Raw genomic sequence first — 129,630 nt, 5'->3', positions numbered from 1 at the left:
TCTGTACCTGGGGCTGGAAAGGTCGAATATTGCTGCTCCTGCTGGGGAGGCTGCAGCGTGCTCTTCAGTCTCCTGGTCTGGTGGTGTTACAGGAGAGAACTGTGCTACCGGAGACAAAGTGACGCCGGGATCATCACCAAAGATGGTGCCGGTGACACCTCAGGTGACTTCGGTGGAAGAGGAGACAAAGTGGGTCTCACTTTCCAAGACGAACGGCGCTGGGACCTCAAACCCGGAGACAGAGGCCGAGGGCTGACTTCCTGGGATGAACGACGGCGCAAACTATGGCGTTCTCTTCCTGTGTGACTTCGAAGATCAGTGGGGGGACGACTCCACTCGAGGCTCAAGTGTAGATTTGATCCCTAAGGTGGGGCAAAATCATTTCTATCAAACAAGGGCAAAGTAAACATTTTCTCAAAAAATCTAAAAACGAATTCTGCAAAAGGTTTAGAATGACGATTTCTTTAGCAGTACTGTATTTAAATAAATATTTAAGGATCTTACTAACCCCTTGCATGTGATGGATGGCAAAGAGCCTCCTTATGCCGCAGTGGGCTTCTGCATCAGACGCCCCTCAGCTGTCCTTGAACCCACCTATGGCAGAAGCGTGGGGGCTCCCCCTGTTGGCCTACACCTCCCCCCCACCAGGGACCACAGCGGAATCGCTTCCGCTGCCACCCCAACCCCATTCTTGTGATCTGATTACATCAGCACACACCTGCGCCATTACGTCATCAGAGAAGGTCGGTGGCCCTGGAAGCCATTTGCTTTCAGCGTCAGAGGATAAAGGAAGGTTTTCCTCCTGGGAGGGCTTGGGGGGGGGGGGGTGCCTCTTTGAAATGTATTCCTGCTGCACGATCGCACATGGTGTAACGATCATGCAGCAGGACAGGAATACACCCTAGGCCACCAGGGAGTTTTGTTTCTGTGTCGCTCCCTTTAGAGGACATATATTTTGGCCATTCCTGCCCCCCTTGGGGGCAGATATTTGTTAGGCTGATCTGTCCCCAAGGTAGGCAGAATCCACTAGACACCAGGGATTTCAAAGTTTGGGGAGTGACCCCCTTGGCCAACTGTCGCTTAATTTAGGGGGCTATTATTTTGGCCAAAAGGGAGAGATCAGACTCTTTTTTTGTCCCATCTACCCCAAAGGGAGGCAGAAACCACTAGACCCCAGGGACATTTTATTCACTATGTTGCTGCTGTTGTTGTGGGGGGCGGCAAGTTGGGCAAGGGTCATTCCCCTTTAGGTGGTGAGTGTTTTGGCCATATTTTAAGGCCCATCTGCCCCCCAGCTTGGTGTGTGTGGCAGGTTGTTGGGATGCTTTTTGAATCATCTTCTGACCACGATTATAAGACTGACTGCATCTGAGGCAGTGCAAGATTTTGTCAGTGAATTTTCTGTTCAAGAGGAATCATCTGATGATGAAGCCACTCTCAGTGCGCATTGTCTGTTTTAGAGGAGAACACTGACGTGGTGATAGTGCAGCAAGAGGCATCTGGATTGTAGCCTAGGGCAGAAAGGCTTCCTATTGGAAGAGCAGAGCTCTGGGTTGCCCCCAAACATGGTGCAGCCGGCATTGCCTACCTTTACTTGTGTAGAGTGAATACTGAAAACGTTTTGCCTATAACTTTCTTTCAGTTGTTTATGTATGATGTATTGTTGGGTGGGATTGCTGAGGAGACTAATTTGTATGCTAAACAGTATTGGAGGGACAACAGTGCCTGCTTAAGCCCTGCTCTAGATCTACCTGGTAGACTCCCACAAACCTGTAAGAGTTGAAGAAGTCCTTCGGTTTAACTTTTTTGATGGGCTTGATAAGGAAGATGTCGCTGTCTTCATATTAGTCTATCAGTCCCTTGATAACAACAGTCATAGTTCCTGCATTCAGTGCAATGTTGCACAGTCGCTCTAACCATAAAGGTTATCCAAAGAACCTGGTTTGTAAAAAAATAAATAAACTTAAAAAAAAAAAAAACGTAAGGGGACAGTGCATTGCCTTGCATAGTGATGATCTTCTAGCTGTGAAATTTGTAGACAGGAGGGATGTCTACATGCTGACTACCACCCATGATGAAAGTACTTCACCTGAAACTTTTTGGGTCAAGTTGCTGAACTTGGCAAACCTGTATGCATTTTAGACTACAATAAGCATATGGATGGTGTATGCATAGTAGATCGGAGGTTGGAACCTTACACTGCTTTTTGTAAGGCTTACGTTCGGTATTAGATGTTGGCTATCCATCTCTTCCATTTAGCAACCTTTAATGCTTTTGTTGTGTTCGAGGATTGTTCTCCAGACTCAAAGATGACTTTTGTTCAGTTTCAGGAACCTGTGACAGGCAGCCTAGTTGTAGTGGATCAGGTAAGTGTTCCTAGAGTTGGAGTGGAGGAGGATGTGGCTAGATTGAAAGATCGCCACTTTGCTGATCACTTTCCTCCCACGCCCACCAAATACAACCCCTGTAAGAGATGTAGAGTTTGTATAGGAAGAGGAATGAGGAAGGAGTCATATGCGCTGCCCTGATTGTCCTCCTATACCTGGGCTGTGTGTGCCCGCTTGTTTTAGGATGTACCACACACAAAAGAGTTTTTGGGAGCACCCTTGAGCGTTGCCTCGTCTGTATTGTTTTACATTTTTTGTTCAGTTTCACGTTTGGCATTAGTGTGATGTATTTATTTAGGGATGCTGTGTTTGTATTTTTCTATTTATTTACAATTGGTTTGTGTTTTCTTTTTTTTTAGAAAAAAAATGTGATGGGGTGTGTGTGGACTGAAGCTTGGCTGGTGGTGTGCATGGGCTGGCGGTGTGCATGGGCTGGCAGTGTGCATGGGCTGGCGCTTGGCTGGTGGTGTGTGGACTGGCACTTAGTTGGCGGGGTGTGTGGACTAGTGCTTGGCTGGCAGTGAGTGTGAGCTGGTGTGTGGCTGTTAGTGCATAAGTAGTGACTTGCTGATGGTCACTACACATACTGCTAGCCAGATGTCAGTCCACACACTCCATCAGCTGGTGTGATTGCTGTGTTAGGGATGTGGGCATATGAAAGTGAATGGCGCTGTCTGTTGATGTGAATGTTGTAAAGTGATAGGCCTGTGGCTGGGGGCGTGAATGGTCTTGTGTGTGTCACGTATGAAAGGTGTGTGAATGGACTGTAAAGAAGTTGGTGCCTTGACATGGTTTAACAGCTCACGAGTTGTCAGTGGCTCAGTTTTTTGACCTATCACTTATTAGCAGAGCATTTCATTTTTGTCAACTCTCTTGCTAATAAAATTGTACATATTGAACCATCACTCACACTCATGCCAAATTCAACTAGTATGTGTGTACTTGATGAATATATGATTGTGCAGTAATTGTCTTTTCTGTCTTTCTCTGCCAGGGTGTACATTGCCTCTTGTTGTAATGTGTTGGGCTCGCAGCTGCGGTGTGAATGGTCTCGTGTGTCATGTATGAAAGGAGTGTGAATGGCCTGTAAAGTGGTTGGTATCTTGTTGTGGCTTTACAGCTGACGAGCTGTGAGTCATTAGCTCAGTTTTGTGACCTGTCAGTTATTAACAAAGCATTTCATTTTTGTGAAATCTCTTGCTAATAACTTTTATATATTGAACCATCACTCACCCTAGCATGAAATCTAACCAGTATGTTTATCTTATAATAACAGTGGGTAGCCACAAGTCCATTTTATTGCACTTCTCCTCTCAGTTGGGAATTCAACTCATGAAAAAACCTGCTTGGCAGTAATCAGGCATCGACGCACACCCCTGACACACTAGGTGTTTCGGGTGGGACCCCAATGATCAAGCATGCCTCCAACTAGGTTGGTGGATGAGGGATCTTTTTAACAAAACATAAGGGTGTTTCTTTTTTTCACAATTTGAGTGTTTGAGACTTCACAGAAGTAAGAGACTTGATAGAGCGCTTGCTTCTCCTCTAGGGAAAATCTACCAACTCTAGATATGATCGAAAACTAGACATCCAGAGGAGTACAGGGTAGTGTCTCTCTCGTGGATCCCAAACAGTTTCCTTACCCACAATGCCCTGCAAACCTCAAAATGTGGCCAAAATCACACATTTTCCTTGCATTTCTGTGTAACATTCTTCCAGAAACAGAAATAAACGACATATTTCCTACCACCAAGCGTACCCCTCGGTTTCCTGATAAAAATGTAACCCCCCTTGTGTGTGTGCCCAAAGCAGAGTCAGCCTAAAAACATATTTTAAAAATCCTGCCCTTTTGGATCCACTTTTTTATAGGGAGACGGAGGGGAACACTGAGTGGTAGATCTCTCAGATTCCAGAACTTTCCATCAAAGAAATGTGATAGACGTGTTTTTTAGACAAATTTTAAGGTTTGCAAGGGATTCTGGGTAACAGAACCTGATAAACACCACACAAGTAACACTATCCTGGAGTCCCCTAGCTGTCGGCTCTGCTAGGGCCAAAAATCCACAGCTAGGCACGTTGCAAAAAACGAGTGCTTTCAGTGGAAAAATATGATGTGTCCACATTGCGTTTTGCTCCGTTTCATGGTGCTGGCCCTAGGCTTACCCACACAAGTGAGGTTCCATTTTTATTGGGAGATAGGGGCGGGGAATGCTGGGAGGAAGAACGTTTGTGGCTCCCGTCAGATTCTAGAACTTTCCATCACAGACATGTGAGGAAAGTGTGGTTTTAGACACATTTTGAGGTTTGCAGGGGATTCTTGGTAACAGAACCAGGTGAAAACCGCACAAGTCACCCCATCCTGGATTCCCCTAGGTGACTAGGTTTTCAAAAATATACAGGTTTGCTAGGTTTCCCTAGGTGCCGGATATGCTAGGCCCAAGATCCACAGATAGACACATTGCAAAAAAAAACAAAAAAAAAACACAGTTTTCAGTGGAAAAATGTGATGCGTCCACGTTGTGTTTTGGCCCATTTCCTGTTGCGGGCACTAGGTCTACCCACACAAGTGAGGTACCATTTTTATTGGGAGACTTGTGGGAATGCTAGGTAGAAGTAAGTTTGTTATTCCCCTCAAATTCCAGAAGTTTCCATCACAGAAATGTGAGGAAAATATGTTTTTTAGACAGATTTTGAGATTTGCAAGGGAGTCTGGGTAATAGAACCTGGGGAAAGCCACACAAGTCACCCCTAGGTGTCTAGTTTAAAACAAATGTACAGGTTTGCTAGGTTCCATAGGTGCAGGCTGTGCTAGGGCCCAACATCTACAGTCAGGCATGTTCCAAAAATGTGTCCGTTTTCAGCGGAAAAATGTGATGTGTCCATGTTGCATTTTGGGGCATTTCCTGTCACGGGCACTATGCCTACCCACACAAGAGAGGTACCATTTTTATCAGGAGCCTTGGGGGGAAACACAGAATGGCACAGTAAGTGATATTACCAATTGTCCTTTCCTGCGTTTGCACCTTCCAAATGTAAGGCAGTGTGTAAGAAATAAGTCACTTTGAGAAATGGACGCTAATTCACATGCTTGTATAAGTAGCCCCAAATTCAAAGATGTGCAAATAACCACTGCTTCTAAACTCCATATCTTGAGCCCATTTTGGAAATACATAGGTGTAGAAAAATGCCACTGTTGGCATGGTCACCCCCCACTTTTTGCCTAAATGTTGATGCCAGCTTCAAATTGAAGTGTGCTGGAACCCTGCTAACCAGGCCCCAGCACCAGTGTTCTTTTCCTAAAACTGTACCTTTGTTTCCACACTTGGCATAGCCCTGGCACACCGTTAAGTCCCTTGTAAAAAGTACCCCTGGTACCAAAGGCCCTGAGCCAGGGAAGGTCTCTAAGGGCTGCAGCATGTATTATGCCATCGTCAGGGACCCCTTACTCAGTGCATGCACACTGCTTTGCAGCTTGTGTGTGCTGGTGGGAAGAAAAGAAAAAGTTGACATGTCACTCCTCTCAGAATGTCATGCCCACAAACCACTGCCTGTGGCATAGGTAAGTCACCCCTTTAGCAGGCCTTACAGCCCTAAGGCAGGGTGCACTATACCACAGGCGAGGGCATACCTGTATGAGCACTATGCCCCTACAGTGTCTAAGACAAACCTTATTTAAACAAAGATAGGGACTGGGAGATTGATTGGTCCAGTGCACAGTCTCCCAAAATGAACCTGTAATATCAATATAAGTGCACTGTTCCACAAAAGAAAGAGAAAAAACAAGAGAACTACTTGAGTTCTCTTCGGCAAAGATTAAACTATACAGGGTATTTTAGGAGAGCCCTCAAGCACCCACTAGGGTGACAGGTATCATCATTGGGCTTACTCCTCGCCAGACTGGTGCTGCAATGCCTGGCGGGCCACCCAGCATTCTGGGTGCCTCTCAACCATTGTTAAATTGCTAACAAGGAAGTCTGGGAAAGAGACTGGCTAAGAAACGAAGAATATGAAGGAGAGACAAGGAACTCTTAAAATTAGCTCAGAACCTAAACCATTATTTTAATGTGTTGGAAACTAGGTCCAGGCCAAGATTAAAAACAGGAATATAGTAGTGTTACTGGAAATAATGTACCATTACACTCTCTAATTAGGGAAGGTAGTTTACCTAGTCCTACATGGTCAACATGTTTCGCGTCTACGGTCGGTCACAAAGTGATCCTTTGACGCTTCTTCAGGACCCACGAAAAAAACTTGTTATTGAACTACTTCTCCTATATATCGAAAATAATCAAGTGCACAGAAAGTCACTTACAGAATAGAAGACAGAGTATGTCTAAGTCAATTGGTCAGTACAGTCACCCTGCATAGAATCAAAAAAACACATAACAATTAGTGCCAGTGATCAACACAGAAAAACCAATTATAGTGACAGCCACCTTCAATCAGTGTGTAAAAAATAAGGATGAATAGGTTGTGATGCTTACCATCCCATATTAGAGATTGGGCTCCCTAGGTCTGCGCTAGCATCAACCAAGGAGATCGTACTAGATAAAAATAATAATATGTAATAATGTAGTACCGCAAACAGTATATAATGACACGGCATTTGGCAAAATCTTCGTCTCGTCGTCTAGATTAGATCACTGAATTCTATATTAGACAGGATGGTGAAAAAAGATGTATATACATATATATAGTATAGGTTACAAATCAATTATATGCAAAACGATGGGTTTTTGTAAGCTCTATGATAACGTAATTCTCATTGAAAGTGCTGTAACCATGTGCCCGCTCAGTCATATAGAAAGCAATCCACATCGTAAGTACTTTTAGATATATTACAGAATAACAGCCCTTATTCATTTTGGCCCCAAAAACATGCCGTTGCAAAAGTAGAGGAAGTTTACATGCTCTAAAGTAACTAGTGTATGTTCCCATATGCCCATTTATAATTTGAGGTCGGAACTAAGATGTATTATTAGGTCTTAGTGAGCCTTATCGGTTCGCCCGGTTAACGCGGGAGCAATGTTACCATGGAAACATTTAAACAATGAAAAAAAGGAAGTGCAGAAATGTATCTGTATTTTCTTCAAAATAGCTCAATTTAGCTGTTATTTTGGCTAATCTCTCGGTCCTCTCCAGGGGAATCCACAAACCCTGGGCACCTTTAAAATCCCCAGGATTAGGAAAAAAGGATGCAAAGCTGGCGTGGATAGCTTATGCTGATAAAAAGTTATGGGGGGGCCTAAGCACAAACTGCCCCAAATAGCCAAAAAAAGGCCTAACAATGGGGGGGGGGGGGCTAGAGGGCCTAGCAGCGAAGGGGTTAAATAATCTAGTTTAGATGAGGGCTGTTTACACTCCAAAGCGTCAAAGAGCGGCGTAGTTCTCTGAACCCTCCTGGGCTACCCTTGTGGAAACTCAGTGCTATCCTACTGACTAAATAAGGGACGATGAAGGGAACAATTCTGCAGCACAGACTGCTTCACAAAACGTATTCAATTTGCAGGAGATTGAGCTTGTTTTCTATTAATCAGACATGTTGATTATGAACGCTTTGTAAAAAAAAAAAAGAAAAAAAAAAAAAAGAAAATATGTATTATGCACTTGTTCAGCCTTGCCTGGCAGCTGATCCATTTATCTAAAGAGGAATTTCAAACACTATAATGTGCAGACGCAAAGCTTAGCATATTTAAAATGTCTTCAGTGTCTTGATAATGACAGCTGCACAAGAGCGCTTACATTTTTTGACCTGACTCATAGGAAACTTCCTGAGAAGAAACTAAATAGGTCTTAGAACAGTCATATAGTGATTTAAATATAAACCTGCTGCAGCACTGATTAACTCTTCTTATAGTCCTGGTTATATCATGCCTTTTATGACTGTTTTAATCTATTTAATTATAATATATTGAAGTAAGAATTAATTTCTGTATGCATTATGTACTATTATCAGCCCTAATCACATTCTCCTACAATAGAAATATACAAATAACAAAAAAACATAAAATATAAAAATCCCCAAAACTCTGGAATTTAAAGCACTTGCTGGAGAAATCCGCATGTGAAGTCTTAGTCACAGGTTTGACTCATCACGAACTAGCTCACAGGGTTATTGTGCATGCTACAGAGGTACATGTAAACATGCAAGGCAAAGATTTTTTTTTATGTACGAAAATACAATATAGTTTATCACAGCCTTCTTGAAAATACCTTTGTTTTATATTGTTATATTTCCATATTTCTGGGTTGTTGTACACTACAGTCAGTGGAGAGGGGAAGTTATTGCTTGGTGGCTTGTGGGCTTTTTCTCATTGTAGCAGAAGATAGTGCCCTCTTCCCCTAGTAGGTCTTTACTGCCTGTATGTATATCTTTCCTGGTTCCAGTGTTCCTTTTTAGGTTGAGCGCACAGGCGCTCTGACGTGTTGTAATCTAGCTATGGGCTTTTAACCACACCCACTGCATGCTCATCACTATCACTCGTTCGTGGGCTTGCCTTTCAAAAATCCTTTGTTATCATTGGTAAATGCTTTACATTTGTCCCTCCTTGGGCAGTTTCGCTACCACCTTGGCCATCGACCCTGTTACATGGATAATTGCAATTCTGCTGATATGTTTGACTGCGAGCAAACTTCTTTTTCCTTTTGTGTCTCTCCTTCGTGCTCATGGCGGCCGTGACGCTTTAAATCAGCTCTCTTATGTCACCTGTTTTATTTTTCATTTTCAATTTTTGTGGCAAGAAAAGTCCAGTTAGATATTTACAACGCTAATAGCTTTAACTCAAGCAAAAGCGAGACACATTGCAAATGCTTGCTTTGCTGTAGGAGTCTGGCTGAAGACTGGAATGATGAACATGCTAAAGGTATTTTCTGTCAGTGACTCACTTGTAAGGTTTGAGAAAAGTTCCTGCGTTTTTCAAGGTTTGTAGACATTTCACCACAGGACAAACACCAACACACTTTAGATGCGCGTGTTTACACAGCAGTGATTCCCGTTTTTTTGGGGGGCATTAATAGATGAGCTGGGGGGGTTAGGTTTTGCCAGATTGCAGGGGTATGACTGTCAGAGGAGGAGAGGTTGTGATCTTGTAAATAAGTTGTAGGCATTTTGCAGAAATACACTATTATTCACTCCATATCAACAAGTAACTAACCAAACAAAGATCCACCCAACACTCTGCAGCTAGTCTGGCTTACAGGCAAACTGTGGGCCATAACAAGATACCATATTCTCAATTACTTCAGACCAACCCTACATCTCAGAAGGAAAATGTTACTTACCAGTAGATATCTGTTGGTGGCATGTAGATTCACATGCTTTGCATAAGCTCGCCATCTTGTTTTGGGTCTGGAGTGGTACAACCTGTTTTTCTTCGATTCTTATTCAGACTTGCTGTGCTGAAGCAAATCAACACTTACCTATGACCCCTAGAGCACACTCCTCTAGGAAAAAAGGTGCTTTGTTGGCATTTATAGGTAACATATCTAAAGTAGATATCTGGAAAACAGTTACATGGTCTACACCACATCCCTTTACAAAACACAATTGTGTAGATGTACTAGCGTGTCAACAAACCAATGTTGGGCAAGCAGTGCTTAGAACACTTTTCTGAATAATTGCAACTTCCGCACACTATCCATCGGATGGAAGATGTTACCTACCAGTAATTATCTGTTTGTGGCATGTAGTGCTGTAGATTCACATGCGCCCTCCCTCCTCCCCGGACGCTTGTGGACAATGCAATTATGTTAACATGTAAATATTGTACATATGTATGTACCTTGCATGGACATCTCTTTCTCTGTTGCTCTCTTCACACTACTTCACTCTCCCGCCTGCGGACAAAACAATCTAACAAAGGACTCGTAGTCCATGCGCAGTATCACCGAGAGGAGGAGTCACTCGATGCTGTGACTTGAAAAGCTTCTTTGAAGAATAACAAGTTGCACCACTCCGGATCCAACACTAAATAGCGAGCTTATGCTAAGCATGTGTATCTACAGCCACACATGCCATTGAACATGAATATATACCCCTCCTCCCACATTGTAAAGATCTCAGCTTACACATGCATAAAACAACATTAACCATTACAACATACATGCAATCAAACATATACATGAATGACCTAGCTTAAACAATCAGAATAGAAACTCTGATCTGTAACCAAATCTTCAAGATGAAATCTTGAAGCTACCCAAACTCTCACAGAGCTGCAATGCCATTGTGACAGCAATGTAGGAATATACAATTCTCTGAAACAAAAACATAACATATATTTGCAAACATAAATGATGTGGAAGATGTTACTCCTTGCTGTAGGTCTCCAGGATCTCCAAAAGGATGCAGCTATTCTCTTTTAATGGCTACCTATGAAGATCCCATTATGGAGGGAAATCGGTTGCCTTCCAGCTTCCATTAGTATTTCATCCTACCAAGCATGTGAAGAAACACTTTCATCTGTAAAAACTACCTATATCAGCACTTTAAAATTTGCCTCTGCATAACTTTCATGGGTAGGTTTTATCATATTGCTCTTATTTGTGTCAACAGTGTTGGGGTGCAGCATTTTAATTAATAGGTGAACATGCAAACCGGCGGAAAATTGCTATGAGATATGCTTTTAAATGGCCGATTCCAGCTACTGTGACCATTTTCATCCAGTCTTCTCTCCATGGTCTAGCTGTTTGGAGACTGTTCGGTATGTGGAATGCACAAGGTGGTATTTGATGTGATACCTCCACCCAGACTCCCCTCACTTAAAAATGTTTTTTTTATTTGTGCCAACGGTTTGGGACTGGGAGCACATGTGCACACTGGTACCCAACTGGTGAATGAGCCAAAACACTTATTAGAACACCATTTGGACTTGTGTCACCGGTGAAGACTGTGTCAGAACTTTCCCCCACATGACCTTGGTCTTTTCCCAGACTTACTTGAAACATCTTTCGGAGTGTGGACCCCTCTTGTCAGTGGACCAGTCCTGTCACATCAGACTTTCAGGCGTAAACTTGGCAATATTAACGCAAAACAACTGAATGCAATGTTGAATACATCTCTTTGTGCCCTGCAGGGTTAACAACATACAAGTGAACAATGGCAATTTTATTTCTTGCACTTCACTACCCTCAACACTATTGCTTCTTTGTAAGCGGTTATGTTTCATGGCAAATCTCCTTGCTACAGCAACTTTGAAACACGTGGAACAACATGGTGTAATGGCTATCTGCCAGAGGCAAAAGATGGACACACAGCTGATTTCAGAGCCTATAAAGCGGAAACCATATCAGCACATACACATTACTATGCCAGTTGTTTCTCAATAGCAACAATGTTTCTATAGAAATGATTTGAGAGGTGAAGGAATTTTGTACACCAGCTAGTATCCCACAACTTTTTATGCCTTCTGACATGCTTTGTGTTTCCCTTGCTGGCTCACAACATTCTGGATATTTATCAGTCCCTACCTCCCCCAAGCTAACATGATTCTCCTTCTGTAGGCTTCAACAGGCCCTATCTGTGGCCTTATTGTTTCTAGGCACAACCACCACCACCACTTGTTTAAATTTCTATATATTATCACACAGACCAGAACGATCATGAGGCCTAGTCTGCCTCTCCAGATGATCCATGTCCCACTTTGTTCACCTGGCAATGGTTTCTGTGTCACCTGTCCCTTGTGACCTGGTCAACGGGCATTTTAAAACACCCCCCTCCCAAACTAGAAACAGGCATCTATAGTCTTTAGTCATCAAAAGGCTTTCATTGGAAATGTTCATACTAAGTAATTACAAGCCAATATCCGGGTACCTTTTGCTGTTAAACTGAAAGAAAGAAGTGAATTCTCAGCTATCTAACTTTATTGAGAATAATTCTCCTTGCCCCGGCTCAAGTGGAATTCAGGGCATTTCGTGGCAAGGAGGTAGGGCTGGTAGCACTGGGCTATGGATGCTTCTTGATCAGAGGTGTGGCTGCCTTGATATTCTTGAGACAATCAGCAGCTTTTGATACCGTCTGCCATGACAAATTACTGAAGAGATTACAGGGGTTTGGAGTTAGAAGAAGAGCTCTGGACTGGATCCACTCCTTTTAACAGCTCATGCTCAAACTGTCATCATGCCTCCCTTTAATCCCTCGTCCACTCAAATTGTTTGTAGAATCTCTCATGGCTCTGCTCTGAGTTCAACTCTGTTTAATCAATATGTGGATCCTCTGGCAGACTTCAATGTATCATTTCATCTTTCATGCATGAGCTATGCAGATGACATTTAGCTAAGTCTTTGACTGGATGGAAATACTTTTTTGGCCAGCAACAAATTTCCAATTGAGCCTTAGAACAGTGATTAACTGGATGTCTGAAAGAAGTCCTAAATTTAATTATGACAAAACTGAGGTAATGGTTCTTCGTAGCCACCCCTCAGCTGGTCGTTAGGTTGGTTGCTGGACACCATGGGCCACTATCCCTCCCCAATAACTCAGTCAGGAATCTAGGGATTGTATTCGATGCTGAGTAACCCTTTAAACTGACAAGGTTTCTACTGCATGGTTTACTCCAACTCTTGAGGAAAATTCTACCTTTCTTTCAGAGGGCAGCTCTTATCAGACTCTTTAAGCTACACTGGGTGCATGCAAAGACTATGCTAATGCATGGTACTTGCCTTCAAGCACTATCTCCCAGTTACAACAGATGCAGAATGCTCCAGATAGAATACTTCTTACACTCCCCCCGTCATGCTTCCATTTCCGGCCACTTGCGGGCCTTACATTGGCTCCCAATTCACAAACCTATTATAATCAAACGTTTCTACATTTTTAAAGCACTCTAGCACAGCATTTACTTTTTAATCAAAAACATGGTCTGATGGTTCATGCCGGCCAGAACCTTAAGCTCTCTGGGACACGCTTTCTTAATATACTTAAGATTCAGAAATCTTATCTGGGTGTTAGGGATTTTCTGATCAAGTTGCTGCACACTGGAGAACCCTTTACCTGTGGATTTTAGATAACTTCCTAATTATCTGGAATTTAGGGAAAAAAGGTTGAAGCTTTTGTTAAGGTTCTAAGGAAGTGCTGACTGGGGACTGTTATTTATAGTATGCTTCAGACGCCAGTGCGCCTATTGGTATTTGCACACTTTCTAATTATTATAAATACATTTTTAAAAAAATCACTATTGTCATGCAGCATGTTCACTGGACTGAATGCGCCCACAGTTTGGTTTTCATTTGCTTGATACAAAATTACATTAGCAAACCTTTGTTTCAGAGAGCTACGGCCTAGATCAGTGGTTCCCAACCTGTGGTCCGGGAAAGCCTGGGGGTCGTAAAGCCTCCTCCAAGGATGGCGACTGCTTAGAAAATTAAATATTATTAACAAATTAATGAACAAGTTACTTACCTTCAATAACAAATTACCTGGTAGAGACATATTCTAGTTGCAGATTCCTTACCTTAAAATATCCCCCAGACGTCAGACTGGATACGGAGATTTTTCTTCAAGCAGTACCCTTATATGCCGGCAGGTGGCGTCAGTGACGTGGTTGCCATGAGGACATTGTGGTCGTATATAGGCACCATCCCGGTGCGCTGTCAGTTGCTTTTCACGACTTTCCACGCCAGAAGCGCAGAGCCACGAAGAACACTGAGACTGGTGCGCCAGAACTCAGACCTGAAAGGGAGTCCTATCCCTAGAAATCAGTTCGCAGAGCAGGGAGAATAGGTGGGTCGGTAGGGATCTGCAATTAGAATATGTCTTTACCAGATAATTCTTTACCAAATGTAAGAAACTTGTTCATCTGATAGAGACTTCTAGTTACAGATTCCTTACCTTAGAATAGATACCCAAGCAATACCATCCCAGAGGTGGGTCTACGAGCCAAGATCATACTAAGAAGTCCTGCAGGACTGATCAGCCAAAGGAGCCATCCCTGTGGACCTGACTGTCTAGGCAGTAGGTTTAGTGAACATCTGTAGGGACGCCCACGTTGCTGCCTGGCAGATATCCAGGACTGGAACTCTGCCTGCTAACGCAGTGGCTATGGCAGTTGCTCTGGTAGAGTGAGCACGCAAACCCTCAGGGGGTTGCTTCTTAGCCAAAGTGTAGCATATTTCGATGCAGAGAACAATCCATCGAGATTGTCCTTTTCTGCACAGCACAACCTTTTTTCACACCCACATAATCAACAAAGAGTTGATCGTCCACCCTGTAGTCTTTGGTACTACTGAGGTGGAACTTCAACGCTGTTTTTAGATCCGGACGGTGGAGTCTCTCCTCTTCATGAGAAGGATGTGGGGGTGCGTAAAAAGTAGGCACGGTGACGGATTGGCCTACATGAAAGAGCTTGATGACTTTAGGGAGGAAAGAGTCCCTGGTACGAAGCACCACTTTTTCAGGATTGACAGAGACAAAGGGTGGCTTCGAAGAAAGAACTTGCAGCTCACTCGCTCTCCATGCAGAGGTGATATCTACAAGAAAAGCTGTCTATAAAGTGAGAAGCAGAAGAGGACAATTATGAAGGGGCTTAAAGGGAGCACATATGAGGTACCAAATTCAAATCCCACTGGGGCATTATGAATGAGGCAGGCGGAAACATGTGGGTAAGACCCTTGAGAATCTCCCAACAATGGGAGATTTAAACAAGGAGGTTTGGTCTGATAAGTCTGAGGAAAGCAAACATTGCAGACAGATAACCTTTATGGGTGCCCAGAACAAAGCCCTGCTGGGCAAGAGAGTAACAAACAAAAGAACCTGAGGTGCAGAAAGAGGATCAACAAACTTGTTGGTACACCATGCCACAAATTTGTTCCAACTACAGGCATATACCATTTTGGTGCAGGGACGCCAGGCTGCCAAGATAACATTACAGACTTCGGGCAGAAGGTCGGAAGCTGTCAAATGTGGCAACTCAATCTCCATGCAAAAAGGCGGAGACTGGACAGGTTCAGGTGCAGAACCGTCCCCTGCTGCCGAGACAGAAGATCCTCCCAAAGAGGAAGTCTAAGTGGAGGATCGATGGCCTTGCTTAGAAGCTCAGGATAGCATACTCTTCATGCCCAGTCTTCAGAACTCTGGGAAGAAGTGGTATTGGCAGAAGGGTGTATAGGAGGCCTGAGTTCCAATCAAGACAAAAAAGTGCTGCAGAGTGAGTGCCGCCTTGGAAACTCTAGCGCACAAAACAGCTCACATCTCGCATTATCTGCAGAGGCGAACATATCTAACCAAGGCTCTCCCCATTGCTGAAAGAGACCTTGCGCTACCTCCGGATGAAGAGGCCATTCGTGACCGACCATGCATTGACGGCTGAGTTTGTCTGCTCGGATGTTCGGAGTGCCCACCAGATGTTGAGCCACCAGGGATATGCCTAATGTTCCAGCCAGACTGGAGGAAGAGAACATCTTCTTCCCAAGTTCGGCCAGTCGTTTTGATTCCCTATCCGGGGGTGCGGGTGAGAATGCATCAGAAGAGTAAGCCTGAATGACCAAGCTCTCAGGCATGGGATGTCGGGTCAGGAATTTAGGGTCTTTAGGCAAAGGCCTATGGTGGCGGGCAATTGCCCTGCTGGCAGGAGCACCTGTGCTGGGTTTAGACCACGTCCCCAGCAGGACATCAGTAAGGGCTTCATTAAAGGCAAAATGAGTTCAGACAAGGAAGCCCCTGGCTGAAGCATCTCTGACAGGAGGCTAGTCCTGATAGCCACCGAAGGCAGCTCAAGGCACAGGATCTCGACCGCTCTTCTCACCACCACTGAATATGAGGCTCCCTCTTCATAGCCACGTTAGGGGGGGGAAGAACGCCAGCGTCAGGAGAGGTGTTGAGACCACTGCTTTGCCCAATTCCTAAGCCCAGTCCATTTCAGGATCTTCTAGCTGGAATGCTAAAGGGTACACTGACTCCTCCATACTCTCACCGTACCCATACCCATTGGCATAAGGGTCAATATCCAATCTGGGGAACACAGTCCTGGAAGATGGAACTGGCATCGAGTGACGTTGTTCCAGGTACGGATCGGAGTCAGGAATGAGTATGGGGTTGGCAGCCATCGTGGGCCTGACTGGCGTCGGAAGCATCAACGTCTCTACCATGCCACGGAAGGTGGTGATGACATGACTGGCACCGGTAGGGATCTGGTAACAGATCCTGGGGTGCCCCCTGGAGGTTAGGCCAAAGCCGACCCTACTGGCCCAAAGGCATCACAGGAGGGATGGCCTGCCCAAAATATGAGGCGCATCGCCTCGTAAAAATCTCTGAGTTGGGCAGGAGTGGCTCCGGCTCCCAGAAAATCGGAGAGGAGCGGAGCCCACACAGGCAGAGGTTCTGAGGACGGAGGCCTAGAGCGTCAACACTCCTACTGCGTCGCATCTTCCGAGTGACGGTGTAAAGTCGAAGAACGTTTGTTCTTCTTCGACTTCTTCTTGTGACCTGAAGGTCTTGACGATTTGGAGTAGGACAAGGAGTGGTGATGGCTCTGTGTGCGGTTTCGAGACCCTCCTCTTGAACGAGAGCGACGCGTAACCGAGCGCCGGGCTGCCATGAGCTTTAGGGACAGCTCCCTCAAAGTCTTCGAGTTTATGGCCCGGCGGTCGGAGCACAACTTCAGGTCATGATCACGCTCCAGGCACCACAAAAACACGAGGTGCGGATCCAGTCACAGATATCACGCGGTGACAGGAGTCACACGGCTTGATTCCGGTCTTGCGGGAAGATATCTCTCTACACCGAGTATTGAAAAACTTAGACAAAAAGGTTGAAAAATTTGTCACAAATTTACTGAGGGTAGCTCTTCTCCCGTTCTCCAAACAGGCTGGTGCTGAAAGAAAGAAATTGATGTCTACACACCGCGGTGGTGCCTATATATGACTGCAACATCATCATGGTGGCCACGACACCAACGATAGACACGGAGTAGAGGTACTGCTTGAAGAAAAATGACCCGATCCATTCTGATGCCTGGGAGAAATTCTAAGGTAAGGAATCTGCAACTAGCAGTTTCTATCAGATAAGATGTATATAAATAAAGTGGCTAAATGTACAATTGACAATTTTTAAAAGTACTGTAAATGTCAAGGAATTTGGAATTGGAGGCTAAAAATTAAATTAGTATCCTCAGATTGATTCATGGGAGCAATGCAGGTGCATCAAACAGAATATAGTCCAGAAAATGTCTGGCTTCAACTGAACGTAGAAAAATTCCAACCTTCCTATTACTTTTATTTATTTATTTACATTTGTTTGCAAATTAAATAAAACATGTTTGCATTTGTGTATGTGTTTGATGAATGCTTGTTTCTGTATTTTTTATGTATTAATTTGCGTTTCAAATCATCAACAATGTTTAGGGCGGAGTCCCCTGCTTTCCCGTAATGACTTGGTAGGGGGGTCCCCGGATTACAATAATGATTCAGTGGGAATCCCTGGGTTCCAGTAATGATAAAGAGGGGTCCACAGAAGTCAAAAGGTTGGGAACCACTGTATTAGCTATTTCCATGTGAATCCCAAGCTCTTTAAAACAGAGAACCTGACTCATTGGTTAAAAAAATTCTGCACCAGACCACAAAAAACAAATTCCCCTACATATTATTCCAAACCGTGATCTTTAGAACAGTTCACTTTTTAGTTGTTTTTTTCCCCCAGTTTCACATGTCCACTAGTATTTCGTTTTTTTTTCATTTTCACATGTCCACTAGTATTTAGGACACACACAACTGCAAGTTTAGAAGACTTATCATGTTTCAGAACAAAGCATCTTTTGCATCAAATACAAGCTTGCATGCCACCCATCCTTCATCTCTTCCTGCAACCTCAGTGAGGTCCACCCTCTTGAAGTAAAGAGCAGACCAAAGCAAGCATTACTTCATTTTTCAGATTCTATCCAAAGCCACTGAAGTGTCCAATTATAAAACTGTCCAGTTGTGGCAAATTGACAAAGGGATAGCCCCAGTCTGAAGTGTATTGTTGTACCAGCGTGTACGTACACAGCGTGGGGTGGGGTGGGGGGGGGGGGGGGGTTGGGGGGTGACAAAACCGAGCAGAGCATGCACAAAAAATCTTGGCCTACAGCTCTTACAAGAGATTAAGTCCAAGTTATCGAGTTAGAACTGCAGTGACAACAATGAAGTGCCAGGTCGCTGTCTCTATATCACAGATCGCAGTGTCCAGACTGCGCTATCCCAAAACTTGATGATAGTCAGAAAGGAGTTCTCTTTTAGTGGGATTTACATTTTTGTACACATATGATGGCAAGAATAAATGTCACTCTTGATTCATGGCATCTAGTATAACATTCTGTATTGCAAGTAGCGTAACATCTCCAGTCCTTTTCCCCATTCGTTGCTCAAGACAGTTTTCATTCTGTCTCTGTGATTCACAAATATATGAGCAAAATTATTTAGAACACACAGCAAAAAACAAAGAAAATAAAGCAAAGTGAGCTGTACCTAAGCGCTGTTGGAGAGCAAAGTTACTAAAGATTTGGCAATGGTATGGGACAATGTTAACTTAATAAACAATATCAGAGGGTTTTCAGAACATGGGAGGTGTGGCACAGCCAGATGTTAAAATAAATTATGTCCAAGTCTGACAAAGAGAACTAGGAAGACTGTCAACGTCAGGAGAAGGGTTCTCAGGCAGTGAAGTGTTAAGCAATGCTACGTTGCATCTTACTCAGATTAAATTCTATGTATGGACTAGGTGTGACATACTGCGCCCACCTAATAGTTGTGTGCCAGAAGCCCACTGGCCAATGCTCCTCATCAGCCATCAGCAATACCAAACGAATTTAATAGTAATTCCAGACTGTCCAGCAGATCAAAAGAAGGAAATGTCCTATCCCCACACACTGTTCCTGGTTATCGGCCATACATCCCAAATACAAGAAAGCTGAAGAAGACTGTGACACCCACAAGGGAGACTGTGGCTGGGGCAGTGAAAAACTGACGGTAGTTGATTCGGAAGTACCAGATCACAGCCAGCATTGCCACAAAGATGGGGAGCATTAAGTTGCCCAAGTTGAGAGTGACCCCTGCCGGTTCCGTGACCACAGCGGCATTGTCAAGGCTCGAAACAGTGCTGGCAGGTGAGACGTGGCAGTGGATCACACAGTTGTCAGTGACGTTGAGGGACCGGAGGGTTCGTGTCTGGTCCTGAAGCAGCTGCCCCTGGTATATGAGCTTCAGCTGGTTCTCTTGGCCAGGAAATGATTTGCTTTTGAGAAAAAAAGAGAGAATATTATTTCCCTAGTTTGGACAGTGCAAAGCAGTGTGATCTATTCTTAGAAGATACATTCTTAGAAAAACATATCCTACAGAAACACGTACTGAATGTTATCAGTAATCTCTAGTTCTTCTCTAGTTCGAGCTCTCAGCTCACCTACTCACTTGGAGCAAATAGTTACCAGTGTCTCTTATCCCAGCACCCAGGCAAACAGTCGTACCAATGCTCTTGCCACCAAATTGCAAGAAAAGCAATCACTGTTTTCACCCAGCTGCACATACAGTACCAATACCCTCCTACAACGTACATACAGGGTATATACTACCTTCCATTCAGCATACATATAGGTCAGGCTACAAGTGGCCTTACGAATATACAAGCAAAGCACTGGTCACACTCCAGCTTCCCCACACTTACGAAGTCCAAGGAATTGGAACTGGAGTTCGAAGGGACACCCTGCTCTTGCAGGGTTACCCACAAACACAGGGACCTGCACCATGCCCTTAGGGCTGGAAGGGCCTCCCATAGGGGTGACTTATAGTGGCCTGGTGTAGTGACCATCAGTGAAAGGGTGCATGCACCTTTTCACAAAGGCTACAAATGGCAGGCCTGCAGACAGAGTTTGCACGGGCTCCCATGGGTGGCATGATACATGCTGCAGCCCATGGGGGACCCCTGGTGTACCAATTCCCTGGGTACACAAGTACCATATACTAGGGACCTACAGGGGAACACCAGTATGTCAATTTTGGGGTGTAAAGGGTACCAAGGTAACCAAATTTAAAGGAGAAAGCACAATCACTAGGGTCCTGGTTAGCAGGATCCCAGTGAAAAAGGTTTAAGCACACTGACAACAGGCAAAAGGTGAGGGTAACCATGCCAAAAGAGACTTTCCTACACCATACACTTACCCTCTACAGACTGGATCACTGTCACTGTCCCAGGCGGAGAGACAATTAACACAGCTCTCTATCTTCCTCCACCTTTCTTCCTCCATCCTCACTTGTTTAGTTACATAAAGGTTAGGCTACCACTGCCCCTACCTACCAGCATAACCCAGTAAGGGTAGCACTGTCCTAAACCACCTGAACATGGAAGTTAACCCCTACCTCTGCAAATCTACATATTAGCCTGCCTTTATTTCCATCTCCTTCCAGTGCACATGTATGGTAAACTGCATCTCCCGAAGGTGCACAGACATTTTAGATTGTTTAACCCTATGATTCACAAACTATTTGAATTGCCTCTCCGCCACTGTGGATTTACAGATTAAGATGCCTCTAGCCAATATGGCCATACAAGTTACACAATCCCTACTGGCGGTGAACAAACAGGTTAAGCTGATCCCCACTCATACCGGTTAGGGTATCACTACCAACTGTAAAAATAACAATTAAGTTGCCTCCCACCCACGGTGGTCTCACAAGTAATGTTTTTGCTTTCCACGAACTGCACCTACCATCCGTCAACATACTGTCACAGCTTCAACTGATATACCGAGAAGCTAAAGGAGGTTAAGATGTCCCTACTCATGCTGTACACAAAACTTCGATCAGTGCTACTGTTGTGGTAGATATAGGAACAGGCCTTTATCCACTTCTGATACAGATTCAAAAGAGCCCTATAACAGCTTTCCAGATGACAGCATTCAAGGATATGTGTTGTATAAATATATTTATTTTTTACAAAACTTCACATCTCTGTAGGAAAGACTGACAGAACATTCCATAAGGAATCCCATTTTTACTTCATTAATGACATTGCGCCTACCCCTTAGACCAATATATCCAACAAATTGTGGTTCATAAATTCATAAGGCTGATATTAATGCTGTCAAATTTGGCACAATCTAGTGTAGGGGGTAAGTAGTACAGGGTGGGGTTGAAAATAGGAACTCATTGATTTAACCTCGCAATTCTCATAAGCAACATTTGCTGTGTACACTAAAATAATGGCCGAACGAAATGTATCAGATATGGCAGGCATCTAAATGTTTGCCTTTATTTGGGGTCTTCTTGATTTGCAGTATTTTCGTTCCGCTGTTTTTGAGATACAAGCAAAAACCAAAGTGTTCATTCCACATGCACAACTTTGGTATATTACAGTTAAAGACTGAGAACACCGCTACTTTTTTTTAAACAAGCACTGACAAAGCCACCATGTCTGGCTTGTACTGTGGGATGAGAACCACCTTCAGTATGAGCAGGATGGGCAAGTAAAGCTACAGGAGCAGCAAACCTCTAGTATACAGCCCACTGCGGCCGACAAATCACTGTATCCAATTCATTAATTGGCCACATTACCTAAAAGTTAATGGCACAGAGTAACCAACCGCAAATTTCTACTAGCCAACTTTTTCGTCCAAGCCTCTTTTAATGTTCCATCGGCAAAAAATCGGTGCTCTTATCCACTTGTGTCCCCCAATTCCCATCTTGACCACCTTCCATGATTTAGATAAAATCATTTTCATTGCACTTTTGGAGGCCACTAAATCAGGCTATGTGCTAGATCCTTTATCACAGGAAATCATGAGAACAGTGAGTTCTATGCTGGCCTCTGATCTGGTTAATACGCTAAATTCCTGTGGGCATGGTTCCTCTGGGCTGGAAAAAATACTATGGTTGTCCCCTTGTGGAAAAGAAATTAGATGCTACAGACTGGGCGAATTATTGCTAATAGCTCTTCTGCCTACCAATCGCCAATTGTCGGCATTGCTGGAGGTCCACAATCTGCTGCACACTTTTCAGTCCGGTTTCTGCACGGGTTTTAGTACGGAAACCATGCTGTTAGACATTACTGAGTACCTTGGGCACACTGTGGTAAATGCTTTGAAGGTGGTCCCATTGTCCTAGGACTACCACAGGCTGAGTTATGAGCAACATGTTTTGTAAAAGTAATGCCCTGCAAAGCATTATGGGGTAAGATTCCATGCCAGCTAATTTTGTAGTATGTCAACTGTTATGCTCAGAACAGCCCCTAGAGAACACCACAATAAAAATAGCACCTGTAAGAAACATGGTCATGTAACCATATAGTTAGCATAACCACATGAAAACAGAAAGGCGGAAAGTAATGCAGTGTAACCATATATTTAGCATAGTGCATGAATGTTTTGAAGGTGGTCCCATTGTCCTAGGACCACCACATGCTGAGTTATGAGCAAATCTTTTTGTAAAAGTAATGCCCTGCAAAACATTTTGGGGTGAGTTTCCGTGCTGCAAATATCGTACTCTTGATATGTTGACTGTAATGCTTACAACAGCCCCTAGAGGGGCTTAGATGTTTTGTCCTAGGACTACCACAGGCTGAGTTATGAGCAAAATGTTTTGTAAAAGTAATGCCCTGCAAAGCATTATGGGGTAAGATTCCATGCCAGCTAATTTTGTAGTATGTCAACTGTTATGCTCAGAACAGCCCCTAGAGAACACCACAATAAAAATAGCACCTGTAAGAAACATGATCATGTAACCATATAGTTAGCATAACCACATGAAAACAGAAAGGCAGAAAGTAATGCAGTGTAACCATATATTTAGCTTAGTGCATGAATGTTTTGAAGGTGGTCCCATTGTCCTAGGACCACCACATGCTGAGTTATGAGCAAAACAATTTGCAAAAGTAATGCCCTGCAAAACATTATGGGGCGAGTTTCCATGCTGCAAATATCGTACTCTTGATATGTTGACTGTAATGCTTACAACAGCCCCTAGAGGACACCAAAATGAAAATAGCATTTGTAGGAAACATGGTCATGTAACCATATAGTTGCCCCTAGAGGGCATAACCACATGAAAAGAAAATAGCAGAAAGTAATGTGGTGTAACCATATATTTAGCCCCTAAAGGGCATAGTGCATTACACATTTTAAAGGCTAGCAGGCCTACTGCAATGATATAACAAACAAGGCCCTTAAAACACAAACTACTCCCAGCTGTAAAGCAAAAGTTCCAACAATGAGAGAGCTTAAAAAGACACAATGGTGGGAGGGTTATTATTTTGGGGTACCCACTAACCTAGTATGGGGACCCAGAAATGATGCAGACAGAAAGAGCACGTGGTCGTAACGTTTTGGTGGTGGTTCCATTGTTCTAGGACCACCCCAGGTTATGAGCAAACTTCTTTTCTAAAAGTAATGTCCTGCAAAGCATTATGGAGCGAGTTTCCAGAGTGCACTGAATATTGTAGTATCAACTCTCCCGCTGTGTCGGGAGCTGCTTTGAGGATTTCTGTGTTTTTTTTTTATTTTTTATGTAAAGCATTTATCAATTACAAGTGTTTTTGTAAAAGGTATAGAGCTTGAAGGGGAGAGCCAAAAGAAATTACTCTGATTAGTTAAAAGTGTGAACTATATGACCAATGCTTCAATACCGCCAATGGAGATTGCGCTGTGAGTGCCATGGCCGCCGTGGAGCACAAAGGGGAGAGACAAAAGAAAAAAAAATTGCTTGCCCATGCTAAAATATATCGACAATCGTGCAATAATCCATGTAACGGGGTCAGTCTGCAAGACGGTAAGAAAACCGCCCAAAGGTGGGACAAACATAAAGCATTTACCAATGACATCATAGGAGTTTTGAAAGACAAGCCCACGAACAAGTGAAAGTGATGGGTGTGGTTAAAAGCCCACAGAATACTTACAACAGTTCGAAAAAACACGCTTGCACGGTTGACCTAAAAATTTAACTTTGTTTAGTGTTTCCGAGGTCCTTTTTTGACAGTATTTTAAGGCTACGAATCCAATGCTTCTGGACAGTTAGGCCCGCATTTGGACTTTGGCGGTCAATTTCCCTGACCGCCAAAGCCCAACCTGCCAGACGACCGCAAGTGCTGGCGGTCAGCAGACCGCCATATTACGAGTGCTGGCTGCTTTCTGCCATCATTGAGGCGGAAAGCACCCAGCAATCGTGTGTGTCGGCAACAGGAATGAAGATTCCTGTCGCCAGGTGCATGACCGTCAGGGTTTTCGTCGCATGGTGACTGCCACGGAAAGCCTGGCTGTTTAAAGCTTCGTAATCCAGACAGCAGACTGTGACCTGCCGCTGGATTGGAGGTGATCACCGCTGGCCGCGGCGGTGCAACCACACCGGCAGGCCAGGTGGAGTTGTGGAGGCTTGGCATTTGCCATGCCTCACAACTCATAATGTGGCGGTCCTTACCACCAGCTCCGCGGTAGTAGGACCGCCATGGTGAGGTTGGCAGTCTCATGACTGCCAGCCTCGTAATGAGGGCCTTAGGTCGTAAGTGTCAACTGTTTGAAGAAGAAACAAAATGAAGTTGGGCCACAAACAAATGGTGATTCAGGGGGTATGACATAACTAGGTTAGTACTGCATAGTACCCTTTAAAGAAAGGCATATGCAGAAGGACTTTAGATGTAAATTGCTGTGCCCAGATCCCGATACCCACACATCAAGAAATGAAGGAAGAGAAAGAGAAATAAACAGAGGAGGGAGCAAGAAAGAAGGAGCAGGAAATATGGATGCAGAGAAAAGGAAGGAAACATGAAAAATGATCTACACTGCAATTCCGGTACATTTAGTTCTTGCTGTCACTGAATGATTAAATAAAACTTCTCCAGCATGCACTATCTTGTAATAATAAACAGGGTGAGCAGAGTCACCTTATACAGTGGTAAATCGCAAACCTTCCCTGCTCTGTCCCCACATGTTTTTCTGCCATCTCTGGGTGGATCCAGGCATATGTTTAAGAAAATTCCTGAATAGATCTTGTGATGGTCGGAGAGCAAGAATTTAGATTACCAAAATCTAAATATTCCTTATTCTTTTGTTCTAGTCTCTCTCAGCTTACCATCAGGTCTGCCCTGGATTCTGTAGCTGTAGTTATTCTTGGTGGGGGGCAGTAAATGCCAGACCAGATACAATGCAAACAGGCTGTACAGCGGTAAAGGGTATTTACCTATAGCTATAGTATTAACCTTGAATAAGTCCCACCACTTGAGAGAGCCAGAGAACCTTTACTATATATAACTTTTTTTTTTTCACAAAGTCATCTTTAAATGTAAGTGAAATTTAGAAGTCTGTCTGTTGGCAATATCAGACTAATTTCATTTGACTTTTCACTAAAAACAAATTTGAATTCCAAATGCAACTAAAACAAAACTGGTTGCCTTCTTGTTAAAGAAAAGAGTGAAGAATATTAGGGGTGTGGAGCTAGATTACCTACCGCTATGTAAAGCTGCAAATAAAAACATTACTTCTTTAAGAGAAACATCACCCATACCCCAGAAAACCCAGGACTGAAGTTAGTCCCAATGTAATTACAAGCAAGTAACTTTTTTCCACCGGAGGGGGGCGTGGCCAAGCAAGATGGCAGGTTAGCAGTGCCCGAAGACTGCTCCTCCCACTGACATACAAATCCTGCCTAACCCTGTGGGGTAAACACGCACGGATACCCCCAACCTGCAGGGACACTGTTTCTCTAACCCTTCTCAGGCCTTAAAAAATTTACTCGACCACTCACTATGTCATTTTTTATCAGGTGGAGCTATTTTTAGGTCCTCTCCCTTTCTGGTGAGTTGGCAATGAACAGGTGTTCTGTTCAGTCAGAAAGTAAAGGAGCAATTAAGACCTTTTAATCTTGTTAAGTTGTCACATTTGCTCTGTGTTGACAGAGAGGTGTCAAAAGTCAGTTTGTCTTGCAATTAATTTCCTTTCTCAATGCAGAGTTCCAGGATTTTGTAAGGTGAACTCCTTCGACCTGCTGTAAAGAGAGTTATTTAAATGTTGTTTATTCGGAACAACCTGACATAATACAGCCTTTAATTTCACAGCAAGTCAACTGCAAACATTTCAAAATATATTTCAGTAGTTGTGAAAGACCATTTTTTGTACTTATGTGTGATGAAAAAAATAATTTAAAAGGACGAAAATAAATCAGAACTCTTTACTTAGTGACGTGGAAAGATAAATATGGTTTCTGAAACACAATTTTCACAGATTATTGTTAATACGCTATATAGTTTTATCAGTAAAGCTGCAAGTTAGTGAGAAGGTTTTTTGACACTTCTTGGAAATTTACTGTCTGTAAATGATAGTATGCTACCACAACATGCTTTAGTAATATAATTTTCAAAAGTGAGTGTTTAAACATACTGAGAAACACTCCGGCCTTGACGGCAATGCTATTAGTAAACTAAGAGGCATGTAATGGCTAATTTGTCCCCTATATGTGGTCTAGATTCTTATTACACTTGGAGCAAACATATTGTCTATTTCATCGAAGAAAATAGTTTTTTGTGCAGCAAAAATGCTGATCTCACAAATATGAAGGAGCACTTGTATGTCAGAATGAATACAAAGGCAACTCTGTAAATGAAATGCCTAGGATCACACAATTTGAGACCCATTTATGGGTCAAGTACATTACAGTTCGGTTGAGTAGATTATTCAAGTCACGCAACCTGCACAGTTAGTAAAATTTTTATAATTGCCTCTGGGCTGCCCGGAGTGCTTTTAGCATTGCTCTGAGCCCTGCATGCAGGGATTGTGGGGAGCGGGCTGGGCCGCGCTGCAGCCTCACCGCTTGTGAAAACATCTATTAGTGGGGCGCATGCCGGGTCCCTAGGCTTCGCTGCAGGAGCCAGAGGAGACGATAGGTGGAATTGGGCTTTGGGCAGCGTGGCCTCCTACATGCAAGATGGTCTTGTGCGCCACGGCAGCCCTACCCTGGCTCGCTGCAGACAGCCTTGTGTGGGTGTGATCCTTTGCGTGGGGAGGCCACCGGGCTTGCAGCGGCTGGTGTTGGAGGCGCTCCACGGTGCTGAACTCACCCTCACCATAAAAGCAAGGCGATCGGGGGCAGTGCTTGGGGGAGGGGTGGGGGGGGGTGGAAAGGGCCTAGGCCTATACGAACCCATCTGGAGTGTGGCCTACCGGACTGGGTGCTGGGCTCCAGGTCCCATCTGAGCCCCCCTCTCCCTGGCCTTTATTGGTGCTACAGTATACAGTCACCTGGACAGCTATTCCACACAGATACCTCTACAGCCTCCTGCTTAGATCACAGGACTAGTGCTCCTCACTGTAATACAGTGCGCTGCCCTGCCTTTGGATGAGCCACAGTAGAAGGAGAAATCACACAAAGGGGGACAATCCAATAAAATTGTACAGTACACGGAGCCTGGCAAGCCCCCCTCCCCCCTCCACTGCGGACAGGCAGGGAGCTCTGACGGGACAAGACGAGGGAGGTCAGCAGAAAGACACAGATGAAATCCTGGCAGCAATTCAAGGGTCGCACTTGGCACTGGAGGAGAAAACTGACTCCATGGCCATGGATATTAACCATTTGTGGCAGGACTTACGCAGGGTGACTAATAGAGTCACATTTACGGAGGGGAATGTCTCTCAGCTGTAACGGACGTGTAGGATCTGCAGGCCACTGTCATAGAAATAAAGTCCAATGCCACACAGATGGAGTGTCCCCATGAGGACGCTGAAGGGTACTCAAGATGCAATAACTTACGTTTTCTTGCTTTCATGAGAGGGCGGAGGGCCCGGCGGCAGATCTCTTCTTGGAAGACTAGATTACCTTAGTGCTTGAACATAAACGCTTATCGAAATTTTTCTCCATTGAGCGGGCCCATAGAGCCCTGGCGCCTATGCCTCAGCCTGGGGCTCCCCCGCATGCGCTCACTGCACGCTTCTTCAACTACAGAGACAGGGATGCCATTGTGCAACATGTGAGGGCACACGTTCCCCTCCCCTGGTTATAAGGATAAGCTTATACAGATCTTTCCGGACTACACTAGAGGTTGAGGATCTTCAGAAACCTTCATGGAGGTTAAACGAACACAACAAAAACATGGTGTACAATACAGCCTGCTATTCCCAGCCAAGCTCCTGACACAATATCAAGGCAAAGTCTATTGTCACGAATCACCCCCAATAGGCTGTTTCGTGGATGTATTCAGTGGGCCTCCCCAGTGACAACGGATCAATGATCTGGCGGAGGGGCCCGCGGAGGTCCAATCACAGAAGAAACACAGTAGACAGTGGGCAGGGCAACAGCTCTTATAGGCAGTATCCTTGTTTGTCTGGATGGCACACTACAAGCTGAAACTGGCCTCTCTGTCCCCCCAAAACTCCTACTCTTCCCTCTGCCTCATGAAGGACACCCAAATCAGCAACTTTGGAATTGAGTGAGCACATTGTTTCAATCATCGGGGTAACGCCTGGTTTCTCCCCAGCTTCCTACTCATACACGGCCTCTTTTTTCTCCCCCTTTCACCTTTGCAGTGCTCCAGGACATATTAATGACGGGGCAAGACCCTAAGGGGGGAGAAGGGGGGGGGGGGGACTACCACAGATTTACATACCTGCTTGTTAGTTGGACAACCTTAATATCCATTATATTTGACCAGATTTGCTACTTGCTAGGCCCCAACTCCATGCTGCAGAGATCGGGGTTCTGGGGCTGCTCTTGTGAACGGCCTCTGGTACGCTGGTGCTAACTCTACATCTAGCGCCTGAACTGGAATAACATTGACTATAAAACTTCTACAGTGTTACTATTCCTTGAGCAGGTTGGGAGGGCGCTAGGGCAGGGGCTCTTGCTCCCTCTTGGTAGCAGGTTACTCCAGGAGGGTTAGCTGATGCTGCTTGTAGGTGGGACTGCGGGGAAGGTTGTAAACTGGATCACTGTTATGTTTCGTCATTATTGCATGTCGGTTGATGTTCAAGGGGGTAATTGGGTAAGAATGGCCTCCGTAATTATGTCCCTTTATTTAATTATCTGTGACGGACATATGTTAGCTCTCATTCACTGGGACCTGAGTGACACACTGCCAGCATTACCGGTACACAATACAAGTTTCGGACCAGGAATGTCCAGGGCATTTATAATCCATTAAAGAGGAATAGGGTGTATGCCTACTTGCGCCGCTATAAAGTGGTGATAGCCTTTTTATACAAGACACACAACCGGAGGGGTGGGAGTCGTACTGGACATCTTTGAAAGAGATGGCGGGGCTCTGTATGCATTACATTAAACTCTGGATATGCGTGTGGTGCTCTCATGTGGGTGGCCCCTGGGGTCCTGTTCAAACATTCTCTCACTGTCTTTGATAACAAGGGGTGCTTTGTAATACTTGAGGGTACCCTAGATGCCCACAAACTCTGCTTAATTAATGCATATAGGTCCTAACACCGATGATGGGGAAGTTCTCAGCTGGATTTTGGCGGACATTCAGCACACTGTCACTCATGTGGGCGACTTTAACTGTGTCCTTGATGGGCAATTGGATAGGTCTTCCTCGCGCAATGACACCAAGCCCCATATGACAGCTGTGTTACGGCATTCCCTTGTCTCTTTATCACTCGTAGATATATGGCGCTCATGGCACCCACATACACTTGCTTACTCCTGCCATACTCCGGTGGCAGAAACTGATAGCTGCTTGGACTACTTTTTTATCCATACCACAGCGGCACAACGGGTGCTAGACATACAGTATCTAGCAAGATACATCTCAGACCACTCGCCCGCACAACTCCTACTCTCCAGCCCGACAACGTCCCAAAATACCACTATGGCGACTGAATACGGAGGCACTGACTGACCAGGCGTTTAGGCATACAATCTCCAAAGCCTTGACCCAATACTTCGACGGCAATTGGGGCACTGCATTTAGTAAAGCTGCAGAATGGGATGAGATGAAGGTGGTGGTCTGAGGGGTGTGTCTGTCTACCAAAACTGGCATCCATGAAGCCTTAGTACAGAATCTCATGAAAGGAGAAAAACAGCTGGCAGAGACTGAACAGGCCTTAGCAGCTGATCCCAGTCAGATGATAGCCAGGGACAGAGAAAGGCAAATACTAAACAAAGTATGGGACCAACCTGAAAAATATACCAAGACAGTAAATCGGACTGGGACATGGCCAGTTTCATCATTACTCCAAAATTGCTGCAACGGCCAGATAGTTGTTGCTATCATTCCCCGATGCGCCTGATCCCTCCCTTACGGTGGTGACCATGTTGAACGTGGCAGGTGGGCGCCACCTCATAACCCATTTATACAGGCCCCTTCAAGCCAACAGATTGACAACTGCACTGTCGGTGGAGAAGTGGCGAAACATATCTGATAATCCCATTACACAGATGCAATGGGGTACGATTCATAAGAGGGTTCATAGAATATTCACACGGGCATGCTTCAAACAAGTCCAATACAACATAGTGCACATGACTTATCTTTCTCCCAAAATGCCTTCATGCCATTTCCCTGAGAGAGACCTCCACTGTCTTGCTGTGGGGTAACTGCAGCGGACTTCATTCACATCCTATGGTACTGCCCGCAGATGACCCCATTCTTGGACGAGACGTTGGCCTGTATTTAGCATGTCATGGGGTGGAAAATACCATGCAACCCATTAGGTGCTTACTGGGTCTACTCCCTGAGAACCCAAAAAGACTCTTAGTAGATGATATACGATCTTGGGGTTCATAGTGGCCAAACATCGCATTGCGATTCAGTGGCTTAGCCCTCGACAATAAAGGACTGGAAGAAAGACCTAATTGAATGGGCTGCCGCAGAGGAGGCGCGTACGAGACGGACTTGAACGGATAGTAAGGGGGCAGATGCTCTGCTGGCCTGGGTGGCAATGACACAGGTCTTGATTGAGTATACTGAGGGAAGCTTGGTGGAAGGGAATTGTCAAGACAAAAATGAAACTGGCCCCTAACATGCTTAACTGTAGGCATTGCACCTTATGCATTGCTACCCTCTTCACCCAAAGTTGGAGGGAGGTGGTTCTTGATGACCCTGTTTAATTGTTGATTGGCCACCATTATTGGGATGTCTCTTGTTGAAATGTACATTACGGGTTCTGGGACTACATGGGAGCCCATGGAGCGATACCTGCAAATACTTTTGTTTGCTTATTTCACAGTTCTGGATATACACTATCACATTCTACCAATGTATTGTACTTGATAACTGTGATTAAAAAATAATAATAATTGTTTTTTTTTTTAAAGTCTTCTCTTCCATCGTGGGATATTCACTGTAAGTCAAACGTGATAAAGACTAGCAACATCACGCCTGGTAACAGTGGCACTGTGAACAGTAAAAGACAGAAAGCAAAGAAAGGAACCTGAATATACTAGCCAAAGAGAGCTAGATAGTTAATTTGGGTATATGCCGAGAAGTCTGAAGCTAGAAAATGTCTAGAAATGGTTGCTAGATTTCCAGGTGGCTGGTGTGTGTATGACTGAAATCTGAACATTCGTAGCTACAGGGTCAGTTTTTCTTTTTATGCAGCAATTGCAGGAGGTGGTTTGGTGGTATCTTGGTAACACACAGAATCATAAATGAAACAAGAAAAGTGGGTGACAGACCTAGAAGCTAGTGCAAGGCAGTGCAACACAGGGCCAAGGCTGTGACAGAAGAAAGCCTGGGTGGGCAGCACAAAAAGCAGGCACTGAGAGGATATGTGACAAGCAAAAGCTGAGGGTGACTAAAGAAGCAAGCACGGAGGGAGGTACATCAATAGGAAGAATTAACTTGATAAGCAAACTCAGAGAGGCAGCCACACAATTAGGCTCTGAGGACCAGCCCTGCCAGTAGGTACAGATAGTGAGAGATGCATGCCCAAGTGGGAAGCATGAGGAGCAGGCCCTGGTGGGCAGCATGAGAAGCAGTCATGGAGAAGCCCTGTAAGGAGATGAAGTGGAACAGCTCAAGAACCAACAGCTATGGGGGCATAGAGGAGAAGGGTGAAAAGAAGCAGGCTCTGAGGGTGGACAACAGCTCTCTCTGCTGAGTCTGTTCCTTCTTAACAGAAAGAATACAAGCTGTAAGACTATAGCCTTGTTTCACGGAAGCACACAAACTCATCTGCAAGTGCCTTAAGGATCATCTCTTAGCCCACCCTCTTCAACACCTACATGATCCCTCTGATCATAAGGGCACAAAACATCAACATCTTCTCCTGCGCCAATAACACACAACTCAAACCCTAACTCTCGGACAAGACCTCCACCACAAAAAACAAGTTCAACGTCTGCATGCCTAAAGTAGCTACCCGGATGAAAGCCAACTATCTCAACACCAACATGACAGAAGTGGTAAGTTTCTGCAAGAACATCTCACCTCCAAGTGGTGGCTGGCTGAACTCTGAACTACACCCAAGCCCAGCACCCACTTTGGGAACCTCAGAATCATCAATGACAGCAAAAGGGACATTACTGCACAAGTCAACATCGTCATTGCAACCAGTTTACACATCCTGAAGATGCTGAGCAAGATCTTTCCATGCCTCCCACGCAACTCTAGAAAAACTATCATTCATGGCCTTGTTACCAGCAAGTTGGCCTACCCGAACACCCTCTACGCCGGGATCATCAAGTAACTCACCAGAAGACTACAAACCGTCCAGGACTCGTCAGACAGACTTTTTAGCACTCTCCCAAACAGACCACATCACACCTCAGGGAGTTCCACTGGCTACTGATACACCAACGTGCTTATTTCAAACTCCTCCTACACTTTCAAGGTACAACACAGCTTAGTCCCCACCTACCTGAACAGTCACATTTCCTTCCATCAACCACCTAGACACCTCTGCTCCGCAGGACTCCTACTCGCATACATCCCAAACATACACTTAACCAGATCAGAAGGATAGGCTTTTTCTTACACTGCTCCTGAAGCGTGGAACGACCTCCCACTCCACATCAGAGACTCATGCTCTCTACTTGAATCCTGCAACAAGCTGAAGACCTGGCTTTTCAATTAACCAACTTACCATTGCAGGGCTATGCACACACACACACCTGCTCAGCACCAGGATAACCCACAGATGATAGCGCACTTCACAAATACACATAACAGGCCTGGGGCAGCACAAGAAGCAGGCACAGGGAAGACCATGAGAAACAGAAACATGGGGCAACAGGAGAAGCAGGTATGGGATGCAGACTGAGAAGAAGGTAAGGGAGTCAGTTCGAAAAGAAGGTACAGTAGGCACGAGAAGCAGGTATGGGAAGAATCCGGATAAGCAGGAACGTGAAGCAGGTATGGAGAGCAGCCCAAGAAGCACAAAGGGGGCACAGCCTGGTAAGCAGTGCCGAAAGCAGCCTGGTAAGCACTGCCGAAAGCAGTCTGGTAAGCAGTGTGGGTAGGCAGCACAAAAAGGAGAAAATGTGGGCAGCACCAGAAGCAGACACAGAGGCAGTATGCGAAGCAGATATTGAAGAGCAGGGCAAGGAGAGAACAAAGTAAGTTTGCTATAAGCATACACTAAGGAGCAATGTGAGGAGAAGGCACTGAAGAGCATTGAGGAGCAGGCACTAGGAGATACAGTCAGGAAATTGCACTGGTAGGTAGGATGAGGAACTGGCATCAGTGAACAGTTTGAGCAGCAAGCATTGGTTAGGAGTGTCGAGGAGGACAAGGCATTAGGAAAAAGGCAGAAATGAGCTGGCATTGTGGGGTATGGGGAAGAAAAAGGAGACACTGGTGACTGAAAAGATGAGGAAAAATTAGTGAGAAATGTAGAATCTCACATGGGTGGGCAGTGTGAGCAGGAGCAGGTGGGTGGAGTGAGAAGCAGACATAGGTGGGCATTGTAACAGACAGACTATGGTAGACAGAATAAGGAGTGGTAACTGGCAGGTAATATGAAGAGTTGGTACTGGTGGAAGTCGGAGTAGCTGGCAGTAATGGGTAGTGTGAGAAGCTAAAACTGGTGGACACAGCAAAAGGCTGGCAATGGCTGACAACACTAGAGCTAATACCGACTGACAGTGTGAGCAGCTGGCACTTAAGAGGATTGGGAGAAGCTGACAATGGTGGTCAGTCCGCAAAGCAGGTACTAAGACAAAGCAATGAGGAAGTAGTAATAGTGTGATGAGTAATACTAAGAGTGCAGTGCAAGGAGCAACCATAAGGAAGCAGTGCAAGGAGCAAACACTAAGGGGCATCAGATGGAGCAAGCCTTAAGGGGGCAGCAAGACTATCCGAGTGTCAGAGCACCTAAACAAACAAGTGCTGCAGTCAGTGCAATTAAACAAGCACAAATTAAGATACAAGGGAGCAGGCACAGGCAGCAGCACGTGAAAGAGGCCAAAGAGCGAGAAACAGAGGGCAACATGAGAAGCACACACTGAGGTGCAATTCAAGAAAAAAAGCACATACTGAAGGGCAGAGTGACAAGAAGGCACAGAGGGGCAGGCATAGAAGCAGGCTCGGAGGGGCAGACTCAGACAGGAAGCCACATAGGCAGGCTCAGAGAGGCAGACACATAAGAAGGCTCAGAGAGGCAGCCACAGAAGGAGGTGTACACTGGAGAACAGCGTGATGAGCCAGCTCTGGGCAGCAGCATGAGGATCCACCACTGGGAGAGGAGGGGAATGAGCAGGTGGGGTAGATGAATGGCAGTTACTGGTTTTCAAAGACAAGCGTGAATTAGTGGGCAATGTGATAAACAGTACTTTCAGGTATGGGAGCATCTGGCTTTGGTGGGCAATGTGTGCAGCTGGCAGTGGGAGGAGTAGGGTGAAGAGCATTCAATTGGAGAGACAGTGGGCTGAATTAGCACTGCATGGCTGTGTGTTTGGAAGAAGTGCTGTGGGGGACAGAGTGCAGATTAAATATTGGGTGGCTATGTGAGAAGCTAGCACTGGGTTGGAGTGTGATACACTCCCTGTGGTGGACAGAGTGAGAACCAGCAGTAGATGGTCAGTGTACGAATCTGGCATGCCACTGCTAGACGGTGGTGAGCTGCGGTCAAGGACTGGACCCTGAGAAGGCGTGTTCAGTCCCTTTTTTGACTGTCCAAAAATGATGATGACTCTTGGTAGCCACAGTGCCCACCTCCACAGAATAGTATATGTGAAATGTCACTTGACACTTTAAGAAAGTCCGATTGAGGAAGCAAACCGCATAAAAGGAAAAAGCTCCTTGGTAATCTTACAGCTCCTCAATGAAGATGAAGATTAGAGTTAAAGAAATAAGAAAGGTACCACATTTCTCCTGACAAGAGAAAGAAGACAAATAAGAAATACAGGAAAATGATTCCAGAAGATGATCACATTTCTGAATACAAAAAATCTGAGACAAAAATAGCAGTAACGGTGAAGAACACGATGGAACATAACTGAACTACTCTGGTACGATGCATCTTTCCCTCATGACATGTCCAATAACTATGACTAACCAGGACTGACAGCAAAGACTGAACTCTATCTTAGAATGGAAATCTCGCATAATGTTCTATAGTAAAAATCTACCATCTTGGGAAGGATTGGTTATAAGTCTTGTTGACGAACCTTTTCAGAAAGTCAGGTGGCTCATTTGATGATCTAAAAAGTTGAGGTTAGACAGGCCCCCATTCCACATTGGATTCAAGACCCAGACAGCTGACTTTCATTTCTGGCACTCCATGCGATTTGTAGAACAATATACAGTATGCTAGGACTGTTAGGCAGCGCAAAGATCTTGCACAGGTCAACAATTTGAGGAGCTAGCACTGAATGAGTGTGAATAGGTGGCTCTTGTGAGCACACTAGAAGCTGGCAATGGTGGGTTACGTGAAAAGCAGGTTTGTAATGAGCAGGTGCTGGTGTGCAGGCACTAGTAGACCACACGAGGATATCTCACTAGCACAAAGGAAATTGAGCTATAGCACCCACAGGAGGTGAAAAGGGATTTTGCACAGGGAAACATGGAAGGAGAAAATGGAGAAAAAAAACACTAGCATCATGGAGAAGTGGAGGAAGATCGAAAACAACATTACCCATCTACTTTTTTATGTAGGTTTAATTGTTCTACATTCACAAAAGTGGTTTGTTTGTACACCTCATAAGAGAATAGTAAGCATTTGCAGCAAGTCACTGTGTTGAAAGAAGATTTATGCTACAAAAATGTCAGTGAAAAGCTTATGATTTCTTACATGGGCATGCAAGCACTGTATACTGGTCCTTAAAGGAATGAAATCAGCCACTACGTTCAACGTAACTGTGCAGAAGTGACAGTAGGAGGCTAACAGCCTCGGGATCAAAGTGTTGCCTGGTAGGGGAAGAATAAAGGGAGGAGGTGTTGAGGAAGATTAAGAGAAGCCTGAATGGAGGAGAGGATGAATCTCTGAATCTCATGGAGGATCCTCACAGTCACTTGCATCATGAATTGGAAAAACAAAGACTAAAGCAACTCTACTCAGCCGTGTAAGGCTTTTGATTCTACATTCACACACATTGCTTGTTAACTCTCAGATATTCAGGTAAAATAATCACCATTAAAAGCAATCAAAGATCGATAACCATACAAACTCTCCCTCAAAGCGCTTTTCTTCAGCCTTTCCACACACTAGTGCCAATTACACCTCGGCATTCTGAATAGTCAATGACACAGGGAAAGTATTAGCATGACAGAAATGACCAGCTACCAATACAAGAAAATCAGTCTCTCCACTGGTAAAATGCCAGCCCCTGTTTGCATAAACTGTATTATTAACCTGTACATACACCTGGGCCACTGGCTTGTATTAGAGGAGGCAGCAAGATGCAGTGCCCTTGTTTTACATTGGTGATGTACGCCCTCCTTCACTAAGGGATCCTCGTTGAACTTCCACAGCGCCTGGTACCTCTAGGACCTTTCACGTAATTGTTACTTTGATCATCACAGATCATTCTGTCCCTCCTGACAGTCATGCTCATTTATACTTTTTTGTTTAGCCCCTAGTAATAATCCAGTGTCATTAGTTTGATGCAACAGTTTCACCTTCTTCTCTTGCTGACCCTCCCAGAAGCAAGACTGACTTATTTCTGTAGCCAGTGTGTTGGTTAATACTTAGGAATCACACAAAATAAAAAGGTGTGTAATTGAATGGTCATTGATTACAGGAAAAAGCCATGTTACATAAAACACCTAGGCAGACAGGATATCCAAAACAGTGAACCGGATCCAGCAGGAGAAGAATTCCTGAAGAAGAATTCCAGGAGAAGGGTCAGGGTTCTGGGAGATGACGCAGGGATTCCAGGAGGTGGACTGGGATTCGTGGAAACAAAGCAGGATTCCAGGAGATGGAACCGGAAAAGTCAGGCACTAAGGAGAAAAATCCATAAGGGCAAACTCACCACCACAGTAAGTACAATGATTGTGACACATGATTTTATAGCATGAAACAGGAAGTTTAGTGAATGAGGGAGCAGGAAGTGACAAAGGAATCAGTGCTGGCACGACTGATTAGGATCTTACAATATTACAGACTCAGAAATGGCCATGATGGTTTGGGAAGAACCAAATGTCACTTACGGTACCGTCATAGAAAGTTTTATTAGGAGCCATCTTGAAAAAGAAGGATTTTACTAGACATAGATGGAAAAGGAAGTTCAGAGAAACTGGTCTAGAGGTTAGAGAACAGCTAATGTGATGTTTATCACATGACAAGTGAAAAATGTACAGAGTCCGTGTCAATAATGGCTTCCACAGAGAGTGCCTGGCGTGTGCTGGGACAAACATACTTGACTGCTTCCAAAACTGGGGCAAGGGCAGGGAGACTGCTGCAATCCCCGGACCATGACGAGAATACAATCAATGTTGAGTGTGCATCATAACACCCACACACTGTTGAACCATTATGAGCGGACCAATGAGCAGTGAACACCGTTAAAGAGCTTCAAACTAAGAGACAGTAGGAAGAAGATATCTTCTTTAAACAGTTTTTGCACCGCTTCAATTATTTAAGTTTGTCACAGCACGATCATGAACACCTGAGCACTGCATTGTTTATGATTATCTGTAAAAAATATTATACGGGCTTGTCTCATACCACAGTCGTAGTGTAGATTTCCTCTTGTACTAGGCAATTTAGTTAGAAAAATAATGATGCTTTAAACCTTTATGTACATACAATACCAGATGTTATGTTAACCTGAAGTTATTCCAGATGAAGCATTGCTTTTTTAGATCTGCATACCCTCAATACGCTTGACAGCACAGCAATGAAGGTGTTTTTGAAGCAGGAAGGAGGAAAGGCAAGACAATCTGATGCAGTCTGCCACTTCCTTTTTTAATAACCACTTTACTGGCCGTGTCAATGGAATACTATGCCAATAGACATGTAGTGCTTCATCTAAATTAACATTACAGGTTCTTGAGCTAAGCATAAGAAAACAATTTATTGTGGCTCAAAAAGGAACAGAACATATATCCAAGAATGTAGTCTTACCTCTTGAGAGAAGCTACAGTGTCGTCAGGCCTCACTAAAGCAATCTCTTCTGTATCATTCAAGAATTTGAGGCGTACTTTAATAAGACCAGATTCCAAGGCCACAGAGTTGGTTTCTAGAGGAACATCAATATTTTCCTGGATGTCTTGATGAATCTGGTCTTCAGCGACAGGCTCAGAGGAAGATCTTTTGGGCAATGCTTGGATATTTAGAAAACTATCAAGACAGGAATCTGAGCTACTATCAGTGTCTCTGTGTTCCTCAGGGTGTCCCCTGCTCAGAGAGTCCACAGCTGAGGCACCATCCCCTTCATCCTCAGCTTTCTCTTCAGGCAAGTCCATTGACCGTGGGGGTTCAGTGGGTTCCTGGACAACAGCATTTCCCACCTGGCTCAGGCCCATCATGGAGTCTCCACGCCCAACAGCAATGATAGTTCCCAAAAACTGGTCACTTCCATCTGCCACGTAGGTGGAAAGCCATGCCAAGACTATAGCCAGAAGGAGTACCAGCAGACCAGAAACCACCGTCACCTCGTCTCCCAAGCCTTCGATGAAGGTGGAGTCTGTAGCTTCCATGGCTCTTCTCAGTATCGACGATAAACTGAAAAACAGGAATCAAAAGAAACTGCATCATGCCATTATTTAACAGATGATAAAACACAGGAAAATGAGTACCATAACATGTTGTAAGAATACTGACAAAGATAAGCTACAGAGTATTAGGGCTGTTCATTCATGCAGATTCCTTCGTATGTGCTGAAATTAATTTTAATTTGAACTTAGAAAGTAGTAATTTATAAAGAAAACCCCCAAAACAATTGATTATGGGTATAAATATTAAATATTACGGTTTTCGGTGATTTTGAGCACTTTTAACTACAATGAACGAGTTATTGTAGTCTAGTCCAAAAGATTTTTGAGGAACCTTCGAAAAAGGCGAGGGTAGGGTTCAAATATAAAGTAGCATGAATGGCAGGAGAAAGATTAAATTTCAAATATGTGAAATGAAATACACTGCAGTGTAATAGGTGAAGGAAGTCTGACCAGCACAGGGTGTAAAGGGAATAGTACTGTAGAATAAATAGGTCACATTAAAAAATATGCTGACCGTGCAGTGTTTTGTTGGAGACATACCTTGCAGAAGCCTGACATTTTTTCAGCCATGACAATTCTACAACAAAGAACATACTACTGCCCTATCATCAGCACAATAAGTTTAACTGGCATTTTTTCTTCACTCAATCGATCCATTAGTTGCAGCCTTTTTGGGAGGTGTGCTAGTTGCTTTAGGGTGGGCGTGGCGATTACGTTATAAAATGGAACCCACAGCACGTCCCTGGTTCTAACCAAGTTGGTTTTCTGAAACATGATAGTGATAGTTATTACGAAGTATAGGGGAGTGGGGCTTTGGGGGCAGCAGGAATCTTTTCATTTTCCTTTTCTGTACTTTTAAAACTCTCCTTTTATTCATCAGCATGTTACATCCAGTCACTGACTTGAGATTTTGAAAGTGTTCACAACATTAACTTTTGAGTGGCGTTTGTGTTGGGCACTTTTATCTCTTCCAGTTGGATGGGTTATCAGGCTCTTGTGTATTGTCTTTTTTGCCATCAGCACAGACAAGTGGTCCTCTGTCACTTGATGCAGTAGTCACAGCCATTTTGGACGAGTTTGAGGATTCCATTATAAATGGATCCTGCAGCGCACATTCCTGCGGAGTGCCAAAGGCAAGCCTGTCTGGCCTTCCATTCCACCAGGTAAGCTTCTCTGGTCCAAGTGTTCCTATCCGTTGAATTTATGTTTTCCTTAATATTTGCTTGATGAAGAATCTTCACAGTATCCGAAATCTTCTGAACAATTCGTAGGCAAACTGGTGTCTTCTGATTCTTTACCACAGGGGTTTATTGCAAACATGGACTTTCCAGTGTATTTTTATAAAACCCCAATTCGCAGTTAAAAAAAACCTCCCAGACCCTACATTTTTTTTACCATTAATAATAACCTTCATATTGTAGCCATTAATGAAACTGTGTTTTTAATGTTACTACCAAAGATATTTTTATGGTTCCTTTAGTTACCGATTTTAATATATAGACTAAAATCCAACGGTCCAGAAGCTTAAGTTTGTCTAGTTCTGGAAAAAATATTGATGATAACATTCATATGATTGTATTGGGTGATCTTAATATATATTTTTACTGGTCTGGGGCTTTTTTAATGCCTTAATATCTGGAGTTATGTTTGCTCTCTGAGTTAAAGCCCAACCCTCCCTCCGCAATACGTTACAGGTAATGTGCTGAATATTATCTGTTCCAGTTCTGACTGGTGCCAGCCATATTACCCCTTTCCTTTTTCCGAGGTCAACTCATTTTGATATACCTTTCTCTTGTGATTTAAAAAAACAATAATTGTTAAGTCTGACCGTATCATCTCTCCTGCTACTAAAGTAACACAATGGACTAACATCTCTACTGACAACCTAGCGAGTATGATTCCCCTGAAAAACTTCATGGAGATATAAGGTCTGGCCTTTCAGTTTCTTTTTTTAAGGACTATAATGATTTAACAAATGTGATGGCTAATCGGTTTAGCTTCTGTTATTTCTAAACCAGGTAAGAAAATGTGTCATCCTTTTTGTAAGTTGTAATGACTTGGTGGTATTAAAGCACCCACTTAGTGCGACTGAATGCCACTGGTATAAAGACTAAGGGGCTTATTACGAGGCTGGCGGTCATGAGAACGCCAGCCTCACGGTGGCGGTCGGACCGCCTCACTCCAGGCGGTCTGACGGCCACATTACGACCCTGGCAGTCAGACCGCCAGGGGAACGCCTTCCCCGCCAGGAAAATGGTTCCCAATGTGCTGAGAGCAGTCTGAGTTTTGGTCAGCCCTGGCGGCGCTGCACTCAGCGCTGGGATGCTGATTACAACTCAACTTTCCATCAGCCTTTCCATGATGGGTCCCCAACATGAAAAGGCTGGCGGAAAGCCAATACAGGGGGCCACAGTGGGGCCCCCTGCAATGCCCATGCACCCTCTGCAGACGGTGCGCATTCCGAGGGTCCCCTTTATATTTCAACTGTCGGACCTTGCCTGTATGGCACCTCACAAGGCTTCACTCTTTTGCCACTACTGTTCTAGCTATAAATGGTCCCACAAGCTTAACTGATCAAAAGTTTAACAAATTACAATTCCCATTCAAACATTCAACAATGGATGAACTTAAACCAACTAAAATTCAATGGTGACAAATTAAAAATCATCTGTCCTTTAAGCCATCATTACTGCAAGGGATTCCTTTGTGGCTTGAGGCCTGTGCCATCACCTGCGCCTTCATTCCAAAATTTGGTCACAGATTTCTCTTTGACCATGGTTAACCAGATCTCATCCATAGTTAGTCCTGCTTATTTCAATTTCATTATTTAAAATGAAGCGTGCTTCTTTTCTCTTTCCATTACAGAGTAGATTCTTCATGCATTTGCCCGTTTGGACTACTGTAACTTAATTTTCCTTAATCTTTCATCCTATCAGACTTAAAACTTGCAACTCAAAAGTATGCAGGGAGACTGGTCCTGGGTTTTTGGGCCCAGAAATCATATTCCTACAGCCCTTGCATCTCTTTAGTGGTGGCCAGTAAAGGAACATATTCTCTTTAGGTTATGCTTAGTCCATAAAGCTATTTATTGACCTTTAGCCCACCAGTTTCAATGGTATAAGCGTACTAATATTTAAAGAAAAATTTATGTGAGCATTCCAAACTTCAAATGCACATCTATTGGTGGTAGGGAATTGACTATTGCTCGAAATAGAACCTGCTGCCTCCCACCTTTGCCAAGATATGGCATTTTAGAAAATCCTTAAAGGTGTGGCCTTTTCCATCTAGCTAGTAGTTATGTGGCAATGTCTTCCTATATTTTATTCTCATTTACTGTATGATAACTAGTTTTGGCTTAAGCGTAGTTTTTTCCAAGCACCAGGATACCTTTTCTGGATAAAAGTTGCACTATACAAGAACATCTAACCTAACCTCATCCATTAGAGTACAGACTCGAGCAATAAAGACATTGAACAACTTTCACCACAATTCAAAATTTGTCAACAGCCTTGGTGCTTATGGTGCATTCAAGGGTGGCAGTTAATTAACCGATCGGGGAGAAATAACTCATGGTTGACAAACAAGCAGTTCTGCTCTAGTCCAGCGGTTCATGGAGTAAGATGTCAGGCTTTGGAAGTGGTAAAACAAATCTGTACTTTTGAAGACTGCTTATGTTAAGGGATGTTAACAAATTCCTATGCCTCTGTTTTTCGTTTTTTTTTTTTTTAATACAGCCGTGCAAACAGAAAGTTTCTCTTTCTAACGTACAATGATTACACATACATGCACGTCATACACTAGACCCAACGCAAGAAAATTAGCATTGAAGCTCTTCAATATGATTCTTTGCACCAAAACTAAACTATTACACTATCTCAGCTCTGAAAGAAAGACATTTTTTAAAGTTCTTCAACAGTCATATTTCACACCAGTCATAAAACACTACACAGTCTCAACACATATGGACTAGGACAAGAAACCAACACCAAAACCAGTGCTTAAGTTGCGCCTTTGGTTAATGTTAGTGCTGTTTTCATCATCAAACTTTGACACTGTGGAAAAGAGAGAAAGATAGAAAAAAGGAAAGAGAAGGAGGAAGAGGAATAAAGGATAACAAATGCAAGGATAAAAAAGAACCTGCCAGAGTGAGATAAGGAGGCAGGAAGAGTAGGTTTATTTATTTTACAAAATCAACAAGGTCCAAAACATTTACTTCTTTTTCCAAGGCCATAATGTATATTTTTAAGGTTGAAAATAATGCTGAAATTTTATTTATAGCTTAGTAATCCCCCAACCGCAAAGAGTGCAGCACCTGTATTTTATTTGTGACCCTTTATTGAGTTGCCATTCCCTTCACACTGTAAGGTTTTCAAGAAGCTGATATATATTACCTACTGGTGATTGCCACCAGTTAGTTATAGTTAGGACCTAATTTCCATAGGAAAATTGCTTTGCCAATAACTTTAGAGCTGTTTATTAAATCTTCACGAATTTTTCAAAATTAGTACGCCACTCACTTCAGCTTCTGTCTTGACAGTTTCTAGGTGATTCATCAAGTGGGGGCCGAGTAAAAAGGGGGAACACAAAACACATTCTCTCCATGCGATTTCCTATGGGGATTTTGAACACACACACACATATATATATATATATATATACACACACACACACCGATTCGAAATCTCTGAGCGAGAGGAAACACTTCCCTACCCGACAGTGGAAAGAAAACAATCTAACAATGGAGTCAATGCCCATGCGCACTGTAACCGAGAGGAGGAGTCACTCGATCCGTATCTGCAGCTACACATGCCATCGAACATATATATGTGGAGGCTCCGCAGACCCTGGAGATCTCATGCTGAGATCTGATTGGCAGCCAACACTTCAACCAGGAAGTGTTGTCAGACATGTCAGTCATTTTTGGGACTCAGCTGAGTCCCAAAAATACAAAAGAAAAGGGGGCAGGGCAGAAATACCATGACCCCCTACCCCTGGGGGTCCCCCTGAGATTCCGCCAGGAAAAAGAAGCATTTAAAAAACCAAAAAATGCTAAAAATCACAGAGCATCTGCAAATCCAATGAAAACAAATAAATAAATGAAAATTTTAAAAAATAAAAAAGCAAGCGCAGATTCCAACGCTTGTAATTTAAAGAGCCCCCGGGGTGGTCCAGGTCCCGGGGCCATTTACGACTCTTCAATCCACAAATTAAAATAACCATCTAAAAAGAATACGAGTACGAGTGGTGATATGCACATTGAAAGAATCACTGTACACTTCGGGCCATCCTTGCACACAAAAGGTTGGTGCTGAAGGAAAGGGGCATGGATAGGGAGGGACAGTCAGTTTGTGTCAGTTGGATGAGGAGCCATGTCAGTTTCCGTACGGGCAGCCATCCTTGATGAATGTGGGACTACAGGAGGTGCCTAACCCACTCCGACCACGAGGCAGAGGGACTTAATCATTTAGGTTAATTGACTTCTTTGAGGGAAGGTAGGTCTTTTCTTTTATTATCATAATTAGTGTTGCATGCGGGATCTGCTACAGTCCTGAAGAGTGTCCTGGACCTGGTTACATCTTAGAATGGGCAGAAACATGTTGGCATACGAAAGGCACAGACAGGCCATTTTTCCCAATATTGTCCTCCATTTTGTAGATTGAGGTTTTTAATCATACCGTGGATAACATGCAATAAACAGATATCTTGTGGTTGACCCTCAGGTATTTAAGAACTATCTGTATCCCGGGTAATTGTCCAGAAGATTTAATTTCTAAAAACTCTGTCAGGTAAAAACCCTCCTAGAAGTTGAGTCCGCCTTGCCAAGGTGGGATGAGTTTGGCTATGATGAAGCATGTCACAATACGTGAGTGAGCATTGCTCATCCAATTTTTGGAACTGCCCAAAATTGGTGGCGGAGAAAACGTGGTCGTGAGTGATTTCCTCTCCTCTCATAAGTCTTGAAACAATGTTTCAAGTACTATACATAGTGGGGATCGCACCTCTTACGTGTATGTGATAGGGAGGGGCAGTCCCAGCCTGTTATCATGGCCAGTTCTCCAGTGTAGTCCTGCAATGGCCACAGGTGGGTGAGGATCCTTGGTGGTGGTAGATCCAGGGCTGCCTGTGCCTGCCCTCCAGCACAAGATGCAAGCCACAGTTCAAGGTTTTCATCTACCACATGGACATCCATGTTCATAATAAACTGATAGATAACCCGGGGTGAGCGGTTCTCCACCAATTGTGCTGCCAATGTCCATACAGTGCCATGCTCCAGCCCTCCCCTAGGGTTTGCTACTCCTGCGCCGCAGATAGGTCTTCACATAAGGCAGGGGCATCTCATGGGGTAGCAGTAGGAGTAAGAGGCGTTGAGCTCTGGGTCCATGCAGGCGGTGGCCGCCGCAGAGCACCTACACGCCGGACTCGTCATACACATGGAAGACCCCCACGCTGTAGGAGACAGACTTGGAAGGGGGAGCGTCCTGGCCTCCAGGACCCTTTGTTGGGGGGGTCCTCATCATCCTCCTCTACTCAGATGATGGAATCGTGGTTGCGGCACCTGCCCCAGCCCTGCCACCCTCTGCCTCTCCTCCGGTGTTACTGCGCAACCTTGCAGTTCTTGACCAGCAGCAGGTTGAGGTTGTATTTTTGTTATTCTATATAACTTGAACATGCTGCTATCAGGATATTAAGAACTGCACTTTGAATGCAAATGTGAAATAAGTCGAGTAAGAAGATGCTGCTAACCTTTAGGGATTGATTGCACTGTTTTTTGCACTAGGACACTTTAGAATGCATTTTCTTGCACTTATGGACTTGTAACTTTAAAAAATAATGATGAAAAAGCAGAAAGAATGCTGATAGTAAATTGTCTATTTTGCCATTAACTGCATGTACTGATGTTATTATACGGAGGTATGAATTAGGAAATGCAAAGTTTGTGTAAAAATCACTGTGAAATCAATAATAGAGAATGTATGATAATATAAAAGCAATGTATATATATGTAGAATAATGAAGATGTGAGGGATTGCAATGGTAGATGTAAAAAGCCAAGAACAGAAAATGAGGTTGGTGGTCCATGTCATGAGTGATGTAATATGGGAGGTCATAAGCAGTGCATCATGGGGGTTCAAAGCCGAGGTAACTATAATTGCTGAATTTCACTGGTTTTGTACATGTGAAATGTGAGCCTAACTGTAACGTCGCTGTAACCTTTGTTTTTTTCAGTGAATTTCTGTTTTTTTTTAATTCTATTTTATAATTATACCATCCCTGTAATCTTTGCCTTTTTCAGTGAATTTCTGTGTTTTTTTATTTTTTTTATGTGAAGTAATTTTCATTCCTATACGTTAATCCAACCACCATTGTGCGGGTGGCCCCAGGGACTGCAACCAAACCCTTTAACTACCTAACCCATTACTGCCCATATGTGAAATGTGAGCCTAACTATAAAGTCCCTTTTGTTTTTTCAGAAAATGTATATGGTTTTTCAGAAAATGTATATGGTTTTTCAGAAAATGTATATGGTTTTCTTAATGTAAAGTAAGGTACTTTTTAAATACATGTTAATTCAAACACCATAGCACACCATATATAAAACAGCTGTATAATAGATAATGCACTCTTTTCTTAATCTGAGTGCCTCATTGTGACTTGCTTTTATTATTTGCTGTTATTAATATTGGTTTTAAATGTGATCGCCGTGACTACACTGCGATGACCGCGTGTTTTTTTAAAGTGTAAATCAGATCTAAACAAGTATTTGAAAGAATGTTTGAGTATAGTAGTTTACTACTGTAGTGTTTGAACTTGTGTCGATAAACATTTTCAAGAATATCCACTATTAAATAGTATTTTCACGACGACAATGGTCATTGCGGCTACATCAGTGTCCGCGATTATCACGTGGCTGAGAAATAAAGAGATGTGATTGGAGAAAAATGTTTCCATTCTGTTCAAAAGTAAGTTCCTACCTGTTTATTGTTTGTTTAAAGTTCTAGAGAGTACTAACTGTTTCTCTGGGATCTGCTCAACTGTTTTGGACAGAGGAGCATATTACAGTCTTTTTTTTTTGCTTTTCTTGAGCAAGATGGCAACGGGAGGAGATGGGCAGAAACAAGTGCCAGTTAAGAGAGAAGACCAGCATCCTCAGTTGCAGTTAGAGGACTAAGAACAGAAGCACGGAGACAGAGGTCTTGATGACTCTGCTGAAGATGTGCCACCACTAAAAAAAAAAGAGTATTGCCGGGGAGTTTTTTTTACCATCCATTCAGGCGAATCAAAAACAGTAGCTAAACATGTGTAATGCACATTATTTGGCTAAATACTTTCAAGGGGCACTTCCCAAAAATATTCTTGCGGTACGACCATTATGCTGTGCCATTTGAAGCCCTACCATAGAAGGCGTCTTATGAGGGCACAGAGGGAGTTAAGGTGGGGAAGGTCCCTCAACCTCCAAGCATTCACCAGCGTCTCCTGCACAAAGCTCTGCAGAAGCAAAGAAAAGACATCCAGTGACTTGTCCAGAACTGCGGCGTATGAGTACCTACTGCATAGACTGCAGTGTAGTTTGCAGTGTCTCTTACTGCTGGAGAGCAGTCCTTTGAGGCTATTTTGGATGCAGTAAAAAAGCACACTTCCTAATTATTATTTTTTTTCAAAGTTGCTGCTGTATTTCTTCCCTTTTTAGGGTGAGCAAAGAAGCGCGCAAGCGCTGCTTTTCCGGCGTGCTGGTATGCATCTGGGCTTTTAACCATGCCCACCACTATCACTCGTTCATGGGCTTGTCCTTCAAAAGGGCTTTATTTTCGTTGGTAAATGCTTTCGGATTGTCCCTCCTTGTGGCGGTTTAGTTACCGCCTTGGACATCGCCCCTGTTACATGGCTAATTGCTGATATGTTTGACTGCGAATGAACTTCTTTTTCCTTTTGTGCGCTCCTTCAAGCGGATGCTGTGGCGCTTTGAATCTGCTCACTCTATGTGAAACTGTATTACTTTTCATTTTCAAATTATGTGGCAAGAAAAGTCCGGTTAGGAGTTTACGACGCTAATAGCTCTAACTCGAGCAAATGCAAGAACAATTGCATTGCAAATGCTTGTTTATGGTTGTTGTTTGAGTTTTTTGTTTCCCTTGTTTCCATTTTGTTTCTTTTCAGAACCGCCTTTCGTGGTTAAAGAAAAAGATAAACTGTATGAATGTGTATATATATGAGTAGGAGGTATTCATGACTGCATGAGTGGTGTATGGGTGATTGACTAAGTGCATGAGTGGATATTTGGGTCATTAACATGTATGAATGACTAAGATACTAAGTGAATGAGTTGTCTGTGTAACTGAATGACTGCTAAAGTGGTGTATGGATGATTGAGTGCGTGAGTGCATGTATGGGTGAGTGACTGAGTGCATGAGTAGTGAACGGCTAAGTGCATGAGTACTTGTATGGGTGATTGAGTGCATGAGTGTAGGTACGGGTGAGTGTGTTCATGAGTTGTGTGTGATTGACTGTGTGCATGAGCATTTGTATGGCTGATTGAGTGCATGTATGTGTGAGTGAGTGCATAAGATGTGTGTGTATGGGTGAATGAGTGCATGAGTTCTTGTATGGCTGAGTGAGCGTGTGAATGTGTATATATAGGTGACTGAGTGCATGAGTGTGTGTATGGGTGAGTGAGTGCATGAGTTCATGTATGGGTGAGTGATTGCAGGAGTGGTGTATGGGTGATTGACTAAGTGCATGAGTACGTGTATGGCTGATTGAGTGAGTACATGAGTGCATGTACGGATGAATCAGTGAGTGCATGAGTGTACGTATAGATGGGGGCGTGTGTGTATGAGCGCATTTATGGGCAAAAAAGTGAGTGCATGAGTGTATCTACGGGCGAGTGATTAATTGCATGAGTACTGTATGGGTGATTGAGTGAGGGAATCAGTGGTGTATGAGTAAGTGACTGAGTGAAGAGTGCAAGTATGGGTGAGTGAATGATTAGTGTGGCTATAGGTAAGTGTCTGAGTAGTGTATGGGTGAGTGACTGCGTGCATGAGTGCATGTATGGGCGAGTGAGTGCATGAGTGGTGCATGGGTGATTGACAGAGTGCATGACTATTTATGGGTGAATAAGTGAGTGCATGAGCACATGTATGGGTGAATGACTGACCGCAATAGTATGTGTATGTGTGAGTGAGTGTGTTAGTTGTGTAAGGGTGATTGAGTGAGTACATGAGTGCATGTATGTGTAAATGAGTGACTGTATGAGTGCATGTATGGGTGAGTGAAGGAATGCATGAGTACTTCTGTAGGTCAGTGTAAAGAAATGGCTCCCTGTTGCAGTTACCCCCCACTTTTTGCCTGATACTGATGCTGACTTGACTGAAGTGTGCTGGGACCCTGCTAACCAGGCCCCAGCACCAGTGTTCTTTCACCTAAAATGTACCATTGTTTCCACAATTGGCACACCCTGGCATCCAGATAAGTCCCTTGTAACTGGTACCTCTGGTACCAAGGGCCCTGATGCCAGGGAAGGTCTCTAAGGGCTGCAGCATGTATTATGCCACCCTAGAGACCCCTCACTCAGCACAGACACACTGCTTACAAGCCTGTGTGTGCTAGTGAGAACAAAATTAGTAAGTCGACATGGCACTCCCCTCAGGGTGCCATGCCAGCCTCTCACTGCCTATGCAGTATAGGTAAGACACCCCTCTAGCAGGCCTTACAGCCCCAAGGCAGGGTGCACTATACCATAGGTGAGGGTACCAGTGCATGAGCACTGTACCCCTACAGTGTCTAAGCAAAACCTTAGACATTGTAAGTGCAGGGTAGCCATAAGAGTATATGGTCTGGGAGTCTGTTTTACACGAACTCCACAGCACCATAATGGCTACACTGAAAACTGGGAAGTTTGGTATCAAACTTCTCAGCACAATAAATGCACACTGATGCCAGTGTACATTTTATTGCAAAATACACCCCAGAGGGCACCTTAGAGGTGCCCCCTGAAACTTAACCGACTGTCTGTGTAGGCTGACTAGATCCAGCAGCCTGCCACACTAGAGACATGTTGCTGGCCCCATGGGGAGAGTGCCTTTGTCACTCAGGCCAGTAACAAAGCCTGCACTGGGTGGAGATGCTAACACCTCCCCCAGGCAGGAGCTGTAACACCTGGCGGTGAGCCTCAAAGGCTCACCCCTTTGTCACAGCCCAGCAGGGCACTCCAGCTTAGTGGAGTTGCCCGCCCCCTCCGGCCATGGCCCCCACTTTTGGCGGCAAGGCTGGAGGGAACAAAGAAAGCAACAAGGAGGAGTCACTGGCCAGTCAGGACAGCCCCTAAGGTGTCCTGAGCTGAGGTGACTCTAACTTTTAGAAATCCTCCATCTTGCAGATGGAGGATTCCCCCAATAGGATTAGGGATGTGACCCCCTCCCCTTGGGAGGAGGCACAAAGAGGGTGTACTCACCCTCAGGGCTAGTAGCCATTGGCTACTAACCCCCCAGACCTAAACACGCCCTTAAATTTAGTACTTAAGGGCTCCCCTGAACATAAGAATTTAGATTCCTGCAACAACAAGAAGAAGGACTGCCTAGCTGAAAACCCCTGCAGAGGAAGACCAGAAGACAACAACTGCCTTGGCTCCAGAAACTCACCAGCCTGTCTCCTGCCTTCCAAAGAACTCTGCTCCAGCGACGCCTTCCAAAGGGACCAGCGACCTCTGAATCCTCTGAGGACTGCCCTGCTTCGACGACGACAAGAAGCTCCCGAGGACAGCGGACCTGCTCCAAAAAGACTTCAACTTTATCCAAAGGAGCAGCTTTAAAGACCCCTGCAATCTCCCCGCAAGAAGCGTGAGACTTGCAACACTGCACCCGGCGACCCCGACTCGGCTGGTGGAGAACCAACACCTCAGGGAGGACCCCCGGACTACTCTACGACTGTGAGTACCAAAACCTGTCCCCCCTGAGCCCCCACAGCGCCGCCTGCAGAGGGAATCCCGAGGCTTACCCTGACCGCGACTCTCTGAAACCTAAGTCCCGACGCCTGGAAAAGACCCTGCACCCGCAGCCCCCAGGACCTGAAGGACCGGACTTTCACTGCAGAAGTGACCCCCAGGAGTCCCTCTCCCTTGCCCAAGTGGAGGTTTCCCCAAGGAAGCCCCCCCTTGCCTGCCTGCCGCGCTGAAGAGATCCCTTGATCTCTCATTGACTTCCATTGCGAACCCGACGCTTGTTCTAACACTGCACCCGGCCGCCCCCGCGCCGCTGAGGGTGAAATTTCTGTGTGGGCTTGTGTCCCCCCCGGTGCCCTACAAAAAGCCCCCTGGTCTGCCCTCCGAAGACGCGGGTACTTACCTGCTGGCAGACTGGAACCGGGGCACCCCCTTCTCTCCATTGAAGCCTATGCGTTTTGGGCACCACTTTGAACTCTGCACCTGACCGGCCCTGAGCTGCTGGTGTGGTAACTTTGGGGTTGCTCTGAACCCCCAACGGTGGGCTACCTTGGACCAAGAACTGAACCCTGTAAGTGTCTTACTTACCTGGTAAAACTAACAAAAACTTACCTCCCCCAGGAACTGTGAAAATTGCACTAAGTGTCCACTTTTAAAATAGCTATTTGTGAATAACTTGAAAAGTATACATGCAATTGAAATGATTCAAAGTTCCTAATGTACTTACCTGCAATACCTTTCAAACAAGATATTACATGTTAAATTTGAACCTGTGGTTCTTAAAATAAACTAAGAAAAGATATTTTTCTATACAAAACCTATTGGCTGGATTTGTCTCCGAGTGTGTGTACCTCATTTATTGTCTATGTGTATGTACAACAAATGCTTAACACTACTCCTTGGATAAGCCTACTGCTCGACCACACTACCACAAAATAGAGCATTAGTATTATCTATTTTTACCACTATTTTACCTCTAAGGGGAACCCTTGGACTCTGTGCATGCTATTCCTTACTTTGAAATAGCACATACAGAGCCAACTTCCTACATTGGTGGATCAGCGGTGGGGTACAAGACTTTGCATTTGCTGGACTACTCAGCCAATACCTGATCACACGACAAATTACAAAATTGTCATTAGAAATTGATTTTTTGCAATTTGAAAAGTTTTCTAAATTCTTAAAAGACCTGCTAGGGCCTTGTGTTAGATCCTGTTTAGCATTTCTTTTAGAGTTTAAAAGTTTGTAAAAGTTTGAATTAGATTCTAGAACCAGTTTTAGTTTCTTAAAAAGTATTCCAACTTTTAGAAGCATAATGTCTAGTACAGATGTGAATGTGGTGGAACTCGACACCACACCTTACCTCCATCTTAAGATGAGGGAGCTAAGGTCACTCTGTAAAATAAAGAAAATAACAATGGGCCCCAGACCTTCCAAACTACAGCTCCAGGAGCTGTTGGCAGAGTTTGCAAAGGCCAACCCCTCTGAGGATGGCAACACAGAGGATGAAGATAGTGACTTGGAGGAAAATTCCCCCCTACCAGTCCTATTTAGGGAGAGCAGGGCCTCTCAAGCCCTGTCTCCAAACATAATAGTCAGAGATGCTGTTCCCCTCACAGGAGGGACCAACATCTCTGAAATCACTGAGGATAACTCCAGTGAAGAGGACATCCAGTTAGCCAGGATGGCCAAAAGATTGGCTTTGGAAAGACAGATCCTAGCCATAGAAAGGGAAAGACAAGAGATGGGCCTAGGACCCATCAATGGTGGCAGCAACATAAATAGGGTCAGAGATTCTCCTGACATGTTGAAAATCCCTAAAGGGATTGTAACTAAATATGAAGATGGTGATGACATCACCAAATGGTTCACAGCTTTTGAGAGGGCTTGTGTAACCAGAAAAGTGAACAAATCTCACTGGGGTGCTCTCCTTTGGGAAATGTTCACAGGAAAGTGTAGGGATAGACTCCTCACACTCTCTAAAAAAGATGCAGAATCTTATGACCTCATGAAGGGTACCCTGATTGAGGGCTTTGGATTCTCCACTGAGGAGTAAGGATTAGATTCAGGGGGGCTCAAAAATCCTCGAGCCAGACCTGGGTTGATTATGTTGACTACTCAGTGAAAACACTGGATGGTTGGGTAACTGGAAATGAAGTGTATGACTATGTTGGGCTTTATAATTTGTTTATGAAAGAACACATTTTAAGTAACTGCTTCAATGAAAAGTTGCATCAGTATCTGGTAGACCTAGGTCCAATTTCTCCCCAAGAATTGGGAAAGAAGGCAGACCACTGGGTCAAGACTAGGGTAACCAAAACTTCCACTGGGGGTGACCAAAAGAAAGGGGTTACAAAGCCTCCCCAGGAGAAAGTGGGTGACACTAGAAACAAAGAAAAAGAGTCCCCTGTAGGCCCCCAAAACCCAGACCAGGTGGGTGGGCCCAGAGACACAACCCAAAACAAAGGTGGGTACCAGGGTAAGAGCTGGGATGCCACTAAGGCATGGTGCCATAACTGTAAACAGACAGGGCACCACACAAAGGACACTTCTTGTCCCAAAAACAAACCCCCTAGCAAAATCCCAGGGGTGACCAGTGTAGCCATTGGGGATGACTCCTCAGATGAGGAGGTCTTCATAGCCTTCAACTGGAAAAAGGGCCCAACAGGTGAGTTGGAGATTCCAGAGGGAAGTAGACACTTCCACCACCTACAGGTGAATGGAATCCCAGCCACTGCCCTGAGAGACACTTGTGCCAGTCACACTATTGTGCATGACAGGCTGGTGTTCTCAAACCAGTACATCCCAGGTGAGATGGCCAGAGTAAGAGTTAGCCCAGACAGGGTCACTAATAGGCCTGTGGCTTTAGTGCCCATAGAAGTGGGTGGAACTTTTAGCTGGAGAAGGGTGGTAGTCAGTACAGACCTCCCCCTTGATTGTCTCCTTGGAAATGACTACCCAGAGGTTAGTCAGAGCCTAAGAGAAGAACTGGTCCAGGGCCAGTCCTCTCCCAAGGATTCTGGAGGGCCTGCCTCTGCAGTAAATGCAAGTAGGCCCCAGAAGAAAAAGAAAAGGAAACAGAGTAGGAAAGGTGGACAACCTTTAGCCAAGGTTCCAGCAAGCCAAGGAGATTCTGCTCCAGTAGAGGAGAACTCCAAAAGTGGCTCTGATAAAGTCCAACCTGACCCACAAGAAGTCCTGGCTAGTCAGGCAACTGTTAAGCCTGAGTGGGTGGCTCCTCAGCTAACAGAAGAAAGAGTGGAAGAAGGGTGTTTACTACAAGATGTGGTAACCCCCCACTCTAATACAGCAGACAGGCACCCTGAACCCAAAGAAGCCTGTAACTTAGCCCCTTCCCTTGTAGGTGAAGAGCTAAAGGTGTGGTTCTGGGCACTGACAGCTGTCAGTGGCCTCTGCTGGGTGTTAGCCTTTATGGCTGCACTATCCTTGGCATGGTGGTCTGACCCCATGCCAAATAACAAGTTAGGCCCCCTGACCCTGTTGGTCATGGTGGGGTTACTCCAGCTCTGGGTAACCTCTTTGGGTAAGCTAGGGGTGACCCTGGCTAAGATAAGATTAGCAGAGGTGGATACCTCTAAACCCAAAATAGAGAGAATGGGTGAAGACATAAAAAGCACAGACAAGAGGCAGTTCAGACTAGGTCCTATCACTGTGGAAGTGGGTCAGTTCCCCAGAGGGAATGACCTGAACAGGAGGATGTAAGGCAGAGTAGGCCCTGCAACGAACCAGCCTATTTCCTCTACTCTTCCTCGCCTGACAGACTAGGAAGACTCTCCCAGCTTTGGCTGAGTCTCCTGGCCTGTGGGCTGGGGGGGGCTTGTGTAAAGAAATGGCTCCCTGTTGCAGTTACCCCCCACTTTTTGCCTGATACTGATGCTGACTTGACTGAGAAGTGTGCTGGGACCCTGCTAACCAGGCCCCAGCACCAGTGTTCTTTCACCTAAAATGTACCATTGTTTCCACAATTGGCACACCCTGGCATCCAGATAAGTCCCTTGTAACTGGTACCTCTGGTACCAAGGGCCCTGATGCCAGGGAAGGTCTCTAAGGGCTGCAGCATGTATTATGCCACCCTAGAGACCCCTCACTCAGCACAGACACACTGCTTACAAGCCTGTGTGTGCTAGTGAGAACAAAATGAGTAAGTCGACATGGCACTCCCCTCAGGGTGCCATGCCAGCCTCTCACTGCCTATGCAGTATAGGTAAGACACCCCTCTAGCAGGCCTTACAGCCCCAAGGCAGGGTGCACTATACCATAGGTGAGGGTACCAGTGCATGAGCACTGTACCCCTACAGTGTCTAAGCAAAACCTTAGACATTGTAAGTGCAGGGTAGCCATAAGAGTATATGGTCTGGGAGTCTGTTTTACACGAACTCCACAGCACCATAATGGCTACACTGAAAACTGGGAAGTTTGGTATCAAACTTCTCAGCACAATAAATGCACACTGATGCCAGTGTACATTTTTATTGTAAAATACACCACAGAGGGCACCTTAGAGGTGCCCCCTGAAACTTAACCGACTGTCTGTGTAGGCTGACTAGATCCAGCAGCCTGCCACACTAGAGACATGTTGCTGGCCCCATGGGGAGAGTGCCTTTGTCACTCTGAGGCCAGTAACAAAGCCTGCACTGGGTGGAGATGCTAACACCTCCCCCAGGCAGGAGCTGTAACACCTGGCGGTGAGCCTCAAAGGCTCACCCCTTTGTCACAGCCCAGCAGGGCACTCCAGCTTAGTGGAGTTGCCCGCCCCCTCCGGCCACGGCCCCCACTTTTGGCAGCAAGGCTGGAGGGAACAAAGAAAGCAACAAGGAGGAGTCACTGGCCAGTCAGGACAGCCCCTAAGGTGTCCTGAGCTGAGGTGACTCTAACTTTTAGAAATCCTCCATCTTGCAGATGGAGGATTCCCCCAATAGGATTAGGGATGTGACCCCCTCCCCTTGGGAGGAGGCACAAAGAGGGTGTACTCACCCTCAGGGCTAGTAGCCATTGGCTACTAACCCCCCAGACCTAAACACGCCCTTAAATTTAGTATTTAAGGGCTCCCCTGAACCTAAGAATTTAGATTCCTGCAACAACAAGAAGAAGGACTGCCTAGCTGAAAACCCCTGCAGAGGAAGACCAGAAGACAACCACTGCCTTGGCTCCAGAAACTCACCAGCCTGTCTCCTGCCTTCCAAAGAACTCTGCTCCAGCGACGCCTTCCAAAGGGACCAGCGACCTCTGAATCCTCTGAGGACTGCCCTGCTTCGACGACGACAAGAAACTCCTGAGGACAGCGGACCTGCTCCAAAAAGACTGCAACTTTATCCAAAGGAGCAGCTTTAAAGACCCCTGCAATCTCCCCGCAAGAAGCGTGAGACTTGCAACACTGCACCCGGCGACCCCGACTCGGCTGGTGGAGAACCAACACCTCAGGGAGGACCCCCGGACTACTCTACGACTGTGAGTACCAAAACCTGTCCCCCCTGAGCCCCCACAGCGCCGCCTGCAGAGGGAATCCCGAGGCTTCCCCTGACCGCGACTCTCTGAAACCTAAGTCCCGACGCCTGGAAAAGACCCTGCACCCGCAGCCCCCAGGACCTGAAGGACCGGACTTTCACTGCAGAAGTGACCCCCAGGAGTCCCTCTCCCTTGCCCAAGTGGAGGTTTCCCAGAGGAAGCCCCCCCTTGCCTGCCTGCCGCGCTGAAGAGATCCCTTGATCTCTCATTGACTTCCATTGCGAACCCGACGCTTGTTCTAACACTGCACCCGGCCGCCCCCGCGCCGCTGAGGGTGAAATTTCTGTGTGGGCTTGTGTCCCCCCCGGTGCCCTACAAAACCCCCCTGGTCTGCCCTCCGAAGACGCGGGTACTTACCTGCTGGCAGACTGGAACCGGGGCACCCCCTTCTCTCCATTGAAGCCTATGCGTTTTGGGCACCACTTTGAACTCTGCACCTGACCGGCCCTGAGCTGCTGGTGTGGTAACTTTGGGGTTGCTCTGAACCCCCAACGGTGGGCTACCTTGGACCAAGAACTGAACCCTGTAAGTGTCTTACTTACCTGGTAAAACTAACAAAAACTTACCTCCCCCAGGAACTGTGAAAATTGCACTGTGTCCACTTTTAAAGTAGCTATTTGTGAATAACTTGAAAAGTATACATGCAATTGAAATGATTCAAAGTTCCTAATGTACTTACCTGCAATAACTTTCAAACAAGATATTACATGTTAAATTTGAACCTGTGGTTCTTAAAATAAACTAAGAAAATATATTTTTCTATACAAAACCTATTGGCTGGATTTGTCTCCGAGTGTGTGTACCTCATTTATTGTCTATGTGTATGTACAACAAATGCTTAACACTACTCCTTGGATAAGCCTACTGCTCGACCACACTACCACAAAATAGAGCATTAGTATTATCTATTTTTACCACTATTTTACCTCTAAGGGGAACCCTTGGACTCTGTGCATGCTATTCCTTACTTTGAAATAGCACATACAGAGCCAACTTCCTACAGTCAGTGAATGAGTGCATAAGCTCTGTATGTATGATTGACTGAGTGCATGAGTTCTTGTATGGCTGATTGAGTAAGTGCATAAGTGCATGTATGGCCGATTGAGTGAGTGCATGACTATGTAAGCATGACTTACTGCGTGTGTGTGTGTGTGTGTGTAGTGTATGGGTGAGTGAGTCAGTGCAGGAGTGTGTATGTGTGTATGGATGAGTGATTGAGTGCATGTTTGGTTGAGTGAGTGTGTACATGAGTGCATGTACGGGCAAATAAGGGAGTGAATTATGGATCAGCGAGTGAGTACGAGTGGTGTTTGAGTGATTGACATAATGAATGAGTATATATGGATGAGTGCATGAATTGGTTAATCACTGAGGGCAATAGTATGTGTGAGTGTGTTATTTGTGTATGTCTGATTCAATGAGTGCATGTACAGGTAAATGAGTGACTATGACTGCATGTATGTTGAGTGAAGGATTGCATGTGTACGTTAGTGAGCGAGTTTGTGAGGGGTGTATGGGTGAGAGATTGAGTGTATAAGTGCATGTATGGGTGAGTGAGTGAATGAGTGGTGTATGGGTGACTGAGTGCTTGAGTACTTGTTTGACTGAGTGACTGCATGAGCGCATGCATGGGTGAGTGCATGAGTTGTGCAAGTCTGATTGACTTGAGTGCATAAGTACTTGAACGGCTGATTGAATGAGTGCATGACCTTATGTATGGGTGACTGAGTGTACTCAACTGTTTCCTATGCAGGGTGACTATGAGGAGTCTCCCCGCCGACAAAGTAGGTGCGTGTGGCCCACTGCTCTTCCCTTGAGGTTGCCGTACTGTGAGGGGGGCGTGGACTGTGAAAGATCAGCCCGTGAGGCATTGTTGCCCATGGCTATACCGCCTTGCCGGTGTCAGTAGCAGGCCAGGGTGGCGACCCTCGACGGAGGTCACCGGTCTTGCCAGTATCATTTTAGCATTGCTGCATTATCTATCCTAGGAGTGCAGGAGCTCCTGGATTGAGACATGTGCGTCCCTTATCACCGCATTTGTTTTAGTAGGAGCGCGGAAGCCCCTACGTTGGACAAGGTGCTTGTGGTCTGCACGTCCTATGAGAGGAAAAGTGGGGCCTTCCCATAGAAGGTGGTGACTCTGACTCCTGCAATATTTGCATTTCACTGGGGTATTCCCACCCTCATTGTTTCTATAGGGTTCTCGCCACTTGACTTGTACTACAGGTCATACTTGCCAGGGTGGGAGAGACGTGTGTATTTTCAAGAGGTGCATTGCAGTGTGGATTTATGACAAACGCAAATACACAAATATTATCAGGATATATGCCTTTATCTTAGTGATAAGAAAATAAGTTACTTACCTGTAACTGTGGTTCTCCAGTATTGGTATCTTTCATAGATTCACATGATTGAATCATTCCCCGTCGTCAAAGTGGGAGTCCCACGGTACGTAGAAAGCAATAAATAGATAGATTTTTTATTTTATTTTCCCCCATTGTAGTTAATGGCAAAAATACATTCACTTTCCTAGCTATCAGCCTCATTAAGAAAAGCCCAAAGTTCAGCCAATCAGGCAAGACCACCCCTTTAGAATCCTCAGCACAGAAGCTCAGTCCCTCAGATTTCTCTGCACTAGTGATTTTAAGAGACAAAAGAGGTGATCCCCCATGGGGAGGAGGGTGGGTTGCATGTGAATCTATGAAAGATACCAATACTGGAGAACCACAGTTACAGGTAAGTAACTATTTTCTTCTCCAGTATTGGGGTATCTTTCATAGATTCACATGCTTGAATCAGAATAGTCCGCAGTAGAAGAGATGCTTAAGTTCTGCAAATAACAGAAAACATGCTTGTTCACATTTCTTCCTATATGGACTTATATAGGTAGTTAAATATGTTTATCAATATTTAAAAACATACACATACTTCTACCATAACCATATATAAGATAACTATCAGTCTGTAAATACATTTGAGGATGGAGGGTAAAGAAGATTATTGGCTCACCTTATGCAATTAAATTACGTAACACTGCTTGTCCTACCGCGGCATCCATCCTGTCAGTAGCATCCAGGCAGTAGTGTTGCATAAAGGTGTGGGCACACGTCCACGTTGCCGCTCTGCAGATCTTGTTCAGAGGAACTCCTGCGAAGAGAGCTGCCGACGTGGATACCGCTCTAGTGGAATTTGCCTTGACATTGGACGATAGCGTTTTTCCTGCTAGCTGGTGGCAGAGTTGTATGGCAGAAGAGATCCAGCGTGCTATGGTTTGTTTGGAAACAGCATTGCAGCTAGTGATCTGTCCATAGCTAATAAACACTTGTTCAGATTTAGGAAAGCTGCTAGTCCTCTGTATGTAGAATTTCAGACATGGTTTAATGTCTAGGGAATGTAATGCTCGCTCTGCTGGAGTTCGAGGATTTGGAGAAAAAAAATCTCAAAACCACTGGCTCATTCAAATGAAAGGTCGAAGGAACTTTGGGGATAAATTTTGGATTAGTTCTTAGAATGACCATATCTGATTTAAATTGCAGAAAAGGTGGTGAGACTGTGAATGCCTGGATGTCGATAACCCTCTTCGCGGAAGTGAGGGCCAGAAGGAGAGCTGTTTTCAAAGAGATATATTTCAGGTCTGCTTTGTGAATAGGCTCAAATGGATGCTTCAACAATTGGGAGAGCACAATATTTAAATGCCAGGAAGGTGGAGGACGGTGAATCGGCGGAAACATCCTGAACAAGCCTTTAAGAAATTGCTTTATTATCCTGGATGACCATAAAGATGGTAACACTGATGTCCGTCGGAAACGGGATATGGCAGCGAGGTGGACCTTGATAGACGAATGGGAAAGACCTGAATTCGCTAAATGCAACAGGTATGGAAGGATCTGTTCTGGAGAGGACTTCAGAGGATGAACATTAAAAGTTGAACACCATATGCATAACCTCTTCCACTTGAGCTTATATGTCTTATTTGTAGACTGGGCCCTGGCACAGGCAAGCACTTCTCTGCAGTCTGAAGGGATGTCTAGGCCGTCAAACTCATAGAATTCAGGAGCCAGGCTGATAATCGAAGAGAAGTCGGGTTGGGATGACGGACCTTCCCCTGATTCATCGTTAGCAAGTCTGGTGCAGGTCTCAGCCGCATGTGAGGCTGTTCGGAGAGTGATAGAAGTTCCGTGAACCAACACTGGCGCGGCCATTTGGGAGCAATCAATAGAAGCCGGCATGGTTACCTCTTCACCTTCTGTAGGATTCTCGGGATGAGCGGGAGAAAAGCGTAGGCATAAATCCCTGACCATTTGATCAAAAACGCATTCCCCTTTGATCCTCTCTGCGGTTGCCAGCTTGCGAAGTGTTGGCATTTTTTGGTCTCTCTGGTCGCAAACAGATCCAGACTGGGTCTGCCCCAACGACGAAAGAGGCGGTCGAGAATTGTCTTATTGAGTTCCCATTCGTGACAGCTGGTTAGAGTCCTGCTTTAGGCATCCGCCCAAGTATTGGAAACTCCCAGAAGATGTTCCGCTCTGATCGATATCTGATGCCGAAGCACCCAATGCCACAGTTCCTGTGCCTGCAGAGATAGCGCTTGTGATCTTGTACCCCCGCTTGTTGAGGTAATGCATGACTGTGGTGTTGACGGTTTTTATCAACAACGAGGAACCCTTGATGTTGGTGAGGAAGGCTTTGAGTGCCAAGGGAACTGCTCTTAATTCTAATATGTTTATGTGGAGAGTCGATTCCTGTGGGGACCATCTCCCTCTCACTGATAGGTCTTGTAAGTGTGCGCCCCATCCCTCTAAGGATGCATCCGTTGTTATAATGTGCACTGGTTTGTCTTTCAGGAAGGAGAGACCCTCCGAGATGAGGGGGGTGTCCTTCCACCATTTTAGGGCTTGCCTAGCTGATGGAGTTATTCGAACTATATCGTCGAAAGATCCTTCTATTTGCTTCCATTGAGTGTCCAACTGCTGCTGAAGTGTTCTCATGTGTAGACGACAGTTTGCTATCAACGGAATGCATGAAGAAAGCATCCCCAGAAAAGACTTGTAGTTCTGAACAGAAGAGGACCTTCTTCTGCTGAGACAGGTTGCTAGATCTTGAAGTTTCTTCTGTCTGTCGTGCGAAGCAAAGGCTCTCGCTTGGACTGTGTCCAAGACGGCTCCTAGAAAGGTGATGTTCTGCAAAGGATCTAGATGAGACTTGGGGTAATTGACTGTTAAGCCTAATGTTCTGCATAGAGATAAGCATGTTCTTGTGTCCCTGGGAGCTTTTAACGCTGTTTTCGCTTTTATTAGCCAGTCGTCTAAGTACGGGAACACCTCAATCCCTCGTTGCCTGAGGTAGGCTGCAACTGGTGCCAAGACCTTGGTGAAAACTCTTGGGGCCGATCTGAGGCCAAAAGGCAACACTCTGAACTGGTAATGAGTGCCTGCAACCCTGAACCGTACGAATTTCTGATGACTGGGGTGAACGGGAATGTGGAAATACGCGTCCTGGAGATCCAAGGACATCATGAAATCTCCCCGGTTGAGTAGGCGTAGGACATCTTGAAGGGAGATCATGCGAAATGATTGCTTCTTGAGGAATTTGTTGAGAGAACGAAGGTCTAAAATAGGTCTCCAGTCTCCTGTCTTTTTCCGTATAAGGAAGAAGCGAGAGTAGAAGCCTGTTCCCCTCTGATTCCCTGGTACAATCTCTATGGCTCCCTTCTCTATCAAGATGGCAATCTGCACTAGGAGTTCCTTTCGATGGGCAGGTGGGGGACCCCTCAGTGGTACGTGAGGGGGAGGCTGATTGAATTCTAGTGTGTGTCCTTTGCTGACAATATCAAGTACCCATTTGTCTGATGTATTCTGGGACCACTGGTGGAGGAAATTGGAAATTCTGCCCCCTATCAGAGTGTTGGCATAGGGGTTGGGTGCAGGCAACTGATGAAGGTCAGTGTTTTCTTGCTGCTTCTTTGACTTTGTAAGGCGATTTTCTTCTTGCAGATTGCCGGAAGTGTGTGGATGGCGGCTGTCGATAAGTATGCGGCTGCTGCTGGCCAATGGTGGAACTAAATTGGCCCTTGTAGGATGAGTATTGGCGGTACTGGTGTGAGCCGCCTCTGTAAGAATAGAGCCCTCTTCCTCTCGCTCCTCGAAAGGGCTGTCTTCTGTATTGTAATGTACCCAGGGATCTGGCTGTTTTGGTGTCTGTTTTAATAGATTGCAAAGCATCATCTACATGCTTACCGAACAAGAGCTCACCATCATAGGGCATGTCCAAGATCTTTAACTGCACCTCTGGTCGAAACGATGTAGCTTTCAGCCACCACGGACGTCTGAGTACGGCCGCTCCGGCTAACTGGCGGAAACCTGTAGACGAGACATCTATGGCACAATCTATTATCTCAGCCGAGATCTTCTCACCCTTCTGTAATATCTTGCGCGCTTCCGCTCTACTATCTTCAGGCAGTAGCTCTACAAACTGCGACATGTTGGACCACATCTGGCGGTCGTATCTTCCCAGGATTGCCAGGGAATTCGCTGCTCTGACCGTGGTGGCCGCCATAGTTGAAAATGTTTTGCCAATCGAATCTATCCGTCGTCCCTCCTTATCCGGGGGCGCAGTCAAAGATGAAGACGGATTCCTGGACCTTCGCTGAGCTGCCTGGGATATCACAGAATCCGGCTTAGGGTGACTAACCAAACATGCTGGAGAGTTATCTGGTGCCTTGTACTTCTTTTCGAGCCTTGGTAGTACCGCTGGTATAGAAGACGGGGTCTGCATGACCTTAACCCCCTCTTCCCAAATGAAGTCAGCAATAGGTATTGCTCTTACTGACTTTCTAGTGTCCTCTTTGAAGTCATAGAGGAAACAGTCTGACTGCTTTGATGTTATTGGCAGTTGAAATCTTTTTGCTGCTCTCTCCATTACACTGTGGAAACTACCAATGTCTTGTGGTGGAGAGTCCACCGGTGGCGGCGTAGAATGGGATGGCGTCTGGATCGGATATTCATCCCATTCCTGGATGAGCGAGTCAGTGTCTTGAATTTTACCTTCCTCCTGCTTGTTCTCCGACGAAGGTGGATTAATATCCTGCCCAGATGAAGGAACTGGGATAGGTTCCGTGGAATCCGATGGCCGAACAGGAGTAGATATCGGCGTGTGTGGAGGTTGCACCGGAGTAGTGGAGCCAGGTGGAGGGAATCTAGTGTAATAATCTTGCATCATCTGCTGAAGGCTGGCAATCAAGGAGACGGGCATCTGGATCGTTTGCTCCTGTTGTCGTACGTGACTCTGCGGCTGCTGACCTAAATAGAGCTGGTCAGTCTCCTCTTCATCCTCCTCCTGACATTTAATGTGTAGTTCTGAAGGGCTACGTGCCACCGGGAAAAAACCATCATCTGAATATATGTCATCCTCCTCCTCCTCATCAGCAAACAGATGCTGCGGGGGTGCTGGCGAGACTTTACTAGGCGATGTATGAAAAGGTAACAGGTGAGTAGATTTACTCTTTATCGGGAGATAAGAAAGGAGATGCACCATATTGTTTGGATAAAGACTCAGAAAATTGAGCCGTCGACGGTACGTTCGTCGATGGTGTTCTCGTCGACGGTGTAGGCGTCGACGGAGCCGTCGTTAGCGGTGTAGTCATCGGTGGTGCGAGCGTCGACGGAGCTGTCGTAGACGGTGCAGGCGTCGACGGAGCTGCCATCAACGGAGGTGCCGTCGATGGAGTAGTCGTCAACGGAGCTGGTGTCATCGCCAATGTCTTCGACGGCAAAGTAGATTCTCGCGCAGTCGTCGATGCGTCCGTCAGTGGGATCGTTGACGAAGAGCTTTGGAGCTTACCCGTTGATGTGTGCGTCGACGATAGAGACCTCACTTTCTTCCCTGTCAACGGTCTCTTTTAAATCTTTAAGGTGTGAGCAGGTGAGGGACTGTATTTTAAGCTCACCAAAGTTATGGTTGAAGCTGACAACGGGGAAGAACTAATAATCATTGGCGACGACGGAGCTGTAAATGTGGCCGTTGCTGTTGTCGATGAAGGAAGAACTGCAGTAGACGATGCGGTCGTCGACGGCGCTGTCGACGGTGTGGAAATCTTGGATGTCGACGGTGGTAGGGAACTTGAAGATCTTTTGAACTTCTTTGATGTGGTAGCTGGAGTAGATGGCTCAGAACTAACCTTACCATTATGTTCCCTGGAAGTTGATGGGTGTTCCTCAGGTCTGTCCTTAAACACATGCAGCTTCTTAGCTGACTTACTGCTCTTGGGGGAGAAGCTCTCCACAGACCTTTTCCTCTTTCTTGAGGACACTGAAGCATCGCTGTCCTCCTCCTCAGAGAAAGTCTCTCTGGATTTTCGCTCTTGAAGCCAATGCAGGAGCCTGGCTTCTCCGTCTCTGAGAGTCTTATTAGGAAATGTCCTGCAGATCTTGCAATCCTTGACCTTATGTTCAGGATGGAGACAGTAGATGCAGTCCTAGTGAGGGTCTTCACAATGAAGCCTTAATTTTCCACAGGTACCACAAGGTCTAAACAAACCTTTTCTAGCTGTAGACATGATGGAGAAAGAACTACAGCCAAGCTAAGAGTGAAAGCTGAATAATATCTCCTGAAGAGAAAGTAAACTGAGCAGAGCTCAGGGAGACTCCCTTACACACGACGTGCAGTAGAAAATCTGAGGGACTGAGCCTCTGTGCTGAGGATTCTAAAGGGGTGGTCTCGCCTGATTGGCTGAACTTTGGGCCTTTCCTAATGAGGCTGATAGCTAGGAAAGTGAATGTATTTTTGCCATTAACTACAATGAAAAATAAAAATGGAAAAAAAAGATCTATCAATTTATTGCTTTCTATGTACCGTGGGACTCCCACTTCGACGACGGGGAATGATTCAAGCATGTGAATCTATGAAAGATACCCCAATACTGGAGAATGATGACCTGCCATTTGGGAATATTTCGTTCTGTGTGCATTTATTCTTGGTAATAATGTGTCTACCTGACTACTGCCTTTGCAGAGTATTAGCAAACTGTGTGATAATCTGACAACTGCTTGTGTAGCAGGGTATTAATGATACATGTGTTTTTTGGTCTAATTATGATTTGTGCAATACAGTGTTATATAACTTGTTGTTGAGTTTTTTTTATGGTGTATTTGTTGTGTCACTGGGTTGGTGTGTTGTGCAAACGCTTTACACATTGCCTCTGGGATAAGCCTGACGGCTCCTGCCTAGCTACCAAGGCGGTGAGCTGCGGTTATCTTGGGTGTGTAGCTCCCTTGCCCTGACTAGAGTGGTGGTCCCTGCCTGTCAGAGGTGCCTACCATAGTCAACCAGGAACCCCATTTCTAACAGTGTCTGAGTGCATGACTGGTGTATGAGTGATTGGCTGAGTACAGTAGTGTGTGTATGGGTGTGTGAGTGAGTGTATGAGTGTTGTATAGGTGATTGACTGAGAGCATCAGTGATGTATAGGTAAGTGAGTATCTGCTTGGTCTGTGGGTGACTGAGTGCATGAGTGTATGTGTGAGTGAGTTGGTGAGTGTATGACCACATATATGAGTGAGTGAGATCATGCTTAGTGTATGACAACTTGATTCAGTGTATGAGCGCATGTGATGGGGTGAGTGAGCACATTAGTGGTGTAGAGGTGATTAAGTGACTGAATAACTTTGTAAGTGATTGAGTAACTGCATGAGTGTGTTTATGGGTAAGTGAGTATATGTGTGTGATGGAGACAGTTCTCCTAACGGGGTATGAGACAGTGACTATGAGTGGAGTATGAGTGAGTCAGTGAATGTAGCAGGGATCTATGGATAATTTATTGACTGTATGATAGCTTATATAGGTGACTGAATGTTTGTGTGGCTGCTAGTTTGAGTAGCTCCATAACTCTGTGAGTGGTGCGGTGACTAACTATCGGTAAAGTAGGAAATAAGCAAAATAATCTAAAACAAAGTTATTGCAACAGCAGCTTATATTTAAAACACTCTGCATTGTACTTCTGACATACTTGTCTAGGCTATGAAAAGTGTTTTGACATATCTAACGTCATTCAACTGCAGTCACTGTATAAAAAAAAAAAAGAAAAAAAAAGAGATAAACATATGTTAGTATGTCATTATCATAGTTACACAAGTATTACAATAGTCATTACTTATACAGTAATATAAGTACCATTTTAATTGTTTTACTGTTCTCAGCTTTTATACTTTTTCAATGTAAACAGTGGTTTGTATGAAGCATCATCTTCGAACAGTGGGGGGGGGGGAGAAAAATCAATGGATTGTAAAACAAAAAACAATGATGCACAGTAGATCACTACAAATAAATGTAACTATGCATTGCACTCACTACAATTCATTGCTTAGTGTTTTTTCAGAGTGTTCTGCTTTCCCTCTTATCTCATATCCGAGCTTACAGAACCTCTCTGGAATGCACTTCTGAGTTTAAAGAAGACATTTATTGTTGTTAATTCTCCCCCACCCACAAATTCCTGAGAGACGAAATTAGTAGATTGGAAGCACACGTCCAAAAGTAGTTGCAGCAATGAAAGCAAAATATATCAAAGTACTTCTCAGTTGCAATGTACACAGCAAATATAGGTGAAGACATTTATAGCATAACTTCAAAGCAAAGCATAAAAGTCAAAATGCATCACCGTATGGGCAAGGCGGTAGGGCCTATACTCAGCTTCATCTTTCTGGGGTCTGCAAGTTGATGACTCCGGTCAACTGCGAGAAAGAGATTCTCCACCCAAACGGGAGACGGGCAACTGACGTCTAGTTCCCGTCACAGCTCATCTGCAATGTCTTATATATTATATCTGGTACAATATCAGAAATAAAAGTGAAGTACTCTTCAATTTTAGAGATCGTTGAGAAAACATCATCCCTGCTAGGCCAAATGATGTGTAAATTGCTGATAATCCATGTACCAAACAATCCACAAAGGACTAATTTTTTTCAAAAAGGACGTAGAAGTTTGGTTGGAGAAACAAAAAGGGGCAATTTTTTTGGTTGAAGGCATTTCTTGGTTTCAATTTAAGGCTGATGTAACTGTTGTATGACCATCCAGTTTCAGACTTTAGTAAAAGAGTTGTATATTCAGTGCTGAACTCCTTTTTGGAACATTACAAATACTCTTGAAGATCTTTTTTTAAAACATTACCCTTAATAGGCCGAATAATGTCTAAAAAAAGATAAACCACAAAGAGGAAACATCGTCAGCCACTTTTTTAAACCGAATTCTTCCTTAGAACTTCAGTTGAAGAAAGAGGAGATAGGAGTTTGGTAGTTTGAATGGAAGTTTTGGTTTGTATTTTAGGTTGATGTCATTGCATTCTGTCCATCCAGTTTCGCTCTTTAAATATACAGTGTAATGTCCAGAGGTTGTATGAACTCCTTTGTGAAAGATGATAGCAAAGTAGTAAAAATTCTTCCTGATAATGGTATTTGTCCAGCTTTGAAGTTCAGAATTTGAGTTTTCAATTTGGAACCATCTGGTCTGCATCGTTGTAGCATTACAACAAGGTATTTCCTGTTCTTTGTAGAAACAATGTCGGGAGATGGCCAGATCTGCAGTTTGGACACATATTGTGGTTAGTATTTCTGTACAATTTCTCAAAAGGCACAATTTTAGACTCTAGTAATGTTAAATAAAGGAATTGTTCAGAATTCATTTGAGTGGTAGATGTAAAAGAGCAGTCTTCACAATCATGGTTCCATTTGTAACCGAGTCCAAATAGATAATCAATATTTACTTATTCTTCTTCTAAGTCTCTAAGCATGACCATGATAAATTCCTGTGCATGTTACCACGTGTTGAGAGTAAACATTATTGATCCTGTACATATATCTAAAAGGTCTTGGATCCTTGAGGCAGAATGTGTTACACTTCTGTCATTCATTAAACATTGCAGCAAATTATATAGTGTAGAACACCTTCTCTTATCTGACTTTTGTTCAATTTGGTATACTACCTGGGAAAATGGAATAGTACATTGAGAACGACATTTGCATAGCAGTTGATACATGAGCTGTTTTCTAACTGGTAACCAACAATTTCACTATCATTGACTGTGTTGTCCTTCTGTCCTTTCTTTTCCTAAGGGTCCGTAGACTGTTCTGTAAACTTCCATTTTGGGCAGAGTATCTGTTTCTCATAAACAGGGTACTGGCCTAAATTAGGAGGCATAAAGACTTCTTAACCGATTATACTCCTGCACACAATTTACATCAGCACTAACTTTGCTCTCATCAAAGTCAAATAAAAATAAGCCAGCTAAAGTTCTAATTCGTGACAATGCTACATATGACATTCCTTCTTTGAAAACAGAACTTCCAATATTAACCAAGGCTGCATCTACACTTAAATCTTGTGATTTATGGATGCTTACTGCATATGTTAAAGAGACAGTAAACTGTTATCGTCAGACATGCAAGTCTCTTACAAGCAAAAAACGTACAACACAGCAGTCAATCTTTTCAACATCATCTAACTGATGAAATGCTATAACCAAATACTCTATCTTGTCTCTGTTTGGAAAGTTAATGAAATCAATAACTTTACCCAATGCATCATTTACTAAGCCTTCCTCTACACTTAAGTTGTGTCATAAAATAACTCGATAGTTTTTACAGGCACGGAAATGCTTTTCTAATCCTGCTGTTTTCGATACTGATTTTTCCAAACAATTTAAGTTTGCTTGTAGTTTATCTGTCAGTAATATTGTGATTCCCTGGTGTTCCATTTTATCAATAGCTGTAATTTCCAAAGTTTCTTCTTTCTCCAGTTGTAGTAATTTTTCATTGAAGTTTGAGCACTCTTGAAGTGTTGTTAATAAACACACTATAGATTTCTCTACTTTGATGAAATTGAACATTAGTTCTGGTGCGGTTATATCAGATGGGAATGGACTCATGATTAGGCAACTTTCCAAAGCACGCTTCCCCTGTTTTGACTCCTACTCTGCTACCTTTCAGTATCTTTCTATGTTTTTTTACTAATTCTTTGTACTCAAAGTTAAACCAAATGTTTACGTTGCCAATACTTCCTAGGGAATTTCTTGTTTCATTATGCAGAAGAGTTCTGAAAATTGGTTGTCTTTTTACAGGGGTAAGTTGGAATAGGTCATCAAAAACAATTAAATGCTTTCTGTTAAATAATACATCATAGTTTGTTCTAAAAACCTGCTGCATCCTTAAGTGTATGAAAGCAAGCATTATGTTTCATACTATGCTCACTTCATCAATGATGAGAAAAGTCATCTTTTTCAATACTCTGGATACCTCATGGCAAGTGTCACCAGATAACTTCTGATATTCAAGTTTATTGTCATGTTCAATAGGTAGCATTAGTAGTCGATGCAGAGTAATTCCTTTAATATTATGAGCAGCTGAACCTGTTGGTGTTGTAACTACACGACAAATTTGGATCTGTAATCTTCTGTAGATAACCGGTGAGAACTTTAATGAGGAAGCTTTTTCCAGTGCCTGCTTGTCCACTGATGTACAGTAATATTGGTTTATATGTAGAACATTGACATTGTTTTTTCTCGTGGAGAAATCCGTGCTCTATTTTAGTTTTAACTTTGTTGTAAATTTCTCTCTGTTCATTGTTCAGATGTTCCACTAACTGTTCTAAATCTACAATTTCCTCTCTTGCCTGCTGTACGGCAATCTCCGCTATAGCCGCTTCATTTTGAATTACTAGTTCTCCAAAAGGATCGTTACTTGATGGTGCAGAACTTTGGCTGCTCTGTGAACTCTCTCTAGCTATTTTAGCCACAATAGTTTCTTCTGGTTGAACTTCATCTTTCAACATCTGTATGTTTGAAAGCCATAACCCCGAATAGTGTCTTTTGCAGCAGTGAATGAATCTTCATAACAGTCATAGTTTCATAGTGGATCTGATTCAGCTCACCATGGTTGGAACAGCTGCAAAAATGCCACGTAGAAAAAACAAATTCTGTCTGGAGTTTGGCAACTAGCTTTCTGTGATTCATTCGATTTCCACTGTTATATCTTATCAAACAACCATCACATCCAGTAACTGCAAATCTTCCTTCGCCCTTGTTTTCAGTGACATTAGTTCTATATGTGCAATGCTGAAGTACTTCATAGAGACATGTTTGCAAGATGGGCACTTCTTCTTGGGTACTATGTATTCAGCATGTTAGTCTTTAGAAGGTCTCTACTCTTTGGATCAACTTCAGCAAGATACTCTATTTCTGGGAAAGACTTTAATACTCTATTACGGTTGTTTGCAAGGCCTAAGCTTATCCACACAATTCCTCTAGACGTGGAGAACAAACTTGCACAGCTCAACCGATCTGTGCATTCATCAGATCCAATTTCCCTGTTGGGAAAGCATTTTCAAACTAAAACCGTACAATTTTTGGTGAGACTCTTTTTTGCTGAAATTTATTCCCACATGTCTTTTCTGCCTTTGTTATGTAAGACGTGATGTAGCAAGCTACAGATTATCTGCAACAAAGTGTATATCCATATATGCATTCCACATCTTTTGAATAACAGGATTGTGGTGGTTTATATACTTTGAAGCTTCTACAGGGAGTGCAGAATTATTAGGCAAGTTGTATTTTTGAGGATTAATTTTATGATTGAACAACAACCATGTTCTCAATGAACCCAAAAAACTCATTAATATCAAAGCAGAATATTTTTGGAAGTAGTTTTTAGTTTGTTTTTAGTTTTAGCTATGTTAGGGGGATATCTGTGTGTGCAGGTGACTATTACTGTGCATAATTATTAGGCAACTTAACAAAAAACAAATATATACCCATTTCAATTATTTATTATTACCAGTGAAACCAATATAACATCTCAACATTCACAAATATACATTTCTGACATTCAAAAACAAAACAAAAACAAATCAGTGACCAATATAGCCACCTTTCTTTGCAAGGACACTCAAAAGCCTGCCATCCATGGATTCTGTCAGTGTTTTGTTCTGTTCACCATCAACATTGCGTGCAGCAGCAACCACAGCCTCCCAGACACTGTTCAGAGAGGTGTACTGTTTTCCCTCCTTGTAAATCTCACATTTGATGATGGACCACAGGTTCTCAAAGGGATTCAGATCAGGTGAACAAGGAGGCCATGTCATTAGATTTCCTTCTTTTATACCCTTTCTTGCCAGCCACGCTGTGGAGTACTTGGACGCGTGTGATGGAGCATTGCCCTGCATGAAAATCATGTTTTTCTTGAAGGATGCAGGCTTCTTCCTGTACCACTGCTTGAAGAAGGTGTCTTCCAGGAACTGGCAGTAGGACTGGGAGTTGAGCTTGACTCCATCCTCAACCCGAAAAGGCCCCACAAGCTCATCTTTGATGATACCAGCCCAAACCAGTACTCCACCTCCACCTTGCTGGCGTCTGAGTCGGACTGGAGCTCTCTGCCCTTTACCAATCCAGCCACGGGCCCATCCATCTGGCCCATCAAGACTCACTCTCATTTCATCAGTCCATAAAACCTTAGAAAAATCAGTCTTGAGATATTTCTTGGCCCAGTCTTGACGTTTCAGCTTGTGTGTCTTGTTCAGTGGTGGTCATCTTTCAGCCTTTCTTACCTTGGCCATGTCTCTGAGTATTGCACACCTTGTGCTTTTGGGCACTCCAGTGATGTTGCAGCTCTGAAATATGGCCAAACTGGTGGCAAGTGGCATCGTGGCAGCTGCACGCTTGACTTTTCTCAGTTCATGGGCAGTTATTTTGCGCCTTGGTTTTTCCACACGCTTCTTGCGACCCTGTTGACTATTTTGAATGAAACGCTTGATTGTTCGATGATCACGCTTCAGAAGCTTTGCAATTTTAAGAGTGCTGCATCCCTCTGCAAGATATCTCACTATTTTTGACTTTTCTGAGCCTGTCAAGTCCTTCTTTTGACCCATTTTGCCAAAGGAAAGGAAGTTGCCTAATAATTATGCACACCTGATATAGGGTGTTGATGCCATTAGACCACACCCCTTCTCATTACAGAGATGCACATCACCTAATATGCTTAATTGGTAGTAGGCTTTCGAGCCTATACAGCTTGGAGTAAGACAACATGCATAAAGAGGATGATGTGGTCAAAATACTCATTTGCCTAATAATTCTGCACTCCCTGTATTCTTCTGATGTTGTATGTATTATTCGGTGGTTTCCATGTCAAGGTGTGTCTCACTGCGGACAAAAACTATTTACTCTTTCTTCTGAGATAACAGGATGTGGAAATCCAGAACGACAGTGTATAAAATTCTGCTTTTGATCTATATTTTCGATTACAGTATTTTCCACACCTGTGAGTTTGAAACCCAAGAACTTGTTGTCTCAAATCCGTTGTCAGAAGTTTCTTTTGGAAAGGCACATGTCACATACTGTTTTATGAAAGACAAGACAGACACATCACTGTTTAATCCAAAATTTGGTGCATCTTTTACTCATAACAGCATGTGAATATGTGGAGCACCTCTAGCTTGGTACTCTTTCTGCCAAAAGAAATCAGTGACTCCTCCAAGAGGTGCATTTTTTTTGTTAGAGATGAAAGCCATCATTGCTTGAAAACGGTGGTTAAAATATCTGAAAACATTTGCAGAGTCCAACAAGTAGACCTCTCTCCTAGGCTTTTGAAATTGATCTCTTTTATATTACAGTTCGCTTCTCACAAAAAAAAAAACAAAAAAAAAAATCAAGGAGGTCATCCCATACATATTCACCACAACTGAGTATTACAAACCAAGTAGGCGATCCTAGATTCCTTAACGTGCATTTCAAATTCATATTTGGTATTCATTTGTACCACGTTGACATGCTATCAAATTAAGTTGTACTCTAGGTGTTCGTCTTTTCCATGAACTTTATCAACACATTCCCTTGCTGTCAGGTTCTGGACATTTACTGCTGTTTTCAGAAAGTGATTACCCTGGATAACCCTGACAAGTCGCTCTCAAACAGTAGATGAAATATATAAGAAATACACTGTCAAAATCTAGGGTCCTCTGAATATAGTCAGATCTGTACTCAGTTGCTGCAATCTGTATAGGCCGGTCATCATACCTACCACCTACTCCAGTAGGAAACATATGTGGAAAACAACAAGCTTCTAAGCTTTTCTCCCACACACTTAACAGAGCACCTTTTACTTCTTTTCATTTGATAGCATTTTCAATAATCTCTTTAGAATGTAGAGGATGAATACTGTAGTGTTCATAAATTTCTTCTGTTCTCCTTCGATCCACATTTTCAATTTGGCCTGTAGATGGTACTGTCTCATCATCTATATGTGAAATATCTTGAAGACAATCTACATTTTTATAGTAAATATTATTTTGGAACAGGTATATTTCTGCTTCCTTAACTTTACTAACATCTAACTCTTGCCATATCTTTTTACTCTCAGTAGGCACGTCATTGACTAGAATCAATATCAATATATCTCTTTCCACACCTACAGTTTCAACATTCTACTTAAAATCTAACGGCAATAAACAACTCTACCTTTTAGACCCTTCTGGTCCTCCGTTGGAGGTAGCTGTCCAGTCTTTGGCTCCATAAGGACTATTGTTTGAAATGGATGTATATACTGTATAAATATAGTCTCATAAACATTCAAGTCCTGTGGAACAGAAACTAGTTCTAACTTGTTACACACTGCTCTGGCTGGCGTTGTATTCTCCTCTAATTTATTATAACAGTATTTACACATAATTTGTTGTTTCCAACAAAGCATTCAACAAATAAACTGCAAATTCTCGCTATTTATCACTGTTGTCTTCTTTAGTTGTGAAGACACAATAACAGTTTTAGTTTTGGTTTTATAGTGAGTGCATCTACAACATATGCAAATACAGTCTGTTTTTTTCTGAACAGACTGTTTTAAACATTCTAATCTCGTCATAAAAGTTATCAATACTATTAGATATCTCCTGTTCTGCTACACCTGCAGAATCCAACAGTTCATTTTCTTGCACTCATTTTGAGGTCAAAAGAAACGAAACTGCACAACATAACAAATCTTTTCCAACTCTGCCACTGTTTCATACAAAAGAACTCTATTCATTCCCCCTCAACATACTGGAGGTCTCTTCACATGGTAAAGCCTCCTAACTAGAGTATGCATTCAAGAGTGGTGTTCAGCTAACATCCTACAATGATGAAAGGTGCTTTGGCACACTTTCTTCGATAAACAGGTTAGTGAATGTCCCTGTAGATTTGTATATATTTTTTTTTTTTTTTTTTACTTTGCATGGATCTAGTCTTTGCGAAATTTTTGTTTAACACTTTTGCATATAAACGTACCTAAACAATTTCTAACTATTTTAATTGATTCCTGGCGAACATTACAAATGCTACTACAATTCCACTTATATACAGGGGCCTGTCTATACTTTCCCTGAAGCTATGACTTCCTGTACATCTCTAGGTACCATTATTTCTTTCTCAATAGGGGAACCATCCTTCATCTCATAACACCGTCCAGATTAACCAACTGCATGCACTAGTCTGTGCTCTTGCAAGTAGATTTCTTCATTAATGAAAGGCTCAGTACTAGAAGTATGTATCAAGTCCCACTAAAAACTTTGCAAAAGTTAGTTATGTTTAGGAGTCCTTTCTTAAAGCTTTCTCTCCACATACTCAACACTATTTTATCTAGTGTGTTCATTCTATTCAAACTCAAGATAAATAGCTTCCTATTCAGAGCAAATGCTTTATCAACTATAGTCTCAACATGTTCTTTTTGTCTCATAGCGTCTCTCCTTCGTTCATACTTCTGATTAGATTCTTGATTACTCTGCTACGGAACATCCCAACACTTATTTCCTTGAACTGGCTCTGCCTTCTAGTTACATTCTGTGGTTCTTGTAGTTTTTTTTTTTACTTGTGATATTATGTACTTTTACTCCTTTATTACTTGATGTCCAACTTCGTTTCTTTTGTACTTCATTTTGCTGACTTTCAAATTGCCCACATTGTATTTTAAGAAATGTCTTTGTTCTCTTACCAGCAGCTTGTTTCTCTTTCAGTGCTTTTTTTGTATTTTGCCCCTTTTGTTTCTCAGTGGTGAGGAGGTAGTATGGTTGTCTCGGTTTCTTTGACTTTTTAATGGCATGGTAACTGTGTGTACTTAAGAAGAAATTGATACCTGAAAATAAACAAAAAAAATTGTATCAATTATAAATCTACAAGAATATAATATTGTTCTATTAATGTTGAAGATTAAATTTATGTCTGTTTCTCCTGACAACTAACTTTGAGAGCAACTTGAGTAATGCAGTAACATACCACAGAGAAGCTCAATACACTATTCTTCATGGCATACCTATAATGTATCACAGAGGAGACATATTTACACTTAAACAAGAGTTTAGAAGTTCAGCAACGGGCTTTACAGGCCAATTTCAGTCACCAGTGAGGGAGCACAGAGAAACTCTACACTAATAGGCATCATCCATGATTGAAGCAATATTTCTTTGCATACGTGAGTAGATTGTGTGAGTACTTGCTATATTTCTGAGTGAATGCAGGTGTCTACATCTAGTAGCACTAGGAGATATTTTAGTACATCTGCCAGTATGTGACTGCCTGTTTTAGTACTTGTATGACTCTCTAAATCTCTATGTAAGTGGCTGAACATATACCTCAGGACCTCTGTTAGATAATACAGGGCTTTGTGAGTGTATGCACAATTTCTTTTGATAGTGCTGGATAGGTAAATTCCTTCTGTGTAGGTCAGTGAATTTAGAAGTGTCTGTTTCTTTGTCTCTGGCTAAAACACAGCAGCTATGCTATGCTTTGAAAACATGAATGTCAGTTCCTTGTTAGTGGCATACTCAATCAAGTGCTTAGCTTTGGGGTCTGAAAGTGCTCAACTAAGCTTCTAAAACAGAAAAGTATGTTTCTTAATCACTGAAGCACAATGCTTCATGAGATACCTACAACATATCACAGAGGTGACATATTTACTGTGAGCTTACAGGTAGCTACTGTATCCACCAGAAAAAGCGAAGGTAAGTAACTTGTTCTCCTGATGTATACAACTACCTGTGGATTCCTCACCTTATGAATAGAATCCCAAAGCAGTCCCGCACTCTGAGGTGGGTGCCTGACCGTTCAAACCAAGAAATCCTGCAAAATGGCCATCCCTTCTAACTTCCAAGTCTAAGCAATAATGCTTCGCAAAGTGTGGAGGAAAGCCCAAGTTGCGGCCTTACAAATTTTAGCAACTGAAACACCTCTAGCCAAGGCCGAAGCGCAGACTTAGCCCTGGCAGAATGGGCCCTAATACCCTCAGAAAGAACCTTCTTTGCTAGTGAATAACAAATCTTTATGCAAAGAATGACCCACCTGGAAAGGAAAGGGTTCTCTTGTGGGCGGCCTTGCCCTTCATCTTGCCCACATATCCAACTAAGAGTTGATCATCAACTCAAAAGTCTCTTGTCCTCTCAATGTAGAAACTCAGATCCCTTTTTGGATCCAAGCGATTAAGTCTTTCCTCCTCCTTTGATGGATGAGGAGGAGGGTAAAAGGATGAGAGTTTTATAGACTGACCCATATGAAAAGAAGGGACTACTTTAGGAAGGAAAGCCGCCCTGGTTCTCAGCACCACAGTGTCAGCATAAAAGGTTTTAAAAGGAGGTTTCACACTAAGAGCCTGAAGCTCACGCACAGGCCTAGCTGACGTGATAGCCATTAAGAAAACTGTTTTTAAAACTAAAAGCCTCAATGGGTAAGAATGCATAGGCTCAAACGGTGAGCCCATTAAGAAAGTCAGAACCAAATTCAAATCCCACTGAGGCATGACAAACGGAGTGGGAGTAAACTTGTTAGTCAAACCTTTCAGGAATCTAATAACTATAGGGGACTTAAATAAGAAAGGCTGATCAGGAAGGCACAGAAAGGCCGACAGCACTGATAAATAACCCTTCACAGTCGCAACCGCACATCCCTTCAGTGCCAAGGAAAGGGCAAAAAGCAAAACATCAGACAAATGGAAAGCCAGACGACCTAAGCCACGCATGTCTCCTGGTCGACACCGAAGTGCCCATTGCCCTGGGAACTGAATCTGCTGTATCCAAACCAGACTGGATAACCTGCTTGGCCGCCGCTTGAGTGTCCAGTAGGAGTTAATCAAACTGCCCCTGCACATCCTGAGGCAAGTTTGGCACCACAGCTCTTGCTGTGTCCATCAGGGCATGAATATACCTCCCCAGCACACAGGTAGCATTGACAGACTTCAAGGCCATTCTGCACGAGGAGAAACCCTTCTTTGCTCCATTCGCTTAGACTCTCTTTTTGATGGAGTAGCAGTGAACAAACCAGGTGCAGACCGGGCAGAACAAGAGGCTTGCTCCACCAAGCTCTCAAGTGTTGGATGCTAAGACAAAACTGTGGATCTCCTGGAGCAACTCTGTACCTCCTAGCCACAGTCCTGGAAACCGCTGGAGTCATGACAGGTTTCCTCCAAATATCTAGAATGGGCTCAGTAAGGGCATCATTAAAAGGGAGTAGGGGCTCCGTAGAGGAAGGATGCAACACCTCAGTCAGGATGTTTGTCTTCACCTCCGAAGCTGGTAAGGGAAGTTCCAAGAATTCAGCAGCCTTTCTTATCACACTGTGATAAGATTCTCTCTCCTCTGTGAATTCGCATGGGGATGAAAGATCCCACTCAGGGGATGTATCTAGGCCACTTGCAGAGTCCAGGCCCTGAAATTCACTCATAGGCTCAGGAATCTCCCCTTCCTCCAACAGCTGTTGCCGATATTCCTGCTCCTCCAAGAGCCTCAAGGCCCTCCTTCTTGACTTCAGTCTGGCCTCCAACCGCAGCATCGACAGAGAATTAGCCGACGTCGACGATGCCGATTTCAAAGCAGATGGACCCTCTGGCGGAGGAGAGGGTGGAGAGACACTGCGTCTTGATCGGGATCCATCAGGTGCCAGCATCAACTCCATCTGCACCGTCGGCAACATTATCTGGGGTGATGTCACTGGCGCCAAACCAGCACCTTCAGCTGTATAGAAGGGTACAAACGGGGCAAGTCTGTACGGCACCGGCAAACCCAGAGTGAAAGCAAATGGACCCATGGGACTAGCCGGTGCACCAGCAGGGGCCATAGCTCTGTTGAAAATGCTAAACATAGCATTAAGGAACGCTGCTGGATCTGCTCCCGGAGTCGGGAAGGCAGGAAACCTCTGCTCGTCCTGAGGCACTTGACCTGAGTTGACACAGGAGAAAAGTGAACCGGAGGACTCGCCGGGGACTAGAACACCTCTATCAACGATGACACTGGAAAAGCCTGTTGACTCTGAGGCAGAGGAGTGACCATTGGACTGACCTCCCACGCCGTACGGCGCCATCTAGGAGGGGACCGAGACCGATCCCTGGAAGAACGGTGTCGAGAATCGTGCCGGAGCCACTTCTAATGTGACTTCGAGGACTTATGTGAAGAAGGGTGCCTCGCCTTAGATCTTCGATGACCCTTATGCTCCTTCTTAGCTTTTGCCAAGAAGAGCTTAGCCTCTCTCTCCTTCAAGGCCTTCGGGTTTATCTGCTGGCAGGACACACACCCCTCCACATCGCGGTCAGAGCTTAGGCACCACAAGCAGTCCTCATGAGGATCTGTGACCGACATGCGACCCCCGCAGTCATGACAAGGCTTAAAGCCCGATTTCTTTGGAGGAGACATTGTAACTCGACAACAACACCTTCGAAACAGTAACTGTTTGAGAGCCAGGTTAGCGTCGAAGGCAAGGAAAAAAGGGAACTGACGTCAGCGCCCCGGCGAGGACTTCTTATTGCCACGATGACGTCAGACAGTCGTGTGCAGTGCCGTGCAATTGTGACTTCCTCGTCGACGTGAAGAGCTAGGAAGAAAATGTCCATCCAATGCTGGTGCATTGGGAGAATTCATAAGGTGAGGAATCCGCAGGTAGTTGTATCCATCAGAAAGGGGTTTTGTTTTACAGGCCAATTTGAGTCATCAGTGACAAAGCACATAGAAACTCTACACTAATAGGCGTCATCCATGATTGAAGCAGTATTTGTCTGCATGTAAGTATATTGTGTCTGTTTCTCTTTCACTGGCTGTGATACATACCATGCATTCTTTGGAAACATGAATGTCAGTACCTTGGTCATTAACATACTCTATCTAGTGCTTAGCTTAGTGGTCTGAAAATGCTCAACTAAGCTTGTAAAACTGTAAAGTATTTTTCTTAATCACTGAAGCACAATGCACCATGCTTCATGAGATACCTACAACATATCACAGAGGTGACATATTTGCACTTAAACATGCATGGGTTTGAGAGATCAGAAAGGGGTTTTACAAGGCAATTTCAGTCACCAGTGAAAGAGCACAGACACACTCTACACTAACAGACCTCATCCATGATTGAAGCAGTGCATCAGTAGATCGGGTGAGTACTTGCCTATAATTATGAGTGGATATTTTAGTACATATGCCAGAATGTGACTGCCTGTTTTAGAACCTGTATGACTCTGTAACTCTACATAAGTGGCAGAACATGTACCTCAGTGCCTCTGTTACAGAATACAGGGCTATATCAGTGTGTCAGCAATTTCCATTGATAGTGCTGGATATGTAAATGCTTTCTGAGTATGTCAGTGAAGTTAGAAGTGTCTGTGGTTTTCTGTCACTGGCTGAGACGCAGCATCCATACTTTGGAAACATGAATATCAATTCCTTGGCGAGTGCTTAGCTTAGGGGTCTGAAAGTGCTTGACTGCTTCTAAAACTGAAAAGTATATTTCTAAATCATGAAGCACAATCCACCATTCTTAATGGGATAACTATAACATATCAGAGAGGTGACATATTTGCAATTAAATGTGAGTTTGAGAGTTCAGAAAGGATTTTACAAGCCAATTTCAGTTGCCAGTGACATAGCACATGCAAACTTTACAATAATAGGCCTCCTCCATGATTGAGGCAGCATTTATCTATGTACATGAGTACACTGTGTGAGTACTTGGCTATATGTCTGAGTGAAAACAGTAGTCGACCTCTAGTAGCACCGAGAAATATTTTAGTGCATCAGTCAGTATGTGACTGCCTGTTTTACAACCAGTATCACTCTGTAAATCTCTGCATAGGTGGCTGATCATATACCTCAGTACCTCTGTTAGAGAATACACGGCTATGTGAGTGTGTCTTCAATTGCCTTTGATATTGCTGCATATGTAAATGATTTCCCAGTATGTCAATGAATGTAGAAGTGTCTCTGTTTCTCTATCTGTGCATGAGACACACCTTCCATACTTTGGAAAGATAAATGACAGTTCGTTGGTGAATCTCATACCCTACCTAGTGATTGGCTTAAGAGTCTGAATATGCTCGACTAGGCTTCTAAAACTGAAAAGTACATGTCTTAATAATTTAAACACATTGCAGCACACTTGATGGTACACCAACAGCTTTGCAGACAGGTGAGATAATTGCACTAAGACATAGGTTTGAGACTTGACAAAGGATTTTTGCAGACCAAAATCACTGACAAGTGACAGGGCATACACAAGCTCTAAAGTAGTAGGCCTCAACCATGATTAAACTAATATTTGTCTCCATACATGGTAAAACATCTGACTGTACCAGCCTACATATCTCAGTGCCTATCTTATTGTATACGGGGTATGCATCATGTCTACAATTGGCTTATATATATGGTCTCTCACTAGCTCACTTAATGTGGAACCGTCTCTAAAACGGAAAGGTATGTTCCTTAATTACTTAACCAGACTGCAGCATACTGGATGGTATAGCTTCAGCATATGGCACATGTGGCTTATTTGCACTAATATGTGAATCTGACACTTCACAAAGGGATTTTACAGACCACTTTCAGTGGCCAGTGACAGACTACAGACATGATCTGCACTAGTAGGCCTCACCCAGAGCATGTCTGTACTCTGTCACTGTCCACTGAAAGTAGTCTGTAAAATCCCTTTGTGAAGTCTCAAATTCATGTTTTAGTGCAAATATGTCACCTGTGTGATCTGCTTGAACTACACCATCAAACATGATGACATACCTTCAGCATATGACACAGGTGACTTATTTATGAATGTTAAAGTTAAGACTTGTCATACATTTTTTTTAGCAATTACAGCATGTAGTAAAATAGCACATTTCAAATATACAGTCTGTATGACAACACATTGTAAACCAACTTCTCACACAGCTACTGTACATTTCAGATAAACTGTCTTAGTTTCCTATTAATAAATATTTAAAAGAACTAACACAATTCATGTATCAACTTAGTTTCATTACTTTTCCATATATGTCATACTCTGTTCTAACAGCATCACTTAAAAATATATCTTTTAAATATATATTTTTCCTAACAACTAAATGTAATTCACATACCTGAATGGTAAATTTGTTGGTAAATATTTTTTTCTTTCGCTCTTATCCGATAGAATCAATACTTTCAGAAATTGTCAAAATTAAGCATAAGATTGGGTCAACACTAACACATAGCAAATATAAATGGCAAACTTTTCAACACGTGTACGAGTTTCTGTCACATCATATATCCACGTTTTAATGAGTCTTTCAGTCATATAGTCGTTCATAGTCTGTGTTACAATATATCCAAATAAGTCTGGAAATGGCTATGTCTTTCAGTGAGTCAGTAACTGAGTGTGTGAAGGTCTGAATGCATCAGTGAGTAGCAACATCACCATCTGAATGGGTGCATGAAGGTATGACTGGGTCTGCAAATGGGTGCATGAGAGTGTGAGTGGATCTATAAATGAATGAGTTAGTGAGGGTGTGAGTACACTGGGGTATGGGTGCATGATGTTGTGACTGGGTCTGCAAATGGCTGTGTCAGGGTGCGAGTGGATCTATGAATGGGTACATGAGGGTGTGACTGGCACTGCGAATGGGTGCGTGAGGGTCCGAGTGAATCTGTGAATGGATGTGTGAGGGTGTCACTGGATCTGTGAATGGGTGCGTCAGGCTAGGAGCGCATCCATGAATGGGTGCGTGAGGGTATGACTGGTCTCTGAATGGGTGTGTAAGGCTGTGAGTGGGTTTGTGAATAGGTGCATAAGAGTGCCAGTGGATCAGTGAATGGATGTGTGAGAGTGACTGGATCTGCAAATGGGTGCATCAGAGTGTGAGTGATCTGCAAATGGGTGCGTCAAGGTGTGAGTGGATCTGTGAATGGGTACATGACTGTGTGATTGGGTCTGTGAATGGGTGCATGACGTTGTGATTTGGTCAGTTAATGGGTGCATGAGGGTGTGACTGGCTCTACTAATGGGTGGATCAAGATGTGAGAGGCTCTATGAATGGGTGCATGAATATATAACTGAGTCTGTGAATGGGTGCATGAGGGTGTCACTGGGTCTGCCAATATGTATGTCACGGTGTAAAAGAATCTTTGAATGGGTGCATGAGGGTGTAACGGTCTGTGATTGGGTGCATGAGTGTGTGGCTGGGTCTCCAAAAGGGGGAGTGAGGGTGTGACTGGGTCTCCAAATGGGTGAGTGAGGGTATGAGTGGATCTGTGAATAGGTGCATCAGAGTGTCAGTAGATCTGAGAATGGGTGCATGAGGGTGTGACCAAGTCTGCGAATAGGTGCGTAAGATTGTGAGAGGATCTATGAATGGGTGCATCAGGGTGTGACTGGGTCTGTGAATGTGTGCATGAGGATATGACTGGGTCTGCGAATGGGTGCATCAGGGTGTGAGTAAATGTATGAATGGGTGCATGAGGGTGTGACTGGGTCTGTGAATGGGTGCGTCAGTGTGACTGGGTCTGTGAATGAGTACATCAAGGTGGGAAAGGATCTATGAATGGGTGCATGATGGTCTGACTGAGTCTGCAAATAGGGCCATCAGGGTGTAAGTGGATGTATGAATGGGTGCTTGAGGGTGTCACTGGATCTGTGAATGGGTGTGTCAGGCTGTGAGTGGATCTATGAATGGGTGCATGAGGGTGTGACTGGTCTCTGAATGGGTGTGTCAGGCTGTGAGTGGGTCTGCAAATGGGGTGCATAAGCATGTCAGTGTATCTGTGAATGGATGCGTGATAGTGACTGGGTCTGTGAATGGGTGCATCAGAGTGTGAGTGAGCTGCAAATGGGTGTGTCAGGGTGTGAGTGGATCTGTGAATGGGTGCATGATGGTATGATTGGGTCTGTGAATGGGAGCACAAGGGTGTGACTGGATCTGCAAATGGGTGCATCAGGGTGTGAGTGGATCTCTGAATTGATGCTTGAGGGTGTGAGTTGATCTCTGAATGGATGCATGAGGGAGTGATTGGGACTGAACAGGTGCATGAGGGTGTCATTGGGTCTCAGTATGGCTGTGTCAGGGTGTCAGTGGATGTATGAATGGGTGCATGAGTGTGAGACTGGGTCTGTGAAAGTGTACGTGAGGCTGTGAGTGGGTCTGCAAATGGGTGCATCAGGGTGTGAGTGGATCTGTGAGAAGGCGCATCAGTGTCTGGGTGGGTCTATGACGAGGTGCATAAATGAATTAGTGTATAACTAACTCTCTCAACGTTTTTTATTGTGGCCGATACTGGTGAATATGTTGCAACGTTACACTGGGGTCCTGCACTGAGCACCACGACGTATTCACGAATACTGCTTTTTGTGAAGAAAAACTCAAAACACACAAAAAAAAAAAACATTGTAAGGTAAATAATATGACCTACAAAGACTCCTACATGACACCCCAGGTGTCAGGATAACTCCACCCTGACCCTCTAATGCCACTTTTCATGACAATTACCAGCCTTGGGGACTGCATCCATTCCCTAAAATGGCGGCCGCGGCTTTCTAGTTCGGTTGCGGACAGCCAATCACAGCATTTCTGTTCTTGCGTGCATTCGTAATTACACCGCGATCGTTGCAAAAACTTCATGGGCAGAGATATACAAATTTATTTTGCCTTTAATTTCTCAAAAACTACTGAACGGATTTACACCGAATAGGCGAAAGCACAATCTGCGTTCCGAAAGCTAGATTTCTGCCAAATTTGGTGTTCAAAAATCCTATGGGAATTAACATGGGAAACGCAAATTTTTTGACCTACCCCTTTTTCGGCCCCCGCTTGACAGATCGCCTCAGAAAGTTCCGTACGTAACAAGAATCACCAGGGCACTTTTTTTGGGGAAATTTTTTGAAGATTCAAAAAGGTGCCAAAGATATAGGCAAGTCAAAAATGCTTTCTCTATGGAAACATGGTCCTAACTATAACTACCTAGTGGCGACTGCAGATATATATATATAATTATTTGTTTCATGTAGCTGGCCACGACATAGTGCATTTTCTTTTCTTGCAGAAAGGGCAAGCAACACGACACTGCAGGGGGGGATAGGGCAAGTCACACAAGTGATGTGCAGCTAGACAGGGTACCAGGCAAACAGCAACGTAGGAAGGGGGCAAGCAACACAACAAAGGACAAGTGGGGCAAGCGACTCAATGTGAAATGGACAGGGAAAGCAACACAACGCGAGAGGGGCAGGGCAAGACAGACAAGGGATTGCACATCTGCACGATGGACAGGAGACGGCCTAGGAGTCTCGATCCAGTTTCTGGTAAACATTAGCCCATATAAAAGGTTGATGCTGGACTGCCGCTCAAGGTAGTCAGTGTGTTTAAAGCAGACATCCCTGGAGGGAAAAATAATGAATTTTAATAATGTAGATGGCAAATCCACTATTTTAAAATCGTCAAGTTTATACAAATTCTTCATGTGGAGAAGTCCTGCGTGCCTTGCTTTAGAAGCCAACCTGTGAACGCGTCTCTCACACAAAAATGATCTAAACTTCAGACCAGGTTGCCAGAGGACTGATTCGGGAACACGCTAAATTAATCCTGTTACACAAGCTCTGTAAGGTATGAACATTCTTTAATGAAATACGAAACGTCCTCAGCTTCCGGAAGTTTCTGCTCGTTGCTGGGAGGGGTGGCCTGAACCGCTGCCAACCGGGCCATGACTTAAAACAGGCAGGCCTTTGGTGATGTGTCAACAGCGATCGCGCAACCTATACCAAGGGCTCGCACTACAAAGCCGGCACCCGCTGGGGAATTGGCTAACCGGTTCGGAGCTGGTCAAGCCGAGTGTAAATTTCTTATCAGTAACGTAATACGTGGGCGTAATGATGACAGCGTGGAAACAACGCAACTCCGGTTCCTTTCTTTGTATTTTATTTTTTAAGTTTCATATATTTATATAGCGCGAACCCGACCAGAAGTATTATAGAGCTTTGTGTACTAGTCACATTATACAAGAGCACATTCATTTTTTTTCCTGGCAAGGAGCGATTAGGTGATTTGCCCAGAATCACAGAATGCTGAGCGGTGCCAAGACTCGAACCTGATTCCCCAGTTGCAAAGTTCTTAGCTCTGACCGTTAAACCACATCTCCTTATCGTTGTTCGACGAATGAACCATATAAGTAACCTCTTCCACATAACCGTGGCCAACACAGCCACGCTTCCCAATAATAAAGTGTACCGGGCCAGAGGCAGAACGTGGAAGTTGAATGCATAACGTTGCAGTTCTCGAACCCCTTGTTCACTTTGAGAACGACGTGTTCGAGAACTGGAACACTTGCTAGCGAAATAAGCTGTTCCATTTAATCAGCTTCTCTCCAACTCTTAGGTTATGTATTTTAACTCCCAATGTATTTATTTTCTATGCTTTCTATGATAAAGAGTCAAATCCTTTGAGGACTTCGGCCACTTTTCAAATGTTAAACACACTTTAGGAAAACCAATAAATGGTAAATGGTAAATAGTGTGGGATTTATAATTCTGCAAACGTTTTCTCAACTTCACTAACAGAGAAAATAACAGCCTGGGCAACAGAACCCTATGGATCACATACAAAAAAAAACAGTGTCAGCCTCAGAACAAGGGCGTCTCACACAATCTCGCTCGCAAGATAGAGAAGATATGCCATAAATGGCTGTCAGAGGGGCACAAGAGCACCTCACGCTAGTACAGCCTACTACAGAACACATAACTAGACAGAACGTTGTCCAAACAGAGTGCAGACATGCCATATAGTTGGGCTTCATCCTGATCCCAACACCACTTTCCTCTAAGTAATACATGTGACCTTGCAACACAACATAAGACCACCTCACAAAGATCCTAATAATGCAGAGGCATATCCCTCAGGCGAAAATCAGTACACCCACAGCAGCCTACAAAAAATATCATCAACACTCACCATGATACAAGAGTACATGTCTAAACTGAAAACAGCCACATAACCAAACAGATACTTACAGTAAACTTACAGGCAAACCTGCTAGGTAGGGCGCAAACCAAATACCACAATCAGCAAGTACGGATCTTGGTGAGACCTCAGGCTGCATTCCTCTAATATATCTAATTGTTAACAACACACCAAATACTTTCACTCTGCCTGCGGCTTACACCAGCTCACAATTACCACACTACAGCCTGTGACAGAATCCTCAAACCAGGACAAAAAAGGTACTGACATAGATATTGGTGCTAAGGTGAGATCATGTAGAAATAGGGGGGGGGGGGTGTAGCTAAGGTGAGATCACGTAGAAATGGTGGGTCACACACACACACATACACACATACATACATACACACACACTGAAAAAAACAAAGGTCACAGGGACGTTATAGTTAGGTTCTGAATCTACTGCTACAAATGCATACACATTCAGCAGTTATACTTAATGTTCTTTCATGTAACTATAACTTGCGCCCTAAGGTAACTATAACTCACACTCCCGCCAAGCACAGTTTTTTCCTTCAATAATATTGGGTAATATGGGGTAGTTGGCAGTGCATGGCAAGGGAGCGAGTTATGGTTACCATAGAGCGCGAGTTATAGTAATGAAGTTCTATGCTTTTGTATGAGTAAATTCAGAACCTAACTAGAACGTCCCTGTAACCTTTGTTTTTTTTCAGTGAATTTCTATGGTTGTTTAATGCACGTTAATATTTGTGTCAGGTTGTGACAAGTCAATCAGGGCCTTGCTTTTCCCGAGGATTATCAGCTGAAAAAAGGGATTTTTTTTGCCAATGAGGGGTCCCTTAGAGAGCCCTCTATTGTCCCATAGGGTCAGCATACCTGTATCCTGACCTCTTATATGTTTTTACACTGTTTTTTCCCCATGCCCCCAGGCAACGTGAGAAACAAAATGGCAGCCGCAACTATTCTAACAGGTTGAGTGAGGCCAGCCAATCAGGGCCTTTCCTCCGAATCCAAGGAGGATCTACGTCCCTACATATACACATTTGTTTTCGAGTTAATTACAAGAAACCCACTGAACAGATGCACACCAAATCACAAAAAGGTTACTTTCCGGACCAGGATCTATCTTTCAGGCAAACTTGGTGTAATTCTGTCCAGTAGTTTCAGCATTATCACTGTTCAAAATCCCTAAGGAAAAATGAGTGGAGAAAAAGCGTTTTGGGCAACTTTTTTGACCCCCCCCCCCTTTTTCTCGGCCCCTGCTTGACAGATCACCCTGAAACTTTCCAGACAGCAGCTGACATGGCTAGCAATTTTTTGGGGAAAAGTTAGTGAAGATTTGTTAACCAGCGCCAAGTAAAGAAAAATGTTTCTTCTATAGAAACTGGGTCCTAACTATAACTTACTAGCAGACTATGGCAATTCTCTCCATAATTATATATTGATTACACACCCTCCACCATGCCACGTTTCGGCTGAATTACTTGGACTTGCTCGCATACATGCAGCACCATTTCGATCCCTTTCTATAGTGCACATATGGTTCATAGACTTATCAGCTTACCGGTACAATGAACAAATACTATATTCATAAGATACGTAAAATTTCAAAGTCTCAAAAACTCATCCTCATGTACTGTAACTGAAATTCAGCAGCAATTCAAAACAATATTATTAATTTGTGCCCTTGAAATTACAATCATTGGGTATTTGTTACCAGAATGGAAACATGAAAATTATCTCCAGATTTCATAGATATAATTTTAACTGTTCCATGGCTAAAACGTTATCCCACTGCACCACTTCTGTTTCTGTTGTCTGCCCACCTTGTTAAGGATCCTGCATTGAGCCGTTTGTAAGCTCCCCTGAATATTTCCATATAAAAAGAAGGTGGCATGAGAAGATTGCAAGACTTTTTCTTTGGGTCCTGTAGCTGTATCTGGTTACTGAGCATTACCCAGGGTGGATAATGATATTTATCATTGGCATTCAAGGCCGAAGACTATTTCATTCCATTTGGATAACAATAGTCTATTTAGTAAATTGGTCTCTCAAAACAGGCAAAGGCGAACACTCATTGCTTACTGTGGGAAGTGGTGAGGGAACTGGAAATCAAAAAACAGTAATCATACTGAACAAGCTCAATAGCCTGCGAGTTACATGTTTTAAGATGGCCTGATTTAGTGGAGGAGGGATACAGAACCAATAAAAATGCAATGCACAACTCATAGTTCCCCTGCTTCCCAGCAAATATCTTCTGATATCTGCATTAATGGCAAGCGTCTCAAGGTGTGCAACATATCCTGCAAAGTGATAATATAAAGTTGCCCACCTAAGTACCACCCATTTCAGGCACCTCATGCACACGTGTTCGCCTCCAGTACTAGCAGTATGCCCTTGTCCTGTATCTGAGAGAAGGGCACCTCAAGGCTATCAATCTTGACAGTCTTTTGAAAGTGTTACTTATGACAACCCTGCTGTGACCTTAAGACCTGCCTTCTTAGCTCTGGCCTATACTGCTGGACTAAACTAGTACAAGCCTAACTTCTTGAGACACCATAATATTCTGCAAGTTCTGCTCAAAAGTAGAAAAGGATAAACACATGGTTTCCAACAAGCCCCATCTCATGAGGGTCACAAAAGCCAGATCTGGTGTTTAGATGCTGTGACATGTACGACCCCTGACTGTCATGTGTACACTAAAACTACATATTCTGCGTGCTGCCCTTTACTGTAATGTGAACATTCAAAGTATGTATCCAGCACTTTGCATTCTGGGACAAGATTGTTTCTATGGATACTGGCACATGAAAATAACCTACATTTCTCCACTGTCAGGAATATGTGGGGTAATGAGAAGAATATACCTGAAAGGCCCCTCATTTCATGACTGCAAGTTCTTGACAAATATTCCTTATAGACGGTTAAACAAGCACTAGCAAGTCCATGTCTGGTGTTGGATGTCAGGCTTTTAACTTGTCAATGCTTGTGTTGCTGAATCATGATTTTTGCTAAACTATATTGCTGGGGAAGCTACCAGGCAATACAACTGTCCACAAGCAAAAACAATTTGGTCTCAAAAGGCACACGTTCTCATAGCAGTAATTCACACTTAAGGAAACAACTTTGTGGGTGGATGTGCTCCTTGTAAATGGGCAGAATGCCTGGTCTCAGAATGAAGCCATCTGAAGTGGAAGGTACCATGCTGTATGCTGTGATGGGTGGAAGAAAATGTGAATGGCACAATAAAATACCAATGGATGATGAGAGAGCTGCCTGAAAGCCTTTTTAATTATATTATACATATCATTTTAGGGAGATCAAAAGGTCTTGGCTAACAACCTCACGCAAAAATAAGAACACATCTTTCCAGCAAAGGGTAGGCTCAGAAAAGCCATCACATATGTTGTGCCCACCAAGGTTAGCAGTTTGTCAGAGGCATTGAGAGTTTGGCAATGGGTCCAACACTGCCTTGCATGTATTCCTCATTCATAAAGGACAGAAAGACCTGGTATAGCTGAAATTGAAGAAAGTCTTGATTGTAAGTAGCAATTTATGTATGTGTCTTTATAGGTCACATTGGAATGGTCATTAGAACATTTGAATTTTGAGAGCTCCATTGAAGACAAAAGGAGTAGCTCCAGGCTTATAATGGCTGATATAAGCCTTCTGCTCCAACATTCCAATGTTTGTCTTTATGTTTCTCCTTTTTTTAATTTAGAACATTCTACTCTTAGTGGGTGGAATGTTCTAACAGCCTTAAGGACCTTCTGCCTCAGGCTATACCAGTTGTCAAAAGACCCCCTCTCTCGCTATAGGCCGGTATAACCCTCAGTAGTTGGAGGTAAGGCTAAATTAGATCATAAATTTCAAGGAGAACCCAGCAAGCCTTTTTAAATGTCAGGTTTCTTTTAAAACGCTACTGGAATGTAGACAACTAGAAAATGTAGAAACCAAGCACTTGGGGTTATTACAGTTTGTAACTTTTAAAGATACAGTGAATGTAGTGTGTATGCAGTTTAGGTGCAATATCGGAGTGGGGTTATACAGTGCAGGCAGTAGGTAACAAAGTACTGGTAGATGAATCAAAATAAGTTCTGTCAATACTCACTAGGTTGAGGTATATTTGTAAACAACACATGGTGCAGAAGGTGTAGAATGTGAATAGTAGTGTTGAGTATGTGGTTTTGGGTGTAGTTGAAGCGTTTATTTGCCGGAAGGTGCTCAGAAGAACTAAAACCAGTGATGTAACCGAACAACAGTAAGCTCATACCAAGATGTGTAGTTTTAGAACCATTCTAAATCATAGGATGTTCCCCAACTTGCAATTTTCGAGCAAGACATTTTTTTAGCTTTGCATCACCAACACCAAAAAGCTCTTGCTCCCTATCCAGAACACTTAAAACACAGCACCACTAACTGGCATTGTGGGCCAGATGGTAGAGTCCTCAATGGTACCCACAGTCCGTTTTTTAAAAACAAATTAAACATGCTCTGTGGGTATTGCAAGCTGGTGTGAATACAATATTGCCCCCTGGAAAGCCATTGCAAAGTATAAAGTGCTCATGGAAATGTTATTGTATTTAGTGACTTGCAGCAGCATACTGGCTACCAGCTTTTGCCCTTTTTGAAGGCATGAAAAGTTGTTTTTGGGCAGACACAAAGAGATACTGCTGTTCTATACTAGAGACAAAGCCACAAATAGGCTTACAATTGTGAATTGATAAGAGAATGCAAATAGGGCAGAAGTCTTGGGATCTGTCTGAAACGCAAAAAACGCAAAAAAAAAAAAAAAAAAGGAAGAAATTCCACTTGTGTGGACATAGCAATAACTCAGGAACCATTAGGATACCAAGAGAGCATACATGCATTACAAGTGTGAGACAAGTTGCTATTGCTCTGGCAAAAATTCACACAACCTGCAACACCACTGTTTTAGACAGATTCAATGTCGGCACGTTTTGACTCATTCAAGAGACTATGGCGGCTTTGTTCACCTTAAACAAGATCAGTCTCCTTCTTGTCAAGTGGGCAGCATCAGAATATGCATAGAATTCTAAACCACTGCTCCTTACAATGTCAATTTGGAGTCTCAAATATATGTTGAAAAACAGTTGGATCTTGATGGACCTGATACCTCATCACTTATCTGTATTCGAGGGGATCGTGTAGGGGTAGAGTGCTATGACTTGTACTTCTCCACATGACGCCACTCCTGACTGAATGGGGTGATCCATAGCTTCAAAGGCTTCCTGGAGCACCCACCTCTGCCAGAACATAAAGATCATACAATGCCGACGGCCTCTGTCTCTCTAGTGGGGTAAAACCCATGTGCAATTCGGACAGTATGCAATTGCCCTCCAGAAATCATTGCGCTTTTCAAGGAATGTCAGTTGTAGCATTGCCTTGAATTAAATGGGTCATCTATGTCCAATACAGGCGTGTTGCAACATAGAATTTTGACAGGTGCAAATGCAAAATAAAAGGGTGAGTTTCCATTTTCTCACAGGAAGTGGGATAACAGGATGCTTTTTGTCCTCTAACTCTGGGTGCACAAATTGCCAGCAAAACAAATCCTGAACTTTGTGTCATTGAGTGCGCCTACATGATACTCATGTTTAGAAATAGGTTTATGAAAGGGTTCATTCACCACAAAGTGGTCTCCACACCATTTGTGAGTGGCTGTTGGGTTGATTGCAGGGCCAGATCTTCAGATTTGTATGGAAATGCAAATGATCAGAAACTGCAAGGAAGCTGTTCCCAGTCAGGACAGCTATAACATAAAGAAGCAGCCACACATAGCGGTGCAGCAGAGATACAAGGAACAGCAACAAAACTGGCACTCAACAAAGTGTTCACTGGGGCCTATGAAGAACCAGTTTACCGTCCAAATAAAGGCCGCCCTTTTCATTTACTGTACTGTCGGCTCTACACACTAAGCCATGGTTTCCATGTGCTTAGAACACTGAGACAATATGATTGTTTCATTAAGCGGGGATCTGAACTCTAGGGGCATTTTATATACCAATATAGAGAGTCAGCATAGTCTTACTTAAGCACCATCAAATGACTATTAGGGAGTGTTTGGGATAAGCAAGGTACATTTTGTAATGTCAACACTTTATAGGGCACCAGTGTCACAACAGTGTTTAATATTACCCCATAATTTGGGAATATCGCTGGATGTGGGGCACATTAGATTCTCCTACTAGCAGAATCTGTTTTAAGTGGATTGAATTTTAAATACTATGGGTCATACATCTATCCAGTGCAATCACACAGTTACCATTATCTGAGCAGCTGTTAGATGCGGAGTCAGGCATATTTAGTAGCAGAATAATCTATGTATCAGGAACACAGTTAATACATTCAATGCTGAATGAATGGATTAACTCTGTCAGGGGTTGTATTTATGTATTAAATACCAAAGGCAACTCATAACTAACATGTACTGGAACGGAGTGGGGAAAGAGAAACACAGTGAGATGCTGGAATAAAATAAATGAAGCCAGTCTAGAGTACTGCAATCTGTCTCTCCAGCTCTTTGTATGAAAATCAGATGAAAATTGCTGATGGTGTAGGACAGAGACTTCCAGCAAGACTAAGCATCCTCTGCCACCTTCCCCCAAACTATCTCTGTTAACTAGTTTTTTCAAGCTGTCCTATATGATAATCATGGAAAGATTCAAGATATCAGTGTTTCTCTGTTTTTGTTTTTTTAAACACTGATTATGCATAAACCACTAACCATATGCCTGGTCGTTTCTGTTCCCTTCATAGATTATATGGCTGGGCAAAAATCTAATTACATCAGTAAAATTCCTGAATTTTACGATATGTGAAAATTGGGAAATTTCACATTATGTGATTTCTATTTTTTTTAACCCAGTTGGGTATCACGCATTAAAAAGTCTCAAAAGATTAAAGCAGGAAAATGGTTTGCTAAGAAAAATTCTCACTTATTGACATTTTCTCCTTTAACCAGTCTCCTGCCGGTGTGCCGGAAGACTATTATTATTATTTTGTTATCACATTTCAAAATTGCAAACATATTAATTTGGAAAAATTAAGACATTAACGTACTGAATTAACATGCATGCCTCAGAAAAAAAATGCATTTAAAATTGCAAAATGTAATAGGCAGTCATAGTTACATGCTTTAGACCTAAAGAGCTGAAGCAGCATATTCTGACACACTGACCTGGCTCATGAATGTGAAATGTTATTTTTTCTGATTTTCCCCTGGATATATTTTTCATAATACACAACTGAATTAAAATGGTGTTGTTTTATTCCAGCAATTACACAAATAACACGGCAGATTAATTAATGAACTATCTGTCCTTTAGTGAGGTAATGTAGAATGGTATACTTTAAAATGCAATTTCCTAAATGCAAATGAATGGTGAGAAAGCTTGTATGCTTATACAATGCAGTTGATAAAAATGTTTAATTCAACATTGATGTCGGTGGACTGTTGTATTCTTGGTCAAAAAAAGCAGGAGTACCTCTGTTCCCATGAACACACCAGAAGCTGAAAAAAGATGAGATTATACTGTCTATAATAATGTGTGTTCCTAGGGCAGGTTACCTCACTAGACTCATTGCACTTGCCATTTTCCCCAGCCTGAATCTATGCTACTCATGTTGAGACTCTACTGAGTTTCTTGAACCTCTATTTGCGGAAAGTTCTGCTTTGACCAATTCCGATTTAACACTGAAGCTTTATGCTTTGATCACTCCAACTGGAACTCTTTACGGGTTCTGACACCTTTTCCCTTACCACCCTCATTCTTAGAACAGACATAATTTACTGATTGCTTATTTCTGATCACTGACTGAACTGATGACTGATATTGATGAATTTTAATACTCACTAAAAATGAGCTACAAAAAGATTTGATTAATAAAGCTTTAAAACTCACATCAACTCATTATTGAATGAAAAGAAATTGAAAGAGTGAAAATAAATTAACTTATGTACAGCTCCTGGTTAAATCATCTAACTTTATAGATCCATACGACCCAGAAATCAGGGATTTTCTCCATGGTAAGTTGGGTAGCCTTACCTCGTATACCGGTATTTAAACCGCGATCCCTACTCCAGCACTAACAAAGTGTAATATCATTAAATATATTATTTTAACTGTGAGATTTCACCTAGCATAGAAGGCAGTTTGCCTGTCCTAGATAGAGCTGCATGCATAGTAGTGGGTTGTCAGTTTATCTATGGAGTAAAATAAACTAAAACTGAAGGAGATGTGAAATACACGATGGAACTTGGTCTTGGGCAAAAAGGCAAAGTGACTCTTTACCCCTCCATACCCTGGCACAGACGGGTACACAGGGTCTTATTTTACATGTGCCATTCAAAATGCAATGCATTTGGCCTAGCTTACATCTTTACAAAACACAAATGGCCAACATTACACCAATGGTGGGTTCCGTAATTCTACGGATGCCGAAAATATATCAAACAAATTCCGCATTTCAGGGTGTGTGGGCCATCATGCAATGGTAACCCATATTATGGCTTACAATCATCACCAATATACCAAGCCAGGAACAGCACCACAAATTCCACATTAAGCAATAATGACGCATCATTATGTCAGGGCCAGGACCCCCTTATGCCACAAATGTTAAAAGATATGCCAAAAAAGACTGTCCTACTACGAGGCCACAAATCATGCCAAGAAAGGCACCAAGAATATTCACCATTATGCCACAAGCGGGGCCCCATAATGTAAGCAGTAGCCTCTGTGTGCAAGTTAGATGTCAGATGGCCCACACGGCACGAATCAGGTGCTAACTAAGGAGGAATACTGCCAAACCCGAGGAACACCACACCAGGCACACTTTTTCATGCACGTGCACAAGCACACGCATCAAAGCAACAATAAATCACTTTGTTTTACATACACCTCGGACCCACTCTTACAGAGCTCCTGCTGCTGTCACACCTCTTACTGCCCTGAAGGACAGCAGCCACCTTGTGACTGCCTGTGGCGCGGGCCGTGCACTACAATGGCAGAGTATGAGTTAGAGAGCAGTATTCCAAGGTAAACGGAGGCATTTACCGGATATGGGGTCAAGAAGGAGCTGGCCCACTGAAAGCAGTCCCTAAACGAAGTTCGTAAAGCCATCTCCCGTATAGGCTGGAAAAGTGTGGGCACACGGCTTGGCAGTTAGGAATGTTAGCAAAAAGATACTGTTTCTTTGATAACCGTGGGATTAGCTGTTCGCTCATCACATGCACATACATCATTACAATGCACTTGAACTGACTCCCATCAGAACTTAATCAAGTTCAAACGTAAAGCAGAAGAGGGTGAAAAATGATAGGACAGTGTCTTGGGATGAACGGGGAGCTGGAAGAGCAGGGTGAAGGCATATGGGGTTGAATAAGGGGACAGTGGGCAGTATGATATCCACTGATGTTAAATCACGACAGGAGACAGGGCGATAGCCTCGAATAACACACCTGGGGCTCTAAAACGCCCTCTGGGGGCAGATCGTGAGATACACAGCATAGGGTAGCATATAGGGTTTAATCAGCAAGAAGGAATGATGGTAACCCCGGAGAATTACTTATGGGTATTGGGTAGCAAATGAATGTCCCTGGAAATAAACCAGGAGCAGAGTCTGGAATTATATCAGGAACTGTCATGGAGCATCGCAGCTGTAACGTGCGAATCAGTGGAGGGCACTTTTTGCTGGCAAAAATCCCCATGGTAACTTGTGTTCTCTATCACGAGGCTTTTAGCCCATAGATGGCTCGGCCTCTACACTCTCAGGAACAAGCTTGGAAACTCGTCCTTACCTTCGGTCCCAGCTTCAAGCTACAGCCCCCTCTGGTCCCTCCATGGCTATCCTTCTCGGAACAGCCCGGACATTCAACAGCAACACAGCGCAGTCAGACGTCATCGAGAAAAGGAGGAGCTTCCGCGACACGTCATTTGGGACAGCCGTTGCCGCTGGTGACATCTACACAGAGCGCCCCTCGAAGGGCTGCGGCAGAGGAGGAGGACGAGCAAAGATTAATAACATACGCAAATCTAGTTGGTGTCCTGGATTACTGATATATAGAAAAAGCAATCTGAATAATATGACAGACAATATGCGTGAATACTATAATCACCATAAAGCTGTTACAAAATTGCATTATTTTATTATAAATGCACTTTGCATACTACGGGTTGTATCATCGGTACATAATTGTATACAATCATTTTATATTTAAGGCAAGTAAGCATGCTTACAGATATTTTAGTTTTCTTGTGCATCAATTTCTTGGTCGAATCGAAAAATATTCCATTACAAGATGGCCGTCTGATTTGTTAGTGCATGTTCAGTTTACCAGCAGGGAATTCGAAAGGGTCACTTCCGGATTGTTAGGAGGGTCGTAAACTTACATGAATTATAGACGCTGAAATAACTGATATTTACAGTATACCGTTAGCCAGGAGTTAGGCTTTCAAGTAAAAAAAAAAAAAAAAAAAAAAAAAAATATATATATATATATATATATATATATATATATATATATATATATATATATATATATATATATATATATATATATATATACGAAGTCGACCCTTACGTGTTGGAGTGCTTTACATGAGCACCAGTAACATTACACAAGGTCCCATTCATTTTTTAGGCACAGGAAGATAAAGTGATGTCCGACTCTAAACTTCGTTAAGGAAAGCAGCAGATTGGTTAGAGGCCCAATCTTCGAAACACCATTCATTACTTTTACATCCAGTTTTTTGCAGTTTTATGTAGTGCGAACTCGACCTGACTGGAGTGCCTTTCATGAGCACTAGTTATATTGCACAAAGCCATGTTCATGTTTTTTGGCAGGAGGAGGTTAAGTAATTTGCCCTTGATCACAGCGTGTTGAGCTGATGCTGGAACCTCTGCAGCTCCAGCAGTAACACCACTTCCTCACCCCATTACTAATGCAGCTCTAACAAGTTTTTCAGGTCCATGCGTGAGGTGCTGCTCCAATCCAGGTTTTTTCTTTTAATTCTGGGTCTTGTGGTCTTCAGCCCCGCCAAGTTTCCCAGTTCCACGGTCGAGCGCACAAGGCCTTTGACCTGTTGTAAGTATTGTGGGCTTTTCACCACACCCACCTCAAGCCCATCACTTTAACTCGTTCATGGGCTTGCCTTTCAAAAATCACTCGATGTCATTGGTAATTGCTTTACGTTTGTCCCACCTTCAGGCTGTTTTTGTCACGCCTTGCATACTGTCCCTCTTTAATGGATTATTGCACCATTGCCGATATATTTCAGTGTGAGAGAACTATTTCTTTTTGTGCTGCATGACAGCCATGGCGCTCACAGCACAAACAGGCACAACAGCGCGAACTTGATCAGCGGTATTAGAGCACTGGTCATATTCTGCACAGTTACCTAATCAGAGTCATTTCTTGTGGCTTTCCCCTTAAAACACTAGAAATTGGTGAATGTTTTACTAAAACAGAAATCCTCAAAGTGAAAGCGACTCTCTCAGCACAGCGGGAAAGCCAATACTACAATATTCACTGCACTCGGGAAATTCATCCCATAATGCTTTGCAAGCATTAGTTTTCAAAACATTTTTTGTCATAACTCAGCCTGTGATGATTCTGAGACAATGGGACCGCCATCGACACCTTCACAACAACGTGCTCTTTCTGTCTTCATCATCTTTGGGTCCACACATTAGGTTAGTAGGTACTCCAAAACAATAACCCCTCCCACCATTCAGCATCTGTTTAATCTTTCTTATGGGTAGAACTTTCATTTTCGCAGCTGAGAGTAGATTATGTTTTAGGAACCTTCTTTGTAATATCATTGTCATAGGTCTGTTAGCCCTGAATATGTGTAGTGTACTATGTTCTCACTGCATTATTTTCTGCAATTTATTGTGTGGTTATGCTCTTGAAAGGCTAACCATACAGTTACATGACCATGTTTTTTTACAAATGCTATTTTCATAGTGGGGTCCTCTAGGCAGGGGTCTTCAAACTGGGCCTCAAGTGATCCCAGGGGGGCACCTGGCTCTGCCCAAAAGAAGCATTATACAGATAACAGTGCTTTGTTTCAAGCAGAAACATTTTATTGCACTTTTAAAAAGGTAATAGTACTTAACAGCAATGTTTAAACAAGTTTAGACACATTTAAACAATACAATTTTTATAAAATAATTGTGAAAAATTCTGAGGGGGGCTCAATGATTTTTATTTTTCAACTGGCGGGCACAGCATTAAAAAGTTTGAAGACCATTGCTCTAGGGGCTGTTCTAAGCATTACAGTCATATCAACACATTACAATATTAGCGGCAGGAAATCTGTCCCATAATGCTTTGCAGGGCATTACTTTTACAAAACATTTTTGCTCATAACTCAGTCTGTGGTGGTAACTCCTCCCACCATTCAGTGTCTGTCTAACCTTTCTGTTAGCCCTAAATATGTGTAATGTACTCTGCCCTTTAGGGGATAAATATATGGTTGCACTGCATTACTTTCTGCCATTTTCTGTGTGGTTATGCTCTTTAGGAGCTAACTATACAGTTACTTGACCATGTTTCTTACAAATGCTATTTTTATTGTGGGGTCCTCTAGGGGCTAAGCATTACAGTGATATCAACATATTAAAATATTAGTGGCATGGAAACTTGTCCCATAATGCTTTTCAGGGCATTACTTTTACAAAACAGTTTTGCTCATAACTTAGCCTGCGGTGGTCCTGGGACAATGGGACCACCATCAAAACTTTGACCACAATGTGCTCTTTCTGTCTACATCATATCTGGGTCCCCACACTATGTTAGTGGGGACTACAAAATAATAACCCCTACCACCATTCATTATGTTTTTAAGCATTCTCATGGCAGGAACTTTTGTATTATAGTTAAGCAAAGTTATGTTTTATGGGCCTTGTTTGTGATATCCTTGTAATAGTTCTGCTAGTCTTGAAAATTGTGTCATGCACTATGTCCTTTAGGGGCTAAATATATAGTTATATGGCATTACTTTCTCGCATTCTTTTTTCATGTGGTTATGCTCTCTAAGGGCTGACTCCATAGTTAAATGACCATGTTTCTTCCAAATGCTATGTTTATTGTGGTGTTTTCTAGGGGCTGTTCTGAGCATTGCAGGCAACATACTATAATATGTGCAGCACAAAAAAAAATCACCCCATAATATTTTGCAGGGCATTACTTTTACAAAACATTTTGGCTCATATCTCAGCCTGTGGTGGTCCTAGGACAACTGGACCACCTTCAAAACACTCTGTCTACACCATCTGTTGGTCCCCACACTAGGTTAGTGGAGACCCCAAAATAATAACCCCCTCCCACAACTCACTGTCTTTTAAGCTTTCTTATGGCTACAAATTTTGTTTTACAGCTGGGAGAAGTTTTGTTTTAAATGCCCTGTCTGTGATATAATTGAAGTAGGCCTGCTAGCCCTAAAAATGTACGCTGGGAGATAAGTATTCGGGCACACTGCATTACTCTCTCCTGTATTTTATTTATGGAGTTATCCCCTCTTGGGGCTAACAATATGGTTACATTACCATATTTCTTACAAATTAAATTTTGTTATGGTGCCCTTTAGAGGCTGTTTTGAGCATTACAGTCTAATGCCAAACGTTTATTTCTGATAAAGGTTTATATGATAATTGTATACATTTTAATAATCTCTCTTTATTACAATTATTACCATAATTCAGGCTATCTTAACATCCCTATTACACTATGACTGTTTGAACACTCTTGATATGTTTGGGTGACCCTTCTAGTTTATTTATCTGGTTACTCCTCTGTGGCTGTCTTGTGTCTTTTGTTGGGGAATTGGGTTACCCAACCAGCAACTCTGATGGTGGGGTGGTGAAAGTGGTATTCTATTGGAATTAGCATGGCATATTTAAATCAAGATGCTAAATGGTAACATTTTCATTTTGAGGAAGAAGGTAAATGGAAGTGCTTTAGTTATATGCAGGGCCACTGGAATAATACAGCAGGAGAAGACAAAATTATGAGTCAGGGTTGACCAATTTATGTGGCATGAAAAGTCCTGTTATGAATTTACAATGCCAATAACTCTAACTCAAGCAAATGCAAGACTTTTTGCATTGCAAATGCTTGTTTCTTTGAATTGTGGGACTTGTAGTCTTGTGTATGCTGATATAACTCAGTACTACAAGTCCCAGAATTCAAAGAAAAAACCTAGACTGGAGCAGCATATCAGGCATGGATGTGGGAAACTTGGCAGCCATGAGCCTGTGGGCGAGCTATTGGCTTTTACAATAGGGTGGTTGTGGTGAATAGAAGATTAGATGGGGTGGTGAGTGGGTGGGGGACTATAGCAGGACTGTTAAAAAAAAGCATTATGAAGCAGACAAAGCTGGCCACTTCACAGAACTTTTTATTTCTTTTGTCAAGGGGGAAGGATAGAAGAAACAGGGACAGGGTGGGAGGGGAGAGAAGAAAGCAGATGACAGAGCCAGCTACAAAAGATGCACTCTGTAGAGTTGCTCAGTCTCAGTGCTGGCTCAACATCCTTTGACTCTGGGCAACTTGGAACTTGGAAACAGGAACAGAAAAACAAGCAAAGCGGCTGAGAATCAGAGGAGAGCCTGGCAGCAGCAGCAGCTGTAGGAGGCATCCCAGCACACAACCCACTTAGAATCAGGCACACAACAACCATTAGCTTCGTCATGTGCCTTAGCCCGGGCTGCAGCTCCTGGGTATTTTTCTCAGGGAGTGCCTGGGCATGGCACTGTTTGGGAAACCTTTTCTTTAGAAAGACACGCTCAGCTTTTGTGCTGCTCCAAAGTGTCCTCAAAGAAGGTTTGGGGCTCCCCAGTGATCCTAAGTATCCTAATTCATGGACCCCATGGTGGGGGCTCATGCTGTGCAAGGCCATGTGCTCACTGTTCTAGAGGCAAGACAATATTTGCCCATTAACACTGCGATGACCGTGGCAGCCTCTGCAATCAAAAGGTATTCTCTGCTCTGTTCCCAACCAACCATTAGTCTGAGTCCGTCCAAACAAAAATGGCACAAATTATATTGTATGTAATTGCATATATATAGTGCTTACTACACATGACAAGGGGTAGCAATCGCATTATGAATGCAACAAAAGGAGAGAACATTTTTTCTATTTTAAATGGTGTTTAAGAATTTGTTTACTAATAGCATTTTGCATTTTCGGGGGTTGGGGTGAATTGAAGTGCTTGTGGTTTTGCTTCTAAAAAATCCAATACTGGCTAAAAAACAGCAACTGTATTCACGTCTGTTAATGCACCTTCTTCTGAGACACAGTCCAAATGCCTCACCTCTTTTGAATGTCTGATTGAAAGAGCAAAGAGTTAACATTTTACATAGGCAAGGGAATCACAGGGGTTGAGTAGGGATGACATCTGGGTGAACATACTAAAACAACAACATTCCCCATCCAAGCAATCAAGTTGGCTGAGCCCGCCAAACTGTAGCCCTTATTATAACCCAGGGTCGCAGTGGCGGTCTCACCATCGAGGGCCAATGGTGAAGACTGCCACATTATGAGTGTGGCAGCTAGGCCTCTGGCAACCCGCCACATCCCCGCCTGTACTGCCAGAGCAGTTGGACAGCCAGGCCAGAGATTAGCATCTCCGACCCGATAGTCCACTGAGGACCACCAGCAGTATCACAAGTCGGCATTCCACCAGGCTTTCTGCTGCAGTAGCACTGCCACGAAAACCCTGGTGGAAAGGCTACCAGTGGCAGGAAATTTCTTTCCTGTCACTGGCAGACGACTCCCCTAACGCCACCTCCTGCAATCCCAATACCCTCTGCCCCCCTTCCATACCATAACCCCTACCCCCCTTCCAGTACAAAACCCACCCCCCTTCCAGTACAACACCCCCTCCCTGCATACACACACACACACACACCCTGCATACACTCATTCACCAACACTTACATACACGCATCCACTCACATGCATCCATACACGCATTCACTCACATGCATCCATACACACATTCACTCACACGCATCTATACTCGTATTCACACAAATATTCCAACACGCACTCACTTCAACAATCATACACGCATTCAAACACCCATACACACATGTATTCAAACATGCATTCAAACACCCATACACATGCGTACACACTTACATTTATACACACAGACATCACCCACGCACACACAGCACCCCCACCCTCCTCCCCTGTCGGACGATCGACTTCCCTTGTCCGGCGAGGAGGTCGTCTGGCAGGAAACGGGAACAGGAGCGTTCACTGCCGGCAGTGCCCCACCATCAGGACATCGGCAGGCCGTATTACAGGTCGGAGTCCTTTTCGCAGGGTGTGCGGGGCGAACAACCCATGAGCCTCCAACCGCCGGCCCGACTACTGGAGGATTTCTGCCCAAATTGAGGTGGAAATCCTTCAGTACTCGTAATATGGCAGTCTTCTGGCGCCCGTGGCTTCGGCGGTCTTCTGAGAGAACTTCCAAAGTCATAATGAGGGCCTACCATATTACGAGTACTGAAGGATTTCCGCCAAATTTGGGCGGAAATCCTCCAGTATTCTTGCTGGCGGTTAGAGGCACATGGGCGATTCTAACACCGCCCCGCCCCACCAAAAGGACTCCACCAGTCGTATCACGACCTGTAATACAGCCTGGCGGGATGCTGCCAGCGGTGGAAGCGCCTGTTCTTGTTCCCTGCCATACCACCTCCTCACCGACAGGGGCGAGGGGTGGGATGGTGGCAGGTGTTGTGTATGCGTGTGAGTGCGTGTTGTCTGTGTGTGTGCATGTAAGTGTGTATGCGTGTGTGTATGCATGTGTATGGGTGTTTGAATGTGTGTTTAAATGCATGTGTGTATGGGTGTTTGAATGTGTGTATGATTGTTGAAGTGAATGCGTGTTGGAATGTTTGTGTGAATGCGAGTATGGATGTGTGTGAGTGAATACATGTATGGATGTGTGTGAATGAATGTGTGTATGGATGCATGTGTGTTAGTGAATGCATGTATGGATGCGTGTGAGTGAATGCATGTATGTAAGTGTTGGTGAATGAGTGTATGTGGGGTGCGTGTGTGTGGGGAGTGGGTGGGAGTGCTGTACTGCAAGGGTGGGTAGGGGAGGGGGGTTTGTACTGGAAGGGGGGTGGGTGGTGCTGTACTGGAATGGGGGTGCAAGGGGTGGGGGAGTATTGGGATTTCAGGGGGGGGGCTGGGGGAGTCATCTGCCAGGGCCGGGAAAGCAATTTCCTGTCACCGATAGCCGTTCCGCCAGGGTTATTGTGGCGGTGCTACTGCAGTGGAAACCCTGGTGGAAATCCGACTTGTTAAACCACTGGCAATTTTCAGTGGACTGCAGAGTGGGAGATGCTAATCTACAGCCCGGCTGTCCAACTGCAGCAGGTTGCCAGGGGCCAACCCGCCACACTCATACTGTGGCGGTCTTCACCACCGGCCCCTGGGCGGTAAGACCACCACCAAGGCCCTGGAGGTCTTTGGACCACCAGGGTCATAATGTGGGCCTTAGTCTTGAGGATTAAACATTCGCGGGCAGTGTTTATTTTGTAAAAGACACCTAAATACAATTTTCTGTCTGAAATTTCTCAGAGTCATGGCTACCCACTGGCCCTTAACGTATTAGCCCCATGAAAATGTTATTTGTTACCCCAGATTTCCACTAGGGCCCCTACTTAGAACTTGACATGGTGAACTCAGACAAACTATGGCATATCTAGAGTGTTACTGTGCAACATAACAATGAAAGGGTCAAGACTGCCTAGGATCGAGAACCACATTTCAGTGTTGTTTGATTAAGTAGAGGAACCCAAAACTGAAGTTAGTTTCACTTCTAAATATGTGGCTGAATACCTAGAAGACATATTCCTGCACAGACAAAATTATTTCCTGTGCATGCAGAGAGAAGGGGACTCTATTCATAAACAGACTTCATCCTCTTGTAGAGCAGAGCTCATTCAAATATTGAGTTGATCTTTTTTTTTTGCAGCTTTATATAGTACAAACTTGACATCTAGGTAATGTGGTGCTTTACATGAGGTTATATTACACAAAGTCCCATACGTTTTTAGGCATGGAGAGATTAAGGCGGTCATTATGAACATTGCGGGAAAGACCGCCGTGTTGGCGGTGAACAGAATCCCGCCGTTGGCGGTGAATGGAAACCCGCCATATAATGAACGAAAAACCCAACCCCGCGAAAAAATCCCAGACCACCAGTCCTCGCCATGACTCTGTTGGTGGGAATCCCGGACCACCCCACCCCACCACCGCCAAGCACACTCACATCCCGCCCACCAAATAATGATGCACAAATCACCTCGGCGGACAGTGGAGGCCAGACGACCATTGGCGGCTGCGACCGCCACAGGCGGCAAGTGGACTCAACAGCAACAGGTGCACACATTGGATAGGTGCCCATAACCCCATAAAACACCCCCAGACACATCCCACAATCCCTTGCAACGAAACCAGGACAAGAAGACGGAGAGCACCAGAGCCAGACAGCGAACGACAGCATACAGGAGACGCACATTGACCCACAGAGGAGCACCCTTACCCCGTCCCCAGTCCCAACGCCATCCACCACACTCACCATGTCCCCCCAAAAAAATCCACGGTTCACCAAAAGGGAGCTAAGGACCATGGTGAACGAGATCCTGAAGGTGGAGCCACAAATATTCGGGGCCGAGGTGCAGCACACACCCATCACACGGAAATTGGAGCTGTGGCAGACTATTGTCAACAGGGTGAATGCAGTGGGACACCATCCACGCACCAGGGACAACATCCGGAAGAGATAGAATGACCTGCGGGGGAAGGTCAGGGCCATGGCATCTAGCCACCACATCGCAGTGCAGAAGACTGGGGGAGGGCCGCCACCAACACCACCCGACTACACTGACTGGGAGGAGAAGGTCCTCGCCATCCTGCACCCAGAGGGACTCACTGGACTCACTGGAGGAATGGACTCGGGTAAGTCATCTACAATTACCCCATATACAACACATCTGCAACGCATGCACCACCCCACCCCTCCCACACCCACCTGCACCTACACCCCACCCAGCCATTACCCACCACATCCACCACCCTGCATTACCTACAACCCACTAACAGGCCCACATCACTCCTGCTGTGCACAGCCACCCACCCCTGCACATACCCACAATGGAACAATACCCCCCACCACAATGCAACCCCACCACTGGTGCCAAATGCTATGTCAACCTCACAAAGGCACCCTGGAAGGCCACTGATATTAATTAACACCAGCACAAAATAACACAGTCCTGTACACCTCAAACCTACATGCATATGTAACAGACATGTGTGTGTGTCCCAACAGGCACCACTACCCATGCAACCCTAACGGACGGGACAAAGAGTGCCACTGCCCTCCAGGGAGACAGAGCCAGCTCACAAGACCTTGGTGAAGGATCCCTGGACACTGATGAGAAAGGGAGGCCCCTCACACAGTCCTGGATTCTCACCATGCAGCAGCCCCACCCAGGAAACCACTTTCACCCCTAACATCCAGTCAAGACCAGCAGGCCAGGGGAGGCGTACCCACACCAGTGTACCCAGGGCACAGACTGGTGAAACTCAGCTGCAGAGGACACCGTCTCCCACTCCCAACATGTAGGAAGGCGAGGGCCCCAGTACAAGTGGCACGTCCAGACCTGTCCAGGGGACACAGGCACAGGGGCTAGGGTAAGTTCAAGTGTCCCAGTGGGCCAGGAGGGAGGCCACAGGATGGATGCAGCAGCCCAGGACGTTATTGCAGAGGTATTGGGGGCCTACCAACATACCCAAGACAGGTTGGCACAGATTGTGTTCACCCTGGAGCAAAGTCATAGGATGCAGCAGCAACAACACCAACAGGCCATGGAGCAGTGGAAAGAGCACAATGCCACAATGGCCACCATTGCTGGAGCACTGCTGCAGTTGGTAAAAAACAGTCTGACACCCACACCGGACAAGAGGCCCCCACAACAGCCCTGGACAACCAGCATCTGATGACCCAAGCAGCAGAGACATCCCAGGAAATACCCTCCCAGGAAACACAAGGGCCAACCATGCCCCCCCCCCCCAAGAAGCTCCACAGCAGGCACCCAAACGGACACTTAGGTCAAGATATGGCACTGGAAACCCAGCTAAGAACAAGGCCCCCTCCAACAATTGACTCTGCTACTAATACAAAGCAACCATCCCACCCATTCACCAACAGCACTTAGCTGAGGGCAATATGAAGTACTGTTCGACAAAATGGACCCATCTAAACCAGCCAACAAGGCTGTCACCAAGTTAGTTTTGAGGACACCCGACCCTTACGACTCCCATCACTGTAAATAGCACAATTCACTCAATTCTACCAATAAAACACATTTCACACCTGTAACACTGTCCCCTGTCCTAAATTGTGAACAAAGTGGAGTATGGATGCAACTGGCAGAGAACAACTGTATTGTCAATTTGTGCTTGATGGTGGTACTGTGTGCCCAAATGGTGGCAAGGAGAGAATGCATATATTTTCTGTCAGTACCATGCAGAAGTGGTCCATGTATCGCCTATCATGACCAACACCCCCAAATGACAGAGCACACTGACAGTATTAATCACTAACCCCAATGACAGGCTTAAGTCCCACACAGTTATTGGAAGTAGAGTTGTATCAGTTGGTTCCTGGAATGGACATCTTCCCCTTCCTCATCCTCACCATCACTCTCCTCACCTCTCTGAGGTAGCTGATCAGGACCTATCGCACCCTCCACCTCCAAGAGGGGGATAGAATGTCTCACTGCCATGTTGCGCAGCATGCAGCAGGCCACCACTATTCTACACACCTTTTCAGGCCCATAGGCCAAAGAACCCCCAGATATATGTAGACACCGGAATCTAGCCTTCAGGAGACCTATAATACGCTCTATTACCCTCCTAGTACGTCCATAGACCTCATTGTATTTCCTCTCTGCATCCGTCCTGGGATTCCTCACTAGTGTCAGGGGCCAACACAAGTTTGGATAGCCAGAATCACCTACAAAATGGTTCAATACAGACTCGTCATTGTTTATGTCCCTTAGTCAGACAGGCTGGTTTTCAGCAATGTGTCATTTATTGACAGGCAAACTTACCTATGATCCACCCTCTGACCTCTTGTAGTTGTTGCATCTTCTGTGGCACACTACTGTCCCTCAACACAAATGAATCATGGACTGAACCTGGAAACATGGCATACACATGTGAAATGTACTGGTCTGCAGTACACACCAATTGGATGTTCATGGAGTGAAAGTTCTTCCTGTTTCTGTACATCTGTTCACTCACTCTTGGGGGGATGATGGGTATGTGTGTGCCATCGATGGCACCTATGACGAGGAATGTTTGCAAAGTCATAGAAGTCATGACAGGGAGGTCAGTACTTTGGGGAAACCGCAAATAGGATTGCAGATGTTGTACAAATGCATTCAGAAATCTTGTTAGTACCTGGCTGAACATTGGCTGTGAGAAACCAGCACCCATGCCCACTGTCACTTGAAATAAGCCTGTGGCCAGGAAATGGAGTGCGGAGGGCACCTGCACTCCAGTAATGCACAAAGGTCCTGAATAGTTGCACATGTGAGTCTGTAAGTGATTATGATCTGACGCTCCACCATGGTCCCCATATCCACAAGTGGTCTGTACACCGATGGTGCCCTTATTCGCCACAAGGGTCAGTACCTACAAGGGTTTATAAAAAAGGGAGTGATGAAGACACATACATAGGCACACTTCTCAACATTTCTGCACTGCATTGTTCATTGTAGTGTCTCTACAATAACTGCTACCTGACAGATATACATGTGCATCACTAGGAGGGAACAGAGTAATTCAGGTGTGCTACTATACGGAATGGATAGAGGAGGTGCTTCATGTGGCTTGTAGGCCCTGCATTGTGAGTAGTAGGAAATTCACGATGCGTAGGCGATGGTAAAATGTCTGCCCACTGTAGATCTGCCCCTTCATTGTGGAAGTGACCTCATACCGCTAGCGGTTGACGTCACAGCATAAGGCAGTGTTGACCGCTGTTCGCACCCTCATTGGCTAACATGGATGCCAATGGGGAATCCTGGCGTATCATAATCGCTGCCGGTGGTGACAGTGCATACGGCTGCGGAACGTACGCGCATTCGTCATCGTTTGATCACTTGACACCCTGATCTCGTGCGGACAGATACTCCACTCTGTGTACTGCTGTGGCCTGCCTCTGGCTATGGATTTGCCATGTGGTGCAGGTGAAAGGGCCCCCGCCTTCACCCAGGAAGAACCGGAGAAGCTAGTGGACAGGGTCCTGCCCCTGTACGGCAAACTCTATGGACGGTCAGAGGTACAGGTGAGTCTGGGTTTGGAGGGCACTGTGTGTGTAATGGATGGTGTGGATTGGACATATGTGTGCTCTTCTGAGCCTGAATGGGCCATGGAATGCTGAGTGCGACTGTCCTGTATGTCTGACAGTAATGTCCGTCCCATGTTGGACAATTTGCCAGCTGTTCCCATCGTGCAAGTGCCTGACCTCTGTGTTCCATTTCTGTGTCGCCCTTCTAGGTCAGAGCCCACCAGAAGAGGGCACATTGGCATGCCATCGCCAAAGAGGTGCGGACACTGGGGGTCTACAATCGGCGGAGCACCCACTGTTGAAAGAGGTGGGAGGACCTGCGGCGCTGGGCACAAAAGCTCAGTGAGGCGCAGCTGGGGAAGTCCTCCCAACGTGGAAGTGGTGTCCGTCAGGCACTGACCCCCCTCATGCGACGGATCCTGGCGGTAGCCTACCTAGATCTGGATGGGCGCTTGAAGGCTGATCAGAAGTCACAAGGGGGTGAGTACTCATTGACCATACTGCAGTCTGGAAGGATGACTGGGTGTGAAATAGGGCTCATGCTGCTTAGAGCAGGGAATTTGACTGGTGTCCATCTACTCTATGTTCCCCAAAGGGTGTAGGGGTGTCCCTGTCAGGTTTCACCTACCTCAGCTCCAAAATTATTTCAGGGGATGTGTGTAGAGCAGTATTCTGGTCAGTAGTCAGGGGCATGGCCATGGGCATAGTGTATGGTGCTGCCTGTTGGGTGTGTTTGCTGGGTGGGTGTATGTCTGGCCATTCTGTATCTGCATTCAGCTATTTACAAGTGTCTCTCCTGTTTTGTCTCCCCATCCCTGTTCTCTTGTGTTGGTTTGGTACAGCATCAACATCAGGCGAGGGAGCTGAGGCACTGGCAAGTGGGGAGGCAGCGGCCCACGGATTCTCGAGGCAGAGAAAACGGACACCCAGGGGACCAGTGAGTGGGAGGGCAAGGGGACTTCCACGGGGGAGGCTACTACCACAGGAGGTAGTGACTCTGAGACCTCCTCCAATGGGGGTCCCCTGGCGGTGGCAGACCCTAGTGCACGCACCACTACAGTGAGATCTTCCGCTACTCCCCATACCATCACCGCCCTCCCTTCTGCTCCCCACCGAGTTGCCCATGCCGGCCCACCCAGAAAGGTGGGCGTCCCCTTCACCCCAAGCTCCTCCTCCCCTGCCCCAGTCAGCCCTGCTGCCCTCACAGAGGAGGCTATTGACCTCCTGAGAACCATCTCTGTAGGGCAGACAACCATCGTCAATGCCATCCAGGGGCTAGCATCAGAGGTGCAGCAGACCAATACCTATCTGAATGGCATTCACTGTGCCGTGTCTGCCCTACAGAGATCTTTTCAGGCTCTGGCCTCCTCTCAGATGGCAGCCAGTTTCCCTGGCCATTCCGTCCCCTCTCCAACCTCCTCTACCCCTTCCAGCACCCCACTCCCTTCACCCGTCCAAAGCACACAATCAGACCCGCTGACAGGCACATCAACACACAAGAAGCACACTTCAAAACACAAGCACCACACCTCCCACCACAAGCATTCACACAGCCAACAGACACCTGCACACACAACAACGTCCACTTCCCCCAGTGTGCCCCCCTCTTCCGCCTCCTTGTCTGTCCCCTCTACATCCACACCCTCATTCACTGCACCTTCACTCACTGTTACTGCTCCTCTTCCTGCACTCACCACAATAGCAGACAGCCATACATGCACCCCATACACCACACCTGCACTCACTACCTCTACTGTAGTTGAGACATGCAGCACACTCACCAGACTTGCAGACACCCACCCTACATACATCCACACTAGCTTTCTGTCTTCTCCCACTGTGTCCACCCCCCCACCTCCCAAGACACACAAACGCACCAAGACACCCACCCATCAGACATCCACCACACAACAGCATAATGAGCAGTCACCGGCACCCACTACACGCACCCCATACATCCACTCCCTCTGCCTCCACTCCCACGCCCTCATCCACGCCCACCCCAATTGTTCCCAAGAAACTTTTCCTCTCCCGTGCTGACCTCTTCCAACCCACTGGCCCACCTGGTCTTGTCCCCAAACGTGCCCACCTCCTTGCCCTTTCTGCTCCTTTCCGCATATTTATGTGACTTTAGTCTTTTATTGAGCTCATGTATAAAAATAAACATTGACAAACCAATCTTTTAGGCTTCTGTTAAGGTAAATTATGCATTAGAATGTCCACTAATACATACCACAGGCACATCAGAATAGGCACTGGGCACGACGCAGCAGGGGTGGGAGCAGCACAAGGTGTCAAAGACAGGAAGTACAAAAAGGACAGCTATTGTGAAAACTTCCCTGCAGAACAGGTAAAAGAGAATCATCAGTAGAAACATGTCCCTCTCTCACAGAACAGGAGCAGATGGGACAGCAGTGGTTCAAGCTTTGCTTGCTTCTTGAACAGATGCAACTTAGGTGACATCAGTACCAGCTTCCCTTTCTTACAGAACATGTCTGGCCTGGGCAGCAGCAATGTAAGCTTCACTACATATCAAGCTCCAACAGTGCAAGCTTTCTTTCCTCAGAACAGTTACTCCTTGACGGCACAACTATGCTTCCCTTGCTCGCATTAGGTAGCAGCAGTGCAATCTCAACATCCATTGACAGCTGTTGTGCAAACTTAACCTGTAAGGCAGAGCATGTGGGTTACACACAGTTCTTTCAAGCAGGTGCTAAATCTTTTGAAATGGCTATTTTGGTGAAAGTGTGAGTGCTACTGCTTCTCTCACTGCGGTGGCATTCTGACAGTAGTTGTGTAGGCACACTCATTTACTTAAGACGCTGTTAGAGAGGCTTCAGACATATCCTGAAACCTCTGAAGCAGTCATATTGAGTCCTGCTGTTGCCACAACGCCTACATTTTCATATCCTGGAGCCTTGCTGCTGTCACCGAGCATTGCTTTCAGTGCCTGTTGGCCTTAGTGCTGCCAAGCCCTGCAACTCATGCTCTTGTCACTGCATTCGAGTGCTGCTGCTATTTATACAGTCGGTCCTGCTCCTGTCACTCTGAATACTCCTGTGGATGTAACTCCTACCAGTACCCTGCTTCTTCAGGTCCTCATGAACAATGCTGACATCCACTAGTGATCCAGCTGTCAGTCCTTCTGCCACCACCCCGCCAGACTTGGTTGCAGAAGGCAAACCCTAAATGGAAAAGATAGATGTGTGAAGAAGAAAGCCCATGAGAGCAGGTCAACTTCAAGGGTACAGGAGGGATTTCCTTCAGCAGCCTCAGGCTTCAGTCATTGTTGCCCCAGCAGACAAATGATCTAAGCACTATCCTAGACAGCTAGCTGTACCTTCGATCATACCTTCGATCTTCCTGCGAGACATCATTGGCCATCTGTTCAGGTGGAGGAACATGAGCTCATCACTGGCTGGTGGTGCAGGTGCCGTCCACCAGCTGGAGCTACAGGATTCCAGTGCGAAGGAGCAGCAAGTTCATGGGTAGTCTCACACCTTCCCACGAACATGGTCTACGACCAGGTCTCCCTCTTGTTATCCTCAAATCTCTCAATCTAATCCTGCACCAGTGTCTTGTGCTGTGGATGCTCACCATACCAAGATGTATTGTAATGTTTTTAACAACTTAAGCTCTTTCATAAACATGACTGACAACATTATTTACCATAATGCATTTCTGGTGCAGAATGTGCACGTTTATATTTTGGCATCTTTAGACAACTCTCTAGCATTCAAACAAAAGATAATGGGGGTCATTTTGACCCTGGCGGTACATGACCGCCAGGGTTAAAATGACGGAAGCACCGCCAACAGGCTGGCGGTGCTTCCTGGGTCATTACGACCGCCGCAGTCGCACCGCAGGGGCCGGCGGTTTTCTGCCACAATGGGCCCGGCGGTAGTAATCCGCCAGGGCAGCGCTGCCCAGGGGATTATGAGTCCCCGACCGCCAGCCTTTTCCTGGCGGTTTTAACCGCCAGGAAAAGGCTGGCGGTATGGGGAGTCGCGGGCCCCCCTGACAGGGCCCCATGCGGCTTTTTAATGTCTGCTGTGCAGACAGTGAAAAGCGCGACGGGTGCAACTGCACCCGTCGCGCGGCCGCAACACCGCCGGCTCCATTTGGAGCCGGCTCCCATGTTGCGCCCACATCCCCTCTGGGCCGGCGGGCGGAAACTCGGTTTCCGCCCACCGGCCCAGCGGGGATGTCGAAATGGGCACTGCGGGAGTGCGGCCGTATTGGCGGCCGCACGGCGGTTACAACTTGGCGGGCCTCGCTTGCCGCCCGCCAATGTTGTAATGAGGCCCAATGTGACTGAGCACACGTTTTACCTAGGCATGTGTCTTTATTTTTTTGAAGATATTTAATTTACAGCTCACAAGCAGAAGCTGGCATTACTGGTTGTAATTTGCAATATTGACACTTTCGTGTCACAGTAGCGCGTAGCAATGTAAATAAAGCATGGAAGGGCGACAGACTAAAAAAAAGATTCAGCAACCCTTTATATACTATTTTATTTTATAATAATACCACAGTAAAAAAAGAGATGTACTCATCTTCTAGACCACGATCTCTGTTCCACCCTGATGGGTACAATGGAGATACATAACTATTAATAAATCATTACATTGTTGAGAAATACATAAATATTTATGCTAAATACCACCATGTTATACTTCAACCCACAGTGTATATGCTCATAGACAAACCTGAACCTTTAACTTCACACAATGTAATTAAGGTGCCACTCATGTATAATACCTACATACCACAATAATTTGAATTCACTCTACTCACTAGACAGCATGGGGAACACAGCATAATGCCTACTTGAAAATATCAAAAGAATATAAGTATAAGCAGGACTCTACAAGATTAGCTAAACAAGCATATTGGGCCATCCACTTTCTAGAACCTTGCACCCATACACCATGGCAGGCATCAAGAAAGAATTCCACAAAGTGTGTACTCACCCTCTTGTGGCTGCTGTGCTGCCCTCAAGCGCCCATCTAACTCCGGATTGGCCATCGTCAGTATGCAGGCCATTAGGGAGGTCAGGCTCCGACGGGCACCTCTCCCTCATTGGGAGGACGTCCCCAGCTTGGCCTCCGTGGTCTCCCAGCCCCAGCGTCGCAGGTCCTCCCACCTTTCTGCAGTGGGTGCTCCCTCTGGGTCCGCACAACCTTTGCGATGGCTTGCCACAACCCTTTCTTCTGATGGGCGCTGACCTGCATAGGGAACGCAGATGAAAGGACACCATGAACTCAACACTCCATTCTGTTACAGCAATGGCTTACACACTGCATAGATCCCACATTAACCTCACGCGACTCGTACCGCTGCGTACACATTGCATGCAGCAAAAATACACTCCCCAAATGACACACTGATGGCACACACATACATTTCCATACAGCCATGTCACATCCAAAGTACCCAAAAGGGGCTCACCTGTTGATCTGGAGGCCCATACAACTGTCCATACAAGGGTAGGACCCCATCCACAAGCTTCTCCAATTCCTCCGATGTGAAGGCTGGGGCCCCATCTCCTACAGCATGGGCCATCGCGGGTTCCAGACACAGGACACAGCAGCTCACGTAGTGGAAGTATTGATGTGTTGAGAGTCAGGAATCAAGTGAAGTGGGATAGAGAAAATGGCAGTCACATCCGCGGCGTACACAGTCACCGCCGGCAGTGATCATCATTGGTTCCTGTGCTCCATAGACTTCCATGTTAGCCAATGAGGAGTTGCACGGCAGTACAGACCGCCTTCCGCCATGATGCCAAACGCCGGTGGAGTGAGGTCACTTCCACCTGTCCCTGCATACAGGACAGGCGGTTGCCAATTCCTTATGCTGGTAATCATGGAGGTCAATCTAATGTGCATCATAGGTACTGATGGTAGACACCAAGGCAATTCCAGTCCGCTAAATACTTTGGTTTGCTTGTAGACTCTGGCACTCAAATTAGATCTCATACCAGTGCACTCCTTGCAGTTGAGTAGTTGACAGGACATTTAAAATGGCATGCTACTAATAACGACACACAACTCCGACTAAATCTGTGAAACACAATGGCTAATGTAAAGTATTGGGACTTTTGAGGATGTCCGTTTGCATGTAGAGTACACCAGTGCAATTTACAATCATTGTTAGAGTATATCAGATGTGACTGCTCTGTGTACTGTGATATTGTGTGTCCATCCTTCAGCACTCACACCTGCAAGCACTGCATCTTCACTCCCAGATCCTGCCACCTGTACAGCCTGGTCCACAGTCACCACAACAGCAGACACGCAGACTAGCACCCCATTCATCACAGGCGCAGTCATCACCACCGCCATCACATCCACATGCAGCACACCCGCCTCACTTGCAGACACCACCACAACATACATGCACACGACCTGGTTGTCCTCTCCCACCCTGTCTGCCCCCCTCCAAAAACAGATAAAAGCTCCCACTCAGACACTAAACAGCCATCCATCTCACACATGAACAATGTACATGCACCTGCAACCCTCTCCAGCACACCTACTCCTCCTACAACCACTCCCTCTACCTCCACTCCCAAACACCCCTCCCAAGAACCCCCTCAACACCACCACCTCCACTCCCCCGCCTCCTGAGGTGCCTGCCTTCCATTATGATGTCCCTGCCCAGTGGAGTGACTTGGGCTGTCAGGAGTCAAGTTGGGCCTTGTATGTTGCCCTGTGGGTTGCACAGTACATTGGTTGGCCAATGGTCCTTTGTGTATATAATTATTTTAATGTGCTCGCTATTCCCATATTTCCACCAGAATACAGTGGTTGGACCAAAGGTAAGTGTTCTGGCTTTCTTTAATTCTGGCTTATGTTGTTGTTGGATTTCTATGCAGATTGCTCTCAGTGTGTGGTATCTGTGTGTATGGTGTGTGTTGTGCGTGTGGGTGTGTCACTCTCCCCTCCCTCCCTTGTGTGCTATGCGGCTGTACTCACCGTCATCATTGCTGCTCCTGGACTGCCATCACGCGGTACAGCATCGGCAGGGTTTCATGACAGCCTCTGTGTCCCTGGAGGTGAGTGTCTCCTTTATATGATTCGTTTCCGCCAGGCTTTTTGTGGCGGTGGTCCTGCGCTGGAAATCCTGGCAGTCTGCTATGTGGACGGGGAATGGTGAATGGTGTTCCGCCAGCCTGTAGATGGCAACCACCATGGTCCGTGACCAGAGTGGCGGTTCAAGGTACTTTGGCTGTCTATGGGAGTGATCACCGCCATGGTCATAATTTGGTGGTCTTCACCGCAAAGGTGTCTGCGTTGGTGCTAGGCTGCCAAAAGGGCAACAGCGAGGGGAAAAGGCAGGAATGCACTGTATTGACTTAAATATGGCGCATTACTGCCATTTCCCTGTCACACAGCGCAGAGCAGCAAGGTTACTTGCTGCGCTGCACTGTGTGATAATCTCATGAATATGCCCACAACTGCCTGAGTGGAAATTATTAGCAAAGCCAGTCGATGTGGCTTTAATGTGTCCATATGTGAGAATACAGTCATTCATGAATGCTGTTTGTATCTGTTAGTACATTAGAGGCAGACATATTGGCAATGTGTACTCTCATACTGGCTCTGAGAATGTCTCTTCCGTCTGTGTGGAGTGATAGCCCCACCACTGTCACTTGATGTACTAGCCCCCATCCCCCAAAGTTCGGGTCTAGTTGCGCCCTCTCTTAGATTCATGTTTGTCTGAAGTAGAGAGCCGGCATGGCCCAGCCACTCTGACCCACGTTAGCCATCTGTTTATTGTATTAATTTATCAGAATAAAAGGCGGAGGAGATGGAGCAGCCAAGACCCCACGAGGAGATGAGAATTGCTTGCTGGGCTAAAAGGGAAGAATGTGAGGGCCTCCTGCATATCATTTTGTTCTATGATTTCCTTTCTATACCACACATCTCATGAATAAATGAGGTGCAAGCCCTCCTTGCTGTAGACACAGATGTCCTAATGTGAGACGCTCGTACATCTGGGAAGAGGTTCTAAGGTGTTTGATGTGTTGCAGTGGGAGCTTATGCTGTGTGCAAAACATGCCGGTGAGCTTCTCCTTGGCAAATGTGCAACTGACGGGCTTGAAGGCAGTGCCTCCTGCCCTTGCCTCTGTACAAGTTGTCTCCACTTAATCTTCCTTTGCATAGATAAAATGAGTGTGTCCTTCAAACTGGTGCTCCTGTAAAGCGCTCCAATACCTTTGGCTCGAGCACGCGCTATATAAAAACTGCAACAAATTTAAAAAAGCACAACGGGGCAAAGCCATCTGGCTCCCAACACATTTATTGTGTAATTTATTGTGTCTCTCTGTTTACTAGGTGTTATGTTATCATCGCACACCCAGGACAATGAGGGGAAGGGGCGACACAAAGGGAACAAGCTGACACAGGCAACAGAATGGTGGGAGGCAGCAGACAACAGAGTCAGCAACAAAAGATGCATTCTGTAGAGTGGCTCAACCAAAAGAAAAAAATAGTTCACAAAAGCGCAAGCAGTGTAAGTACACAAGTATTTTGGGGCCGGTCACATACAAGAAGAGGGAAGTGCCGACTGCAGATCTGAACACCAGGAAGCAAGCAATTGAGAGTGGTTTTGAAGCCCCCCAATGGTAAGTAATTGGCAGCCTCCAAGACCACTAACCGTAAACAAAATGTCTCAAAAAGACAGCGCATGGGCTGTCTGGGTGAGACCCAAAAAGACTACAAGTAACAAAATCAGATTAAAAAACCTGGACTGGAGCAATACATCATACATGGACCTGGGAAACCTGGCAGATATGAATGATATGAATCTCACCTACTCATGAACAAAACTGGAGTGCTAGAAAAAAAAAGTTTCACTGAGTTCCATAAAAAGGAGTTTTGTTTCCTGTCAAATGGGACTTGGAGAAGGGTCCTTGATAATTTTGGATTTAAATGGGCGGATGATCCTCCTTTACTTGGTTTTGGGGGAATCCAGGGTCCGTCATGTTGTTAATCCATAACCAGTTGACACCTTTGTTTTTCTGAGGACTGGTACTGGTTGTAAGTGCCTCCTGCCCAGTCCTGGAGTTGGAAAAACATTACTTCCGGAACCCATTTTTGGAGGTTGAGGTGCGGCAACAACAAAGGGGGGAGTCATGAGGAGCAGTGTCAGAGAAAGCAGTCGGACATTCAACTTGTACATATATATTTTTTTAATTTGTGTGTTTTGTTTTCAGCCTTCAGTAGACTGTGATGTCAGCAAGAATAGGATAGAATTTGAGTGCTGAGGATTCCTGAGGTGACAGTTAGATAACTCTGGTGGTTAATGCACTTGTTGGAGAAATATGTGTTTTGTCTAGTCACAGTTTTGACTCAAAGTTGCATAAAGGGTAAATATATCTCCTGCAAAGCACATCTTCATCTTGTAACATGCAGATGACAGATTTGTATTTTATTTAGATAGGCGTGTTACTACTTTAGACACAGAGATCCTTTTATTAGTTACAGTTCACAAATTGCAATCGTCGTAAAATAGTCCAGTGAGCTATGAACTGACATCAAAGACCTGTATGCAAACTGCATGTCATGAGTTTAAAAACTTATTGTTGTTCTCAGTCTCTTATTATATGGCTGCTAAGATGGATTTCTTTGGGTACTAATAACGTCTTACTAGTTCAAATAACCCCAACCACGTATGTTACATTTTGAATCCTGCCTTTGTGTTTCTCTCAGCAATACATTCTTAACATATAATCCCTACCAGTAAAGAAGATGTGTGACTCCTACACCCTGAAACCCTCATTGTCTCCTTTATATTGATTTACATACTTGTAAGATTTACTATCAACGTATAATTGTGCGTGAGATGAAAAGTGCTCAGACACCATACACTGGGATAAGTAGCGCTATAAAAGAATTATACAAAAAATGTATAAGTAATATTGTTATTGTGTAAATATTCAGAAAGTCGGATACATCTGATATTCTTAACGTGCATGCATATCTCTTATATCCAGAGATTAAACAAAATTGTAGTTTCTCATAGGTACTTGTGATGTGATAACAAGCTTTGTGCCGTTGTTTCCTCTCCATTGCATGGCGTCTGGGTATTAGGCTCCAGATAACTCCCAACCACGATCATACTTCAACAAAAAGAGAGCTGATGGCCTTTTAAATTCACAATTAATTTTTTGGGCTGAGCTGCTGTTAATAATAAGAAAGCTTCCTCATTGCATCTCTGAACAGAAAGCATACAGCATGCGGGCGTTGCTGAATTGTGTCCCGGTAGTGGCAAATTACAAAGGGACACATTTGGCAGATTTCACTAGGGTCAGATGTATCCCGGACCCGACTCAATCATAGCTACTGGATCTCCCTTCATTCCAGCACTGCTACTGCTGCATGTCAGGCCCTGTATCTTCTGCTACCCTGCGCGTTGTTATGGGCTCCATCATGGAGCATGATAATTCACTGAGTTTTTGGAAGGGGGAACTCCATCAAGGTTCAGCACATGCGTGTTGCACTGGATCTTCTGTGCGTGCACGTTCTAGGACTTAAGTGAGATAATGCAATTTTTTTTAAGAAGCCAGTATTATTTAGAGAGCATCGTAAAGGTAAGGGTGTGTCTCAATGTTATGGCAGTTGGCTGAAGAGCACTTTATTTTTCCTGATTTGCTGCGAATTGTTACTCTTTATACCAGGCTGCTTTTTTCTTCTCTAAAGATGGGGACGCATACATTTCCTTCTTCCTCTTGTTCTTCTGCCTCTTTATCTAGATCGATCTTCTTCTCTCAAGAGGCATTACAGAATTAAGGATAATGAAGAATTGTGTTAGAAACTTTGGCATTCACTAACTCAAAAAAGAAAGCTGCTAGTCCTAATACATCAGTGGAAGCCTAATCATACATTTCCAGTTCAGAAGGGAGTGGAGTGCTCTCTTCTTGCCCGGCTCAGTAGAGTAAATCCTTTACATGGAATTGTGGCTGGAGTTGTTTGATCACACCAGAGAAAACATGGGGTTTTCATGTATGGAAAAAACAGGTACTTCCAAGAGATACTTTAGAGAGGTTTTAGCAACTTTGTGTTCCTGGAGTACCAATTCACCAGTATGTTGTAGATGTTGACCAAGAATAGAAGGATCCAGATTAAATTACCATGTCTCGGTTTACATATACTCTCTATCCTTTATAGATGAAGAACACTACACTGCTGAATTCTGTTCATGTAGGCTCTGTGGAAACCAGTTTGGTGGGCAGAGCTTCGCTGGATGAGGAGAACATCCTAAAGGGTCCAGCAGATAAGAAAATTGATTCAGTTTTAAGAATGTTTTTTTCAAGATAGCATGCTGCTATTCTAGCTTCTATTTATTTCCATATGGCATAGTCACTTACTTTAGACTTCAAGCCTTTAATTAGGGCAGTGCAGGATGGTGCCGAGTGCCCTGAGTTACTACAGGGCATGAAGTGCTAGAGAAAATTCCTTTATGATGTCTCATTTGACATTGTTAGATCTGTTTCGCTGGCAGATGCATCTTATGTTCCTCCCAATTACATTATTTATCATAAGGACCAGAAGATGGATGCTGCATAGAAACTAACTGCATGGAGAATGCCCTTTAAGAAATGTGTTTGGGCATGAGTCTGAGGACGTTACATCAAATGTTTAGGGAAGGAACATTCTTCAACTTTCAGAAGACAGTCTTCAAAGTCATTTGGGTTCTCAAAGCAAACATTTTCATTCAGACAACCGTCTAGAATGTAGCAATCTGGGGGCCAAGGGAAAACTGCATATTTTTGTTCTTCCAAGAAGGAGAAGCAGGATCTTTCTCATAAAGAGCATCGGTCCTCGGAAGACAATGGCCATGAGTGTTAGGTTGGCGGTCGTATTTAGCAGTTATTCCCATCATTTCATTGCAATAATTAGACAAATGGTTTCTGGATGTGGCCAATATATGGCGCTAAATACAGTTTCCGGGTCAACTTCCATCCTCCCTGATCATTCCTACACTTATACCCAAGAGTCAGATGAATAATCTAAGGGATGACAGCTCCTTTCTTCAACAGTGCTTTAACACCTGAAGTGTTAACTTAAGCTGACAAACCTCCTTTGAAGAAGGGAGCTTTTATCCCAGTTCCAGAAACTGAGAAAGAAATGGAAGCCCATTCCATCATTGTTTTAGTCCTGAAGGCCACAGGGACTGCAGAGTGATGATAGATCTCAAGAGAGTGATCTCTTTTCTTGAGGAGGTCCAGTTCAGGATGAAAATCTTGCAGAGGACTATTCAATTGATTCAGCTGATTCATTGCTTCGTCACCAAAGACCTTAGGGATGCATATTTGCACATACGTATAGCAGAATGCCACCAGCAATATCTCCTCTTTTGTATAAAAGGTATCATTAGCAGTTCCAGGTTCTCCCATTCTGTCTAAGTTCTGCACACAGAATATTCTCTAAAACAGGGGCACATCTGTATGTGCAGGAAATACCAGTGTTCCCATCCATACTTGGAGGACGGCTTGTTTCATGCACCTACAACCAAGAAGACTTGTTCAAGCACTGCAATACATGAAGGCAGCATTGAAACAGTTGGTCTTCATCTTGAATATCCCAAAGTGACTTTTAAGTAGTTCTTTAGAAGCACGTTCCAGACAGATCTTGGGAAGGTGTTTCTTACAGAAAACAGGATGATTTGTTTACAGTCTCTCTTACACATTCTGTTAAACAAAGAAAATGTTTCTGCCAGGATATTGCTTGTAGTTCAGGATCATATGACACAATTAAGTTTCACAATTTAGTAGGCAAGACTCCTCCTTTAGCCCTTGTTATTGCACATCCACAAGTATTCGTCCCCAACTCTTCATCCACTGGTGAAGCCGGTTCCAGTATCCTAGAAGATCAAACAGTACATGCCATTGAAGGGTAGGAGAGCTTTTAGTTTCGATCAGTTGTCATCTTTCCTGAGATTCTTAGAGGATGGAATTATTCTCAGGCCTGATCCATGTTTAATTATCACTTCCAGCTATCCCAAGAAATGGTCCTACCTTCTTTCTATCCTTCTTCTTCTTCGTTAAAAAAACAACAGTTAAACACTTTAGAGGTCAAAAGAGATCTGTCTAGTTATCCAAACAGATTAAGGGAGTGCATGACATCTGATCATTTGTTTGTCACCTTTGGACAAAGTTGGGAAGAGGTAAGCAAACAACTGAATTGATACTGAGCACATGGATCAATTCAACTAACCTTCTGGTTTATTCTGAATAAGATTAGACAGTTTGTGGTAACGGTAGCTTGAGCAGAGTATCAAGATGTTCCTGTTCAGGAGATTTGCAAAGTGGCAACTTGGTCATTTGAGCATACCTTTGTCAAACATTACTGTTTACAAAACGTTGTTGATTCTGAATCCCATTTTGCAGTTGGTGTTCTGATGTTTTTGATAATTTGATTTGCTTTTACATTCATGTTGTTTAATATTTGTTTGATATTTCCCCCACAACTCCTGTCCTAGGTCATTGATGGGGCTTGGAGGATGCTACCAACGCAAGCACTAATTATAGTACCCAGTGAGTGGGTCCGCTTTAATTTCTAGCACTCTTCTTTTGTTCCTGTCTCAGAGGTGGGATTCCCATCATTAATAATGACAAAGCAAAGACAAGCTGGACTGAGAGTATCATCAAAGATTGTTCTGTTAGTAATTGTAGCATTACTGAGGCTATTTCTTAGCAGCAATTTTAAGAAGCAGTAAATTGAAGTCATGACACAGAATGTTTCTATATGATTTGCTGCACACTTCACTCACTTTTCTCCTTTCTGCAATGCACCAGCCAGATTCATTAGCTTAATTCCATGAACGGGCACATTTATTATCTTTGCTACATGATTTCCATCTAGTGTGCAGGAGGAATTGAGGTCCATTGTAACCCGAGCCTCTTTGGTTGGGAATATTGGGACTGTTTGGATTTTTCTGTGTAGCCAAGTTCTATATCGAGTCAGTTATCGGCTGGCTGGTGGGGGAGCACCATGTTATAGCTGTTACCCTCAATAAAGCATGTTTCCTGCATTAACAGACTCCTGTACTTTTCAAAATTGGTTACGACCGCCAACAGACAGGAGAAAACAGTTGTAGCGCAGGACCCAGCATGGGTTATATCGCCTACCATCTATGGGCCCGATTCACAAAGGTAAAATTAGACCAAAAGTCTAAGTTTAGACCAAAAGTGTAAACATAGACCAAAAGTCTAACTTTACTCATAGTAACACTACTAAGCTTAGACCAAAAGTGTAAGACCTTTGGTCTAAGTTTACAAGTTAAGTCTAAACTTAGACCAAAAGTGTAAACTTAGACTAAACGTCTTTACACTTTTGGTCTAAATGTAGACTTTTGGTCTAAGTTTACCTTTGTGAATCAGGTCCCATGTGTGCAGCAGAGTGTTTCCTTGGTGAATCTGTGTGGCACTGTTCAAAGTTCAAGGTGGTCCAGGTGGCAAAAGATCAAAAGAGGCAAGCAGTAGTGTTTTATTTTCAGTTTTATGACCTTTTTGTGACAGAGTACATGCGCCTGAACATTCCAGGCAGTTAAGTGCGTCAGAGAGTCTGTGGCAAGTGCTTACTATGCTAACGGCATCTAGTGCCAGGTGTAGATGCACACTGAAGTATTTTGAGTTGGTGCAAATCATCTTACCGGGCTGTTCACTGTGCATATGTTCTGACTTTGCTCTGCTTCAGTTGCAGTCTCCGCCACTTCCACATGATTCTGGAAGTGCTAAACACAAAGAAAGGACTATTTTATGTCAAGACCGGAGCCTCCTATTATGTGTTTCTTTTCTTGCTTAACTTTAATAGCAGCAGTCAAAATAAACAAACTAAAAATCCCAAGTGGCGAAGAAAAAGAGCCAATGGGAAATAAAACGTAGTCCAAACATGTTAACCAACCAGAATACATCTATACTATTATTATGTCACTTGACTGAGAACATCCCTCTTTTCTTGCAGCTCGCAGTCAAGTTAAGTAAATTTATCATTTCCTTTTTCAATATTTATTTGTATTATTGCAGTATTTTGAATATGTTGTATTTACCGTATTGCTTTGCTGCCATATCGCGTCATTAGCAACTTCTTTTCCAGTCGGCAGGTTTCTTCTCCTCACGCTCACTCCCGAACGGTTTAAACCATCTCCTCAGATTAAGGTCACCATTTTCCCCACATCTGAGAAGCGCTGATACCATTTTCTGCACTGTTCTTTTTCCTCGTCCGGATTTGGCTGTTCCAGTGTTTCCTTTGAAGTTTTTTCCTCACGTTTAAATCGTCGCTGCTTGCTACTTCGCAGCGACACCTCAGGTTCTGGCTTTCCGATTTGTTTCTCTTCCTCTGCCCCTTTTTGGTACCCCCCCATAGGCGGAGTTTCAGCCTCAGCCTAAGCCTTCCCTATCCCCCTCCTTAAAAAAACCCAAGTTATTCTCGTTGGAGGCTTCTAAACCTAAGCTGGATTCTGAAGGGTTACCAATGTTCGATCCATGTCACATTCTCCACCCCAACTCTAGAGAGTGGGTGCCTGCGGATCATGGAGGGGAGTATGTATCTGCCAAACTGAATTGTCCTCTAGACAAGCAGACTAGGGCCAAGTTAAAATCTGAATGCCCTTGCCCTTCCCTTTCTCAAAAAGACACAATGACTCCTTCTATTGATCAAGCTCTTCTAACATTTGTTTACTAAATTCGGTAAAGATCCTCGAAAAGGGGTGGACAAAGCATGGTCCTCTTGCCAGGATAAACATTTGGATGTGGTTGGTCCCCTTACACGCATTTTTGATCTTGCAGAGGCGGCCAGGATAGATGGCACTTTTATTCATCCGGAAGAACTTTTGTTATGGGTTCAGCGGACAGTCTGCTTCCTCGGAAATGCTAACTCCGCACTGACTCATGAAAGAAGAAAATGCCTCTTACTTAAACTCGATCCCAAATTGGTTGATTTGGCGACGGTACATCCGGATGTCAAAACGGAAGGTTTACTTTTTGGGGAGACGTTCATTAAGGAACTGAGTAAATATATTGCCACGTTTACCTCTTTGGACAAGGCTCAACAATTTTTTAAGAAAATGTTTATGCAACGTGTGTTTGCCTGGGCTGGCAGAGGCAGGAACCGCTTTGCCGGCCGTGGCTATTCCAACCAAGGTTCCTGAGGCTACTACAATACATCTTACCAGGAATATAGGCCACAATTCTGTCTGCAAAGAGGCAGAGGTTTCCGCACCAGAGGTTACAGGGATTCCAGATCTTACAATCAATCAGGTAAGCCTACCTTCTGGTTCTCTTCCTGTAGCGGGTCGTCTTTGTTTTTTTCTACCAAAATGGTTGTCAATCACCTCAGACCCATGGGTACTAAACACAGTACAGGGTTATATTATCAAACTTTATTCAAACCCTGACCAAACAGTTTTACCTGCACCTCCACGTTTTTGGAAAGAAATGTCCGATCTCATTTCTTCAGAAGTATAGTCTCTTATACAAAAGCAAGCCATTTCTTTTACCTAGCCCGATCCATCAGAGTTTACCAGCTCCATCTTCTTAGTTCAAAAGAAGAACAAAAGGATGCATCAATCTCAAGTACTTCAACCATTTTGTGGTCTATCGACTTTTCAAAATGGAAACGATTCTTCATCTCAGAGATACTCTCCTCCAACACGATTGGATGGTTTGGTTAGATTTACAAGACGTATACCTAGTTGTTCCGATTCATCCAGATTTCAGGAAAATTTCTCCAATTTCAGTGGTTAGACCAACACTTTCACTTTACCTCTCTATCCTTTGGTCTCTTGTCAGCTCCATGGTGCTTCACCAAGCTCATGAAGCCAGTGGTAGCTTTCCTCAGAGCTCAAGGAGAGAGACTCATCATTTATTTGGACGACATTCATATAATGAGCCAGTCTCCTCAGTCCCTCATGTCTCTCTTGACACTAACATGTTCTCTCCTATCTGATCTAGGTTTTATCCTCAACAAAGAAAAATCCTTTCTGCTTCCAATTCAACTTATAGAATTCTTAGGTTTCCAAATCAAATCAAATAATTTCTTAAACGCACTACTCACCCGGTAGGGTCTCAAGGCACTAGGAGGTAGGGGGCGGTTACTGCTCAAAAAGCCATGTTTTTAGGTGCTTTCTGAAGGTTAGGAGGTAGTGGGTCTTGCGTAAGTTGCTGGGGAGGGAGTTCCAGGTCTTGGCGGCGAGGTGGGAGAAGCATCTGCTGCCGGAGGTGGTGCGTTGGATGCGGGGGTCTGTAGCGAGGGTGAGGTCGGTGGAGCGGAGCTGGCGAATTGATATGTGGAGTTTACTAGTTTGTTGAGGTAGGCCGGTCAAGTGTCGTGGAGGGCTTTGTGAGCATGGACGAGGACTTTTAAAATGATCTTTTTGTTGATGGGCAACCAGTGTAGGGATCTGAGGTGGGTGGATATGTGTTTGTGGCGAGGGAGGCTGAGGATGAGACGTGCGGCTGCGTTCTGAATTCGATGGAGTTTTCTTTGAAGTTTGGCTGTAGTCCCTGCGTAGAGGGCGTTGCCATAGTCCAGTCTATTGCTAATGAGGGCGTGGGTGACTGTTCTTCTTGTTTCTAAAGGTATCCATTTGAAAGTCTTGTGTAGCATGCGAAGGGTGTTGAAGCAGGAGGATGATATGGCGTTGATTTGCTGGGTCATGGAGAGGGATGAGTCCAGTATGATGCCAAGGTTGCATGCGTGGGTGTTGGGGGTGGGACGAGGGTGGTGGGCTACCAGGAGTCATTCCATGCTGTCTTGTTGGGGCCGAAGATGATGATCTCTGTTTTGTTTGAGTTCAATTTGAGGTGGCTTGTTGTCATCCATTTGGAGATGTCGAGTCCGGCGTGCAGGTTAATCTTGGCAGTGGCTGGGTTCCTGGTGAGGGAGATGATGAGCTGTTCGTCGTGGGGATGGAGGATGTTGGTGAGAGGAACCATGTAGATGTTGACGAGGGTGGGGCTGGGGGAGGATCCTTGGGAGACCCCACAGATGATCTTGGTGGCTGTAGACCGGAAAGGAGGGAGGCAAACTCTTTGGGTTCTTTCGGAGAGGAAGGAGATGAGCCAGTCCACAGCCTTGTGGTGAATTCTGGCATCGAAAAGGCGTGTGCGGTGGGTTTGGTGGTGTACAGTGTCAAAAGCTGCAGAGAGGTCTAGGAGGATGAGGGCGACGGTCTCGCCCTTGTCCACTCTGGTCCTGATGTCGTCTGTGCAGTCGATGAGGGCAGTCTCAGTGCTGTGGTTCTTGCGGAATCCAGACTGGGAGGCATTGAGTATGTTGTTTTCTTCTAGGAAGCGAGACAGTTGTGCGTTAACCATCTTCTCAGCAACCTTTGCGGGGAAGGGGAGAAGAGAAATGGGTCGGGAGTTTGTGAGGTCTTCCGGGTCTGTTTTGGGTTTTTTGAGAAGAGTGTTGACTTCGGCGTGCTTCCAAATATCTGGGAGGGTTGCGGTGTCGAAGGAACTGTTGATGACGGCACAGAGCTGGGGAGCGATGATTTGGTTGGCCTTTGCTGAAAATGTGGTGGGGGCACGGGTCTGTTGGGGAGCCCGAGTAAATGGAGTTCATGGTTTTGCCGATTTCTTTGTCATTGGTGGGGGTCCAGGTGTTCCGTCGGTTGGTGCGGCAGGGTTTTGTAGTGTTGGTTGTGTCGGTGGTGGTGGTGGTGGGTGCTGATGATGTCAAGCTGTTGTGTATGTCTGCGATTTTGCGTTGGAAGTAGTTGGAGAGGTCTTGGGAATGTGGAGGGTCGATGGTGAAGGATTTGGGTTTGGTGAGTTCTTTGATGATGACAAAGAGGTCCTTGCTGTTGTGTGTGTTGTTGTCTATGCGTTCTTTGTAGAAGTACCGTTTGGTGGTCGGATAAGTTGGTGGTGTTTGCGCATGGCTGTTTTGAGGGTGGAGAAGTTACTCATTGAGGGTTCTTGGCGCCAGGCTTTCTCAATTTTTTGGGCATTCTCGTTTGGAAGACTGAAGTTCTGTGGTGAACCAGGGGGCGGTCTTGATGGTGCGGGTGTTGTTGTTTGTTTTCAAAGGGGCGAGGGAGCCTACGCAGGTTTCTAGCCATTGTGTGAGCTTGTGGGCGGTGGTGTTGGGGTTGTTGGTGATGGGAGGTGGGGCTTGTGCGAGGTTGGAGATCAGGTGTTCCTTGGAGATCTTGTTCCACTTGCGCTAGGGTGTAGTGTGTTGTTGGTGGTGGGTGGTGGGTTTCATGAAGGAGAAGTGGACATAGTGGTGGTCAGTCCAGTGGAGTTCGGTGATGTGAGTGAAGGTGATGTGGCTTCTGGAGGTGAAGATGGCGTCTAGCGTGTGTCCTGCTGAGTGGGTGGGTGAGGTGACCAGTTGCTTGAGGCCGAGGTTTGTGAGATTGTCCAGCAGGGCTGTGGTGTTGCAGTCGTGGGTGCTTTCCAGGTGAAAGTTGAGGTCACCAAGGAGTATGTAGTCTCTGGAGGTGAGGGCATGGGAGCTGATGGTATCGGGGATGGTGTCACAGAATGGGGGGGCGGGGTCCTGGTGGTCTGTAAATGAGGATTCCTCTAAGTGTGGTGTTGGCTTTGATGTGTATTTGAAAGTGTAGGTTTTCAGCGTTGTCTAGGGTGTTGTTGGTGTTGGTGGAGATTTGGTGGAGTTTTTGTGTATTATGGCGATACCTCCTCCTGGTTTGTTGGTGCGGTCTCTACGGGTGATTCTGTAACCCTCTGGGATGGCTATGGCGATGTCAGGTTCTGATGAGGAGTTAATCCATGTTTCAGTGAGGAAGGCGATGTCAGGGGAGTTTGTGGTGAGCAGGTCCCAAAGCTCGATGGCGTGCTTGTGGACGGAGCAGGTGTTAAGGAGGATGCAGTTAAGGTGAGTGCGGGGTTTGGTGTTGTTGCAGTGCTTGTTGGTGTTACTGGTGTTGGTGTGAGTGCAGGAGAAATGGCATGAGTGGCATGTGAAAGAACCGTGTGTGTGTTTGGGGTTGGCCTGTGTGCAAGCAGGATGGGGGCCTGGGTTGAGAGCAAGGAGTTCTGTGGAGGAGTAGTGGTGCTTTGGGGGGTCGGAGAAGCGTGGACTAGGGGGATGGGCGCTGGGCACGGTCCAGGCATGGACGGGCACAGACGGGCTTGCCTCTGGCGTGCCTCCGGTGTGCTAGCAGCATGGCCACGTA

The 129,630-nt window shown here is 44.5% G+C and overlaps 1 protein-coding gene across 1 annotated transcript; it reads right to left on the bottom strand.

Annotated features, from left to right (window-relative positions):
* Positions 1–17,574: 17,574 nt before the first annotated feature.
* On the bottom strand, positions 17,575–97,026 carry TMUB2 (transmembrane and ubiquitin like domain containing 2). The gene is made up of 4 exons (XM_069237865.1): positions 96,884–97,026; positions 75,835–75,975; positions 38,780–39,379; positions 17,575–19,587 (listed from the first exon to the last, which is right to left on the bottom strand). Exons 3-4 carry the CDS (start codon positions 39,352–39,354, stop codon positions 19,233–19,235), a joined length of 930 nt encoding a protein of 309 aa, XP_069093966.1. The 5' UTR covers positions 39,355–39,379; positions 75,835–75,975; positions 96,884–97,026; the 3' UTR covers positions 17,575–19,232.
* Between the last annotated feature and the right edge of the window lie 32,604 nt (positions 97,027–129,630).

This window comes from Pleurodeles waltl, chromosome 6 (assembly GCF_031143425.1).
Source record: "Pleurodeles waltl isolate 20211129_DDA chromosome 6, aPleWal1.hap1.20221129, whole genome shotgun sequence".
Classification (NCBI taxonomy): Eukaryota; Metazoa; Chordata; class Amphibia; order Caudata; family Salamandridae; genus Pleurodeles; species Pleurodeles waltl.
Note: the sequence above shows the minus strand (reverse complement) of the source record. Positions and strands in the feature narration are given on the sequence as shown.

Bases quoted from the DNA above. Each gene is read 5' to 3' on its own strand.
- TMUB2 (XM_069237865.1), bottom strand. From the start codon at position 39,354: ATGGAAGCTACAGACTCCACCTTCATCGAAGGCTTGGGAGACGAGGTG. The intron at 19,588-38,779 runs GTAAGACTACAT...TTTTCTCAAAAG, and splicing joins ACTGTAGCTTCTCTCAAGAG to CAAATCATTTCCTGGCCAAG.